At 38.5% G+C, this 111,967-nt stretch overlaps 3 protein-coding genes and 1 pseudogene across 6 annotated transcripts; 1 reads left to right on the forward strand and 3 right to left on the reverse strand.

Moving 5' to 3' along the window:
• The first annotated feature begins 18,664 nt into the window (after positions 1–18,664).
• On the forward strand, positions 18,665–28,629 carry LOC149812744 (cellulose synthase-like protein E6). Its single transcript, XM_089991454.1, has 8 exons — positions 18,665–18,972; positions 21,879–22,191; positions 23,151–23,294; positions 23,623–23,754; positions 25,113–25,325; positions 26,511–26,735; positions 27,065–27,412; positions 27,961–28,629. The coding sequence occupies exons 1-8, from the start codon at positions 18,701–18,703 to the stop codon at positions 28,501–28,503; spliced, it is 2,190 nt and encodes a 729-aa protein (XP_089847580.1). The 5' UTR covers positions 18,665–18,700; the 3' UTR covers positions 28,504–28,629.
• Positions 28,630–39,149: 10,520 nt separating this feature from the next.
• Positions 39,150–61,858, reverse strand: LOC149812745 (protein NOI4-like). The gene is made up of 3 exons (XM_089991820.1): positions 61,785–61,858; positions 39,806–39,997; positions 39,150–39,529 (listed from the first exon to the last, which is right to left on the reverse strand). Exons 1-3 carry the CDS (start codon positions 61,788–61,790, stop codon positions 39,485–39,487), a joined length of 243 nt encoding a protein of 80 aa, XP_089847946.1. The 5' UTR covers positions 61,791–61,858; the 3' UTR covers positions 39,150–39,484.
• On the reverse strand, positions 47,925–48,043 carry LOC149812746 (5S ribosomal RNA; annotated as a pseudogene).
• Positions 61,859–67,163: 5,305 nt separating the features above from the next.
• Positions 67,164–101,190, reverse strand: LOC149812747 (E3 ubiquitin-protein ligase UPL1-like). 4 transcript variants are annotated; one of them, XM_089991432.1, is made up of 16 exons: positions 100,884–101,190; positions 97,780–97,875; positions 97,484–97,690; positions 73,638–81,719; positions 73,241–73,558; positions 72,562–72,763; positions 72,192–72,481; positions 71,719–72,014; positions 70,392–71,529; positions 70,135–70,281; positions 69,905–69,985; positions 69,355–69,580; positions 69,100–69,239; positions 67,923–68,029; positions 67,390–67,554; positions 67,164–67,300 (listed from the first exon to the last, which is right to left on the reverse strand). In XM_089991432.1, the coding sequence occupies exons 1-15, from the start codon at positions 100,914–100,916 to the stop codon at positions 67,452–67,454; spliced, it is 11,466 nt and encodes a 3,821-aa protein (XP_089847558.1). In that variant the 5' UTR covers positions 100,917–101,190; the 3' UTR covers positions 67,164–67,300; positions 67,390–67,451. The 4 variants fall into 4 exon arrangements, with proteins under 4 accessions (XP_089847558.1, XP_089847557.1, XP_089847559.1 ...); XM_089991431.1 differs by having other exon boundaries at positions 67,172–67,295; XM_089991433.1 differs by having other exon boundaries at positions 67,172–67,295; positions 73,638–81,716; positions 100,884–101,063.
• Between the last annotated feature and the right edge of the window lie 10,777 nt (positions 101,191–111,967).

Genomic DNA, 111,967 nt, shown 5'->3' on the forward strand with positions numbered 1-111,967 from the left:
AGAGAGAGAGAGAGAGAGAGTTTAGACCAATTTATTAAAAGGGTAAAAATACTATAAAAACACAAATCAAGTTTATATTGTTTAGGTTTGATAATATGTGCATAGATCTTACCTTGGTATCCATTATTAAAATAGAATACCAAACGAAAAGTTGAGCCTAATTTCTTGGTGCTTGTTTTAGTCTTTCATAATGTTTTTTTTTTCTAAATTTAGTTTTCAACACTTTTTTTAACAGTATGAGTAACCGTTTGCTACTTTCCATTACTTTAAAACACACTCTCTCCTTTTTAAAAGCAGCAAAATCTCATTTTTTTAAAAACTCGTGAGAATTTTAAAATTTTTCATAAATCTCATGTGTTTTTGGCAAAAATTCAGCAATAAAAAATCAATTAAAAAATATAAAACATATTTTTTATAACAAAATATTAATAAAAATATTTAAAAATAAAAACACACTTTTTTCATGATAAATAGCTGTTTAAAACTAAAATATCACGTTTAAATCACGGTATTTATGATTTTTATAAATCTTGCAAGAATTGACGTTTTAAACTTTCAGGCAATTTCTTCCGATATTATCATGAAATTTTCATGGATCTTGCAATATTTGTCACTATATATATATATATATATATATGTGCTTGCACACTAGCACATTTTTAGTATCACGAAAACATGAATTTGACCATGTTGACTGTTTAAAGCATTAGAGTTTTTTTTTTTTCTAAGAAAGTTGGGTTAGGCAGACCCATACCAGTTTCTTGAAATAAAACTACATACAGAACCAATTACAACGGAGGAGTCCAGTCTGGACTCATATCAGACAGTAGACTATTTGAATAATCGATCTCTGGCATTAATGCAGCAGCAGAAAGATCGTTTGCTTTGGCATCAGCGGCTCTCCAGATGGGCCTCCCTCACAGGCAGTGGTGGAGCCACATGGGGGCCAGGGTGGGCACCACCTGGGCCCGGGCCCAACCCACCAGGGGTCATGAGAGTCCCCTCCCTCCCCCACCCAACTCTCTCTCTCTCTCTCTCTCTCTCAACCATTGTCTCCAACTGTCCGACGAGTATCTCCGTCGCATCCAGCGGATTCTTGCAGCTCAGGCGCAACTGTGCAACCCTTCAAGGTGGAGGTCTCTCTCTCTCTCAAGTTCCAATTTGGTGGGATCTCCAGCGGGAATGGGCAGTGGGCATTCCATCTTCATTTTCTTTTTGTGTTTTATTTCAGGGTTTAAGACTTTAAGGTTTTTTTTTAAATTAAAAATTAGGTTTTTTTTTTTATTTTGCAAATGAGTTGAATGCAACATTAGCTTCTGTGTTTTTATTTTCAATCAACATTAAATATGATTGATGATTTCACGTACTTGATTTTAGTTACAAACTTAAAATTTTAGGGTTTTTTTTAAGTTTGTATACATACGTTAGTATACATATGTTATGTTAATGATGTTGGTTTAAGATTTAGGTTTTATTTTTTAAATAGCATGAGCTATAAATATTTCATTAGGTTTTAGGGTTGTCTGTGTTTTTTTAAATTAGCATTTAGGTGTTTTTGTGTTTTTTCATTTCAATCAACATTAAACTTGGTCTTATGCTTGATATTTTAGGTTTTATTTTCAATATATATATATATATATATATATATATGTTTGTTTAAGATTTAGGCTTTTGATTTTATTTTTTAAAATAACATGAATTATGAATATTTTATTAGGTATTAGGGAGTTTTTTTTTCAATTATCATTTAGGTATTTTTATATTTTTATATTTTTTCATGTCAATCAACCTTAAAACTTGATTCCATATGCTTTATTTTAGTTATAAACTTAGATTTTAAAGGTTTTTAATTATTATATATATGAATGATGTTGATTAGGATTTAGACTTTATATTTCACATTTTTAAATAAGATGCATATTTAATTAGATTTTATCTTTTTTTTTATTTTTTTAATTAACATTTAGGTGTTTGATTTTGGTTTTTTAAATAAGGTGAATATTTAACTATGTATTTTAGTATTTTTATTTTAATTAATATTATGTTAGAAACTTAGAAATTTAGTTTTTTTTCAATTAGCATATATATGTGAATGATGTTTGTTTAAGAATTAAGTTTTTTATTTGGTTTTTTATTTTTTAAATAACATGAACCATGAATATTTTATTAGGTTTTGGGTTTTTTATATTTTTTTTAATTAGTATTTAGGTATTTATGCAGTTTTTTTCAATCAACATTGAACTTGATTCTAAAAGTTTAGTTATAAACTTAGAATTTTAAAAGTTAAGTTATATATATACGATGTTTGTTAGGATTTAGGTTTTTTTTTATAGCATGAATATTTAATTAGGTTTTTGATTCTTTGTGTTTTTTTTTTGTATCATTAATTTTTACTTTTCATTTGTGCCCACCTAGTTTAGAATCTTGGTTTCGCCACTACGCCCAGGTGAAGAGATTGCACCCTGTGAACGTGGCTGTTGGAGACGCTCAGATCTGCTCATCTTTGTTGTCAAACCTTGCTCTATAGAGACATTCTTCGCCTTCTTGAATCCGCCGCAAAAGATGATATGTTCTCCTTCTGAATTGGGTATCTGGCCGTGAAAGTAAACCCCTGAGAGTCATACACAGGTCGAGATGTGCATTTTCTGGTTGTTACTGGACCTGGATCTGTTCGCAGAGCAAGACTAGTGGGAGGTGAAAAGATCAAGTGCAATATGATTGCACAAATACCTGTGCATTTTGGACCTGATCACCCTCCATCTTGGGGTCTGAGACCCAAGACCTGATATTCTGATAAGAGTGCTTAATGCACAATTTTTTTGTGCAATCATATTGCACAGTCTCCTGCATGGACTGCTTGATTAGTCTCAGAGTCAGAATCAGCCGCTGAATCGATCATTCAAGTCCGATACAATTCTGATAACATTGGTTTATCTGTAGGGATGGGCATCCGGCCCATTTAGAGCTCGGCCTGCCACGCTTTAAGTGCAGCCCGACCCGGAGATGGCCAGGTTCTCAATGGCCTTGGGTTTGAAGAGCAGCACATGACCCGGTCTATTGGCCCAATGAACCAATGTGAAGCGGATTACTCAACTAATTAGTGCAACCAATTAGATAAATAATAATTAACAAGTTTTCAAGTATTTAATTAACTAATTTTATAGTTTTTATAAAAATCAATGCAACTAATTAGGTAAATAATAATAATTATCAAGTTATTATATAATCAATTATTTTTTAAAAAAAATATATTATTAATATTTAATAAATAGTATTAATATTTAATAAATAGATCAAGCACATCAGAGTTTGGGATGAAGGCGTTGTTGTTGTTGTTGATGTAGGCTGGCCCGGTAGCCCGCGGGCTGACCCAGACCCGGCCCAGATATATAACGAGCCGGGGTTCGGTCCGATATGTAACAGGTCCGAGCATAAAACTTTGACCCAAACCCAGTCCATGACAGGCCGGGTCGACTTGGCTCATAGCCTTCCGGCCCGTTGCCCACCTCTATTTCTCCGTTTTTTATGTAAAAAAAAAAAACAAATTTAAAAATTTACAATTTTCCGATCGATCATACGCCGGCCGTGATCGAGTTGCAAAAAGTATTATCAATTTACGAATGTACCCCTGACTATGATAAAGCATAGCTTGCGCTTTATCTGGGGTTCGAATGGTGGCAGTGTCGTTAGTTTTTGAAAACGGAGGGGCAATATCGTGACTCTAAGGGAAAGGGAAAACCGCGCCACTTCCACGATCCGGCAAATCCACCGACGCTCACCAGGGAAGAGTGACCGCTCCGGCAAGATGGGCACCGGAAAACGGAAGCTGATGCTGGATTCAGGCGAATTCTCCGGCGATGTCCCGCTGGTGATCGAATACCGGTCGACGGACGACGACGCGTGGTACTCCGCCCTGCTGCGCCTCGATGGCGAGTCGCTCGCCGTGAGCTACGTCGACTTCCCCGCCGAGCCGGGCGAGCGATTAGCAGCCGGTTCGTTCCGGGATTCCGGCGATCTGAAGGACTTCCGGGAGAGATTCCGGCCACAGTCCGTGCAGCTTCAGGACGGGCAGTGCCGCTGGGTCGTCGAGGGGATGACGGTGTGCGCCGCGCACAGGGCCGGCGAAGACGACGTCCGATTCTACGATGCTGTCATTGAGAAGGTAGGCAGAGAGGGAGAGAAAGATTTTTTCCAATTTTTTTCAAGCTCAGGGTCTTTGGCTTATTGGGTTTTAGAGTTTCTTTCTTCTTTTTTTTCCTTATTCTGTTTCTGTGGATCTTCATCTCTTGTTCGAGTGCATTCTTGAGTCTTTCTGTGGTGGAATTGGTTGCCGAATCGATAGAGGAGAAGATGGTGGTTTGGAAATCTTGAATTTTGGAGATTGATGGAATAGTTTGTTGGGATTCCCGAAATTGAAATTTTTGTCCGAGTTTGGTGTTATAACTTGTAAGTATGGGTTTCTAATCTGAAAAATCCAACAAGGAATTGGGCTTAAGATAGAAAAAATGATAAGGTGAGAAGAAACAGTTGAGCACAAGGGAGGTGGTGTTTTCGCCTCGAGTGATTGCGGAAAAGAAGGCTTCCTTATCTTCAATGCTGATTTTCTTGCATGACCCAAGTGGATATTTCCATGGAAGAGGGCAATTCTTGATTAAGAAATCTGTAATTAGTTAAATGGTTGAAAACCAATGTCAAATCTCATTGCCTGTTTGCATTTATGACTAATTAGAATGAGGAAGTTTTATAAATTTTGTATACTATTTGAAGAACAATTCTTAGGATGTAACACTCACTAGAGTGATGGGCTGATGAGAAGCAGGCTTATAATGTTGGTATCTTAGTCAAGAATCTGTCAAAGATATCTACTGGTTGGCTTCCATTCGTGATTTAGGCTTTTTCTTGGTTTATCAAAATGATTGAAGCCACTTTAGTCAGTTCTGGTTATTTTGGTTGTTTCCTTGTGCAGGTATGTCCCACGGACCATGAAGTTGTTGATGGAGAAGAAGAATGCTTATGCACATTTGTGTTGCTTTGGCAACATGGTCCTAGTGCTGGTTCAACAACCTGTACCAACATTGCAAACATTTGCTTGCTACAACATGGAAATGCTAAAAATCATCCCCTATTGGATGCCTTTGTAAATATGTCGCGCAAGAAGATTGATCAAAGAATGCAGTCACATTTCAACTCTGAGTGTGGGTTTTCGTATGGCAGTGTTGTTTCACGTAAATCTTCTCCCGTGTGGTTGGTGAAGATTCTGTTGATAAGAGGCCCTCACCTTCGCATTCAAAGTTTCATTTTTCAGTAAGTTGTAATAGTACTGGCATCACTACGAACAGAGGAAATGACAACAGCTCCACTAGTCCACACGAGGTAGACAGGGACATTGTCCTTGAAAGTGGAGTGTACAGAAGATCAGAAATAATGGCTGTATGTCATTATTTCATAATTGAAAATTTGGAACCACATTTATCTCCAGTGGACATTATCAACTTCATATATCATCAAACATCTGTCCTGTGCGAAGCATTTGTAATGCCCATGTTATCAACTGAATCTTATGCTAGAAGAATTGTCCTTTTAGAAGGCCAAGGAAGTCTCAGCAAAGTATCACGTTTACTGGAGGATCCAAGTCAGCTTATCATGTCTTCTACTGTCAGGTATCTACCATCAACAGATATGTTGTTTCCTGTCAAGTGTGGGAAACTGTAAATGGTTTTCATTTCTTGTTGTTGATCAAATTATCAACTAACCAATTGGTGTCCTTTTGGATGTTAATGCAAATAGTTGCCGTCATGTATCATGCAATGTCTTTATGTTCCGGTCTTGCAAGTACAATCTCACAATTTGAGTACATTCATACTTTTGATGTATGGATCCCGCACAATCTTGATATGACACTCTCCAATCACATTTATTTAAAGCTTTATGTCTTGTATTGGTGAACGTTAGATAATTTGCTGGTATCAGGGAAAACTTGATAGGTAACTGAGTAAAAAAGATGTAAGTGTCACAAAGATGTGTTATTCTACTTGGGACATTTAACCTCAAATATCAAGGTGATGGCTGATACATGCATTGGGGTCCTATATACACTGAGGAATTGACTGAATTGGGTCTTCATACCTGACATGATACACGAATTACAACAATTGCGGCCTTAGATCGATTAGCTGTTGCATCTATTTTTACATAATGAAATGGTTAAACTCCCATCCCAGGTTAAACTCTTACCCTGCTGGATCCTGGATCTAATGACATTAGAAATTGGAGAGGTTTTGACAAAGGATAGGCAAGGATGTAGCCAGATCTGGATCCACCTTGGTCTGACTTGGATTTAAAGACCCCATGTTTGAGATTAACTATGCACATGAAAAGGGTTGAAGAGAAGAAAATGAAAGAGAATAAAGGGCACCATACAAGGAAAATAATGGAATACTTTTTGGAAAAATGGAAAACTAGGTGCAAACTTCATGTAGGTTTAGATAAAAAGTTTCATTATAAAGAAATATGCAGAATGATCACAAATGAAAAGATGCAGGGAAAATATTAGAGGTAGTGCTAGGGATGATAAGGAGAAGAGAAAGGACAAAGAGTATGGTAATTCGGGATTTGAATGGGTGCATGGTATGAAAAACTTTGATCTTGTTGATTGTGGTTCTCAGCCTTGCTGCCTTGATGGTATAAACAAAATTAAAGGTGAGACAAAATAGATTTAAGAGTTTTGCATATTGTTTGTAGCATCTGTCAGCCATTCACCTTATGACATACTTCATGTAGGTTTTGGTTTTTCTTTTCTTTTTCTTTTTTTTTTTGACTTTTAGCCCTTGAAAGTGCTGTAAATCTAGATATATCAAATAACAATGAACTCATTATAGGTCCTCTACGTGTTGTCATCCTTGTAGATGCTGGAAAGACCTTAGTCAAAAAGTTATTCTCAGCCTTGTCCATTTATGATCTTTAGTTCTCATGTAGAAGTCTTTGTTGCATCACTTTCACAAAAAAGAAGTCTTTGTTGCAGATTTTAATGAAATTCATAAAACTCTCCCAGTTTTTTTTCCACTTGAAATATTTCTTTGAGTCTATGATTTGTTCTTTGTCTATAATCATCACGATGATGATATCTTTTGCAGACCATGGGTGATAGCAGAATGCAGATCCGGTACATTAGATATGATCCATGGCTCCCTAGGGCTAAGTTTGAAGGTTAGGTTTGCTGTTCTTTATTTGGTCATTACACTTTGATTCATGCTTTTACAATTCAAGTACTTTGTTGTAGAAGGTTCTTTATCAAACTTTTCTTTTCAGACCAGCTGTAACTCTACATTCTTGTAAAGATAGATGACACATTTTCCATGTTATATGTTCTTGGTGAGAAACAACATTTGGAGATTAACTGCATTTATTATATTCTACTGTTATCTAGTTATTCTTCAACCCTTGATGTATATTAATGCATTTTCTCATCAAACACGAGTCGTAGATGCATCTCATTTCTAGGTCGATGCTAACTTGTGTCCTGAGATATTCAATGCTTGAATTTTCTTCAGCTATCAAAGATTTAGTGTTTTGTACCTTCCAGTATTTTGTTTTCGTTGATTGCTACTTCTTTTCATGTTGTGATGGCAGGAGAGAAATATTCTATACAAAAGTGAACGACTTCCCACAAGTTTAAAGGTAACACTCAAGGGAACTTTGGAGTATGCGGTTGGATTAAAACAAAAAGAATTATTCATTAAGTTCCAGTGCAAACTTGAAGGCCTCCATAAGTCTCTGGAGGAAGGCTTACATAGTCTTTCAGATTGTAGAGGCTGAAAACAAAGAAGAAAAGATCATGCCCAAACTCCCACCAGTGTTTGGTTGGCTGTAGCTTCACACAGATATTATTTTCTCATTCTTCATTGACAGTCCATGATTCACATGCTTCACTGTCAGACCTCTTGTTAAACGTAGCTTATGCCGTCCCAAATGCAAGTCCTTCCGTCATATTGACCAGGTTGTTTTCCCCATTTTGGTTTAGATTTTGTGGAACTTTTTGGGTAATACGATACCTCAGCACTTGGGAATTTTGGCATTCATCTTGGCATGGATTATATGGATTATGGACTCAATTTGGCGCATGGTATGAGCTTGCACTGATGCAACGTCCTCTCTCCAGTAATCAAACTTATGCATCATACAGACAAGTTTTTTTTCTTTGCTTGTATGGTTCTCAAAAGCAGACAGGAGAATAGAAAGCAGCTGGAGCCTAGGATGGGAGTGAATTACTTCTAACCCGGAAGCTTTGAAAGGGATTTGGAGCCATAGAATTCAGGCTTTGGAAATGTTATAGTGTCCAAAATCTGAGTATGGACCAAGTATCAGTGGATTAGACTGAAGTCATTTTTGAGATGGGTCAACTTTTCTGCTCTTAATTCGCTTATGTTCTGTTGATGCCATTCTTCAACAAAGTCTTTGTTTTGTAGTCCCAGTGTAAGTGTCATGGGTCTATTTCTTCAATAGGTCAGTGTGGCGCAATGGTCTTGTCTTATCGCCGCAAGCCTTTCGGTCGCTCGCTTACCACTGCAGAAGCTTTGATAATTGAGAGTGCAAGAGAACAAGAGAGAATAGAGAGAGAGAAATTGCAATCACTGGGAAGCAATCACAATGAGGGTGAACAAAAGAAAGCTCAACGCATTTGCATTCATTCACAATTTTACTCGCAGGCTCATTACATTTCAGATCTACGGGCTAACCCTTCTAGGTATTGATCAACCTAAACCAAAGTGCAAGGGTGGCCCAAAGAAAATTACAAGTGACTCGGCACTTGACATCAAGACTCAACCAAAGCAAAACAAACTCTATATACAATTGTACAAAGTAGGTCATAGGGAAACATGCTCTCCCCCTCAAATCATGTGCCACTCTTGACGCCATCTGCTTTATGGTAGACCCTGACTTCGGCTGGATAGCGACTCTTTATCTGGAATGTTGGCTCCCACGTTGGCTTCGTTGTCTCCTCCCACTACACCAAATACTTATTTGCTTCGCCTAAGTAGTTGACCCTGTGGTGAAGAATCTTGCCGAGACATTTCTCGACCCGTTGTATTGCCAGGGCCCTTTGCAGGATTGGAGCGCGTTGTGGCACGCTACGTTCTGGATCTCTCTCATCCGCATAAAATGGTTTTAGGTTGCACACGTAAAACACTGAGTGCACTTTGAAGTCCGGGGGCAGGTCCAACTTGTACGCTAGGTTGCCAACTTTCTTGGTGATGGTGAATGACCCTTCGTACTTTCTGATCAATCCGTTCTACCATGCACAAAAAATGCTTGTGCAATCTGGATAAAGTTTCACTAACACTTGGTTTCCAACACGAAACCTAACAGGCCAACGATGCTTGTCTGCCCACTTCTTTATCCTCTTAGCCGCCTTGTGCAGAAACGCCTTCGCCAGTTTGGTCTGCTCATGCCAATCTCAAACAAACTAATAGGCAAGGATGGCCTTCCCTTTTCCTGTGCGGTTAGAGTGTGCGGGGTCAGCGATTGTTGTCTCATAACTATCTCGAACGGGTTGTGGTCTGAAGACTCGTTCTTCTGAATATTGTAGTTGAATTGAGCCACGTCTAGGAGCTTCACCCAGTCCTTTTGATTAGCACTAACAAAATGTATGAGATATTGCTCCAATAGTCAGTTGATGCACTCTGTCTGTCCATCGATCTGTGGGTGAAAACTTGTTGAAAATATCAGATCAGAGCCGAATAGCCGAAACACTTCACGCCAAAATTTACTCATAAAGTGAGCATCACGATCACTCACAATGCTTCTTGGTACACCCTAGTGCTTCACAAGATGTTTGACGAACAGCTTCGCAGTCTTCTCTATATGACACTCTTTGGAAGTTGAGACGAAGGTGGCATATTTAGATAAACGATCTACTACCACTAGGATGGAGCTGAAGCCATCTACCTTTGGCATACTAACAATGAAGTCCATGAAAATGTTTTTTTAAAGACGTTTTAGAATAGGTAGAAGCTTAAAAATGCTACTCACGTACAGGCGCAGGTGGCGCCAACACCTATGTGTGTCCATCCGACTGAGGTTACTCCGAACTCTGGCGCTGTCACGTACGAGAAGTTTCTAAAATTGGACCCGCCAACTTTTTCAGGAAAGGCCGACTCAGAGGCAGCTGAAAGCTGGGTCGAAGAGACCGAACAGGCCTTTGATATCCTACATATTCTCAAGGACAGAAAGACAACTTTTGGCACATACCGTCTGAAGGGCGATGGCAAGAAGTGGTTGGACACCCTGCGAAGGGTGAAGTATGACAAAGTGGAGGTGATCCCATGAGAGGTGTTTAAGGAAGAGTTTTTGGACACATACTTTTTCGCCTACGCATAGGAACATATACAACAAAAGTTCCTCAAGTTGGTCTAGGAAAACATGAGTTTGATGGACCACACCACCAAATTCAAGAGCTGAGAGTGCTATTGTCCAAACCTTTTTTGTTGATAACAAGGCGAGGGCAACCAAATATGTTTGCGGACTAAAGGATGGACTTCAAGTTCGTGTGATGATGAGTTGACCCACTATACTTAGTGATGCTATAGATTTTGCGATAGTCCTGAACGAGAAGTAGGAGAGGTTCAGGGATGGGTCGTAGAAGAGAGGCAGCAATGAAGGTGGCTCTATGGGCGGAGTGAGGAAGAACCTACCTGCGAGCAGCAAGGTGCAGGGGGGTAAGAGACAACAAACTCAATAGGGGCGTCAGCAGGAAGCCCAACAAGGTCGACCCCAATAGAGGCAGCAGTTGGAGAAGGCCCCATATGTGTGTCATAGGTGCAACAAGAGTCATCCTCAGGGCTCTTGTCCATTGTTCAAGGGAGTTTGCTATCAGTGCCAATAGCCTGGGCACATTGCGACCCACTGTCCGAACATGCTGACTACTCAAGGAGGAAAGCAACAACAGAGGCCTTAACAACAATAGGGACAACGGAAGACGAATGTGAGAGTTTATGCTGCTACAGCTGCCACACAGGATGATCAGGCTAATCTGATCGAAGATATCTTCTTATTTGTTGATCATTATGCACGTGTGATGTTTGATTCTGGTGCTACCTATAGTTTTATATTTGCATCGTTTGCGAGTTTACTTGATCTGGTTTTATCTAGTCTTGAGAAGGCTTTGGATGTGATGTCACCTATGGATGCATCCTCTTTTTGCGAGAAGTATTTCCCTGTAGTTTGTGTGGTGATTGAGGGGCATGAGTTGTCTGCCGACTTGGTCATCCTAGTTATGACTTTTTATGATGTTATTCTGGGTATAGACTGGTTGTCTAGACACAATGCTACCCTCCAGTATCGAAAAAAGAAAGTCCTATTGGAACGCTCAGATTTGTCTAATTTGGTATTTCAGTCGACTAGACTGGCGGGTGAGGTGAAGGTTGTCTCCGCTTTGAAGATCTTCAAGTACCACAAGCAAGGTTGTATAGTATTCTTGGCCAGCGTATCCTCGAAAGACAGTCGGGCGACACCCTTACAACAGTTAGATGTTGTTCAGGAGTTCCTGAATGTCTTTCTCGAGGACTTTCTAGGATTGCCATTGCACAGGGAGATTGAGTTCTTGATTGAGTTAGTGTCTGGTACGATACCAATTTCTCAAGCACCATATCGTATGGCACCTGTAGAGCTAGTGGAGCTGAAGAAACAACTGCAGGAGCTTCTTGATAAGAACTTTATCAGGCCAAGTGTATCTTCTTGGGATGCACCAGTCTTCTTTGTCAAGAAGAATAATGGTTCAATGCGGCTTTGTATTGATTACCGCATGTTGAACCAAGTGACAGTAAAGAATAAGTACCTCTTGCTTAGGATCGATGATCTGTTCGATCAATTGAGCAAGGCAAATGTGTTCTCGAAGATAAATCTTCATTTTGGGTACTATCAGTTGCGGATAAGAGCGGAGGATATCCTGAAGACCACATTCAGGGCATTATGAGCTCTTGGTGATGTCTTTTGGACTCACCAATGCTTCTGCAACATTCATGGACCTGATGAATCAGGTCTTCAGTCTATGGCTAGACTCATTTATCATCGTGTTCATCGATGACATTCTTATCTACTCAGAAAGCATGGAGGAGCACCAAGAGCATCTGCGGATCGTATTGCCAGCATTGAGAGAACATCAACTTTATGTTAAGTTTTTGAAGTACGAATTTTGACTTGATAGAGTGATGTTTCTCGGTCACGTGATCTCTACGAAGGGCATTGAGGTTGATTCAACCAAGGTATAGGCAATATTGTCTTGGGAGCAGTCGAAGACTGTGACAGGTATCAGGAGTTTTCTGGGATTGGTGGGCTATTATCGTCGATTCATCCAAAACTTTTCACGTATCGTTGCTTCGATGACTCGATTATTGCAGAAGAGAGTGAAGTTTGACTGGTCACCTCGGTACGAGGAGAACTTCTAGGAGCTTAAGAGAAGGTTGACTACGACCCCAATTTTGACTATTATGCATTAGAACATGCATATTTTCCTATTCTCTTACTTGTGTCATATTAATGGTTGCATGATAATTGCTCCATAATGTTTGATAATATTTTTTTATTGCTTAATAATTGTTCCCGATTGAATGAATGATTATTTGAATAATGATTTTGTTATAATTGTAGCTCTCTGAAATATTGCATGAATCTTATTTATGTTCTTTTTATTCATTTGATTCATTTAAATGACTCGTACGTAGGATCTATGATTCTGACACCCTTACTTTTATATTTTTCACGACTGTTTGACAGTTTCACTTAGGGATAGAGTGACTCAATTTTTTAATTTATTTATATTCATTTTCACATATCTTAGACTTTATGATTTAATTAATGAAGTTGATTTGATTTCATTGATGGTAATGTAAGATCCCTTGTGGTTGTGGATTGGTTATGACTGTAAATGTCCCCGGGTCTTTAGGAATATTTTCGTAAATATTAAAAAAAAATCACTTTTTAACTGGTACGAGTTGGGCCGTTACACATGCTCAAAAGTTGGAGATTGAGCGTTTAATGAGAGAGATGCAATCAGATGGGATCATCTCAGCTAGCAAGAGTCAATATTCTTCTTTGATTCTTTTGGTAAAGAAGAAGAACAAATCTTGGTGGTTTGTATAGATTATCAGGTCCTTAATCAAATTATGATTAAGGACAAGTACCTGATCTCGATAATCGATGAGTTGTTGGATGAATTACGTGTTTTGTATTACTTCTCAAAGTTAGATCTTTGATCTGACTACCACCGGATCTGCAAGGCTTCGAACGATGTGCATACGATCGTGTTCCAGATTCACAATGGTCAGAACGAGTTCCTGGTGATGCATTTTAGTTTCACTAATGCACCAACAACTTTTCAGGGCCTGATGAACGATGTTTTTCAATTATACCTACGATGATTCATGCTGGTCTTCTTAGACGACATCCTGATCTACAATCACTCTGAGAAAGACCATATATGCTACCTGCAGATTGCCCTAGAGACCCTTACTAAGCATCAATTATATGCTAAGTGGACCAAGTGCAACTTTGTTTAGACCCATGTCCATTACTTGTGACATGTTATCTTGGGCCAGGAGGTAGAGGTGGACCTCAAGAAAGTCGAAGCAATGCAGAGTTGGCTAGTACCCTAGTCGCTAAAGAGACTGTAGAGATTCTTCTGCCTTATCAGGTACTACTGAAAGTTCATTCAGGGGTATACCCAGATTGCCTACCCTCTGTCAGCCCTCCTGAAGAAGAGCACCTTTCACTGGAGCAAAGAAGCTACCACAGCCTTCAAGTCTCTGAAGAAGGCCATGACTCGGACATCCGTTTTAGCCTTATAAGATTTCATGAAGACTTTCATGATTGACACTGATGCATCTGACATGACATCGATATATGGGTTATTCTCATGTAGGAGCATCCCTCACTTATTTTGGTAAGGTCATCACAGCTGAAAAGCAGGGTCTATCCACGTACTAGAAAGAGTTTATGGTTGTCATCCTAGTCATGGACAAGTACCAATTGTATCTTATTGGTTGATACTTTATATTTTGGATAGCCCATAAGAGTCTTAAGTTCATGCTTGAGCAGTGGGTGAGCACTCGTACCCAACAGAAGTGGCTTTAGAAGCTCTTGGGGTATGAATTTGAGATGTTGTACCGTAAGGAGGTCAATAATCAGGTAGTTGATGCTCTCTCGCAGCAGAGATACGAGGATGAGTTGACGTGTCTCAGTATGATCGTCGTCACCTCTTCCTTCCTGGATGACCTCCAGCAGTAGTATACAGTGCACAATTTCCTCTCTACCGTACGGGTGCATATCTAGAGAGGAGAGTCTCTTAGACTCAAGATTCATGAGAATTTGGTGATGCATCATGGGCGGATAGTAGTTCCTCCCGAGTCTGATTTGATGACTCTTCTTATAGAGCAATACCACACAACTCCTACCATGGGTCATGAGGGGGTCCAGCGGACCTACTAGCGTTTATGTATGGAGTTTGCACAGATGAGTATAAAGAAGCAGATTCGTCAGTTTTCCTCTTCCAATGAACCTACCAGCGTTTGTGTATGGAGTTTGCATGTTAGAGGGTCAAGTACGAAACCACTTATCTCGTCGGATTATTGTAGCCTCTTCTGGTGTCGGAACGTGTTTGGGAGGGCCTATTGATGGACTTCATTGATAGGCTTCCCTCTGTGCAGGAAAAGTCTATAATTATGGTTGTGGTAGACCAACTGTCTAAGTATAGGCACTTCTTTGTTGTATCTCACCTATACACTGTCATATTCATCATAGAGTTGTTCGTATGAGAGGTGTTCCATCTGCATGGGATGTCTCGTACCATCACCAATGATCGAGATTCGATATTCATCAATACCTTTGAGATTTGGTATTCATTCATCGCAAGGTAGCAAGATGGCCATGAGTACCGCCTACCTAGACATATGGACCGATCGAGGTATTGAACCGGTGCTTGGAGGACTACCTTCGTGCCTTCGTAGGTGACAAACCCAATGAGTGGGTGTGGCTCCTCCCGTGGGTAGAATGATCCTACAACACAGCCTACCACTCATCTATCCAAGCAACCCTATTATATACAGATGGCCCCCTCTGATCATAGCCGACTATGTTGGTAGAGTTGCGCAAGTGGACATAGTCTAGTGGGTGTTGCTAGAGAGAGACCACCTCTTATGCTTGATGCATAAGAATATGGCGGCCGCACAAGAGTGGACATATAATCAAAGACATCGATCACGACAGTTTCAGGTGGGTGACCTTGTGCTCTTTAGGTTGTCACCCCACCGACAAGGGATAGTACGATGAGTACAACAACACAAGTTGACACCCCGTTTCTACAAGCATTTTCTGTTCTTAGAGAGTTTTAGCACAATGGCTTATCACTTTGACCTACTCACATAACCTACTAACAAAAGCTCAAGTTCATCCAATGTTCCATATCTCACACCTTAAGTTATATAAAGGGGAGCCGCCTAACGAGAGTCTGATCCTACCTGAACTAGGTGATACCTTACCTCAGTCATTCAAAGCTCTTGAGAAATGATGGAAAGAAAGAACGATCACTTAATCATTGAGGTGTTAGTTCAGTGGACCGAGAGTAGGGTTGACGAAGCAACATGAGAAAAAGAAGACTGGATAGTTGTTCAGTATTCAAAGTTTTCACCTTAAAGATAATGTGTATTTGAGAGGGATGTATTGTTACAGACCCTCACACACCCTAGGTCCGACCAGCCAGATCCCAGATCCACAGCAAATTTGCCCAACTGGGATTGCGCAGGAGAGAAAGAGTCTATTCACTTATCTTGGGATTCTCTTAAGTATCCCACCCAGCCTGTAATCTTGCCCAGGTTGGGACTGGAGACGCCCCTTAAGGCCTCTCTAGGGTGAATTATAGATTTGTATTTTACTATTTTTGCCTGCCTTATTTTTATAAATAGGCATGCAAAGTTATTTATTTTGTTAATGAGGTTTATTGAGTTTAACCTTTAAATTTCATTATGGTTTGTGTGATTGCTCTGTGAGAAAAAGATTGTGGTCCCTCACCCGTCTCCCCCTGCCCTGGGACACTCCCTAGTCACTTCCTTCTTCCACACACCTCTGGTCATGTACCCTTGCCCTGGACACGCCTCTTTCATTCCCCCACCTAGTTGTGTCCTTGCTCGACAACATGCCCTGCTGCTGATGCGTGTTTGACACTTGCCAAACAGGCCGCCCCTGCCTTTGCTGCTATACCCAACTTAGTTACTCATCAAGCCAAACATAAGCCCTAATATTCTTGCTTGTAACCAAAATTATCAAGAGTACTAATCGAGTGCTCAAAGTAAATAGTCCTCAGTCATGAGAGCTGAAAACATGAGGGTGTGTTTGATCACACATCCGCCATATGTGTGGAACAGTGATTTATCGTTCTACCCCCCTGTTACGCGGAGAACGGGATGGAGGGAACACCCTTAAAAAAAAAATCGGGCATGTGATAATACCCCCCGACACCCTCATTTCTCCCTCTGCGTGTCTTCCCCTCCCCTTCCCTCTCTGTGAACCCCCCCAACACTGCGAGCCTCACTCTGGCATCCTCATCTCTGTGAGTCCCCTCGACACTGCGAACCTCCCTTCAGCACATTCTCACATTGTAAATCAAACGCTGGACATAGGGAGCATAGCTTCTGTGTATAGCTGGATGGAGTACACTTGTTACAGAACAGGCATAACACATGTTCTGTCTGTTCTGTTCTATTGTTTCACCCAATCTTGGATATGTGGTCAAATACACCTTGAAGGAACATGGATTGGACAATCCATTCTAGGGATATGTATCCCCAAAGTACATGGATGAAACCATGAATTGAAAAAATATATATATAATATGAATTATTTAAGCATTAACAAAATCCCATTCAAATTTTAATAGGTTGGGTTTATGTTAGACACTGAGAAACTGGAATCCCATATGGTTGCAAAACAAAGACAATAATACTTCGGTTGGTTTTGGATCAACCCAATTTGCATATTACAAATAAGGCTGGAAATAGGGTTTCACACAAGCCGAGCCAAGCAGCTCAGCAAAATATTTCAGTATTAAATCTCGGCTTGAGGAACAGCTCTTGTTCAGCATTGGCTCGTTTTGAGCTCAAGCTAAGCTCGGCTTGGCTTGAGTTGATCACCTTGAGAGGTTAAAAAGGTTTTGAAATAAATGGAAAAGGGTAGGACCATGCAAATTAGGGATGGCAGTGGACCGGGGGAAAGCAGGGCCCCGCCCCGCCTTGCCCCCGTTTGGACCGGGGATGAAGGGTATGAAACCGGGATGGAGGCGGGGACGAAGGTTAAAATCCATCCCCGTTCGGGGATGGACGTACACTTTTCCCCGCCCCTCCCATCCCCGCCACTTTTCCCCACAATATCCCCGCCCCGCCTCATCTCCGTTTGAACCGAGGATGGAGGACATGAAACGGGGATGAAGGCGGGGGTGGAGGTTAAAATCCATCCCCGTGCGGGGATGGAGGACATGAAACAGGGATGAAGGCGAGGGTGGAGGTTAAAATCCATCCCCGTGCGGGGATGGAGGTTCTAATCTTGAGGCGGGGCGGGGGTGGAGACCTTGTCCCCCGCCCCACCCTACTGCCATCCCTAATGCAAATTATGACAAACGTTTTACCCATAAGGGTAAAGCACATTATTTTGACCTTATAAGTACATTTCTTAAACCTATAGGCGATATAAAATTATATGAACCAAGCTTAATCAGGATAATTGCACTTAACCGAACTCAGCAACCTGATGAAGCTCAAAGTTCTAAGTCAAATTTGGCTCATTTATTTGTTCCAATGAATTTGAGTCGAGCTTAAACTGGTTGGGCTTAAGCCAAGCTCGGCCTTTTGTGCTGCCCCAGCTGAAAACACATGGAGAGAGAGAGAGAGAGAGAGAGAGAGTACTGGGCTTAAGTTCTAAGTCAAATTTGAATCATTTATTTATTACAATGAATTTGAGCCGAGCTTAAACTGGTCGGCTTAAGCCGAGCTCAGCTTTTTGTGCAGATCTAAGGTAAAGGAAAAAAACAAGCAACAGTTCATATTTTGCTTTGAAGTCAGTGTGAGAGATTAGTTTGTCGATAACAGCTCTGCGTCTGACCAGCAGTGTCCAACTAAGATTGTTCTATACAGTTTTGTCCTCTCCTCAGTCTAGGATTGAAAACGGGACGGGAAAAAGCATAAGCTCATCCTCACCTCCATTCCTGCACAGGTTATGTTTTAACCTTCATCCTCGTTTCCTGTCCTCAATCCCCGATCCAAACAAGATGACGCGAGGCGAGGCCAGTTTCCCAAGGTCCACTGCCATCCCTGCATGTAATTCAATAAATCAATCTCCCATCAATTTATTTGGGAACCTCACCGAACGGTCTACTGGGACAAAAAAAAAAAAAGAGTCTCGACAGGTGGGACACAGTCTACTGGGACAAAAAAAAAAAAAGAGTCTCGACAGGTGGGACACATTTAAGTCAAAAAAAAAAAAAAATGGCCCACCAACTTCAAGTTTGGAGAATATGTTCACCTTGCCGTGTTAAAATAATGATGAAAATGTCAAGTCTTGCAAGTTTTTTAGTGCATTTTTTTCCATGTTCACATGGCCCACCACCGAACAGTCTTCAAGGGCCCTTCGCCCAGAGAGAGAGAGAGAGAGAGAGAGAGAGATGGGGGAGAAGGGCAAGGTGGATCTTCCTCTACACAGCAGCAGAGGAGTAAGGGGCAGAGCCATCTACAAGCTGTTTGCTGCCTCCAATCTAGCAGGGATCCTTGCCATCCTCTACTACAGAGTGACCAACATCCCTGCAGACAGTGGAAGGTTGATGTGGGCATCCATCACCCTCTCTGAACTCTGGTTTGCTTTCTATTGGCTTCTCAATCAAACCGTCAGATGGGATCCCATCTATCGATGCACCTTCAAAGATCGACTCTCACAGAGGTATATGCTCTTTCACGTCTCTAATATTTTTTTTTTTTTGTTTTCTGCTTGATGAGATTGTTCATAGTTGGATTAGGGATGTCTACTTTTTTTTTTCAGTTGACCCAAGAGAAACCCTGGTTCTCCATGTTGTCAGAATCGGTATCAGCCTTAGAATCGATTTTCAAAAACCACTCATCGAATCGGCCGAGTCCCATTCTAAACTGAAGCGGCCAATTTTTAACCAGAATATGACACGTGTCAAAAATATTTAAAATTAATCTGAATCTGTTTGGTTTTGTATCGACTTCTGACTGATATACGTTATAACTGGGCAATATAATTTTTTTTATAGTATATATACTTGATGCTTTTTAAGTTTAAATAAAATACAATAATATATATATATATATATATATATATATATATATATATATATATATATATATATATATATATATATACTTGCGCATGTTGCTGTCATACTTTTCAAAATTTGTATATAATTGTCTCTTTTTTTTTTTTTTAAAGGCAAGCAGGGGTTAGGCAGACCCCTAAAAAAAACACATCTTATTGGGTTAGGATACCCATCTGGTTGGGACATGAGATCCTAAACAGAATCCAAATCTGAATCTAATTATTAATCAGATTCAATTTTCTTAACCAAGTCCAACTAATGGGATCCAATATTAGATATATCCGATCCCTTGACATCCTTTGGACCCTGGATCTCTAAGGAGAGCAATGGATGCACATATCAAGGTGCATGGGCCCACATTTTGATCTGAGCCTTACTCAAACGGGGGATCAGTGTGTGGGCCCACATTTGGACATATGCTATTTGGATAAGATAATCTGGGTCAGACCTAGGTCAGAACTTCAACCCATTTGCACTTCCTACAAGAAAAGAAAAGGGAACGGAAGGTCCTTTGCCGGAAAAAGACAAGGGGCTGCAGATGAAGGGACAGTTGAAGTCCCTAAGAAAGTGTGCCTGTGGCTAGGGGTGGCAATTTCTGACACGACCCGCCAACCCGCCTCTTAGGCGGGTTCGGGTTGGGCTTAAGCCAACCCGTTTAATAAACGGGTCGACCCGTGTAACCCGTTTATTAAACAGGTCGGGTTCGGGTTGGGGGTATGCCAACCTGCCAACCCGGCTGACCCGTTTAATAAACGGGTTAGGCGGGTGGGTCAACCCGCCAACCCGACCTGTCAACCCACCAATCCAACCCGTCGACCCGCCAACCCAACCCCGTCAACCTGACCCGCGAACCTGATAACCCGTTTACCCGACCCAACCCATTTATTAAATGGGTTGGCGGGTCGTGTCGGGTTACCCGTTTATTAAACGGGTCGGGTTCGTGTTTGCCACAGCCGACCCTCGGGTTCGGGTTGAGGTATGCTGACCCGCCAACCCGTCGGGTCGACCCGCCAACCCGACACGATTGCCACCCCTACCTGTGGCAGACTATATATATATATATATATTGTGTGTGGTTAGTTGATAAGGGAGGATCAGGTGCAGTATAATTGCATATTTTTAGTGTGCTGCTGCACTTAATCACCCTCCGTTTTGTGGGGCTCTACAGATAGGATGTATCCAAAGATAACGATGATAAGGTGCAGCAGCACACTAAAAGCGTCCAATCACGTTGCACCTAATCCTCCCTCATATTTTACTGCCCTAAAGCTCTCAAAGCGCTCATGAGAGCCATCGATACACGGATCAAGATGTGGGGTTATTATAGATCTATATTATTTGGACCAATGTTGTCAGTATCGGTATCGGCCCCAAATTGTTTGGCCACCGATTCATCTGTATCGGCCCCAAATTGTTTGGCCACCGATTCATCTGTATCGGCCAATCCCAAGTGAATCTTTCTGTAGCAGCTCAAAAAAAAAATTTATTATGTGCCAATCATAATTATGAAATGTGTTAAAACTATTAAACTAATTTTAAAATAATATTAAAAATTAGTTTTGGTATTTTTTATATTTATTAAAATAGCCGATTCAGGCTTGCAATATATCGATTTTCTGCTGATATGATATGATGTGTATTGGCCGATACATGCTGATACTCAGAGATACTGATAACATTGATTGGGCATGACAACTTGAGTCAAATCCGGCTTGGACCCGGGTCTTAGAACTTCGACCCGTTTGCACCACTACAAGAGCCACCTTGAGGTCCTCTGCCAAAACAGGATGAGGGGCAATTAGTGAAGGGACGGTTGAGGTTCCTCCAATGATGTGCCCATGAATCCACCCCAACTGCCCTTCCCAAGGTGAGCAGATCTGGTGTTCGGAGCCGAACACATATAACGTATTTGGCCCTAACGGTTAGATGCCTGCCCCTATGTCATCCCCCATCTTCATACCTTTATTTAATCTTATTATGCAAGTTGTTTTGATCAAATCTTACCTTATAAATAGATTAGTCATATGTTGGATTTAATAATAATCGACCTTTGGATTGTATTTTTTCATGAAAAATATTATTTTTTAAATCATAAAAATGTGTTTTGTCAACCTTTGATTGTTTAATCGCCACAAAATGATGCACGTTGGATTTTGGCGATTTAAAAGTCGATCTTCACTGAATGAATGATGCAGATCACATCTATAGAGTCATATTTGATCAAAACAACTTGTATCAATGAAATCTAGAGGGATATGAAGAAGATAGTGATGAGTGAAACAGATTTCATCACATTGCACAGTAAAGTGTGCCACTGCACCTGATCATCTGTCCTGCATCTTCTGTTGGGCCCTAAAGATCGAGGGTAGGCAAACACATTCAAAGTGTACAATGTGATTGCACCTGATCTGCCCTCGTTAAAAGGGCAGGCCCGAACACACTTTGTGCACAAGGGGTCTCATTTATCCCAAACAAAAAAAAAAGTCATGGTTTTGTATGGTGTGAGCAGGTTTGAAGAGGAGCTGCCTGGTGTGGACATCTTTGTGTGCACTGCAGATCCATCAAAAGAGCCGCCATTGCTCGTCATCAGCACCGTGCTGTCTCTCATGGCCTACGACTACCCGCCGGAGAAGCTGAGCGTCTACCTATCTGACGATGGCGGATCAGACTTGACACTGTATGCTCTCCTGGAGGCCTCTGTTTTCTCCAAGCAATGGCTTCCCTTTTGCAAGAAGTTTAAGATAGAGCTGAGGTCCCCAGCTGCCTTCTTCTCCATGGAATCTCAGCCCCTCTCCTCTTTTGATGAGTGGCAGGCTGTGAAGGTCTCTCTCTCTCTCTCAAACGATGTTTATGCGATCTTGCTTATGCATCTTAGTGATCTTCCACTCACTCCTGCTGATGCTACCTATCCTTTGTCGCAATCTGGGCAAGCGGCTCCGGCGTGAGTGAGCCCATTTTATCTGTCTAATGTTCTTTTCTCTTGTGCTTTCTTTATTTGTTTTGGCTTTTGTTCTTGTTCAGTTCATGGGTTCAACATTTTGTTGATCTTCATGAGTGGTAATGTTGAATTACTTTCGGCTCTCTCTCTCTAAAACACACAGAGGTGCAATGGCGTTTCACAAAAGATGTGATGCCCTGCTGATCACGCAGCACTTGTCCAGTGCTGTCTGTGGACTCCACTAGATTTAGGTATATGCAAGGCCCATTAACTCGTTTATTGCAGTGTCATTGTGGTATTGGATCAAACCCCGCTGGCGTCAAAGTTGTTGCGAGGCCCCTACTTGAGTTTTTTTTAGCTTCAGCAAGGATTCCTCATCAAAAACAAAGTTTCCTAACAATCTCCCTCTTGAGTTTGGTGCTACCATGTTAAGCAGTGCATCCTAAAGGGCTACCACTACTACTAATAATAATGATGATTATATTATTATTATTATTATTATTTCATTTGTAATCAGAAGAAACCCTATTTGAAACAAATTTCATACCTTGATCATTGTGCCTGCAACATAAAACTCTGAGGCTAGGACCCCTACCCGAAGGCAAAGACAGGCACCAGCATGAGGAAAAAAGGAACACCCATGAGAGTGGGACCTTGGCCACCTGTCTTTCAGCCAATGCCCCTACCCCACAGAGCCAACCCTCCTTGGGGCAATAATTGTTATTATTATTTTTATTATTATTGTCATTGAGCATTGATTTTTTGACCCTGCCATATAGTGGTGCTCAATAAACCACCATGATTTTTTTTGTTGTTGTTCTCATTGTTATTATTATGTTCCAGAACTTATATGAAGAGATGGCAAGTCGTATTGAAACAGCAGTCAGTTTAGGAAGAGTTCCCACAGAGATAAGTGAAGAACACCAAGGACTCTTCTCTGAGTGGAATTCAAACATCAGCACACGTGATCATCCAGCAATTGTCAAGGTACATGCATGGGAAGATTAAGTGCACCTCAAATGCAATTGTTGCATCATCTGCTGCGTTTGATTCACCGGACAAATGCAACATGGACACACCAGGTGGTGCTTGTCCAGGACCTATGAGGAGTGTGACTCACACATCCCATCCCACTCCTTTCAATTATAAAGCGGCGGGAAAAACGGTCTCCCCCGCGACTGCTTGGTTCCCTCATATCAAACACGGGACAAAATCTGGGCAGGGATCGGTATGTCCCTGCTAGGGTGCATCCCGCGATTCAAACACTCCCTAATGGTAATTGGGTTCTTCCTATATACTAATTTTTTCTTTTCAGATACTAATTATTGGTGGAGACTCACTGGCAGTAGATAGTGATGGTTGTCCATTGCCAACTCTTGCATACTTGGCTCGTGAAAAGCGGCCTCTCTATCCGCATCATTTCAAGGCTGGAGCCATGAATGCACTGGTAATTGATCCACAGCCTTGTGTGTGTATAGGTGTAGGGGTGGCAAACTAGTGGGATACGGGTCAGATTGTGCTTGACCCAATATTGGATCCTTTTTTGAAGAGGGATCTCAATGAAATTCCAGATCTGTTGAGATATGAATCCTTGTGATACTGGATCCATTGAGAATAGGTGGAATTTTATTGATTTTGAAGTGAAAAGTATAAAAGCGAGTTGGACTAGACCCATGTCTGACTAGGATCCCCCAATATTTCCCTACCTGGTTCCAAACCGGATGCTGGTAGACCTGTCCATGTTTGATCCAGATCCTGCCCACATCTAGATATATACCGTCCAAATCTGACAATATGAATTGGATCTGGTTTGGACATGAGACAAATCTCCAACCTGTTTGCACCCCTAATGTGTGTGTGTGTGAGCCAACAAAAGGGCATCTTAGAAGGACCAAGCTAGTATGGTTGGAATTCATGAACCTACTGGCTCGAGACTTTAAGACCTTGTCTATAAAGTTTCTCTTAGTCACGATCAATGTTGTGGGTATCCTTGCGAATTGGCCTGAATTCGGCCTATTTCGTATCGTATCAGTAAAAAAAATCGGTACAAAGCAAACTGAATCGGCTTATTTTAAAATAATTTTTAAGAAAGGGCTTAAAAAATTTTTAATATTATTTTAACATTTTCCTAACACGTGTTATCTTGTGGTTAAAAATTGGCCAATTCCTTGAATCGTTTTGAAAATCGATTCATGGTACGGTGCAATTCTTACATTGGTCACGACCCCAGTCCTCTGTCAAAAAAACATATATGCAACAATAGTCTTTAGATTTAGAAGTTTTTTTTTTTGATAGGCAAGTTGAGGTTAGGCAGACCCCACCAGTTATACTAGGATACCATTGGGATTTGAACTTGCAACGTCCCGACACAAGGTGACATGCATTAACAGCTCCTACCAAGCAATGAAGAGTCCGTTGGCATTCATGTAAAACCGTAACCGGAATGTAAAAACAAACACACATACCGATAGACGTTACAGATGAGACGAGTGTTGGCCCAGGTGCACGGCGTTCTCCTCAGCCTATCAACACTCACAATGAGCCCAGGCCATCAAGTCGATGGTGAGAAGGACCCTCAACCAAATGAAAAAAAAGGATACCTTGGTTGCTTCCTACTAATTTTTCACTAATGTCCCACTAAAGCTTTCATTAGTGTCAAACCGGGTCACTTAAGGTTGGACCCGATACAAAATATCCAACAGAGCCTCCATTGGTCTTTGGATTTAGAAGAATTGGATCACTAGAACTCTTTTTGAATATTCATTTTCGTGGGTCTGTCTAATCTGTGTGGACTGAATTGGGCAGTTAAGGGTATCATCAGAGATAAGCAATGCACCCATAATCCTCAATGTGGACTGTGACATGTACTCCAATGACCCACAAGCAGTGAGAGATGCCCTGTGCTTCTTCATGGAAGAATGGACATCAAGACAGATTGCTTTTGTGCAATTCCCTCAACGCTTCAATAATATCACCAACAATGATCTTTATGACGCTTCCCTACTGATCATCAGTGAGGTAGGCAACTATGGCATCTCACCACTGACCATAAACAATTCCTATTTACGTAAGCTATTCTACATATATAGAATTAAGAGGATCTTAAATGGCTACCTCTTTTATTATTTTTTTTTGTTCTTGATATGGTTGAATAGTTTACTTATCATATGGGTCCCACAAAAATTTTCAGAGCCATTCATCTTGTAGATGAACCACATCTAAAGCATGAAAAATGAATGGCTTTAAAACAAGAAAAAATGGTGGTGTTTGGGTTGGATGAACGGCATCCAAGGCACCCTCTGGGGGTATTATCATCAGAGGTGCCACCATAGTGACAAATATCACGAGATTTATGAAAGTCTTGCGATAATATCGCAAGAAATTGCCTGAAAGTTTAAAATGACAACTTCTTGCGAGATTTTCAAAATATCGCAAGATTTATGAAAAAAACACGAACACCATAATTTAAACGTGATATTTACATTTTAAACGGCTATTTATCATGAAAAAACTGTGTATTTTTATTTTTAAATTATTTTTTTATTACCGAGATTTTGCCAAAAAAAAACACGAGATTTATGAAAAAAATTCAATTTCTCGCAAGTTTTTGAAAAAAGAGATTTTGCAGATAAAAACGTTTGTCACTATGTGGGTGCCTCTGACCTACCGGCAGCAAAACTCTGGGTACTAGCCCTCTTGCCCTTGCCCAGCTGACAGGATGTACCCAGAGATGGAGGGTAGTCGGGTGCAGCGGTACACTCAAAGCATACAATGTGATTGCACCTGATCCATCCCTAGCCCTCTTGCCCACTATGAGCAATGTTGTCAGTACGGGCAGATACGATACATATCGGCAGAAAATCAATATGATACTAACCTGAATCGGATATTTCTTAATAAATATAAAAAATGCTTAAAATTAATATTTTAATATTATTTTAATGGTTTTAACACGTGTCACATTCTGATTGACACAAAATAGTTTTTATTATTTTTTAGCCGGGCGGATTCACCTGAATACGATTCAGGGATACCGATACTGACAACATTGCTATGAAGTGCTGCGTCCAAGTGCAGGGACAATCATATGTCGCCCTAACCACGTTAGTGGGTACCTATTTTATCATTAATGTAATACTATAAAGTGCCCTGTTTAGACATTCATAACAAAGTTTCTCAAGATTCATGGTGAAAATTTTGCAGGTAGATTTTTTGGGACTTGATCGATTTGGAGGGCCATTGTACGTGGGGAGCGGATGCTTTCATAGGAGAGAGAGTCTTATTGGAAGGAAATATAGTGAGGATTTTGAGGGAGAGTTGAATGGGAGGATATGGAGAAAGTCTGTGGAAATGATCAGTGTTTTGGAAGACAGAGGAAAGAATCTTGCCACTTGTGCTTATGAAGAGAATACTCTATGGGGGACAGAGGTCTCTCTCTCTCTCTCTCTCTCTCTCTCTCTCTCTCTCTATATATATATATATATATATATATATATATATATATATATATATATATATATATATATATATATATATATATATATATATATATAAAGGTGGTAGCTGCCTACCACCTTCTCCGCTGACTGCCCTAAAGTCCTTTTGAGCGAAAAAAAATGTCTAGCAGACTCGCCTTGCTAAGAAGGTGGTAGGCAACTACCTCTCTCTCTCTCTCTCTCTCTCTCTATATATATATATATATATATATATATATATATATATACTCTCATGCAAATTCAGTTATGGGGTTTGTGCAGGTGGGATTGAAATATGGGTGTCCTGTGGAGGATGTCATCACTGGGCTTTCAATACAATGTAGAGGGTGGAGATCTGTTTATTTCAATCCGAAAAGGGCTGCTTTCTTAGGGGTTGCCACGACTAACTTGAATGACACATTAGTTCAACAAAAGAGGTGGTCTGAAGGAGACTTCCAAATCTTCATCTCTAGATACTGTCCCTTTCTATATGGGCGTGGAAAAATAAGCCTTGGGCTTCAAATGAGCTATGCCATCTATTGTTTGTGGGCTCCCAATTCCTTACCATCACTTTTCTATGGTATTGCTCCCTCACTCTGCCTCCTACGTGACATTCCCTTGTTCCCCAAGGTATGGGAGTCTCTCTCTCTCTCTCTCTCTCTCTCTCTCTCTCTCTCTCTCTCTCTCTCTCTCTCTCTCTCGCTCTATATATATATATATATATATATATATATATATATATATATATATATATATATATATAAGCATTGCGCATTGCTACTGTGCTCTGGGAGCAACAACTCCTAGTTGTAGGTTGTACCTTATGGATGCACTCAACATAGTTTATTTGATAGGAATCATGCTTTGGGTCATATTCTTTGGACATAAGAATAAGATTTTTAAATCATAAAATTTTGATACATTATGAGCCATTGATTTTTAAAGGTCTTAAAAGACCTATATGTATGCTATAATCACATAATCCCAAACTTGTTTTTTACTCTATAATGCTCTATAGGTTATATCTATAAGATCTAATCAACAAAAAAAGCACAACAATTTTTGAAAATCTAAAGCTTCTATTAGGTGGGAATAGGTAGTCCGGGAGCACCCTATCATGTGTTTGTGTGTGTATGAGCACATAAGACATACTGATGCTTGACAGTTTGGTGATCCAGATCTCTAGTCTGTGGTCCATTCCCTTTGCATATGTTGGCATAAGTGTTTATGCATACAGCCTGGGAGAGGTGCTATGGTCAGGAGGCACATTTAAGATGTGGTGGAATGCACAACGAATGTGGATGATGAGGAGGGTGACATCCTACCTCCTTGCATTCCTTGACTCCATCTTGAAGCTCGTAGGAATGGGGGAAACAAAATTCGCGATAACGTCGAAGGTTGCAGATTCAGAAGCAGCGGACAGATACAAGAGAGAAATCATGGAGTTTGGAACTGCATCCCCCATGTTCATCTTGCTCACAACACTTGCATTACATAATCTAGTATGTTGGACAGCCACAGTGCTCAGAGTGGCTGTGAAAGGAATTGGAGTATTAGATGCTCTGTTTGTTCAAACGGCTTTGTGTGGCTTCATAGTGCTCATCAGCATTCCTTTTTATGAAGCAGCATTCCTTCGCAGAGACAAAGGGCGGTTACCAACATCAGTTACTTTCATCTCAATGATATTAGCACTATTGATGTCACTCTTACCAGTATTTTAGAATGAGCTGCAGCATAGTAAAAATTTAGAAATATGTCAAGGAATAGACGCTACTTCCTAGAAACTATAACTCTAATATATGATGTAACCTTTGGTTCAAATAGCCCTCTAGAACGAGGAAAGTTTAATAAGAAATTTGATGCATTTTAACCTGTTTTGAGGCTTTTTTGTATAGTTTCATGGTAGAATCTCCATTGGTCTTTCTTCCCTAGTAAGATCCATTCGATGATATGAGATAGATTATGAATGTATTTTTGCAATAAGGATACATAAAATACGTCATGAATCTGCAAATACTGAAGAGGTAAAGCTACTCTAATATGCTCTCACCAATATATTCTAGTATCTTGAATGGTCCACCATATCCTGGAATGAGCTTCTCTTGCCATCTATCAATCATAAAACAAGTTTTTCATAAAAAAAAGTTTAAACTAAATACGATTTTTACTTACCGAGTGTTGTCGAGTTTCTTGGATAAACCGTGATTCACACTTTTGGATATGGTTTTTAACCTTGGCTCTGATACCAAAGAAGTAAAATTTCACCCAAATTTTTCAAAATCTTTTTATTTTTTATTTTATTTTAATTATTTTTGTATTCACTTCTATAGAGAGAAAGGGAAAGGTGGAAACAAGGGGTTTGGTGCAATGGAAGGGGTCTTGTCTACTTAGATGGGTGGTGAGGGTTCTATTCCCATAAGTGCCAAACCCCTTGCATTAATAAGGGTAAGGGGTAAGCCTTTGGTTATCCCTTGCTCGGCCAAAGCTAGATCACTCCCTAAGGGGCAAGGGAACAGGCTCAGCCAGTGCGACTAGCTCTCTAATCCTGATGGTGGTTTCCCGTCCTTCATAGAAAAAAAAAAGGTGAACCTTAGTAATTTGGTTTGTAAAGAGCTCAAAAAAATAAAAAAAAGGAGCTCAAACAAATTTATGAAACTGGTTCAGTGAGCCAAACACGAACTATATAATTCATGGTTTCATCCATGTATTTTGAGGCCTCAAATCCTAAAAATGCATTTTGGTAAATGGACTGTCCAATCCCAAAAATGCATAGTAGCGAACTACTAGCTGGCTTTGATCCCTCAATTATGGAGAGTGCCAACACTTTTCATAATTTTGGTTACAAGCAAGATTTTTAGGGCTTAAGTTTGGGTTTATGAGTAATTAAGTTGGATACAGGTGTAGGTACACTTTGTTTCTTTATTCACCCTATTTTTTTCAAAAAAATCACTTAACTTATCAAGTATTTACAAAAAGCCCATCAAGTGTTTCATTCTTTACATTTAACCTCTTGCTTTCATAAGTTATGCTTCAAAGGCACGCTTTGCCCTAAAATCAGTTTGACATTTTTTTCCAGTTAGTGGCATATGTAAAAGCTCCCATGGTCGATTTGTTCAACAAAAAGCTATAGAATGACACAAGAATGACATTTTATACCTCAGGCAGGTATCCCAAATGCAATCAGAAAGAGTAGGCAGCTAAATGTAATAGCCCAATTGTTTGGTGGGTTTCTGCAAATATCTGATATATTAGGTGGCTCTTTTTTTTTGTAAATTATTCTTCTTATTGATAAGTTTTCTACTCGAATAAATATTTAATTATGAGATAAGCTCCGGGAGTATCTACCTTCACGTACTAGAAGTCATGGTTGTAGCTTGTATCTTCTCATTTAGACCTTATGGATGTATTCAACATAGTTTATTTGATAGGAATCATGCTTTGAATCATGTTTTTTAGACATAAAAATGTGATTTTTTTAAGTCATGGAAGTTTGATACATGGTAATTTTTAAAGATCTTCAAATATATACATATATGCTATAATCACATTATCCAAAACTTGTTTTCTACTAAATAATGCTTATAAATCATATCTACAGGGTCTGATCAATAAAAAAAAGTTTAAGAAATTTGAAAATCTAAAACTTCTATTAGGTAGGAGTAGGTACTCCGGGAGCACCCTATCATTACCATTTAATTATAATCTTATATATTTTGTCCCTATACAGCAAAAATGATGTTTGGGATAGGCTTGAGGGCAGTAAGATCCCAAACCAACATTCTCATGCTAAAAGAACCATGAGGTTACAATCTGGATCCTGTCCAACCCGATGCAGCCGTGACCACTATTTCCCCACACTAAAAAAAAATCCTGAACCATCACTATGTGAGCTGAATGAGCCAGCTTGAGGTGTTCAAGCTCTGCTCGGGCTTGTAGCAACCAAGCCAAGCTTGGGTTCATCACAAGCCTGAGCTAAACGAGCTGAGCAAGTACATTATTTTGATTTCAGCATAGCTAGCTGTGCAAGTAATAGAATTTGAACTATAGACCTATTGAGCTGGGCTCGAGATGAAAAATGCATAGTTTCAAGATTGGTACTAGCTAAACACTTCAACCGTTTGTTTTACACTACTTTATGTTGTGTAAAATATGTTTAAAATATTATATTATAAGTTAACGAGCCTAAAAAATGTGATGTAAAAATATGTCTATTGCAAGTTAAGGCACCTACACAAGCCGGGTGTAGCCCAACTAGGGTGTCAACCTTGGTTCTAACCCAGGTGGAACCAGACCTGGAGCCGATTTTCCGGTATGGTATCCGGTCTGGACCTGGGTCTAATCAGACCCACCATAAGAGAAACCATACCCGAACTTGATAAGAACTACATGAACCAGACCCGGGCCATACCCAATAAAATAGCATTTTATTATCATTTTTACATTAAAAATTTGTGGTCTTAATTGGGCCCGTGTATGATATAAAATTTCACAAACTATACCTGGGTCCATGTATTAACTGGACCTTTGGGTCCAGACCCGGGCCTTACTTCTTATTTATTACCATACCCGGACCCTATAGGGTTTGGTACGGGTCTGGTTTGGATAAACCCAACCCGTTGACACCCCTAAGCCCAACACACCACTACAAGAAATTCGAGTTTAAAAGTCTTTACTGGTGCAATCGTTGCGCCAGTAGATGCACAAGTAAAAGCCTCGTCGGTAAAGATTTTACTGGCGCAATTTATATTTGCCAGTAAAAAAAACTTTTTTACTGGCGCACTTACTGCGCCAGTGAAAACTCTTTCACTAATGCAAATTCAGCGCCAGCGAGAGTTTCACTGGCACAAATTAAGTGCCAGTTCAGGGCTTTACTGGCGTAGGAAGTGCGCCAGTGAAAGAACTTTCACTGAAAAGAAATCCTATAGATGGAAAAGAATTCCATTGTCTGTTAGCAATCCTTTTCCATCAATGGCATCATCATGAGAGCAAGGACCTAGTATGGCCATCCCACAATCAATAAGCTACAGAAGTGGCAATTGAGCAGCAACAAATTGAATTCTACCTGAAAACAGAAGGTGATGTTACAAGATTTGTAAGACAATAAAATACATAAAGAAATAATAAACAGAGCAACAGTTTAAGCACTAAGAGACAAACAGAGGTTTAGACAAAACCGACTTTGGACCAAGCCTCAATCTAGAGCAGCACAAACTTGAACCAGCCGTTTGATTTACATTTGTCCATTTCAAAAATGAAGACATACCCACCAACAGAAACAAACCATACCCACTAAAAGATCTAACAACTCTAGAGTACTATAGCTTGAGGAAATGGCAGCTACTGATGTATCTGTAATTTCTGAACCAAGTAATAAAGCAAGCATACGCAGACTCCTGCCTTAACAATTTCTGAACTACAATGCACAATTCATATATTTACCACAAAATCCAAGGTAACTCAGGAATGAGAGGCAACCAAACAGACCTCAAAAGATATGGCCTGTAAGTGGCTCTTTTCACAGCAAATTCAAGGGCTGCATTAGTAAACCCTCAAACATCCAAAATAGAAAAGAGAATCACAAACGAATTTAATATTGGAATCACCAACTTTTCAGCAATTTAAACTACCACTATCATCAAAACTTTCCAGTCGCCTCACCCCACTCCCAAAAGAAGGAAAAGTGAAGACGAAAAAAAACTAATCGGGTTTCGTTTCCTTACTCTTGTTGAAGATCTCTATATGGTCCTTGAACGGCCAATCTTTGAACTGCTACTCCTTGCCGAGCATGAACCAAGCTGATAGATGACACAAGCTTTGATTTCAAATCTTAAAATGTGATTGAGAGGCACACTACAACAATAAAACAGTTTGTGGCTGGCAGGCATCACACTTCACATAATCTAAATCATGGAGTTCAAATGAGAACATACCACTAGAAATTAATAAAATGAGATGTTCACGAGTTAGAATCTTATATTAACCACACCAAGTTCATTATAATATCTCAATTAAATCGCATTGATAGCACATGTATAAAGAGCCACTTACAGGCGACCAACAGACAATAAAACAGAGTTGCTAGTAAAGAAAGCGAGAAGTGAAAGCAGAAAGCGAGGCACTTTTAAAATTTTAGGAAGCGGATAGAGTGAGACAACTTAGAAGCGAATCAGGAATCATTTCGGAACCAACCTAAGAATAGAACAGGAAGCGTTGTAGAAAGTGAACCAGAAGCAACCTAGAAAGCAAGGGAAAAGCAAAAAAAGATAAAAAAAATACAAAAAATGAAAAAAAAGGGGGAAGCGAGCTTCCCCTAAATGGGAAGCATGCTTTTCAAATTTTTTTTGCGCTTCCCAGTGCATTTCGGAAGTACGCTTCTGGTAACTCTGCAATAAAATACAATGAGTTGCTCTAGAGTAAAGTTTATTGTATCCAAGTCTGCAGCAATGAACATAACAAATGGACTATAATACTCTACGATGAGCAGGCAACAAGTTACCTTGGGGCTAGATAGATTGAACTGATGACCTATTACTGTAACAAATAAGAATGATAGATATGACAAAATTTCTGACCAAACACATCCAGGATAGAAAGCATGCATTTACGAGCAGAAGTAGGTAAGGTTGCTGGGCCTGATATTGGACGACTTTCCAAAGAGAGTCGAATTGAAGAGGTTATGCAAGTTGCTTGTCATAGTATCACCCATGATATAGTCATTCTGCCTGAAGAGCCCAAGAGCTTGGTCATTTACCAACCAAAATGAATATGTACATCATTGTCGTTAATCTACATGGCATAGAGATCACAAATATCGAAGCAGGTTATATGTTCCCCCCCCGAACAGGGCAGTTAGCTACATCTCATGATCGGGGGTCCCAAAGAGCACCACGTATGTAAGCATGTGTGTCTCGTATCCCCATGTTTGTCAGCATTAATTAGCGTTGGAGTTTGATGCGATTGCAAAGACTTAAGTACCCTCTCCTCCATTGGTGCAAAAAAAAATGATGGTTCTTGAAAAGGAGTGGTTGTAAAGACTTAAGTGCCCCGAAGATGATTATTTAAGACCTAGTCTCTGCACTGCAGGATTATCCGAGAAAGAAATCTCCCCTGGAGGAGGCCATGAACATCAACCCTCTTACTCTTTCTCTCTCCCTTCTATTTCTGCTTCTGTGCACATCCATTAGAAGATCATACATTGCTCCATCAAGCACCGACTGACCTGAACATTGACTGTTGTGGAGCCTGATTCAAAGTTTTTACCCTTACAAGAGGAGGGTTTGGGGGCTCATCCCAGCGTGGGTAGCATCATTCAACTCTCACTCTCTCTCTCTCTCCCTTCTATTTCTGCTTCTGTGCACATCCATTAGAAGATCATACATTGCTCCATCAAGCACCGACTGACCTGCACATTTACTGTTATGGAGCCTGATTCAGAGTTTTTACCCTTACAGGAGGAGGGTCTAGGGGCTCCTCTCAGTGTGGGTAGCATCATTCAACTTGAAGAGTTGTGGAGTCTGATTTAGAGTTTTTACCCTTACAGAAAGGGGGGTCTGAGAGCTCCTCCCAGTGTGGGTAGCATCATTCAACTTGAAGAGTTATGGAGTCTGATTCAGAGCTTTTACCCTTACAAAAGGGGGGTCTGAGGGCTCCTCTCAGCGTGTTCATGGCCTTTTGCCCTTACAGAAGGGGGGATTTACATTTCGTAGAGCACCCGTCACCAGAACGAGATGAACACCCGTCACCGGAACGACGGCTCCGCTGAGACCTCCTCGCTAGGGAGAGGAAGACGACGTGGTGGAGCTTCTGCTGGCCATCCTCAGCGCAACTGCACCGACTGGGTTGCTGTCGAGGAGGAGGGCGAGAACGATGACTCTTAGCTTGGGCAATCTTTCTTTTGATGATTGTGGTTGTAATGTATCGTTGAAGTTAAAATGGGGAATGAAATGACAATAAAAATTGCTAAAAATTTACAGAAATAAACTAGACTCAATAACGAAGACACCACTTTTTACGGATTTGGAATATGACCTCCGGTTAGGGAGATATGGCTCTGACAAGTTGGTCCTAATTTGCGGAAGACACTACAAATCGCTATAGCGATTTGCGAAAGACACTACGAATCGCTATAGCGATTTGTGAATCGCTATAGCGATTTACGGAAGACACTACAAATCGCTATAGCGATTTGCGAATCGCTATAGCGATTTGCGGAAGACACTACAAATCGCTATAGCGTTTCGCGATTTACGGAAGACACTACAAATACTACAAATTGTTGTAGGAAAGCCCGATAATACTACAAATCATTGTTGGAAGGCCCAAAAAAAATTTGGTCCGGAGGGCGCTGCCCCCCGAGCCTCCCGCGAGGGGCGGCCCCCCCTGGACCCCCGCCCGCTGACCGCGCAGCGGGATCCGCGCCGGGGGGGAGCCCCCGGACCCCCCTCCTGTAAGGGCAAAAACTCTAAATCAGACACATAAGTAGAGAGAGAGAGTGAGAGGGTTGGTGTTCATGGCCTTCTCCAGGAGGAACCCTTTACCTTCCTTGATTTCTTCTCTAAAGAGAGAGGGTTTTACAGTGTTTTACGAAGAAGGAAGAAGAAGAAGATGACGATGGAACAATGTAGGATCGTCTGTTGGATGTGCACAGAAGTAGAGAGAGAAGGGAGAGAAAGTGAGAGGGTTGATGTTCATGGCCTTCTCCAGGAAGAACTCTTTGTTTCCCTTGATTTCTTCTCTAGAGAGAGAAAGGGTTTTACAATGTTTTACGGAGAAAGAAGAATACATGTTTGTCCTTTTTTTGAACAGAAAAAGAAGAAGACTTTGAAGAGTCAACATCATCCTCGACTTTCTGGATGGAGGACATGTTTGTCCTTTTTTTGAACTATTTGTTTTTTCTTTTTTGAATGAAGAGCATTTTTGTCATTTTCTCAAACCATCACTTTATGAGAAGAATAGCAATAAAGGGTACTTAAGTCTTTGCAACAACACCAGAGTCCGATGCAAAGTTATGTCAACATACACGGGAATACGAGCCCCATGTGCATGAATACGTGGCGCTCATTCGATCCCCCGAACACGGAAGTGGGATTCAGTGAATCATCTGGGGCGAACATACACAACCCCCCCCCCCCAAGCTGATGTTAAATCTTGAGCATATCAAATGTGTGCATATTGAGACGTCTTGTAATTATTGAACTGTTAATCTGGCTCAAATGGGTTTCATTGGTCGAGATAGGGTCTTGAAAGACAAGCCTCAGAGTTGGTTCCTTATCCTATCTGATTTGTGATGTCTAGGGAAATTCCATGTTACTGGTAAAGATCAAATGGTGTTGATGGGCTGCAAGAAAGTTACATCGTTGGCCATAAGCCTTCTGTGGTGGGATTAGGTGTGTTGAGTAGTGGTGTTCTCGATGAGGGTGCTCCTTCTCAAGGAGGAACGAGAGAAAACAACGTCATTCGTCATGGGACTTTGTTGATGGGATTGAATGTCTTAAAGAGTGTTGTCACTGAGGATGATTCTTTCGCAATAGGGATAAGTGGAGCAGAGTTATGCTATGTTAATCACGTTTGCTCGGATAGGGGAGTCTGTCTTGTTCGTGTGTGTATTTGTGTTTAGCGTTTGTAACAAATGTATTGTCTTTGTTTAGATGGGTGTTATCAAACTGTGCATATGACAATTCAAACATGGAAGAGGATAGGCTGCCGGTTGTGGAACGGTGTGATGATGGTGATGTCGTTGATATCGACACATATTTGGGCAATCTAGATTATTCGTCTGAATGTGGTATAGTAGATCGTAATTGATCCTACATTGTGGGTTACCTGATGTTTTGGTTCAAATTGTTCTCAAGTACCGACTGTTGCAGGGGTTGGTCACGTTGTAGATAATTGTCAGGAGGGATCATCTTTGGACTTGAACTTTCCTGGTTCTTGCAATGATGCCGAGATCATTCTTCTGTCTCCAACTTTGTGCTCATATTGTTGTGCGAAACCTTTTTAGCATGAGAGTGTCGAGATTGTTTTACTCTAATGGCTCTATTTCATTACCATCTCCATTGTCTCTTACTGCACTATATGATTTATGTGTTTGAGTCTTCAAACAGAAAATACTTTTGCAGATGCATACGCAAATATAATATGGTGTTTGCCTTTACATTTATGGAAGTTAAAAGGTGAAAAGCCAATGCATGGAACGAAGGGGTCTTTCTGCATTCATATACAAAGGCAATTGTGTCATAGAATCAATCATTGCAACAGTACCTTGTTGACATGTATATAAAAAAAATGCATTATTTCAAAGCTGAAAGTAATGGGATTTGAACTCTAGATCTCTTTATTTGAACTCAAGAAGTACACATTTATGGAGAATAAATTTGGAAGCAATAGAATTTGATCTCTGAACCCGTTGCTTGAATCCAAACAATTCAACTATTTATCTTAGACTACAATATGTGATATAACATATATCTCAAATATATTACTTAACAAGCCTGTGCAAACCAAGTCAACCCGAACGTTCACCTGTTGTTCATGTTCAGCTTGCCCAGCTTATTTCATGAGTTTGAACGAGCACTTTACGAGCCAACGCATGCAATATAATAGTATCCTGTCATATGGATTATCACATGATCAGAAACTCACGATCCCATTGTTGAGAACATATGACAGTATCCTGTCATATGTGTTATGACAGGATCCGATCACGACTCTTGCAGTATTATATAAACTCACACGATCCCATTGTTGAACAAATCCAGGTCGTCTGGTCCTTGTGAGTAGTCCCTCTTTGAGTTGCTTGGAGAACATTTCTTTTGTGAAAAGTCTGTACCAGTGGCTAGAATTAAGTTGGAAATGAATTGGTAGGTTAAGATTTAATGTAGGCTAGGGTTGCAAATGGGCTGGATCTGAGTACGGCCAGGGCTGACCCGGCAGTGGATCCCAAATTTCAATGCATGGTACTTACGATATATTTCCGTGTCCGAAAATGATCGGACCCCTCTTGACACAACGGTTTTCCTCTGAAATAGATAAAACGGACATCCAATCCGGATCCAAACTTATTTACTTATGTGATTCTGACCTGGATCTGACTGAACCCGATGGGTGATCCAATCCGGTGTATGAGGGTTGTTGTTGCTTTATCATGGTTGGGACACGTAACGCTGGGTGGTCTTTCCTCAACCCGGAATTTTACCTCGCAGGAAGGCAGACCCATTAAGTGACCTGGTTCTTGGTAAGGGTTTTCCTTCATCATAAAAAAGAAATGCATACTGGTGCTCAAAACCTAGATTCTATCTAGAACATATTGAAAGAAATGAGGTTAGAGCCTAGAGAAAAAGCATTAGCAGAAAACAAGTAAAAATCAAGCCGGGTTTGGAACTAAGAAGTTCCAAGTGTTCCCTATCCTAGTCCCACAAAATTGTATGACCATTATCTCAACAGCACCAAACACAATCTTGATTAAGCAAAAATGTCATCTTCAAGATCAATTGCAGCCAACTGGAACGATGTAAATGATGATTTAAAGATTAATCTGTTTTTTGCTCAGTAATCCATTAGCTTCATGTGTTCATCATTTAGGAACATTTTGACACATCCTCTTGTTTGCATGTAAAATTGGTTGGCAGCATCGTCGAGTTCAGTTCCACTCATCCCCCATTCTCATACCCTTTTTAAATCTTATGGTGCAGGTTGTTTTGATCAAATTTGACGATTGAGCATAGTCGATATAATAAGAATTTACCCTTTGATCATTTTTTTATGAAAAATATAATTTTTCAAAGCACAAAATTTTGTGTTGTCAAGCGTTGATTTTTTTAATTACCAAAAAATCCTGCACATAAGTCGCATTTTGGCCATTTAAACGTCAATCTTCACTAAAGGAATGATGTAGATCACACCCATGGAGTCTGATTTGATCAAAACAACTTGCATCAATGAAATGGTATGAAGAAAGGGATGACATAGGGGATGAGTGAAACCAATTTCATCATTTTTTTTATAGGCAAGCTGGGGTTGGGCAGACCCCCACCAGTTACACAACATACCATTCGGTTTTGAACTTGCAACGTCCCAATACACGGTGACGTGAACTAACAGCTCCTACCAAACAAGTGGAGCCCCCGTTGGTAACCAATTTCATCATTGCTCCCTTTTGGAAGAGGCTAGAACATAAGTTCGAAACCCATGGGTGTACATCTCTTGCTGCGGGGCTGAATCTGGGAAAACTCCTTGGTAGGTAAAGGGGGACCAAGGGTTTTAAGGCATTAAACTTGGTGAACGAGGTGGTTTTTTTCCATTATCCAAAAAAAATAAATTGAGAGAGAGAAGAAGGTTTCTCCTTTTTCAACAGAATAGGCCAAATAAATAAATAAACGCCATCACAATCATCGAGTATATGGATATGTGCCACAAAACCAAAACTAGGAGCTTCAAGAGGAAATGAAGGTAAAAATACCTGTCTGTTCATCCTAAAGTATATTTTCCTCACATATATATAACCAGTATAGAAATTTTATCCATTCATCTTCCCCAACCACTCAGGAAAAAACACAATTCAAGCACACTAGAGAATTCCAGTAGACAACTGAACAAGGCTGCTGTTCTTTTTTTCTTCCTTCGCCTTTTCATTTTTGATCCAGACGTTCACAAGATCCAACTAGACAAAAGTTGTTCATTGCTTTACATTTATGAGCGTTGCTTTCAGGACTCATCAGATGTGGGTTGCATGCAGCAAAACCATTTTTTCTGCATCCATCAGAAGAGAAGTTGATCACAAGCAACACAATATCTGGGTCAACCAGTTAACAAGAACAGCATTTAGATATATTTTCACAAAGATCTTATGTTGACATCAGAATCCATAGAAATTTTAGACAAAATCACATAGCTAGTGGCATTTATAACAAACGATACATATATTTGATTTCATTCTCTTCCCAGCATCATCCCACAGAGAGAGAGCACCCCAACCCAGCTCGATTAAACAATGTGTATGCTAAATAAGGCTGAATGAAATCTTACCGTATTTGGCTTGCTAGCATAACCACCTTGTTTAAAGGCAGCATCATCCTTTGCAGGAGAATTGCCCCCACGCACATTTCCACCTGTCTTCTTCTCATCTCTTGCCTTGTTGAAGATCACAGTGAATCCCTCAGCTGACGCAGGGTCATTGACATCCCATTCTCCAAACTTGGGCAATGGCCTACCTTTGTCCTGATGCAATCAATGAACAAGCAAAAGAAATTCAGGAAACAATCACAATATAGAGAACTAAAGACAGCGATAGACAAGCAACTACATTTTTCTGTATGTGTGCACGTGTATTTGCATACACGTACATGAATAAGTGAATCAGTATGCACATGTGTGGCGTGTGCCATCATATCATCATCAACAGATCAAGAAACTATGTTACCAGAAATCAAATGGTCTTTATTTCTAGTTATAATAAGCATCAGAATGTGTATCATTGCTGCTTATAGCACATTCCATACTTTCTGCCCAAAAGAATTGGACTATGTGAAGGGTGTCTTGATTATTACTTGCTAATATCTTTTCTTGTGACATGGGAGCTCCTGAAGTCGAGATAATTCTCTTCCACAGGGAAAACCTTATTAAACCAACCATATCATCTCAACAACCTTGCTTTATTACCATTCCAATATGCCATCTATGAAAAAGTTGGCTCTTCATTTAGAAAGGCATAATTAAAGTAACTAAACACATAAATAATGGATCAGCGGACATCAGAAATGCAGGATAATGAATTATTCAGCATCCAGAAAGAAATGAGCCTTGGACATTATATTATGAGAACCAAAAGTTGCCTCTACCGATGAAGCTGTTGAGAAACATTTAGACTGTTGCAGTTTGAATTCTGCTTTATTCATGGCTCACCAGAAGACCCCATGTTCATGATCTATTGTTGGTACAGATCCATCAGGGATGAAAATCATAAATTTCCCCTAAAGGCTTTAAGCAGGTTGAGTTCCACATGGCAGGTGGCATGGGAGAAGATGCTTCTTAAAATGGATTGTTATATATATATATATATATATATATATATATATATATATATATATATATATATATGTTACACTATTTGTAAGTGTTTAATAGGAAATACCCATTAGGGGTATTTTAGTCTTTTCACAGCATTGTAATAGGATGTGCCCATTAGGGGCACATCAGTACTTTTATATTTTTTCCTTTGTTTTTTGTTACATGTTCTTTAGCTTAAAGCTAAAGGACATTTATGTCTTTTGTCATTAAAGTCATTGGGACCTCTAGCCATTGGGGGTATCAAGGCTTCTAGTGTGTGTGTTGTGTATAAATAGGGGTGAAGCCCCTCTTGTATCTTATGCTTGTTTCAAGCTATTTCAACTCGATAAGATTTACATTTAATCTTTTGTGCTCTCTTTTAGCTTATTGAAGCTCTTATTTACACTTTGTGCTTGTGTAGTGCCTTAGCGTCTTTGTATTGTTCATTAAGTGGACTTGTATTTGTGCATGTGCACATTGTATTTTTGCTTTCCGCTTGTTTCATTACATGGAATAAGAGCAAAGGAACCTTAGAACGTGTTGCTCGTGATTGATCAAGGGACCGAGAGCTCGTGGTGATTGTGAAGGACATGTTCGTGATCAAGTGATTTAGATCTTCCATCTATTCTTCTCTTTTTCTTTCTCTCACTCGCTCTTCTCCTTCTCCATGGACCAAGACTATAAAATTGAGCTCTCATCCAAGCTCAAAGGAAGCAACTACGTGATGTAGTCCTCCGCAATGGATAACCATCTCAAAGGCAAAAAATTATGGCGATATGTATTGGGCACCACTCTTGAACCACAACTTATGGGAGGTGTTCAAAAGTCACTTGAAGGAGAAGAAAGAGCCAAAGTCATTTATGGCTATCAAATGAAAGTAGAAGATTGGGAGAGCAATCATGATAAGATCCTTGCTTGGTTCATGAATAACGTTGATCTTAAGATTACGGAAATATTTTTGTAATGAAAAAGATATTATTTGTGCAAATTGTGTGTTTGGCAAAATGAAATCCATTTCATTCCCTGGTAGAACTTTCGTCTCTAAAAGACCTTTTGAATTAGTGCATTCGGATGTTTGGAAGCCCTCTCTAGTCACATCAAAAGGGAGATACTTATATTATATTACCTTTATTGATGATTTCACTAGATATGTATGAATCTACTTCTTAAATTTCAAATCAGATATATTTTCTTTCTTTAAAGAATTTCATATGATAGTAAAAAATCAATATTTATCAAATGATTTTCAAAATTATTTGAAACAAAATGGTAATTGTCATATAAAATCTTGTCCTAGAACACTTCAAAAAAATGGGTTAGCCGAATATAAACATAGATATATTATGGAAATGACTAGAACCCTTTTTATCTCTAAAAATATTTCAAAATATCTTTGGGTCGAGGCTGTTCTAACATCAAATTATTTAATAAATAGAATGTCATCTTCTTCATAAAAAAATATTTCTCCATGTGAGAAATCGTTTCAAATAACACTCGATTTTAAAAGATTACGTGTTTTTGGATATAAATGATTTATTTTTTACATAAAAGAGATAAATTATCTCTAAAGACTATTAAATGTGTTTTCATTGGCTATGGAGAAAATAAAAAAGGACATAGATGTTTGGGCTATAAAAACAATAAACTTTATGTATCCAAAGATGTGACTTTTTTGGAAAAGGAAAATGGATTTGATGAAGATAATAGAAAAGTGGAAGTAGACTATACTTTTATGTTTGATCTATTACCTAGAGAAGATAATGCTATTTGTAATGATTCTTTGAATGATATGAGTGATGAACTAAGCAATTGTGAAGAATCAAGTAATGTTTGTAACGATGAAAGACCACCCTTAGAAAATGTTAGTGAAGAGCCCTCTAAAGATATTCAAGTTTATACCCGATGTGAACAAAAGAATCCAAGTGCATTAGAAAAATATTCTTCTATAGAAGAGAACACCATTAGAAGATCCAGTCTTGTCTCTCTCCCACCTAATTGTATGATTCTTTATCTCCAAATTATAGAACTTGTCATATAGCATTACATTCATATCATGAACCATATCATTATAATGAAGCTAAAAAATTATCTCATTGGGTTAAAGTTATGAATGTAGAATTGAATGCCCTTAGAAAAGCAAAGATATGGGAAAGAGTTACTGCGTATATGGGTTTTTAAGGTTAAACCAAAAGCGATAGAACCTTAAAAAGATATAAAGCTAGGTTAGTGACCAAAAGATATTCTCGAGAATAAGAGATTAACTACGAAGAAACTTTTGCACCCGTAGCTAGGATGAATAGTGTTGGAACACTCATAGCTATAGTCTTTATCCAAAAATGGCATATTCTTCAACTAGATGTTAAGAATGTTTTCCTCAATAGTGAACTAAATGAGGAAGTCTACATGGATCCTCTGTCGGGGTATGATATCGAAAAGGGTAAAATCCTTAAACTTAGGAAAGCCTTGTAAGGTCTGAAACAGACTCCTAAAGCCTGATATAATAGTCATGACTTATTTGAGCTTTCATTCATGTTATACTGACATTGCTCTCTTTGTTAAAAGCACATGTACAAATGTTATTTTTTTTGTACTTTATGTGAATGATATGATCATAACCGAAAATGAAAAGCAGGGAGTTAATGATATTAAAAATGTTTTAAAAGAAAATTTTGAAATGTCTAACTTGGGTTTCTTAAAATAATTTTTAGGTATTGAAGTAACATATTCTCCTAGAAGATATATTCTATCTCAAATTAAACTTGATGTTGACATTTGCACTATGTCTGAGATTTCAAATGACAAGAAGGTGGAGACTCCAGAGGTAAATGCAAAACTAAGATTAGAAGATGAGACTCTATTGGAGGATCCCACACCTTATACGCAACTAATTGGGTATCTCACTTACCTATCACAAGACCTGATATAGCTCATGTCGTCCACTCAACAAGTCAGTATCAGCATGCTCTTACCACTATGCACACGATTGTAATATTGAGGATTGTCAGATATATAAAGAACACAATAACTAAAGGACATTTTTATCCTCATCCTCATCTTTAAATTTAATTTTCTATATTGATGTTGATTGAGGTGAAATTCCAAATGATAAGGTTTCAAACACTAAGTTTTTTATGTTTTTAAGTGAAGCTTTAATGTCTTGGAGATGCAAGAAACAACAAAAAGTCTCATTGTCATCTATTGAAGCTAAGTATCGAGTTATGACTATGACAACCATAGAACTTGTGTGACTAAGAAACTTTCTCAAAGATATAGGAGTAATCATATTCAATCATACAAAGATGTGTTACGACAACAAAAGTGTTATTTATATCGACAACAACCATACCTTCCACGAGCGTACCAAGTATATTGAGATGGACTGTCATTATGTTCTAGATAAATACTTGAGAGGAACCATTGAGTTGTCGTATGTCACTTCGGAGTACCAGCTTGCAGATTTCTCCACCAAAGCTCTTTATGCATATTTTTTATTTCTTCTCAACAAACTTTCAGTGTTTACACCATAAGTTTGAGGAGGGGTGGTAAAATGGATATATATATATATATATATATATATATATATATATATATATATATATATTACACTATTTGTTAGTGTTCTAATAGGAAATACTCATTAGTGGTATTTTAGTATTTTTATAGCATTGTAATTGGTTGTACTCATTAGGGGCACAACAATACTTTTATATTTTTTCCTTTGTTTTTTGTTACATGTCCACATTTATGTTTTTTGTCAAGGAACAGAGACAGCAGCAGAAACAATCAGTAATTAAGTTTGGAAACGGAGCATGTAGTGACTAACAAGAGATTTCAGGTTTCACAAAAAAGAAGGCTCTCACAATAGAATTCCATTCTGCTTCCAATGGTGCTTCAACATCATCATAAGACTAGATTTTTAATAGTCGAGGAGATGGTGCATTAGTTTATTTTTGGCAGTAGAATGTTTTATAATAGACACTGTAATATTCTAGTTGTACATCACGCTTCATCATGAAGTGCATATGAAATATCTGTTGGACTTTATACGATTCCATTTCTCTGAGGCTAACCCCGTCTTTTCTTTCGATATGCACAAACAGCTAATCCGTCTTGAGGATGACCAGCATTGAGATTGCATACATTCACGGTGAATTCGCCATTCTTATTGTTGCTGCTGTTGCTCCAGCTTCTTTCAGAAACACAGCACAGAAAGTACTCAACAAGTTACCTGAAGCCTGAAGGCCTCTCTATGTTAATAGAACCTTCAAGCCGAAAGATGATGCAGAAGGTGCATGAGATTCGGCATACCAATTAGATGGATATGAATATACTGCACCAGTGAAGGTGTTGATGCTGCTGGTATTTGTCCAAGGTACGAGTGTCCGTTCAAAACTAATACAGATGGTCTTATTTTAGTCCTACAAAATTTCCTTTTATCCAACGCTGGTACCATTGTTCATTCAAAAGTTACCCATATGATCTTGTTTTAGTCCTACACAAATTTCTTTTATCCAACGGTCGCCAAGTTGATGCAAGGTCAGCTTGGTTCAAAACTTGTTTTCACTGTTTTTTTTTTCAATAGTCAAGATGGGGTTTGGCAGACATTAAGTCAAAATTTTATACAAACTATGCATCAAATATGTAAGTTTCAATCTACAGAATCTGAGGTATGAACTTTATGAATCACATCAAAAACCATTGGGTATGATGTCCTTAAATTTTTTTGTGTGTGTGCTTTACTAGGGGTATTTGTGTGATTTTCAAAATGTAATGAGAGAGAGAGAGTAATCATTTTTCCAAATCCGTAAAATACAAAAAAAAACAGACTCGAGGGGTTTGGCTCAGTGGGTGGGGCCTAGACCGTTTGACGGGCATTCTAGGTTCAAACCCCACGGGTGTCATTCCTTTCGTAAGCCGAAGCTTGACAACTCCCTGGGGGGTCGAGGGGTAAGCCCTCAGAGTTTTAAGTTGACAGGACAGCATCAGTAAGTACGGCAGGCTAAGATCTGCGCCTGAGGAGGTTTCTCCGAGTAAAAATAAAAAAAAAAATACAGAAAAATTAAACCCTGAAAAAAAGACACTGCCAATCAGATCTTGTTAACGCGGCGGCCAAGCGCATCCTCATTTCCAATTGGGGATCCACATAATACCATCATCTCATTGGCATACCATCATCATCTCATTGGCACACCATCACCACCACCATCCATCCATGGATTCAACCTACAGGTGCCTTCCCGTTCTCTCATTCTTCGTCTTTCCTCTCATCTTAGATACATAAACCGTTGGTTATTGATTGAATTGGTAACAAGTGTTTATTGGTGGTGGTGTGATAAAAAGGTGTGGCAAGTGCGGGGCGTCTCTGAACCTGAGCAAGAGCCACGAATACCTTCCCGACTTCTACCTCGATGCCAGCAACAAGGACACCCTTTCCTTCTCCTCCGTCGACGGTTCCAGATTCAAGTTCAAGAAGGAGGACAGGATCGTTGGAACCTCCCCAACGGAGCCGTTGGAGAAGGTCCCTAGGCCTCTAGTGTGTGTGCTGTGTATAAATAGGGGTGAACCCCTTCTTGTATTTTATTCTTGTCTCAAGCTATTTCAGCTCAATAAGATTTATATTTTTTAATCTTTTGTGATCTCTTTTAGCTTGTTGTAAGCTCTTATTTGTACTTTGTGCTTGTGTAGTGTCTTAGTGTCTTTGTATTGTCCATTAAGTGGACTTGTATTTGTGCACGTGCACAATATATTTTTGCTTTCTGCTTGTTTCATTACAGTGATAACATTCAAAACAACAAATATCTGTACTGTCATGCATAAGGGGATGGATATTGACACTTAGTATTCCCATGTGAACTACTTCAGTGATTCAAAAGTCCATCTTCTAATTGGCTTGGCCTGAATTCAGAAAGGCTGGTAGACTTCACCTCCAGAATAAAGTTCATGATGCTAGATGGTTGCTTGATGGGGGAACAGAGAATGGTGTTAAGTGGTAGACTTTTCATGGATTAGGAAATGGAAGAACAGAAACAAGATTGACACAAGGAAAAAAAATAATTCAAGGTTTGACAATCCACACTGTTTCATGTTTATGTTGCCATAGATTGAGGGAAAAAAAAACAGCATAATTTTTTGTAGCTATTCTTACTATGGAATGAACATTTATTCTAAACAAAAGGAAGAGAACCATGAGTTTCCCGTTGTTAATAGAACATTAATCTAGAAAAAGTATATATCCTAGTTTACTGGAAGCACAAATAGCTAAGTCAAACAAGTGCTCAAATCTCCTTCATTGCACCACTCTCTAAGGCTGCAATGCTCCATCACTGTCCTCATTTTCCTAGGACATATGTTTCAGAGAATGCAAAGAATCAAAAATATATTTTTTAGTGGAAATCACCTTAGGAAGTTTTTCTTTATTATTTTTGTTAAGAGATGTATCCAGTTTGTTCGTTTTATAGCATGGTGACCACAGTCCTACATTTAGTTCACTTCCCACCTTCAATTCACAACCCAGAGAATGGGAAATGATTTTGTGTTCCTATAATTGTACACTCAGTCACCTACCACTAATAAATGATGCCTTATACCTATTCACAAAGATGATCATCACAACTCTAGGTTACACTTTGGGAGATTTATGTATAGGTGCCTAACTTATGGCAAAATTACTTTTAACCGCCTATTTTTCAAAACTTTTCAGATAGGTGCCTCGTTTTTCAACAAATTGCTCATATGGCTGCCTTCAGTTACCTTTTCCATCACTTCGCTCTAGTTGACTCTTTAAAATGACAATTTAACCATTTCTTGTCTTTAAATGATTGAATGTCATTTTTTGTAGTTGTAGTACAGTTAAGGCCAAATAAGTAACTTTAGCAAGAAAAAGTAACATAGAAAAAGATAGTTCCTATCTTAAAAGCTTTAAGACATAAGCAGTTAAATGTGATTTTGACATAAGTTAGGGGACTATATGTAAATGTCACAAAATATGAAAGAGTCACAAAGTGACTAGTAAATGCACAAGCACTCAAGCAAAGAGCCACTAATGGGCTAAAATACAATAAGACACTACAACAACAACAACTACGCCTTCATCCCTTAGAGAGTGCAACACGAGGACTTCCCAGGAGGTCACCCATCCCAGTAATACTCTCGCCCAAGCACACTTAACTTCGGAGTTCTAATGGGATCTGGTGCTTTAGTGTTGGTACAATAAGTCACTAAGTGGCAAAAAACACGAAGTGAGAGAGAGAAAAAAAATATTGATCTTCTATTGAGAATAGCTTCCAAGAAGCTTAAGAATACATGGGGCATGCCCCTTTATTTATAGACAAAATGGGACCCAAGAAGGGGCTCCCATAGAGTCGTTTGAGCCCTTCCAACGGTCATATTTATGACCGTTGGAGGGGTCCAATGACTTTATGGTGGGACCCCTCCAATGATGAAAAGGAAAAATAAAAAAAGAAAAATAAAAAAATAAAGAAAGAAAAGAAAAACATATTCCAAGAAGAATATGTGTGTTACATGAAAAAGACTATGTAACCCCTAGTGGGTATTACAATATATATATATATAAGTCACACGGACTCAGCTAAAAGGTCGACGCACCCGCGTCGACACGCCCCAACATGGGTGCGGACAGGAGTGCGGCTTCGCACACGGGGCGGACACGGCCAACTAAGTGTCGGACTCGGTCAACACACCAGAGCCGAGTCCATCCATATTTTGGACTTTGTCAACTTTGACTTGGAGGGACAACATGATTTGCATACTCTCAACATAGACTACCTCAATCCTGTTCTTCCATCTAATTCAGACGATGAGGTAGATTTATGATAAGTTTTGTTGTTATCACACTCACAAGCTTCTTTATGTGTTAGATTTTGGTAAGTTTGTGTTGTTACTTCAATAGAATTACTTTTTTATTTTTGCTTTAAAATTTACAATCTTATTATTGTTATATATATATATATATATATTAAAAATTATATATATAACCGTGTCCCCGTGTCCAAAATTTTTGAAATTGCTCTGCACCCGTACCCATGTGACATATATATATATATATATATATATATAGGAAGTACAATACAATTTAACAGTAAATTGCTCTTACACTTCTAAAAGAGTAGTTATCACATAGCCTAATATGTATACGTGACTGCATCAGAGAAATGCACATAAATATGAAAGATAAGCAATACATACATATATATTCAAGTAAGTTTTCAAGTTAATTTAGCTTTCTAATATTTATGAATTGTCAAGGCATAAAGATTCTCCCCAACATTTTTGGCCTTGTGCTCCTATTCCTGACCATTCTCTTGCTCCTGGTTGCTATATAGAGGTTTTTGCAGCTGCAAGCAAGATCAATTAGCTTAGTAAGATACACTCAGTTAAAATGTTACCTAAAGAGGTTTTGCATAGTCCTACAAAGACCATTTGTGTTCATTTCACTTGTTTCAGATGATTGGCTATTCTATTGGTTTATGCTGATTTTATTGCTATAGAGAATATAAAGATTCTTTTACCTGCATGAACAAGCAAGAATCTCCAAGTACCCAGGTTGAAAAGTTTGAGAACCTAACTATACTTATATGGAGAGAAATTTGAAGTCATGTCGGACCATTAAAGCTTAAAATACCTCTTTTCTCAAAAAAAACTCAATATGCGGCAACGACGATGGCTGGAATTCCTCAAGGACTATGAATTCATGCTTTCCTATCACCCTGGAAAGGCAAATGTCGTAGCAGATGCCCTTAGTCGCAAGACTGTTGCCACTCTGGCCAGCCTCACCGGACAATGGAAGTTGATGGAGGATTTCGTCAATTGGAAGTCATTCCAGACTGATACAGGCAGAATACGATTGTCAAGCCTGACAATACAGCCTGAGATCATGGATCGGAAAATTTTGGACATTAAACCAGGGGATACTTGCACAGAACAGGGGATACTTGCACAGAACTGATATGGTGATACAGGGTCCAGCTTATTAATGGCAAGATGGTTGATACTTGATATTGCAACTCTGTTTATCGGAAAAGTTTTCTCTAATCAATGACTCCTAGGTCAAATACAGAATCAGGCAGCATGTTTAGATGTTAATTCTATTATCCATCTAATATGGCAAGTTTCATTTCCAATTCTGCTCTCATAAATGCAAACTGAGATACCAGATATATCAAGAGCATCCTTCTCCAAAGTTTTGGCTCTTCTTCTAACTTCATTTCTTCCACTACAAGCATATGCACAAGAAAAACATGCAAGCACTGCAAATAAGGTATCTTCGGGTAACTTCATCTCTTCAACTAAGGGCATACACACAAGCAGAATATGCAAGCACTGCAAATCACAAGTTAAACTGATGCCTCTGTCTTCCTTGGCAATTGTTGGATAAGCCATATGTGGATTCTCAATCTTATGCTGTAGGTATCAAGCCATGGCACAATGACTCCTTGATAATAGTCACAAATATTTTTCTTGGCAATGGAATATCTCAGGAGATTTTTTAAATTCTTGTTCTTATCAGAAAAATATTAGTTTTTGAAAAATAATATAAATAAATATGCAATAAATTATTATGAAAAATTATGAATAAATATATATTTACTGGTATAGATAGGTTATATTACCTTAGTAGTTAGCACAGAGGATCCAATATTAAGGTGAGAAGAAGAGCACCCCTTGCTATGTCACAGGGATTCGGCTAGCAGGGTGCCGCACCCGCGTCGACGCGGGTGCGGTCAACCCGACCCTGGTTGTGTTGACCACACCCAGGATCATTTCGGTCCATTTTTTGGATTTTTTTTTTAAATTTTGCCCTATGAAATGGGCTGTGGAATTTAAAAAAAAATCTTGGGAGGGGGGGGGGGGGGTTGCCCCGCTAGGGGCGGCCCCCCCTGGAGCCCCGCCCATTGACCGCGCAGCGGGACCCGCGCCAGAGGGAACCCCCGGACCCCCCTTTATATATATATATATATATATATATATATATATATATATATATATATATATATATATATATATATATATATATATATATATATATATTATTTATGAGTGTAGCTGAGATGCGGATGCTTAGATGGATGTGTGGAAATACAATAAAAGATAAGATTCGGAACGAGGAGATACGTAAGAAGGTAGGTGTTGCACCCATTGAAAATAAGATGCGAGAGAATCGTTTACGGTGGTTTGGACATATTCGGCGAAGGCCTAATGATGCTCCAGTTAGAAGGTTGGAGAAATGGGAAAATATATTAGTTAAAAGAGGTCGGGGTAGGCCTAGGAAGACTTGGATGGAGATGATAGGAAAGGATATGAATGCTTTGAACCTCACTGAGGACATGGCATTGGATAGAAATGATTGGAGGAAACGGATTCATGTGGAAGACCCAAAATGAATTTCTTTTTTGGTTCATATCGCTGACCCCAATTGTTTTGGGATGAAGGCGTAGTTGTTGTTGTTGTTGTATTTATTTTACATTTTTGCCCCTGCCGCACCCAAGGTTTTTGAAAGTGCCGCACCCATGCGACATAGACCCCTTGTATTGATTTGGGTATATAATGCACAAAATAAAACAAAGGAACATAAAATAGTCCACTACTGAAGAGTAGGAACAATGAGAACCAGTGTTGTTAAAAACGCACCTCAAGGTGCAAAAAGCGTGTCTCGCCTCGAGGCGTGGCCCTCTGTGCCTTGAAGAGTACTTAAATAATGCACAGAAGCCATGGCATATGCCTCATGCGCTATGAGGCGTAAGCCTCAGGGCGAGGCACGCCTTACCCTGAGGTGTGTGCCTCATTTGATTTAGGTCAAATGGGGGTCAAAGCCCCTATTTGACCCAAATTTGTGGCAAGCCCAACCCTTATTAGGGTTGGGCCTTCTCTTCTTTCCCTCTCTTGCTGCTCAATCCTCTCTCTCTTGTCTCTTGTCTCTTGTCTCTCGTCTCTCCCTCCTCTCTCTCATCTCTCGTCTCTTGTTGCTCGTCTCTCACTCTCTCGTCTCTCGTGTACGCAGCAGAAAAAAAGGAAGAAGAAGGTATTTCTGTTAAATTGTAATATTAAATCAATGTAATTATATATATAATATATAATATATATTTATTTCTTGTAATAGTCGTAGGGGTAGTTTAGTCTTTTTGCACATATTCATTTTTTGAATATGTTGTAATTATTTTTCTTTTTGTTCTTTTTCTTTTCCTTTTTTATTCTCTTCTTTTTTGTAAAAGTTAGTGTACACCTTGGAGGGGCCCACCATCTAGTCGTTGGGCCCCTTCCAACGGTCACATTTGTGATAGTTGGAGGGGCTCCAACGACTAGAAGTGGAGCCCCTCCAAGGCTTCCACCTCCTCTATAAAAAGGGGTATTCCCCCTCTTGTATTTTCATGGCTTTGGGTCAAATCCCAAGTGATTAATAAAGTTTTCCTAATCTTTTATGCCTTTGAGCATTTGTGAGATTTAGTGGGTTGTGCTTTTGTGCACAAGTGTTCTAAGAGTTCTTATTGTGCATGAGTGCACGTGTTTTATCATCAAGAATATTAAGGTCTTGATCATAGTATCTTATTGAAGATACTTTCACAACTTCTTTTCCTCTCTCGTTGCTCACTCTCTCATCTCCCCCTCTTCTCTCGATGTTCCATCATTCTTCTCTCTCGTCTCTCGTCTCTTGTCTCTCATTGCACGTCTCTCACTCGCTCGTCTCTCGTGTACTCAGTAGAAAAAGGTAGAAGAAAGAGAAGAAGAAGGTACTTCTTCTTTCACTCTCTTGTCTCTTCTTCCTCTCTTCTTTTTCTCCCTCTTTATTTTCTATAGTGTTTGGTTGATCCTTTTGATATAGTGTTTGGTGAAGATAAATGGATTTTAGGGCTTTAAATTAGGGGATATTGTGTGTTTGTTAATATTTTTGCATTTTTTTTGTTATTTTTTTGGCATTCTATTGCGTATATACATGAAAAAATGTGTTGGTTGACCCTTTTGATATAGTGTTAAGTGAAGATAAATGGATTTTAGGGCTTTAAATTAGGTGCTTTTGTGTGTTTGTTAATATTCTTGCATTCTTTTGTATGTTTGTTAATTTTTTGGTATTTTATTGTGTATACATGCAAAAATGTGTTGGCTGACCCTTTTGATATAATGTTTGGTGAAGATAAATGGATTTTTTGCATTTCTTTTATTTATTTGTATTTTTAGATATTTTAAAAAAATAAGTTTTCAAAAAAAATTTGAGGCTTTCGCTTTTCGCCTTGCCATAGTTTTTGGTGGAGCACTACACTACACCTCAATGCTTTTCACAACATTGATGAGAACCCCCCTCACCTCTATTTAATAAGAGGATCTTTCCCCTATGCAGACCACTCTCGAATTTCAAATAGCTGCTGACGTGGAGTTAGTCACATGAAGAAGCAGTTTTTAAATTTATTTTTGAAAGTTGGGCATCGCAAATGCCCTAAAGGTAGAACTACTGTGAGCGGTCTAAACTTCGACCCTTATTTATTTCTTCCTATTGTAAGGAGCAAAGCCCATTTTTTGCTTCATCATTGGATAGATCAGGGACCCTCCTGTCGGCCGAAACAAAATGATCTTTCAAGAAGTAGTCCAATTCCCCTCGGACCCAATGCCTAACAAGAAGGGGCGGGGCTCTCTTCAACCACTCCGAAGAGCCAATATCTCGTAAAGTAGCTATAGTTGAGCCAGCGCTGGCCTTGCCAATAGGCAGCTCATGGCTCACGGCTTGTCTACGAAACTCGCTCTTACGTCCTCGCTTTGTTTGGTGGTTTTGAGGTTGCAATATTATCATGATAATAATATAGCAAGAGTTTTTTAAAATCTTGCGAAATAATCAGAATAATCACAGCTTGTGATTATATCACGATAATATCCTGAGATTTTTTAAATTTCCGTGATATTTGCGACTATGCGTGATATAGGTGGTTACAATTCTATATGCTTTTAGTGTATATGGATCCACCAGCTCTAGTTCCTTAGATAGCCAATCTGATGCGGATAAAAAAGAATATTCAGAAACAGCACATAATCAATATGGAGGTCACTTGTCTTTATGCTCATGAGAAATTCCAAGCATGCTGCTCTTTGTACATTTCCTTCAGCTCATCAAGTTGCAAACACGTTTATGTGTTCCTCAACTAAAAGGTTAATTTCTAAGCTTCATGTCTCTGCAGTAGAATTTGAAGGTCACAAGAATGTGTGTGTGTGTGTGTGTGTGTGTGTGTGCGCACGTGCGTTCCAGGGATTTTAATACCTGTTCCATTAGTTTGTAGTAGTATATTATTATAAGTTGATGCATTTTGTTCACTTGAAACTTTTAAACAACTTTTCATATGCTCATTATAATTATTATTAATGACAGGAAAAGCCTTCTCCTCCCAACTTGTGCTTCATCTACAAATTTTACCAATTAGCAGCATCCAATTAATTTTCCAAGAAATTATTAATCTTAGATATTTTAATCATGAAACAAACGAGAAGCATCTACAAAAACTTCATGTTTTGTAAGCATAAATCATTATGAACCCCACTGCTTAGTTGTAGTAGAACAGTCCTCAAACTAAAAGAGATGATATAGGAAATAGATGTCCCAAGGAAAAGAGAGAAAAAAGAAACATGTTTTCCATAGCTAGGATGTTGAGAATAGGTGGTTTAAAGTTTAAGTCTTTTTATATTAGAGGTTATTTGAAATTTTGTTTTCATAATGGGCTTAGATGTAATTATTCTTTTTAGTCTCTCTCTATTTAACATAGAGAGAAGCCCTAATAACATAAGTTAACGAGTTTCTTTTTTCTAAACAACCGTCTCTCTCTCTCTCTCTCTCTCTCTCTCTCTCTCTCTCTCTCTTTCTCTCTTCCTACCTAGGGTTCGGTGCTTCTCAAATATTCTTGAACATGGTATCCGAGCACTGATCTCGGGAGCGTGATCAATCTGCAATCGAGCTACACCAACGAAAAAAAAAACATTGGAACCAGGTGTGTATTATAATTTTTTTTTGTAAGATCTGTCATCAGATCTAAGAGCCATCGTGGGTGCGTGCCTTCAAGTCTGGCAGGCGTAACCCTTGAGCCCTCAATTTCCACCATCGAGTTCCACCAATCTTCTTTGAAATAGCTGCCGTGATTTTTGGGTTTGGGAGCAGCGAAAATCTCTTTTCATATGCTGCTATTGGTGATCGAGCTCGAGATGTGTTGTTGCTGGGGGGGGGTTTCTTTTGTCCCCTGAAGTAATGAGATTCCTCTTTGTGGCTGTCGTGCTTTATTTTTCTGGGAGCATCAGCTGTCGTGATTTACAGCACCTGTCAATATGATTTCAGATGTTGTGATTTTGTTTTATGTTGTGAAAGCATGTTCAGTTGTGTTCAAATCGAGGCAGCATGCGTGATTTCTTGCTGTGTTGGAAAATATCCATGTTTATGTGCTGTGTTGAAAAAATGTCCCTGGTTATGTGAAAGTTTTCTATTATCGTGGGATTCTGTGTTGGGCAGCAGGCGTGATTCCCTGCTGTGTTGAAAAATATCCATGTTTGTGGGTTGTTGTCCATTACTGTCTTTACATTTTGTGTTGGGTACTGCTGCTGGTTGACATATTGGCTGACGCGTGATTCAAAAATTTTTTGTTCAAGTGAGTGTATTTGTTTCTTTTGCAGCTGAAATAGTATAAAATCTTCAGTATGGTTGAAACTTCGAAGTGTGATTCCAAAATGGAACATATTGGGGAGTATAAGGCTTTTGCCAACCCCTTCTCGTTGAATGAAACCAACTATGCCAGGTGGTCCAGAACTTTTATGATGTCGATATCTGGACATCGTCGAAAACATATTTTGTTGGAAGACGAACCCACTGAAAAATTGGGAAAATATGTTACTTGGGATGAAGATAATGACATAGTTATGTCATGGATCATGAATAGTGTCGAACCCTATATTGCAGATGGATTGATCTACTATAATACAGCCAAACTGATGTGGGACAATCTTCGTGATACATACTCACAAGAAACTAATGTGAGTCGTATCCTGCAAGTCGAACAGGAGATATATAATTTGCAGCAAGAAGATAAAACCTTAGCCCAGTACTATGTCTCTGTCAAAGTTGCGTTTGAAATACTTAATGCTCACAGGCCTCTTTGTTGCTCGAAGCAAAAGGATCATCAAGAACAAACCATGGTTGCTCGCTTTCTTACAGGTCTCTCTTCAGAATTTTCTGTTGCAAAAGTCCAAATGTTGACTGGATCAGATGTACCTACTCTTGTTGATGCATACAATCGTCTGAGTAGACTTGCAATCTCTCTTCCACAATCTCAGCCTGTGACTCAGTCATCTGCTCTTGTTGTCTCATCTGGTTATGGGCGTAGAAATATTCAGAATATCAGAGGACGAAGTCGTGAACGTGGTATGGAAGGCAGAGGAAAGCTTTAATGTACATTCTGTGGAAAATCTGGACATTTAGAAGATCGTTGCTGGGATAAGCATGGTCAGCCAACCTCTTCTTCATCAAAGTCATATGCTCCTAAAGCAAATGTTACTACTATCGAGGCAACAAATGTACAGGATAATATCTTTGCAAGTGACTGTAGTATCATCCTCAGTCGTGCTGAATATGATGAGTTGATAGCTCTTCGTCCTTTGAGTTTCACTCCTGTAGCTGGTGTTGCCTACTCAACAGAAAATCATCTTCATCCGACTGACAGTAAGTAGATGATTGACTCTGGTGCATCCAGACACTTGTGTGGAAATTCACTTGTTTTTTTAGATCTAAAGGATATTACTATTCATCGAGGAGTCTCATTAGCCGATGGGAGTTCCTCCCCGGTTGTTGGTCAGGGAAATATTTTTATATCCTCCTCCTTACAGTTGAAAAATGTTCTTCATGCTCCAAACTTTCCTCGAAGTTTACTCTCTGCTAGTTGCCTTACAAAAGAACAAAATTGTAGAGTAATATTTGATCCGATGGTTTGTCATTTTCAGGATTTGCTGACGGGGAAGAAGATTGGTGGAGGCTATGAAGAAAATGGAGTCTACTACCTACATCATCCAGTGGGTAATGTTCATGCTGCAGTGAAACACTCATTCAGTCTTGTTCAGTGGCATCGTCGTCTTGGTCATCCTTCATTATCAAAGCTTCGTTCAGTCTTTCCTCAAATTCCTACCACTACATCATTTCAGTGTGAAGCATGTCAGTTGGGCAAGCATCATCGAAGTTCATTCCCTTCCAGTTAGAGTCAGTTTAATAATAAAGTTTTTAAACTTCGTCATGCAGATGTATGGGGTCCTAGTAAGATTCCTACTAGGACTCAGTATCGATACTATCTTGTTATTGTTGATGATTTCTCTAAGTTGTCATGAGTGTTTTTAATAAAAGAACGATTTGAAGTTCCAAGTATTATCAAATCCTTAATTCTTGAAATAAAAACTCAGTTTGAATCTATTGTCAAGATTGTTCGCACTGATAATGCTCTTGAGTTTAAATCAAAAGGTCTGTTACAATTTTACCAAGATCATGGCATTCAACCCCAAACTTCCTGTGCCTATTCATCTCAACAAAATGGGGTGGCTGAGCGAAAACATCGGCACCTGCTTGATGTTGCACGGACCATTATGATTCAATCTAATGTTCCTGCGTTATACTGGGGTGATGCGATTACCACTGCTTGCTATCTGATCAACCGCATGCCTTCATCTTCTGTGGGTGATCAAATTCCATTACATATCCTAAAACCTAATGCCTCACTCTTTTCTTTCTCACCAAAAATATTTGGATGTGCGTGTTTTGTACACAAACTTGGCCCTGACCGTGATAAATTAGTTGCTCAAGCTACAAAATGCATATTTATAGGTTATCCCAAAAATCAAAAGGGATATCGATGTTATGATCCTATTTTTCGCCGAGAGTATGTCAGTGCGGATGTATCTTTCCTGTAATCCATTCCATATTACTCTAGTACTGGTTCTCCGTTGCAGGTTGATCCAGTTGAGTCTTTTCCATTACCTATACCTCCTTTTCCTTTGGAATTTGTGCCCTCATTACCGAACCAAACTTCATCATCTTCCAGATTTAATAATCCTCCATTGGTATATGTGCGTAGAGCTCCACCTCCGCAAGTGCATTCATCTTCTTCTTCCCCTGAGGTAAGTTCTACTGACAATAGTGATCTTCATGATGATGATAACAGGCCTATTGCTCTACGCAAGGGGACACGACAATGTACCTTATATCCCATATCTCATTTTGTCTCCGATGCCAGAATTCGAAATCAGATGAAAACTTTTATTTCAGCCTTATCTGCTGAAACTATTCCTCTGAACTATCAACAGGCAGAGCTTGATAACCGCTGGAAGCTGGCCATGCAAGAAGAAATGGATGTCTTAGTATCTCAGCATATATGGGATCTAGTTGATTCCCCAGCAGATGCTGACATTGTTGGATGTAAATGGGTATATACAATAAAGTACAAATCTGATGGTTCTATTGAAAGGTACAAGGCCAGATTAGTAGCAAAAGGGTATACTCAGACATATGGTATTGATTTCTTTGAAACCTTTTCTCCTGTTGCACGGATGGGTACCATTCGTCTTGTTCTCTCAGTAGTTGTTCAGCATGGTTGGAGCTTGTACCAATTAGATGTGAAAAATGCATTTATATATGGGGATCTATCTGGAGACCGTTTACATGCAACAACCTCCAGGATTTGAGGTTGAGGGGGAGTGTCAGAAGGTGTGTAGATTGAGAAAGGCGATTTATGGCTTGAAACAAAGTCCCCGTGCATGGTTTCAAAAGTTGTTTGAAGTGATGTCACGTTTTGGCTTTAATAGGTCAGCAGCAGATCATACACTATTTATCAAGAAAACTAACTCTGGCATAGTTGTTATGGTGGTATATGTGGATGACATCATTCTTACAGGAGATGATGTGAAAGCTATTGAAGCCACAAAGGCTCATCTTCAAAAACACTTTGTTACAAAAGACCTTGGTTCACTTAGATATTTTCTGGGTATAGAAGTTGTCAGGAGCCGTGAAGGGATGGTTTTGTCTCAACGGAAGTATGTTCTTGACTTATTAAAGGAAACGGGAATATTGGGAGCTAAACCAGCAAATATTCTCATTGACCATAAAGTTCAGTTGTTTGAAGAAGGGTCAAAATCGGCTGATAGCAAAAGTTATCGCTCCTTAGTAGGGAAGCTAATGTATGTAACTGTGACCAGGCCAGATATTGCTTTAGCAGTAAGCAAAGTTACCCAGTTTATGGACAAACCAACTGAGGTACACTGGAATGCAGCTATAATGATTCTCAGATATCTAAAATCTTCTCCTGGAAAGGGATTATTGTTCAGGAAAGGTGGAACTCTGGAGATAGTGGCCTATTCTGATGCTGACTATGCAGGATCTGTAGTGGATAGAAAATCTACCACAGGATTCTATGTGTTTCTGGGAGACAACTTGATTTCTTAGAGAAGTAAGAAACAAAATGTGGTTTCTAGGTCGAGTGCAGAATCAGAATATTGGGCTATGGCCCAAACAGCTGCTGAATTGATGTGGGTTCGTACTGTTCTTCATGATCTTCAGGTGAAGGTTTCCTCTCCTATGACCATGATGTGTGATAACAAGGCTGCAACATATATAGCAAACAATCCTTGTCTTTCATGAGAGAACAAAGCACATTGAGGTTGATTGCCACTATGTAAGAGATATGGTTCAAGCTGGTCATATCACTACCAAATATCTAAAGTTGGAAGACCAAGTTGCAGATATGTTTACAAAGCCTCTTGCTAGAGCTAATTTCTCAAAATATTGTGACAAGCTGAGCATGATTGATATCTATGCTTCAGCTTGAGGGGGAGTGTTGAGAATAGGTGGTTTTAAGTTTAAGTCTTCTTAGATTAGAGGTTATTTGAAATTTTAATTTAATGATGAACTTAGATGTAATTTATTCTTTTTGACCTCTCTCTATTTAACATAGAGAGTAGCCCTAATAACTAGTTAACGAGTTTCTTATTGTGCAGTCGACTCTCTCTCTCTCTCTCTCTCTCTCTCTCTCTCTCTCTCTCTCTCTCTCTCTCTCTCTCTCTACCCAGGTGACCGCGCATCACATCTTCCTTCTACAGTTGTAATCAACATACATTAAAACTATTAACTATAGTAGTCACAAGTATGGCAAGAAGGCAAACCTGGAGCACCTAAAGAGAATGCATAAGGCATAGGTAAGAGGAGTATAATTAGCAAAAGTAAGAGAATGCTGCTGCTACAGTATGCAATTAGCAAATATTGAAAGGAAAATACTCAAATGAAGTAATGAGATCACCATCCAATTGCTAAAAGAAAATTTCATCCTCCATGTCAATGTAGACCTTGTGACCATTATACTCAAAATGTTTTCATCTAAGCACACAAAATTTAAAAAGAAAAATAGAAAATCCAAAAATCTTACCTTTTTCAACAGATAAGTACAAGAAAATGTAGACCATTACTTTGGAACAAATATGGTTAATATGTAATAAATATACAAATAGAAACAATGTGATCATTAGAATATGATATAACCAATTTGTGTGTAAAAAAGGAAGGAAATAATAACGGGAGAGAGAGAGAGAGCGCATGAACATATCTTAAAATCACTGGTTCTTCATGAAAGTGTAAAATAAATTCAGAGAAGTGTTTAATTGATTTGAAATTTTAGAACTTGAAGGATCAAATGGTTTCTTTTCTGTGAGACACAAAGAGAAAAGAAAAAGTACAAACAAGAAAGGATAGATAAACATTTATTTAGTATAGGAGAACTTCATAGAAAAAGAAAACATGCAACCCCCAAACTAAAAAGTCCAAAAGAACTCATTTTATGAACCAATCTGTACTTGAATCTACTGATCATTTAAGATAAAATACAATCTATAACATAAAAAGCAGGAGTAAGACATATCATATGACATTTATAGGTACCTGATATGTCTCCAGAAGAAGTTATGTTTTCAGGGATTTAAAAAAAACATAAAGAAAAATCCAAGCGAAGAAGAACAATTGTACTGCATGAAAATAGGGAAGAGATTAGGAGGAAAAAAATTTAAGAAGGGAGCAAAACTGTCCATGACATTGCCTTTTGAAATCGCTAGCGAAATAGATTAGAATAGATATATCACCATTGAAAAAATCTTAGTTTAAGCTACCAACATGAATTTAGATAAAGTTGCAGAATGTTGATTATATCCGCCACACTAGAAGATAGAAACACATTGAAAAAGGAAAATATAGAATTCGTCGAAACAGAACAAGCATCTTAAGAAATAGATAAAAGGAGAAACAGGTTTTAGCCGAATGAAGTCAATACACACCACCCAAACAAAAAACTTCTACAGTGAACCTGACAGAAGACAAAAGAAGAACAAATAACTATCCACAATAATGAATCAGACTCCATCAATCAAAAAAGACGAACACCAAATCTTAACCTATTTTTTGCAGCTCACACAAACAAAATATATATATTAAAACCAACAAATAACAGCAACAAGATGATTATCACAGCCACATTTAATCCCATGACCTCAAAACCCAACAAAGTAGAGGCTAAATAAACAAGCATTTAAAATCAACCATAAGAAAAAGAAAAGATCTCAGGATTTTGATATTATCCAATAAAAAAAAACGCAATCAAATCCCAATTCTAAAAAAACAAAAATAACTCGATCAAGGAGCTCTTATTTATTTAAAAAAAAAAGATCAACAATCGTCATCAAACCCAAATCCCAACCGCCGGATTCCCGATCATTTCTACGAAACAAAATGCATCCAGAAAGACCAAATCCCGATGCAATAAAAAACCAAGTAAAATTAGGGCAAAATGCATCAAATTTTCGAGCGACTCGTACAGTGATGATCAATAATGGATTCAATATAATCAAAGAGATACCCCTCCATAGAATCAATAAACATTAATGGGAATTATAAAAGAAAGTTTCTTGCCGTCATGAATCCGCAGAGAGAGAGAGAGAGATGAGGACGATCGCCGAACGGGATGGGCTGGCTTCCTCCCCAATGGAAACGGAGAGAGAGAGAGAGTATTTATACGGGGATCGTCTTGGCGGGTGGTGGTCTGAGTCAGACAGCATTAGCCTTCTCATCTGACCCCCTTGCCCCCTAAGATTGGAAAAACCTCCAAGAGCAACGATACCATGCGCCTCTCCCTCATTTATCTTGGGAACAACTTCGCTCCTCATGGCGTAGGGGTGAGCAACTGATCGCCCGCGTCAAAGCCCGGCCCATCAATTGACAGGGCCTGGCCAAAAGTCTGGTTCAGGCTATACGAACCAATTGGGGTCGGCGATGTGAACCAAAAAAGAAAATCATTCTGGGTCTTCCACGTGAATCCTTCTCCTCCAATCATTTTTATCCAATGCTATGTCTTTGGTGAGGTTCAAAGCATTCATATCATTTCCTATCACCTTCATCCAGCATCATTAGGCCTTCGCCGAATATGTCCAAACCACCGTAAACGATTCTCTTCCATCTCATTTTCAATGAGTGCAATGTCTACCTTCTTACGTATCTCCTCGTTCTGAATCTTATCTTTTATTGTATTTTTGCACATCCATCTAAGCATACGCATCTCAGCTATACACATTTTTTGAATATGATGTCTCTTGGCAGCTCAACATTCCGTACCATATAATAAAGCGGGCCTAATAGTCATCCTATAAAACTTTCCCTTCAACCGCAATGGTATTCTACGATCGCACAACACTCCAATTGCACTTTTTCATTTCATCCACCCAACCTTTATCTTATGATTTACATCTTCATCAATTTCTTCATACTTTTGAATGATAGATCACAAATATTTGAAACAATCATCCACCGGTATTTCTTGCTCACCAAGCTTCACTACACTCTCATCACTACTTTGTTGCTTACTAAACCGACATTCCATATATTATGTCTTACTCTTACTCAACTTAAAACATCTTGCTTCCAATGTCTGTCTTCATAATTCTCACTTAGCATTAACCCCAGCTCTAGACTCATCAATCAAAACAATATCATCAGCAAATAACATACACCACGACACATTTTCTTGAATTGATCGCGTAAGCTCATCCATCACTATAGCAAATAGGAAAGGGCTTAAAGCAGATCCTTGATGTAACCCAACCGTTATAGGAAAATCGGTTGTTACCCCTCCACAAGTGCGGACATTGATTACTACTCCTTCATACATATCTTTAATTATACTAATGTACTTGAGAGAAATACATTTCTTCATCATTGTTCACCAAAGAACGTCCCTAGGTACTCTATAGTATGCCTTCTCTAAATCAATAAAAACCATATGCAAATCTTTGTTACTTTCTCTACATCTCTCAATAAGTTGTCTAAGAAAATGTATAGCTTTCATAGTTGATCTTCCAGACATAAAACCAAATTGATTATTTGATATCATGACAACCTTCCTCAACCTAGACTCAATCACCATCTCTCAATGTTTCATAGTATAACTCATGAGTTATATACCACGATAGTTTGTGCAATCTTGCATATCACCTTTATTCTTATATAAAGGCACCAAAGTACTCTTCCTTCACTCATTAGGCATTTTATTTTATTTTTTATATCTTGATTGATTATTTTTATATACTTCCATGATTTGTTTATAAAAGTTAGCATTTATTGAGTTGCATTATGATTATCAACTTGAATTTATTATTTAATGTTTATAATGCATAATCTTTTAAAATAGTTCCATAATTTGTACTTAACATAATATTCATATTCCATAGCTTTAGGTCAAGAGTTATATATATAACCATGCCCCTGCATTCTAATTTAGGTTCTAGCTTATGAGTTTTTCTTCCTAAGAAAAATAGCATCAGTGAAAATGCTCTATTACTGGCACGCCAATCGAAAAGTTTTTCTTATAGCTCCCTATAACTAAACCAAAAATAAATAAAATAACACAGTATATGCACGTATGAGTTTTGTATAGGTCAGATTTGGATTCCGAATAGTATTTAAGTATGAATGGTTTGGTCAAATACCTGGCCCGATTGAACTATTTTAAATCTTTGTTTTGGGCCGTCCATCTTGTTTCTTGACCTCCTAAATCTAGAAGGTGGATCCATGTTTGAAGAAATGGGATAAGATCTCACTTTTGTAGGATAATACTGAATGCGGAAAAACTAATCGGATCCGGCCATAAATTTGACAACATGATTCAAACAAAGATCCTGATCCAAAAAATTTTAAATCACGCAAATACCAATCCAAGCTCGATAACAGATGCTGATGTAGAACTATATATGTTGAAAAAGTGTCCGATCCATATCCAAGGTCAACATGGACCCAATCTATTTAATCCCCATTCACGGCCATGTTAGGGCTTTAAATATAGTCAGCTAGGGCAATGTTTAAAATGTGACCCCAAACTTGATATGTATAACATAGGAAATGTTTAAAGTTGTATTTTTTACTTGAAAATACATATAAAATATTGGGGTCAGGTCTGATCAGGTTGTAATCTGCGTAATTTTTAAAGAATTTATATTATAAAACCATCTTGGTATTTCTTGAGATAGGTGTGGTGTTCATCTTGAGAAATGTTGAGATGAATGGTTATCTTTTTTTCGACAGAGAAAAGATCAGGTGCAATATGATTGCACAAATATATGTGCATTAAGCACTTGATCAGCCTCCATCTTGGAAACAGGCCTGTCAGTTGTAGGGCCAAGGCCGGATGGAAGGCACTCAAGTATTTAATGCACAAATTTTGTGCCATGTAATGGAAGTCAATCCGGACTTAGCATGCAAAGCCACTTCATAAAAAAATAACTTCTTACGTAGATAAGTTACAATTCAGGGTTGACCTAGTCCCTACTCGTACCAAACCCTATAGGGTTAGGGTTTGGTGATAAAAAAGGTCCGATTAAAAACTGGGTCAGAATCAAAGGGTCCCATTAGTATATGAAGGCAGGTATGGTTTGTGAAATTTTATACCAGACCCGTGTCCGACCGGACTTCAAATTAAGACCCATGTTTTTTCAATATAAAAAGATAAAAATATATATTATTTTACCAGGTATGATTTAGGTTTTTAATCCTTATAGGATCTGGGTAAGATTTTTCTTATAAAGGACCTGATAAGACCCAGGTCCAGACCCGGTACCAGCACTTCAAGAACAGATTTAGATTTGGATTCACTTAGATCCGAACCCGATCCGGCCTGTTGACACCCCAACACATACCTGAACCTGAAAATATGGGTCTAGTTGGGGTCAGTTACCCGATACATATCCAAACTATTAACAGCCTACACCGTGTGCTCAAGTAGGATATATAAGTTAGGACCTATGGCAATCGTACTGAGAGAGAGAGAGAGAGAGAGAGAGTTAACGGAATTTTGAATATTCCGTTAAGGGTGCGGGGGAGGGGCGCGACCGTCGGAACGGCGGCTTAATCGTCGAGATGGCGCCAACATCGGCGCGGCTGGCGGGAGAACGTTCGGCTCGGATTCGCCACGTCATCCACCGCCGAACGGCTGTACAAGTAGGCTGCTGTGGGGACCGCCGAACCACGTCGGCACTCCACGCTGGCATGACTTGACGTTTTGTCTACTCTCACCAAAAAGGAATAACACGTCCGAATGACACCCTGTCAGATGATATGTCAGAGAGGAATCTTACGCCGTTGTCTCCAGGACGAGAACATCCACTGTTTTAAAGGAAATTACGTATCTATCACTATTTTGTCGAGATGACCTAGTTCCTGAATTCGAACATTTGTGCTGATGGCGGATTGAAAATTTTGGAGTTCCTGAATCCGGAGAGTCATATTCATTCAAAAATGATAAAATCATGATATTTTTAATTATTTATTTTCTATTATCATGAACTTATTGCAGCTTAAAATCTTAATTTGGTACTATTTTGTGTCCTTTGTATTCTAAATTATGTTATCGACGAAAAAATATGCAATTAGAATACCATGATATTTATGAAAGAATAAAGAACCGTCCTTTCCAATGTTGTCAGTATCGGTAAGCATAGCTGCATAAGCACCTTCTCTGAATTGGTTATTTTTAATAAATGTAAAAAATATTTTAAAAAAATTTAATATTATTTTAATGGTTTTAACAAGTTCTGATAGTGCGTTTTCAAGGAAAAATACAATTTTTGGATGATTGAATATTTATGAAGATTATGAGCCATTAATTTTAAATCTTTAAGAAAACTTATTTATGCATCATAATTGGATGATTCGTTGTTATAAAACCAAGCATTTAAATAAAACAAGGTTGATTAGAATTAAGAGGAGTAAAAAATCCAAGAAAATCTTTTACGCAGCAGTGCTCCCAACTGCTGATGACTACCCATCTCAACATTTCTCGAAATGGACACCACACCCATCTCGAGAAATGCCAACATGGGTGGCTGTCAAGCAGGTCACTGCATGTCTACTGCTACTTGGATATCACTAGGCTTTCCAACAAATGCAGCATGAAATCCACAAGAACACCAGGCTGAAGACCCAAGGGATCAAACAAAACTCAACTTTGGGGGCTTGAAGGTTTTTTTTTGTCTAAGACTATAGAAAACCCACCATCACCAGTCGCACATTAGCAAGCATTTGATTGGTAAAACCCTTGAGGTCCCCCCTGCCCGCCGAGGAGTACTCCAGCCTCGATGGGTTTCAAACTGTGGTTGTTCCATGTTTGGTGACAAACCAGGGTTGCCTCTAGCTAAGAATGCAGAGCCTTTGTGGGCACGCCTCGCTCAAAGTTGAGAAATGCAAATTCCACACCGCACAAGACTGGTTAGGAAAGAGTTACCAACACAGCCCATTCAAATAAAATGCATCTCAAAAGCACACATCATCACTGGTAAGAAGGGCATTCAGGAACAATCCCAATAAACAACATAGATACAAGAGGGGCAAGAGACTAAACCCACTCATTTATTCACCAGCTACTAAAAATAAAAAGTGCATTTCTTCACAAACTTGAACTTGACAAAAGATCAGACCTTGCATCAGATCTTTCATGCCAGAACAGAGAAAAAAAAAGATGAGAGAAAAAACAAAAGCAGAATTTCTAGATAACAGAACCCCATGATCCAGCATGCAAGCAAACCAGCGGCATTTAGACAAATTACAAATTTACTATGTACATGTGCATCTCTGAAAATGGGAAAAGAACAGAATTCTGAAGTTGTGGCACCCAGAACTAACTGGCAAGGTAGCAAAAATGTGGACATCTCCAAACGGGAGCCAACAAGAGCTTCTGATGGTACTAAGGTCAGGGGAATTTTTGAAATCCATATATATATATATATATATATATATATATATATATATATATATATATATATATATATATATATATACTGGTTCCAAAGTTGTGTATAGAGTAGAATGTTGGTCGAATAATCCGAATGCACCTTCCGGATAGCAACTTCTATCGAAATCACTGACAGGCACCCCTAACACCTGCACTGAAAAGTTGAACTCGTCAAATGGTAACCAATAAATAAAATCACAGAGGTGTTGTAAAGAGCAAAGCCTTCGAAATTTAACGGCTCACCTCTCACTCTAAGCAACTGGAATAGGGTTTAAATTTGACGCAGGTTGCATTACCGAGGCGTGTCAACCAAAGCCAAAGCCTTCACTAGCTTCATGGATAGCAAGCAGCAGCCGGTCTTGGAGCTGCTCCTTGGAGGAATATTCCGGAAGGTCTAGCTGGTTAAAACTGCATATTTGGACCACAGCAGTTAAGAGATTCTTAAAATTGTGAGTCAGGCCAATCTGATAATTACAAAGGGAAACATGGCCTCAACCATGATTCCATGATACAGTTTTTTGTTGGTTGGCTCTTGAAGCACCAGCAACTTTGAACAAGTTGCAGGAACGTCAACATAGTGCAAATAAACCCTAGCTGAGTGATTCAGAAAGAAGCAAACGACTTGTGATAATAGAAAAGTTTCAATCATACTGATGGATCTTAAAACCAATCAGGCAAAACTATTATCGCAACTTTCATAAAATTCAAATCAATGTTATCATCATTATAATACATACATATCAGAGAATACATAGCTATGCATCCATGAAACTAACCAGGTATGGGCTGAGGGCAATCTTTCTGGAGCACCATATGCCTTGTGAATCTGAAACCGTTGAGGGCCAGAAATGCCTTGCAGAGCTTTAAAACCCTCCAGAGGAACCTAACAATTGAATTAAGTCATGAGATTTTCATAAACAAAGACGTGTTTCTATCACAAAAGAACAGGTATTGATTATCACAAAAACATGATAAAAACTTGGTTCACATAAAAAAAATGAACAGTCCATAACCATAGGCTAGTTATGGATCCTAAAATTCTGCACCATCACATAGCTTATGTGAATGCATATAGTTCATGTTCTGTTTTACAATTAGTTTATTAGCACTAACCCCTAATTCAAGTAACCCACACCAAGGACTTTCAAAAGCATGTGCTCATAGTCAGAGTCTCACTTGGCAATATTTTCTTTGCTAGATGTTGCCAACCTGTGATCTAGATGTAATGAAGTCAACAGTTTACATAAACTCACTTGAAAACTCCCCATATAGAGGATACAATGTTAATAAAATATCACGTTATACATTGTGAGAAATATATATGACCCAATCATGTCTGCACCTAAGAGTTGCATTCAAATTTATTATGGACATGCCAGAACCTAGTCTAGAGATTATTTGAGACATTGAGATTCACACTTTCCAAGGTTTTATCTATTGGTCTTAAGTCCTTAACTTTGAGGATCTTTGTGTCTTAAACTCCTCACCCCTATATGTGATACTCTCGTCGACTTCTCATTTTCTATTTTCTTTTTGGCTTGCCACTGCATTATTGTCTATTGAGCAAGGCCAAACACTGGCAGATAACTACCATTGTGAAGCTATGGTTTTCCTCAGGCATCCATGTTGGATACCCTTGTCTTGAGTATCCAAACAATACTAAGTAGTCACCACAAGAGGGGAATGGTAATGTGGGTCAAGGGGGATACTTTCCCAAATAATCTCTACATACACTTGACCAGCAATCAGATAATAGGAATCTTCCCAATCAACCAGGCAAGCCAAAAAAAAATAACCAGGAAGGGCTTAGACTGAGAATGACCAATAGAGAGTTCCATGTGAAAAGATCCACGACTCAGCCCTAACCGTAAACTAACTCTGCACACAGGCTATGATATTCTTTCAAGAATGAATCTAAAGGGAAACCACAATATGATAAATAGAGGAGATTACCTTGGATGTGCCAGTGACAAATTGGAGTAACCTAGCCATATCTTCCTTGTTAAATGTTTTTACAACCTCCCAAAACCACTGGATGACACTAGAGGCAGCAGTATAGCCTGTATACTCGGTGTTTGCCTTGAGATCATCAACTGTAAAGATTAAAAAAAGGAAAAAAAAAATGAATTACTTGGTGTACTTTAAACTGAAAGATGAGAAAACAAAACTCCATATACAAGTTCAGTTGATCATGCTACAGAAACTTACGGTCTATTTCAGGGAGGCCACTAATTAGAAGCTCAAGCTCCTTATCATTGAATATTGAAATAAGATCTCTGGGCACTAATTCATTGAAACCTTCAAGGAAAGAATTAATTTGTGGGCGGATAGCAGTAGTTAACCGATGTTCAGCCACAAGGTCTACATACTCATGTTTTGTTTCTTCAGTGACCGGTATATTTCTCCCCCCAGGTATAAGCTCATGGTCAGTGACCTTGACAAGAGAAAGGTAAAGGGCATGAGTAACACATACTCAAAACAGTACAAATTATTAACTACAATGGATGTTAAAAATAAATCGGAGTGAACATGCAAGATAATGAAGTACCCCACATATTGACTATGTTATGTAATAAAGGGTCATGCTTGTCTGTGCATAGATTTCCACAAAACAATTTAAAGGTATTCTACTACAACTTTTGAAAAGTATCAGCAATGTTCAGGATCGCAGTGGTATGATGAAATCATTTCCTTAATCCCTTCATTTTCCAACTTCAAAACATTTTCTGCTTTCAAAATTCTAAACATCTGTTTGTACCTCTGTTTTTTCATACAGGATATGCTTCTCCTCATCTGCATCAATGCTAAATGTCAGGTCAGGGATGTCACTCACATCATTCTGTTCAAGATGTAAATCAGAACATCAGTTAGACAAAAACACCTTGCATACTTCGGTAAAAAATAAAAGACATGGCAGATAATACAAGTTGAAACCTGTCTAAGGCTGAAAATAATGATGATACAGAATGGACAAATCAAACTACCAACCTCCAACATCCACTTCAAGTTCTTGTAGTAATCAGGATCAACTGCCTCTATGTCATGGTAAGTTACTTTGACACCAAGAATATGCTTGTAAAAGGACCGAGTGAAGTAAACATCAAGGAGTTGACCATCGAATAATGCTTTGGCAACCTGTAAGTATTAAAAAAATGAGTTGAAATGTAAAGATACACTAAGAGAAAGCACAAAAAAGGAACAGGAACAATTCCCGTCCAGTCAAATAAAAGAGTGGCAAAAATTACCACACGGCCCACAAATTTGAAATATGAAAGATGCTCCGGTTGGTAAACAGAGTTTGGATTGGGTTGAAATGTAGCATTGTTTCCAACGGTAGTAAAAAGCAATGCTCCCTTGTCGAATATGACCCTGGAAAGCAACTGATACCATTCTCTTGTCAGACCACCAGCATCAATTCCTTCTTCCCCTTGAAACTGGACTGTCAGCCGACCTTTCAGATCCTGACTAGGCCGCATCCTCAACTGGTTATAGGAATCCTCTAACACGTATGCCCTCCGAACACTTATTCGTAAAGGAGCAGAAGGATGTTGTTCATGCTGTTGTCTAATTCTTGAGCGGAAATATGCTCTTTTATTATCAAAATCAATCAACCTTGGTGCCTTAAGTATCAAAGAGAGTGATTTCTCCAGCAATCCTGGATTTTGCCTTATAAATGCATTCAGAAGCCTCCGATGCTTATCAGAAAATCTTGCAAATGTGATAGTTCCACCAGGCCGCTTCTGAGTAGCTCCACCATATTTTGCTGAGGGTGATGCCAACGAACTCTCTGCAGACTCCTTGACTTCCCTGGCAGTCACATTATTGACATCTTGCTGTATGATGGTGCCATTTGATTGTAGCTTCTCACACAAAACAAAGAAAGCTTCTATAAAGGGCAGAAGTCTCTGGGTCCCAGGTGGAAGAGGTGAGGATAGAACAGAAGCCCCACCAACATGGTCTCCTGCATCAGCACTTGACAAAGGAGAAGAAAATGAAGAGCTGTGTCCCAGTTTTGATTCTGTCTTGCTAACACACGCACTTAGCTCTTGCCACAACTGCTGAAGTGCCAGATTTAACTCCACCATTGTAGTCAGATCTTCTTGCTCTCTATCATTCTCTTCACCCTTGTTCCCCTCTGAATTGACTAAGGTCAATGCACTAAGCGCTTGTAAAACCCGCAAAATTGCTGCTCCGGCCATAGAGCCTGCACTCAAACCCAGCATGTGAGTGCACTGGAGAGTTATGAGTTCATTGACAGCAGAGCCACTCAGACCATGTGCCAAACTTGCTAGCTCAGAAATAAAAAAATTTCGGTGAGATGCAGCCACAGATGCCAATTTCTTCAAGACCTCCGCAGCAAGCGAATACACTTTATCCGATAGCCTAATGAGATGATTTTGTACATAAGAAAAAGAAAAGAGAAACAAGAGTAATAAAGAAAAGGAAAGTATTAACTATCAATGCTACAATGCAGAATAAATAACTGGTTTATTAGAAAGTTCTGATTTTGCAGAAACTTTAAAACTAGCTGAACAGGAACCAGAAAGAAAGATGCTGACTTATAAGACTTACCCCTCCTGCGCAAGAAGACTGCACAAGTTGCGCAATTCTGGCTCAGGGAGCTGCAAGAGGATTTCATGTGGATTAACAATTCGCTTGCCACAAGAAGTTGAGACTTCTGCTTCAGACTTTTTACTAGAATCTTGATTAATGTTTTGTTCAGATATAGAAGCTTCTTCTCGAACATCAGATGGTGTTGTTTCATTAGTTAAAACCCGTGTGCTGGATGCTGGAGCTTGACTAGAAGGAAGCTCAGAATCAATCTTTGTTGCAGCATTATTGACCACCACATGTAGAAGACTCATAACCTGCAGAAAAATATGTAACTATGGATCAAATCTTGAACCTGATAGACAAGGAAACCACCAAAGTCTCCTTGCCAGATCAAGAAGGTCTAGTTGACTCGGCTATCTGCCCAAGTCCATAGCCAGCTTAAAGTCTTTTGTAGGTAAAATTTCTCCAGCTATGAAGAAAATTCTCCCTACCTGTTCCAAATGAGCATTGCTACGTAAGAATAATGGTTGGCTTAGCAGCTTCAGGAATAATCTGAGTGGTATTTCGCCTTTCTCAGAAGTTTCTGAAAGGCTTGTAAATGTCAATCCATCCGAAACTTTCCCCTTTCCTTTATCCTTCTTGGACTCCATTTGAGCATGAGATGAAGGTTCCTGATTTAAAGACCGATCCAAGTACAAAAGAATATTTGCAACAGCTAAGTGGTTTGTTGCTAGGTATGTCAGGATTTCAAGAATGCGGCGTGATACAAGAGGTGGAAGGCCTGCAACACAATAAATGGAGAGATTATATAACTATAAACCCCAAAAGACAAGATGAAAATTTCCAGGGGTAGAAGAGTACCGTCTGATAGCTGTGATCTACCATAAACCACATTCCACTGACAACCATAGAGCCTCTGAGAAGTCATCATACTGGATGTGGTAGCAACATCATGTGCTTCAGGTTTAATCATATCAATCAAGAGGCAAACAAGAGCAGCACGTGTAACAGTATGCACACATAGGTTCAATAAGAGTCTCTGAAGAAGACCTTTGCCCAAGGGCTGAGCATGCAAAATGACAAATTAATGTCAACCAAACATTCTAAAGAAAAAGTATTAACTGTAAGTGCTCAAAAACAGCATCCCCTTGCCCTATTTGAGGTGAAATCAACCTACAAGTTCCCATATATTATAGAAATTGAATATCATAAAGAAAATAAAACTTCTTTCAACCTAGAAAAGCAATTGATGTGATTATTAATATGTGGATCATGCTAAAAGAAAAAACCTAATTTATCTTCAGATTCAGACTTAAAACCAAAAATTAATAATAGAGTGTAATATATGTAGCAAAAAGGTAAAACGGAAGTAGCTACTTTGACAAACATCTGCAATAAAGGACTTTAACCATGTTGGCGTTTGCACTTAATGAATTGGCAAAACTCCAAATTACCCTTTGACAAAGTAATTGACCAATTTGGACTCTATTTGCAGGCATAAAAGACATCTACAATAAAACATAGTTGAAAGAATATTAACCTGAGCTAGCCTCAAAAGGCGAACCAATGCTCTTAATGCACTAACATCCACAAGAGGCGTCCCCTCAACTTCTTTAACCTTCAGGCTGTTTGCAATAGCAGAAACTGCCCTTCTACCTATTGTGACTCCAACACTTCTATCCATTCCCGTATGTCTGTCGATCACTATACTGTTCCTTCTCCCACCAAGCCTATGACTACCACCAAAAAGGCTACGAGCCTGATAATGGCTCATTGCTCTATCCCTGAGCAACTGAGCTTCAGCAAGCAACGGTGATGGCAGTCCCGATAGAACTGCATCTGAAGACGACAACAGTACCTGAACCATACGAAATAATTTAGAACATGTACAACCACAAAAACTAACAGTGCAGAAAATAGAATTCAAAAATGTGGACCTCTTCACGTAAATCTGCTGGGAGAGTAGCTATTATTGATGCATTGTCCATGTCAACTGCTCGCCCTTCAGTTTGCTGAGATTGTAAGGCTCTTTGAGCTCTTTGCTGAGCTAAAACTTCTGCTTGGATATCAGGAGGAAGAGCAGCCAAAAACTCAGGATCGATATCTTCTGTTGGAGGAGGTACATATGCTGCAACTTGAACAGACTGAGTTTGTGTTGATGCCAACACTTCTGCGCGAAGATCCTCGGGCAGAGCCTCCAAGAAGGTTGGATCTATTATATTAGTACCTGAAGTGTCATTGTTCACATTACCATGTTCAGTTTGATTACCAACTTGTGCAGCTACTTCAGAACTTTGCCTCGACGGTGGCTCATCTGCTCCATTATTAGAAGCAGGCCCAGCAGCTTGATTATCAACAGTATCTGCACCATCCATCTCGACGTCTGCACTGATTTGGCATGGCACAGTTTGGCCATGAACTGCACCAGCAATTTGTAAGCCAGAATCTAGCAAAGTGTAAGTGCTTGACTGGGTCTCTGCACCTGAAGCTCCACTACTGCCTTCAAAGTGAAACTGATCATTAGGCTCAGCTATTCCTGATCCATCCTGACCTAGAGGAACTTCATCCTGTACATCAGTAGATGGCAGAGCAAACTCAGGGATTGGAATAGAAAGATCACCAGAAGAATTATTTCCATTCATGATCTGCACGCTTTCAGTAGCATTGGCAACACATTCATCAGGATGCATCAAGTTAGACTCCTGGGTAGCAAAATTTTCTTGTGGTTCTCTGACAGCAGTATAAAAATTCAGAGTCCCACGAGATAAATCGGGAAGAGATACATCCACTATGGCAGCTGAAGTCTCATGATGCGTTGAACGCAAACCTCCATCTTGTTCATTTGCAGAAACATCTCCACTCACTAGGGGCGGATTCTCAGAATTTGATGGAATCAATTCACTTTGTTGCTTATCCTGCACTTCAGAATTCTCAGATGATTTGGGCACTGGAAGACTTTCAGCTGGGGCCAAGCTGCGAAGCTGAGAAATGAATTGCTCCTCCATTGCTTGTGCAATAGCAGCAGCTTGCCCACCAGCTTGAGGCTGGCCATCATCAGTCCACCGACCATCACCTGGCCCTCTTCTTCCCACAAAATGCAAAGGGTCCATGCCTATTGAAAAGTCAAACAATGAAGTTGGTGCAGACCCCATGTAACGATCACCAAAAATGTTAGCTGTTGCATGTTCAGGTGGAAGAACTGGAGCATCAAACATGTAAAAGTGAGCAACATCAATATTTCCAACTGAAACAGAGCCTACATCTCGTGCACTTCCAGCAGATGGCCACATTGAAACATTTGACTCTCCAGAAAGGGATGGCCTTATAAGAAGAGGATGCTGAAAAGCATTAATGTGATCTAAACCAGATCGCTCAAGGAAAGGTCTACTTCCAGTTTGACGTCGACGATCTACACCACTAGACCGGCGAAGACCAAAAATGTCATCCACATTCAACCTTTCAAAGGGTTCACCTGCAACATCAATTAGACCACTTGAAGCACCAGGTCGCCCCAAAACCTGTAAATGATCTAAACCATCTAGACCTTCTCTCCATCTAACCTCTATAACACGATTCTCATGAAAATCATCTTCTTCATCCATAATATCATCATTATAGTCATCTCCTAGGCCATTATCATCACGATCTTCCACATCAGTATCAGCTAAAGACATCCGAGCACCACCCTCCTCAGCTATATCTTCATCCTCATCTTCATCTTCATCTTCATCTTCCTCATCATCCTCACCATCATCACCCATGTCTTCATCATCGTCATCACCCATGTCATCAACTGTTCTGTGCTCAACACGAAAAGTCATTCCAACACCATCTGCATTGTGCCCATCTTCCATCTCACCACGAATGAACTCTACCTCATGCTCCACAGAAGGATGAGTATGCACAGTCACTTCCACTTCTATCCTCATATCATGTTCCATAGGCTGATTTTGGTTCTCATCTGGCTCACTCGCATTAATAGAAGTTTCTCGAGGTGGTTCTTCAGCTCGAACTACACCAGTATCTTGTTGTCGAGGATGTGCAACTTGATTGTTCTCCACTGGTTCACCATTAGAAAATACAGCTACATCTTCTACCCTTCCAGTGGTACCTGAAGATTTTTTCTTATTGATTCCATCAGATTTATACACTTGGTCACTAGCATTTGCAGCTCTAGTCAAGTTCTCCAATGCTTTTAATATCAGGTTTACCACTTTTGGAGCATCAGGATGATCAAGGTCAATGACCTGAAGAATACCTGTCAATGATTGAACCATTCCGCAGTCTATCATAGTTTTTGCTATATCTGGTGAGCATCCAGGACCTGGCAAAGTACTCGAAGATGAGTTCTTCGACAAAATGGAGTTCACTAAATCAGCAAAAGCTAAAAGTTTTCTGCTAGGTAACAAGACATTTTTTGAGGAGTTGCTCTCCAAGTTTGAGTATGCAGACAAAGCTTTCACAAGTTCACCTATCACTCGCCTACGTCCTTCACTAGAACGGCCACACAGCACAACCAAAAACCATGAAGCTTTCTCAGAGAGCTTATCCTTCCATTCATCCATATTTCCAGAACCTTTGTCAGAATATAATGGAAGTAACTCATGCAGTACATGATGAAGTAGCCCACCATGTCCTGTACCATCCACTTGACTTGATCCACGCAGTTGACAAATTTCTGAATCCCTCCGCAAAACAACACCCACCACATGAACATACATCAGAAGAATCTCACTCATCAACTTTAAGACAAAAGTCACCTTTGTTAAACCAGCAGATCCTTCAGATGAGTGATCATCCTCCATTTTGGCATCATCAACCTTTGATTTACCCTTTTCCTTAGTGGCAGGCGGATCAATCTCCATAGATACCTCAGAGCTCAAACACTGATCCTGTTTCCTTGGCAAGGGATAGCTCATTATGATTTCTAAGAGCTGGTCTATAACTTGTGCAAGACTGTGGGGGGTCCTTTTGTGCCCCTTTGAGCATTTTCCAGACCCATCATGGAGCTTGTTATATGTTTCAGGCATTCGAATGCCCTCATTTGAGGAACTCCCAGTCCCACTTTCAGTACCTGCAGCTTTTGCTCTATCCCTGTCCTCTTTCTTCTCCTTCTCCTTCTCCTTCTCCTTCTCCTTCTCCTTCTCCTTCTCCTTCTCCTTCAACAGTACAACATACATTCTCGCTCCTGAAGATTCCAATTGACAAACTGCAGCAGCAGCCTTCATAAAAACACTAGGATCCCTGGAAATAACAGGTGCCATGGAGGTCAGAAATGTCCTGGTGGAAACACGGCCCCCATGACGGCTGCTAATGCTTGTTAAAGTTTGACGTATCTCCAGCTCCATAGAAGTTTGAAGGGTTTGAGGGTCCTCCAGAAGATGCCGTATAATAGCAGACTCCACATTGTCAATACCTGGGAAAAAACAACTCCTAGGAAGACTGAAAAGAGCAGCCAAACCTCCACTTTCAAGAAACTGCATTGCTATAGCATGTGATTTTGTTAATCGAGCGCATAGTTGCAAAACAGCCTGCATGATTGTAGCAGGAACATGCTGTTTTATGAAGTCACAAGCAATTGCCAGCAGTCTATGACTCTCCTCAACAGTTACATACCCAGTAGACTTCCCTAATATCTTTTCAAAAACATCAGCTGTTTCTTTTTCTTGGCCATCAGAAGCAGGTTTGCATTCCTTATGAGGTGTTGAAAGTGATAAAGTGGTATCATCCCCCAAAGCACTGGCTATTGATCCTGACTGAGATCTTCCAGGGTTGTCTGAAGAAACTTTTTGTTTGGACTGCAACATGTTATCCAAGATAAGCAATAAAGTGGTTATACATTTTGGAACTGCAATAACTCCTCTTGAATCATTGCACAGCTTAAAGTTCGTCAAGATATCCAATACAATTTGAACAATACCATTCTCTGCTGCAATTGTTCGAGTGTTACTATCTTCACTGAGAAGCAGGGCTAAAATATGAGAGATTGCACATAATGCACCAGTTTCTTTAGAGAAATCCATGGGACAAAGCTTCAAATTCTGAATGAGATAAGACACCACTCTTGGGCGATCTTCACATTTATTCCGATTACAAAGGGTTACAAGCAAATCAGTCAAGGGGAAGGCAATGGAATCACTATTTTCAAACAATTTCATAGATGCAGAAAGAATATCATCAATAGGTGGAAGCTCAGCCCCTCTCTCCACTGCTGGAACATCTATCATCACATCACCACTGTCCTCTTTAGATGCATCTGATGTGTTACCTAGTGACAAGGCAAGTGCCCGTGCAAGTTCATCATCCTCTTGCAGAGGCTCCTCTGCATGGCTAAACAACCATTCCATAGCCATTTCAACACTATTTGTCTCAACACGTCTGAGTGCTTCCTCTGCCCTTGCTCGACTAAAACCCATCTCCACAATCGTAGCAATAGCAGATTCATCAGGAGGGGGTCCGATTAAACGCTGACTTGCACTTCCTGTGACACCATTTCTGCCCCTCTTTATATCTCCTACACCACAGTATATATGAGTAACAATAGAAACAACAGAGGTGATAAAACTTGCACTGCAACGAGCAAACATAGGGTGACTCCATACGGGAAGAATCACATCAAGAACCTGAGACTGCAACATGCGAACAAAAACTTCTGGATCCCTAGGGACCGCAAAGAGCCCAATTGACAGCCCAGAAGCAACAGGTTGAACAAGCAATTGAGACGCGGATGGTGGCGACAAAAGTAAAGACGAATTGACAAAATACTCAAGCATACGACAGTAACTTTGCAATGTATCTAACAACCAGGTATTGTGAGACAGCTCGTTTCCTTCTAAAATGTTTTCTTGGGCTGAACTGGGACCTGGAATAGTGAAAGGTAGAGTCCATAGCAACTGGCTTGTAGCTTCGAAAGTGGTCAGAAGCTCCTTAAATGTTCCATGTACATAGAAGTTATTTATCAGTGCCGTATTACATAATCGGCGCCTGCTATCAAAAGTCAAGGCTGCCATGTCATCCACAACCTTTCCAAGATATCGACACTTCACTGACAGAGACATTTCAAGGCCACTTGAACTAGGATAGCCCGAGTAGCTGAGATTGTCATGAAAAGTTTTAGCAAGAGCAGTTGCAAGGTTCTTAGCAGCAGAACTAAGTGACCCAGAGTCAGCTCTCCGTCGATTGGGAGCTGTGAGCCCTTTCACCAGAGTTGCATGAAAAGAGCGCATGGCAGTAGCAAGTTTATTTAAGACTTCTGAAATCATGACATCAGGACTTTTTCTTTTACTTTCCTGCATGTGCGATATTTCTGATGTGTTTGTAGAACCTTCTGAATCAATGTGAGAGGTATCTGCATAACGATTATTTCTTCCACCACGTGCTCTGCTTAGAACTTCATTTGCATGATGTCTTCTACCATGCCTGTTAACACCTTCCCCAGGATGAATTACAGGAAAAAAATCAGGTTCTCCAGCCCAACGGGATGCAGAACCACTCCTAATTGAAATCGGATTGACACGCCTGATGAATGAAACAAGATCATTATTTTCTCTGCCAATGATATTTGATGCTAAAGCATCTGCTGATCCAACTTCTTGATCAGCATCTCGCTTCTCATCTATCTTTGAATCACTCATCAAAGAAAGTTGCCAAAGTATTTCCTTGAAGGTCTTCCCTAGATCCTTCAAAACATCAGCATCTGCAGAACCCAATTCAGACACCATAGTAGTTGTTCCCTTCAATAGAAAATTGGAGAAGGACAGAAGACCTTCCAAACTAGAAAGACATCTCAAAACTTTTGTCTGTTTTGCTATTTCCAAATCAACAAGTTGAGTCCTGGCTACTGAAGTCAACAATTCATTTGTCAGCTTGAGGTGTTCCCTTAAAAACACACACACAGTTCGGGCAAGTGCAGCAGAATGCTGTGGTGAGAAGCTCTTGAAGGCAACTGATATGCTCTGACCGCTCAAAGCAGAAGGAGGCAGCAAGGGCAATGTGAATAATTGTAGAACTGCTTCAATCCCCTTTTTCTCAATGAATATGCGGCACGTATCTGCATTTTGGAGAACATTTTCTAGAAGCCGAGCAGCATTGCTTATGCACTCAACAAGGAAGGGCTCAACATTTGCAAGTGAACCTTCACTAGATGCCTCAACTATTTGCTCAGAACCCTCCATCATCTTGGATGATTCCCCATCATCTGAGGAAATCAAAGCCCTCTCTTCTACATCTGTTTCCATTGGTACAGGCAAAGACAAGTTCAGAGTTTCTGTAGAAAGTGATGTTGGTTCGCTCCCTGATCCTATCTTTGATATTGAATGCAATATCTCAATCAACATATCCACCCCAGGCCCACGAAGAGAAGACGCATGGCGCATCAATTCATCCAAGCCTGTGGACAAAGATCCTGGAGTATCACCAGCGAGCGCACGTAGATAGGTCCTGGAGGTAAATATTTTCACAAAACATCTCAAAGCATTTCGATCCTTCACAGCCTGGAGACCACTGTTATTTAGACACAGGGCATCCAAGCATTGTGGAATGCATGATATAGCTTCTGCAGAGCAAAGTACACCACCCATGATAGCATCCAGAAATGCACAAGGCAGATCAGCAGCATCCAGAACAGAAAAATAGGTGGGGTCCTTGTGAATAAGATCACTCATGACAGTAGCAGCAAGAGAAAATACACCACCACCAAAATCTTTTGCCCTTCTGAAAATGTTACATAAGCATTGTGGCAGTAAACTCTCCTCTGAACCATAAATACGGGCAGTGCTACCAGGAGCATAAGTGCCAAGGGATATTGCACGAAGTAGTGCTTTCATCAGCAGCCGCCGGTGATAGGAAACCAATGACTCAGAATAGAGAGACCGAACATCAAGATCACCAGAAGTGTCGACAACAGCTTTACCCTTCCCATTACTGCCATGAGCCTGATAGTCTTCCTCGTTTTTCTTCGAGCCCTTCTCTATATAAGACACTTCTATTTTTAGCCGTGCAATTGTGTCATCTAAACCCCCCAAGTCCCTGAATAGTGTTGCAGCAGGGTTGCTGTAGTCCATGAATGCCTCCAGAATATGAACTGATGTGCTCACTAAGTGCAAGTGTTGAGGATTAATGTCTTTAAGAAGAGGAAGAAGAGTGGGTATAAATCCAGCTTCTCGCAGAGCAGAGCATCCTGAGGATGAAGATACCAAAACAGTGACAAGAGACAGGAGTGCTTCTGCAAAAACAACAGACCATTTTGAAGAATCACTTGTAATGGAATCAACAGCCTTTTGCATGAGACTGGGTAAGATTCCTCGATGGCCCCCAGATGTCACAACAACTAAAACAGTTGGCTGTCGAGACCTATCCTGGCAAAGTGCCACCAAAGATAAAATTGCTAGAATGCGAATCCTTTCAGGAACTAAATCTTCATAACTTAATAAAAACATTAGCTCATTCACAAATTCAGGTTCATTGTTGAAAAATGCAGTCAGGTCATCAGCATCATTGCTAGCCTGAACAAGCACCACAAATGCGTATAGGCGTATACAGATGTACTGCTGGCGAGAAGCCAATGAGCCAAATGCCTTTGCAAAGCGAAGTCTTGTCAAGAGTGAAAAGCGTAAATGTGGGGGCACTTTATATTCTATGACTAGCATGTTTAGAAGCTCCAGATCATTCTCCTGGCGAGAGCCAATGTCAGGTAAATGAATCACCTGCAGACCTTTGTTCATGTCTTCTTTGCCAGTACGCTCATCAAGTGACCCACTTGATTCATAAAACTCAAAATGAAGAGTAGAACCTAGCTGGTAGGCTACAGAATCGCATCCATTCTCGGTGGCACATGCAATCAACCCAAGGCCTTCTTCTTTACCACCCCATCCTTGGGAAAATGCAAAAAGTCTTGAATTCAAGGCAGGATCTCTGATAGAACATTTTCCAATTGTTTTCTTTAAGAATGCAGAAAAAGTCTGTAAACTGGCCTCCACAATATCTGCATCCGTGCAAGCAAGAAGAGAAGAAAGATGCTGCTGCATTTCAGATCCAGCCAAATAATTAGAATAAAAGTCCATGTGCACAATCATGAATAACACCTAAATCTAGACAATAGCGTCCTCAAATATATGCAAATCCCAAACAAGAAAAATAATCAGGATATGCCTATCAAACATTTTTGCACAATCACCGCATAATCTCAGATAAAACAACAGCAGAAAGTAAACCACATCAACCAGAAAGAACAAGGATGCCTGCTGGTACTGAAATTGGAGAAAAACTGCTCAAGCTCAGGGTCAAGTTGAGATCAAGCCTGGTGTGAGTTGCACCAAGTCAAGATAAAATATACCAAACTCAATTTTGGTTTGGTTCATGCATAGCCCTATTCACAATCGCCAGCAAATGCCAAGAGAGCCTATTACAGCAGAATCATAATCTCAGTCCTACAAAGAGAGCATCAAACACCTCAAAACATCACTTCCATATAGATTATTTTATCCTTCTATTTGCTTGTTCCACCCAAACCCAATACCCAACAGAAAGCCCATAGTTGGATTTGATCATCTTCATCAACCACTACCCTACATCTACATCTTTGGTGATCATACACACTAAGTGGCTTCAAAGTTCAACTGAACAACTCAAGGCATCAAACTACACTCTTTGATGGCAGGAAAGTAACTGAGCTTCAATTATCAAGGTAAGTTCCTTTCTCCATACAAACAAGGACGATGGATGTAGATACAATATAAATACTTGACACAATAATAGCAATTTTATGCAAATCAAAACATGGTGACACGTTTATATCTCACTTATTTTACGTTTGTGCATATAACACTCTTTTATATCTCATTTATTTTATGCTTGTGTAAATAAGACATTAAATTCCTCTTACATACAAATTCCCAAGCCAAAACTCGAGATAATTAAGAAATACAAACATAGACATGCCAACAACAAATTTTTAAAAGAAATATGCAGATAATGACAAAATGAGCTCAAAGAGCACAGAAGATACATGGGTGAAATCACATGCATGGTGTTGGCCATGTGAATGAAGATTTGACTATGTTCATCAAGTGAGGTAGCATGGCTGGTGTCATGTTTGTGTTTTGTCATGTCAACATAGAACATGAAGACCAAGTGAAGTGTTTGTTAACACAGTTCGCACCCTTCCACTGGATTCTTTAAAGATTTTGTTGTGTCATTTGGTGAGTGTCTTGGGCAGTAGAAATAAGGGAAGTGATATTGCTTGACTAGTAAACACAGAATTGACTAAAATCTTAATAGTCATTAAGCTACCCAAGCATCAATGTTCGTGTGAATCTCAATCTCAACCTTATTCTGGAAGTGGAACTAGATCTCCCGGATAATAGTTGCATCACAAGACATCTAACACACAATGTTCCAAGTTGCAACTAAAGACAATTGACATCCAAAGCTTCTTTTGTTCTTTCATTTGGAATAAAGAAAAAGAACACTTTTTCCTATTAGCCTCAAACTCTGTAAAATAAAGCCCTTTCCCACATGAGCACAGATTTACAGAAGGCATGTTTAACAATGGCCCCATGTTACAAGTAAAGACAGTTGGCATCCGAATCTTCTCCACTTGTGGTTAACTTTTTCCATTAAGCTTTAAATTTGTCATCATATTAAAAAATTTTGAGGGCCACCAACCACATACTCCAAGCTCGTAAGAGAAAGCATTCACCCACATGAGCACATGATCCACACAACGTTTGACAGGGAGTGTCTTAGGAGTGAGGTGCCTACTAAACTTACAGTTAATGCAAACCATCAAAGAAGGTAATAAAATGCAAGCCAAAAATACATGCTCTCCATCTTAAATCAAAGATCAATCTACATTGTAAAAGGCCCTGTCTATATGATCTTTCAAAAATAAAAAACTGAAATTACAAGCAACAATGTGGTGCACGATTTCCAAGCACACAGTAGAAAATGCATGAGGCTTAATTGAGCTTAGTGCACAAAATCACCATGCCATGAGTCCACCAAAGTTCAAGAAGGTATAAATTTAGAAGTCAGCTCTCCCCATTACAGACAATCCTCAGATAATTGCAAAGAAGTCTTCCTTACCAATTTAAGTTAGTTGCCAACTCAAGTGCCATATTTTTCCTTAGCAAATGCCATTTTCAAGAATTTTTAGTCTCATGACAACATATTATAAATACAGCACATGGTTTATTATTTGTCTCCATTCCTTGTAGCTTGATATGACAATAGAGCTCACATTTTATGCAGCACAGCTGCAGGCCTAGCCTGCATCATTGCTGTTCACCACTGTCGATCTTGTAGCTTTCTCGAGATAGGCAGCGGTAAACCCGATGGGCCTGCAGCTTTTCTCTATACAACAACAACAACTACGCCTTCATCCCAAAACAATTGGGGTCGGCGATATGAACCAAAAAAGAGGTCTTCCACATGAATCATTCTCCTCCAATCATTTCTATCCAATGCCATGTCCTCGGTGAGGTTCAAAGCATTCATATCCTTTCCTATCACCTCCATCCATGTCTTCCTAGGCCTACCCCGACCTCTTTTAACTAATAGATTTTCTCATTTCTCCATCCTTCTAACTGGAGCATCATTAGGCCTTCGCCAAATATGTCCAAACCACCGTAAACGATTCTCTCTCATCTTATTTTCAATGGGTGCAACGCCTACCTTATTTCGTATCTCCTCGTTCTGAATCTTATCTTTTATTGTATTTTCACACATCCATCTCAGCATACGCATCTCAGCTACACTCATTTTTTGAATATGATGTCTCTTGGCAGCCCAACATTCTGTACCATATAGTATAGCGGCCCTAATAGTCGTCCTATAAAACATTCCCTTCAACCGCAATGGCATTCTACGATCGCACAACACTCCAGTTGCACTTTTCCATTTCATCCACCCAACCTTTATCCTATGATTTACATCTCCATCAATTTCTCCGTACTTTTGAATGATAGATCCCAAATATTTGAAACAATCATGCACCGGTATTTCTTGCTCACCAAGCTTCACTACACGCCCATCACTACTTCGTTGCTTACTAAACTGACATTCCATATATTTTGTCTTACTCTTACTCAACTTAAAACCTCTTGCTTCCAATGTCTGTCTCCATAATTCTAACTTAGCATTAACCCCAGCTCTAGACTCATCAATCAAAACAATATCATCAGCAAACAACGTACACCATGACACATTTTCTTGAATTGATCTCGTAAGCTCATCCATCACTATATCAAATAGGAAAGGGCTTAAAGCAAATCCTTGATGTAACCCAACCGTTATAGGAAAATTGGTTGTCACCCCTCCACAAGTGCGGACATTGGTTACTACTCCTTCATACATATCTTTAATTATACTAATGTACTTGAGAGAAACACCTTTCTTCATCATTATCCACCAGAGAACGTAACTCTATCGTATGCCTTCTCCAAATCAATAAAAACCATATGCAAATCTTTGTTCCTCTCTCTATTTCTCTCAATAAGTTGTCTAAGAAGATGTATAGCTTCCATAGTTGATCTTCCAGGCATAAAACCAAATTGATTCTCCGATATCATGACAACCTTCCTCAACCTAGACTCAATCACCCTCTCCCAAAGTTTCATAGTATGACTCATGAGTTTTATACCACGATAGTTTGTGCAATCTTGTATATCACCCTTATTCTTATATAGAGGCACCAAAGTACTCTTCCTCCACTCATTAGGCATCTTATTTGTCTGCCAAATCATGTTAAAAAGATTTGTCAACCATTTTAAACCTTTCTCTCCCAAGCACTTCCAAGCCTCGATAGGTATACCATCTGGGCCAACTGCCCTTCTTGATTTCATTTTCTTCACAGCCTCTGCAATTTCTGTCTTTTGAATCTTGCGCATGAAGTCACGATTCATCTCATGAAAAGGAATGGAGAAGTCTCCAAGATCCTGAGCATGACTTTCATTAAATAGCTTATCAAAATAATCTTTCCATCTCATTTTCTCTATAACCAACCTAAAATAGAAGAAAGAGAAAATAACAATAGGAAGAAGACAATCCTTCTATTTCGGTTTATGGGAGGTACTCATCCCTTTTCCCGCAGCAAAATGAGCAAATTGTGATCCTCTCTCTCTCTCAGTAAATAAAGCATTTGCCCTGTGAGTTGTTCACATCCCTCTGAAGATTTGAAGGGTCATTGTGAGAATATGTGATACAATGACTTGTAGAGCTGTGTGATTGACCCACCACTGGAATGGTGGGAATCTTGAAAAAGATTGGGAGAGATGGTAGCAGTGGTGTTAGTGATAAATTAAAGGGAGAAGAATATTAAATTATTGCCACCCATTGTTGGGTGCTCTTGATTTGAAAAAGATATGTTTTAACAAAGAATTTACTACTTGCATTCTTGATCATGGGCTAAGTGAAATCATGGTTGGCTTAAAGAAAATAAGAGGTTGATCGCAACAATTGAACATGTATAGTTGCATTATTTAACTGAGAGATCTGTTGGGGATCATGGATTTGAATATGATGCATTGTAGTCAAGATCTTGAATATCCAGGTAAATGTTTGATGTCTGAAACCTTAGCATAGATCCAAGAGATTTGGGTTTTTAAGTTCTTCAAACTGGTTTGATTCGTGATCGTGCACATTGGTTCAGTGTGAATTAAAAAAAAAAGAGCAATGGGAAGAAATGAAGCATACTTAAGTTCTATCACTTTTCAATTTGTTTGAATTTAATTGAGATTTAAATCTGATTCATATAGAGTTTCTATTTTCTTTGAATAAGGTTACAGAGAATTTTATAGAGATTGCTTGGTAAATTTCAGTTTTAATTACTTATTTGATGTTATATTTTCCTTTTTGGTTTACAATTTCTTAGTTAAATTATTCTGAGATTGGTGGGTTTACTGAAGAAAACTCTCCCTTCGGTAGATTAGAGAGAGAGAGAGGTTCGTCTTAAGGATCACCCTTTCTATTGTTTTTTTTCAGCTCCAGGGAAGGAATGAATATGCGGCTCCGCAAAGTACCCAAACTGAAAGAGAAGATGGGTCGTCTTCTTCCCTTTGTTATACTCTTTTTTTTTTTGCTTTTATTTTAGGTTGATCATGGGTTGCACAAGCCCGTCTGGCTGACCACTGCCCATCTCAAGGAACCACAAGATGGGCGATCGTGGGCAGTGGGCCTGCAGCGTCACTGCATAAAATGTGAACTCTTAACAATATAACCAATAATAAAACTAACAATAGTAATGATAAAAAGGAAAAGAACATGCTACGATCACTACCACGGTTTGGGCATAATAGCCTCATCAAGAGTAGACTAACACGCAAAATTTATCAAGGAAAGGTCCTCACATCCATCAGATATCAAAAATTATAGTATGCACTATGTCACATGGGTACGGGTGTGGGTAAGTAGGGTACGACACAACAATTTAAAAAATTGCAGGTACGGGGACACAGCTATATATATATATATATATATATATATATATATATATATATATATAACTTTCTTGGACTTTGAATCGGGTTGGACCCAACCCACCTTGTGTATATAATATTATATTTTTTGGGGAGATTGAGGGTGTAGATGATATTTTGGGGAAATTGGGGTGTGGATGGTATTTCTTTTAAAGGGAGGGGGCATGAAATTTTTTTTAAAGGGAGAGGGCATGAAATTTTATAAGACAAAATGTAAAAAGGAAAAGGTGTCCCTTTTTCTTTCTCTCTCCATCTAGCACCTTCGACTTTGAGGCTTCGACAGAAGACGAGGCCTGGGTATGCCTCCACCCTCCTCCTCCTCCCCTCTCTCTCTCCACCACTTTCTTCCTCCACCTTTGTTTCCTCTCTTTCTAGTTTCTTCTTCTTCTCCTTTTTCCCTCTCCTCTCTCTCAGTTCAACCAAGAAAAAATTGTCAGAAATATCAGAAATACCAACCTGCAGGGGTTAGAGATGAAGTAAAGAGAGAGAAGAGTAGTCGGTGGCAATAGGGTTTTCCCTTTTTACTTATTATTTATAAGTGGTACAATGCAGGACATAACTTTACACAGGTAATAAGAACTAATTACAAACATGCCACCGCTCACGCATCTCGAGGTGGATCGGGTCGGATCCATGATCCAAACTAACAGCCTCCCTCAAGTTGAGTATGGTCTTTGATCATGCTCAACTTGTCTTTGAGTGCCCAAAACTGATGAGTGGATAATCCCTTGGTAAAAATGTCAGCAACTTGCATATCTGACCTAACATATGCAGGTTCAATTTCCTTTTATTCCACCTTTTGTCTAACAAAGTGTTGATCGATTTCGATATGCTTCGTGCGACAATGAAGAATGGGATTGAATGCAATATTAATAGCACTCTGATTATCACAAAGAAGCATAGAGGATGAGATCGGTTCTTGTAATTCTTGCAGTAGGTGTCTCACCCACGTAACATCGGTTGTTCCTGCTGCCATTGCACGATACTCGGCTTCAGTACTAGATCGCGCCACTGCCTTTTGCTTCTTGCTACTCCATGTTACAACATTATTGCCGATAAGGATGCAATACCCTGAAACTGATCTGCGCTCATCAGGATCACCAGCCCAGTCCGCGTCTGTGTAGGTGAATATTCGATGTCCTGACGTATAAGTTGTGTCTTTGTTATACATCAAACCATCTTCAATCGTACCCTTTAAATACCGAAGGATTCTTTTTACTGCTTCCATATGTGCATCTGTAGGAGCATGCATAAACTGAGAGGCCTGATTGACAGAGTATGCTATGTCAGGCCTAGTGAATGTTAAGTATTGTAACATCCCTACAACTCGACGATACAAAGTAGGATCATGATAAGTAGTGCCTTCTTTAGCACTTAACTTATGATTTAGAAGGCAAGGTTTGCTAATTGGTTTACAATCCTCCATCCCTGTAGCGAGTAAAATATCAATAGTGTACTTATGTTGGCTCAATGTAATAGTCTCATGTCGACTATCAACTTCCACACCCAAAAAATATCGCAAGGGACCCAAGTCTTTCATCTTGAATTTAGCCATCAGCATAGACTTAACCCAAGATATGTGATCCTCATCACTCCCGGTAATAATGATATCATCAACATATATAAGCACCCAAACAATAGCTGAACCACTTTTGAAGATGAACAATGAATGGTCTAGAACACTTTTATTGAACCCATGATGCTGGATCTCTGTGGAAAAACTTTCAAACCAAGATCGAGAAGCTTGTTTCAATCCAAAAAGAGAGCGTCGAAGTTTACATACCCAATTTGATGAATCATGCATGCTATATCCAGGTGGCTGCTCCATGTAAACTTCTTCCTTTAGTTCACCATGCAGAAAAGCATTTTTAACATCAAGTTGACTGAGTGACCATCCATGTTGTAACGCCAACGCAATGACAATCCTGACTGTGCCCAGTTTTACTACTGGGCTGAACGTTTCATCATAATCCTGCCCATATTGTTGTGTGAAGCCTCGTGCAACCAGACAAGCCTTATAGCGCTCAACACTGCCATCCGGTTTGTGCTTGATCTTGTACACCTATTTGGATCCTACAACATTCTTGTTGTCTGGCCTTGGCACAATTTCCCATGTGTTGCATTCATGCAATGCTTCCATTTCCTCATTCATCGCCTCTACCCAGGCACGGGAATGGACAGCCTCATGAAAAGAGGAAGGTTCTGTTTCTTTGGAAACTCTGGTTAGAAATGTTTGAAAATCCAAAGAGAAATTGTTATAACTTACCCAACGCTCTATAGGATGTCTAACCCGAGTGGAATGTCGTAGAGGAGTCTCATCATTGACTGGGTGAGTTCTACGAGAATAAACAAGACCAGAAAAATGTGAGGATGTTGTTGTAGGAAGAATGTCTTCCATATGTGGTTCCACATCGAAAGTACAGGGTTCATTGTCTGTCAATAAAGGTGAATCCTCATGAGGCAACGAGTCATATAAAAGTGAGACACTGAGCCAAGGATCATAACTGTCCTGTGTATCTGTGGAAGATGAACCCAGAGTGTCAAAATTTTCATCATCAAAAACAACATTTCTGGATACCCGAATTTTGCCTGTATGAGGATCATAACACCTGTATCCCTTATAGTCATCTGCATACCCAAGAAACTTGCACTGTACAGCTCTGTCTTTAAACTTATTTCTCAATGAATGATCAATATGAACATAACATACACAACCAAAAGGATGTAGTTCTTCATATGATGGATGACAATTATAAAGAACAAAATACGAAGAATTATCTTCAAGGATGGTCATGGGCAACCTGTTGATAACGTAAACAGCTGTATGGAAAGCCTCGGTCCAAAGGGAAAAAGGAATGCCCACAGTATGCATCATGCTCAAGGTTGTTTCAACAATATGCTTGTGCTTTCTCTCAGCAACTCCATTTTGTTGAGGGGTATGAGGGCAAGAAATGTTACGGGTAATGCCATGCTCCTTCAAATATTCACTAAAATCATGGGATATGTATTCTCCCCCCCCAATCACACTGAAAATATACAACATTGGTATTGAATTGGTTTTGGACTAGTGCATGAAACTGTTTGAACAACTTGAAAACCTCATGTTTGTTTTTCATGAAGTAAATCCAACTAAAACGAGTGTAAGAGTCAAGAAAAAGTACATAGTATCGAGATCCAGAAAGAGAGGCAGTGGGTGCAGGACCCCAAACATCTGAGCATATGATCTCAAAAGGCTTTGTTGCTCTTTTATTGATACTATGAAAAGGAAGTACATGACTTTTGCATAAGTGACAACTTGGACATTTTGACTCTAAACTGACTGCGGGTATCAAACCTTTAGCAGACAACTTGTCAAGAAAAACTTGACTACAATGACCCAAACGAAGATGCCATAAGTCTGGCTTATTAAGTTTCAAGACTCTAGATGAAGAACTATGATCTGTAGATCGACTCAAAAATGTTGGAAAAGAAGAAGCTGATGAAGTCACGGCTACGGAAGACGACGTCTTCAAAGGCACATGAGATTATTCAAAGACGTACATGTTCCCGCGCCGTTCACCTTTAGCGAGCGTCTTCTTGGTGTGAAGGTCCTTAAGATAAACAAAAGAAGGAGTAAATTCAACGGAAGAATTTGTTTCATCAACTAATTTTGACACAGATAGGATATTCTTTTGAATAGCAGGTGTGAGTAAGACATTTTACAAGGGTAATTGAGATTCAGGCAAAGAAAGGGAGATATTTCCAGTGTGAGAGATAGGGTGGTGAGATCCATCCCCTATGACTATAGTGCCATTTCCAGTGTAAGGAGTCAAGTGAGAAAATTTACCTGCATCAGAAGTAACGTGTGTTGCTGCCCCTGAATCAATATACCATATACCTTCCTCATTTTGGCGCAAGTTCATCTGATTGAAAGTAGTCATAAGGATATTTTGTACATCCTGTGGGAGAACCTGTCCCTGAGGAGTACGGGCAAACTGATGAGTTGCCTTCTGCCCTGGTCTACTATCTGGCCTCCCTGATTTGTTCCGGGTCTGAGGATTGTACCAGCAGTTTGCTTTAACATGTCCCCGCTTGTTGCATAGAAAACAAGTAGGAACACGTCCTCCTCGTGGTACACTGCTTGAACCAATACCTCCTCCACCTGGTGTAGGCAGTAATCCTCCTTTGTTCATAGGTGTTCCATTGGGGCGAGGAGGAGTAAATAGAACTCCTGTTTGAATAGGCGTATGTGTCATCATCACAGGATGAGCATCATCTGACGCGTGTTCCTGATTTAAACTGACCTCATATTGCAAAAGCTTAGATTGAAGATCATCAAAACATGGAAGGACTAAGACAACCTGGAGTGCCGTGCAAAACATGCGATATTCAGGTCCAAGACTACCTAATACCTGTTGTACCATATCCTTATCTGATACAGGACTTCCAATGGCAGCTAACTGATCTGTAATCACTATGACATCCCCCATGAACTCTGTAATAGATTTGTTTTCTTTTCGCATGGATTGGAATTTCCACTTGAGTTGCAAAGCCCGAGATTCGGAAACCTGAGAAAAAGAATGAGCTAGTCCATTCCACAACTCGGCAGCAGATTGGTCATCAGAGATAGTTTGTAAAACACGATCAGAAAGTGTGGAGGTTATGTAAGCAACTAATGTCTGATCCTGTTGTACCCATATGTCATAAGCCGGATTGGTGCTTCGAAGTTGACTCACCTTCCCATCTTCACCTGTTATTTCCTGCATGATATGTGTAGGTGGGGCGGGTGATCGCCCATCTAGATGCCCATAAAGACCATGACTGCGAATAAAAGGCACAATTTGACGTTTCCAAAGCAAATAGTTATCATGGGATAACTTGTGGGTCATGAGGTGAGTAAGAAAACTAGGGTTCAATTTAGAATCCATGGATTATATGAAGAATGAGAGGCCAAACTGTACTTAACTGGAAATGATATCAGCACACACGTTGCACAGAAATATAATGATGTGCAAACCAGAAAATATTAAATGCCGACTGTACTTAACAGTATATTGAGGGGGAAAGAACAATGTTGTGTAACGTGTGAACCAGGAATAGCAATGATGTGTGCACAGAGAAATAGCAATGCTGTGTGCACAGAGAAATAGCAATGTTGTGTAACGTGTGAACCAGGAAAAATATTGGAAAAGAATAGGAATCGAAAGAAAAATAAGGATGCGCAAAACTGGGATGCGTGAAATCAGATTAAGAAAAAGAGAAACTGGAGAAATCTGATTAAGGGAAAAGAGACAGAGAAATAGGGATACGTGAAGCTGGGATGCGTGAAATCAGATTAAGAAATAAAACTGGAGAAATCTGATTTAAGGAAAGGAGACAGAGAAAAGATCAGAAATATAGCCTACGTCCTTTCACGCGTTGGTCCTTATAGGCCTTCCAGATGATCGATTTCTGCGCCTGTGCTCTGATACCATGTCAGAAATATCAGAAATACCAACATGCAGGGGTTAGAGATGAGGTAAAGAAAGAGAAGAGAGAGAAGAGTAGTCGGCGGCAATAGGTTTTTCCCTTTTTACTTATTATTTATAAGTGGTACAATGCAGGACATAACTTTACACAGGTAATAAGAACTAATTACAAATATGCCACCGCTCACGCATCTCGAGGTGGATCGGGTCGGATCCATGATCCAAACTAACAAAAATGAGTATCGGGTAAAAAAAAGCTGGATTTTGGGTTGGCTCTAGTTGGATCCGACCCACAACATACACATGCCGCACTTGGTACCCGTACCCAAGCGTGTCGACACGGGGGTACAGTGAGCGTTTGTCGTGTCTATGTTACATAGTGTATACAAGTGCATCACCTTGTGTGCTTGATTACTCACATGGTCATGCATCAAATTGCAATATATATTAAAAATTACAAGTTATTTCTCTTGATGGGATTAAGGGTGTCAAAAAATATTTTATAGTGCAGAAGGATCATAGACCGCTGCAAGATAGGCATAGTAGCTGAAATAATTATAATACTCATGGATGCTGAAAATTTGAAGATTTCACTTTTCAATCAAATATTTGGGCTCCTACTTCCTGCCATATTGCACATGAACCATATAACAGCTATGTTAGGCATATCATTGGCCACCAGATAGTTTCACAGCTCCCATACATGCACCTCTGGTAAAAAGTTTCACGCCATGAGTGTCATTTGGTCAAGGGATTAATCTTATTACCAGATCACTTCCTATGAAAACCCATTATGATCACAACTGCATAAACAGTCACTGGTTGGTCTAGTGTCCACATTTTGACCAGGAAACTCCATTTAAAATTGCAAGAAGCCTTTTTTTCTCCCCAATCATAACATCAATCTACATTTCCAGCTTGTAGATACAAGCCAATTTAGCACTTGATTAGAACAAAATTAAGTAGTCAAGATCAAATGAAAGTGGACAACCAAGGCACACCCCTGATACAAGGCATCCACTTTGACCTAAGGCCAAAAGTCTAAACCTAAAAGCTTCAACCACAACGAAACCAAGGTTGTATGTATACTATCCTAACCCGTATCGGTCGGGCCCATAGTTACACCGTATCGTATCGTAAATTTTAATACAAATTTTCCAAAAAGAACTAAAAAATTAAGAAAAAATAGCAAATATTCTAAAAAAATCATAACACATGAAACAATGATGAATTTCACAAAATACAATGTCTTGGTATGAATGGCATGCATAAGACATTGAACCTTAAAGAATCAAGATAATATGCTATAAATGGCAATCTCACAAGAAAAATGCAAACTATGAAATAATATGCATATTAAATAACGAATCTAAGCTAATAAGTTACAAGATTCATAATAATGTGTGTTTACATAAAAAAAACACATTGTTTTTATAATGCTTAAAAAATTTACATACTAATTTTTTTAAAATTTCAAACAAAAATGGATTAGATAATGTCAATCATTGAGTATCATCAACATCATCTTCTTCTTTTTTTGGAAAAAAAATCCCTCTAAATCACTCTTAAGCTCTTTAGGGATGAATATAAACTAGCCACAAGGGGCCTTATATGTTTTCAAGAAAAAAATTGAAATAAGTGCATTTAAACTGCATTTATAGGTATCTTAAGATACAGCCCGTATCGTAGTGTATCGTAAGATACGCACCCGTATCGAGATATGGGTGTGTATCGTATCGGAACACCCCCATAGTAATGATACGTATATACGGACAACCTTGCATTAAACATGATACATCATCAACAAACACGTCCACACACATGCGTGCATATAAATAAGCAAGCTTATCCCAGCTATGTGATGTCCGCTTTATGTGTCCTAATCTAAAATCCATGTCACCCCAAAATCTGTCATATCCTTACAGTCTCCATCATCTCCCTATTTACCTTATTCCTTTAACTCAATCATATCAACCTTTCATATGCTGTAACAAGTTTCAGAGTCGCCTTCCAATGTCATCTTAGATGAGAATACTTTGTTGTTTCATTTTATTGGCAACACTCTTAAATGCCCTTGAGTGTATGAACTTCTACAGCTATTTTCTTCTATTACTCTACACATCTAGCTTCACCATATGCATCACAACTACATGCAACTTCTCTTCCAGCCACTTGGAAAACCCTTCAATCCAGGCAGCACTCACGTAAAACATCCGATCATTTTATTTGCCCTTTATCCATCCAACATCACCCAAATCCACAATGTTCAAATATCATAGAGCCTAAACACCAGATTAATTGTGTTGTTAGACTACAAAGTCTTCTAATCTCATCTTCTCAGTAATTTATGTTTTCGCTATACAATTCCTTAAACATCTTTTCTCCCAAGTATTCACAAGTCCCAGATGCAATTGCATACAATCACAGATATCGACAATATTTTTAAAATATCGCAATATTATCATTGTAAAATCAAAAAACAATTTTACTGGCAATACTCACTTTATTTTGAAACTATCAGGAATTTCAATTTATCATGATAATATTGAGAAATTTTCAGGAATTTATATTTATGTTTTATGTTCATGTTTTATTGATTCTTTGCTTAGCATATATTTTTTCTTATTTATATTTAAATTCATGTTTTATTGCTTCTTTGCTTAACATGTATTTTTTCTTATTTTTTTAAGTTTTTTAAATTTTATATTTTTCAGGATTTTCCTGATATTTATTGAAAAAACAATAATATCACAAGATTTTTCCTTGCTGAGACCGATATTTGTGACCATGGTATGACCCTAATTTAAGAACAGATTATTCTGTTCATTCATGGATTTTATTGCTTCTTTGCTTAACATGTATTTGTTTCTTATTTTTTCAACTTTTTTAAATTTTTTACTTTCCGAGATTTTCCCGATATTTATTGAAAAACTATAATATCCCAAGATATTAATGGTTTTAAGTTAACACTAATGAAATAAAAACAATTATCATATAATCAAATCATCATGCATAAATTCATGCAATAAATCAAATTAATAATCTACAATTGTTATTCCTCATCAATAAAAAATAACAACACGGTCCAAAGGTGCATATATATAATATAAATAAAACTGGAATTCGTTAGGGTTAACTGAATTTACTTTTGGATAGAAATGGAGCTCAGTGCGGGTGTGGTGCCCTGTTAGAAGAGTCTGTGTTACATAGTTGATAATCCAAACTACACTAGTGTAATCATACCAGTAGTAGGTCCTTCACACAAGGATTTATTGTAGAAGATAAATCTTGTTCACAGATAGCTATTGGACACCACAATATTGACTAAACTCATATCGGGTCAATGATCAGAAAAGAGTTCCTAAACTAGTATGCAATTTTTAAAGATTCATATGAAAGAAAATTCTAGAGCCAATATATGTGTATTTGACCGGATACAACTAGCAACAATCTTATTCCTTCAGTATGATCATGTAATTGGGTGCTGAAATTCTGACTTCTACAGGACAATCAGCAGTTGAAATCTTATCCTGATCTACAAGGGAAAAAGAATCCCAGGCAGAAGCAGACGCATCGTTAAAGCAACCATTCACATTACATTTAGATTTGCATATGCTTCTGCACTGAAGTCCACAAGAAATCTTCGAGAGTTCAACAAACTTCATGCCCCATAATCCAAAACTTGTCCCTTTTACAATCTAATGGCAACTAACATAAGATCAAAAGTGCAAGCACATTATCAGACAGAAGAAAGAAATTCATCTTGGTGATCCATATGTCCTGGATGAACCATCAAAATGCAACCTATGTCACATGGGTACGGGTACGGAGGGTACGACACGGCAATTTCAAAAAATGAGGGTATGGGGACACAGCTATATATATAGATAGATAGATAGATAGATAGATAGATAGATAAAGTTTGAGTTTGGATCAAGTGTGGATCTATATTTTAGGATCCATATCAGAAATTAAAAAAAAACAGTTTGTAAGGGATGAATAATTTTTTAAAAGAAGGGGGAGGGAGAATGGAAATTTTGTTTTTCATTAACAAGGGCCATGGGTTTGGGCTTGTTTTTCATTAACAAGGGCCGTGGGTTTGGGCTGAGAGGGCATGAAAGCTCTCTCTCTCTCTCTCTCTCTCTCTCTCTCTCTCTCTCTCTCTCTCTCTCTCTCTCTCTCTCTCTCTCTCTCTCTCTCTCTCTCGTATTACCTAGGAGGGGGTAAATCACAAGAAAAATGAGAGAGATAGAGAAGGGGGGGGGGGGGGGGGGGGAGATGAGAGAGGGAAGGGGTAGAACACAGGGAAAATGAGAGAGGATAGAGGGGGGAAGACAAGAGAGAGAGGGCGATGTCATGGTGAGGGGGGGACCAAAATGGCCCAGCCCCTTTAACCACAGTAAAAAAAAAACTAAAGGGTTTTGAATCGGGTCAGGGTTGGACCCGACCCAGGGCATACCCACAGTGAGTCCTGTACCCATACATGGTGTCCTGCCGTGTCGACACGAGTATGGGGGGTTCCCTGACATGTCTATGTGAATAGAATGCAACATATTCATGGCACACCCTAAAGCACTCCCACTGACTTCTGCCCCTGTATATGCTTACAGGACCTCCCAGGAGCAGCACAGAAGCATCTGCAAACTTAGACATCTTGTCCAATTCGTTGCAAATAAATTTACCATAATAGTCATTTATGTTAGAAAGACAAATGAATTATCTAAACAACACTTAAAATAGAAAAGATTCAGGCAGCTAAAAATACATTATATTTGACTGAACACAGTTGATAACGAGAAACAGTGCCTAAAAAGGCATTTCTTAGAGAAGAGCAAAAAAAGTCACTGATCAAGTTTCACGTACTTCATAAGAACTATAGAAGTGCTTGTTTGTACAGTTCTCCAAGACAATCCTTACTACACGAAGAATTTGAAGAATTGCCTCCCTAGGAAAAGGAAGGTCTTCTACCAGAAAATCATCCTCCAACTGCAAATCTTTCCTTGGTTTTACATGTTTCTCAAAAAATGAGTCAAAATGATTGAAGAGATCAACCCAATGGTGAAAATCCCCCTGCAGAGAGTTATAAATTCAGTAAGTACTAGCTAATGAAAGTATATAGAATAATGCAGACTGAAGAATTGGTAATGAATAATCCGTACCTTATCAAACTCCCAGTTAAAACCTTTTAAAGGATGTTCTATATCCTCTAGAGGAACAGAAATAACACTATTGATGAAGGCTCTGATTTTAGGAGGCTGAGAAGGAGAGGAAAAAAACATATATGAGACAAAATCAGCAAACAATAGGAGAACCTCTCATATCATACTGCATCTGCTAATAAAAAGTTCTGACTGCTGAATATTTATGCAATGATGTAAAGGAGGCACTTGAGGCAAATCATGAACATTTTGAAGTTTGCAGTTACACAAGGAAAAGAAATCATAATCATGCAAATAAGTATCATGCTGGATAAATTGGCACTCCAAATGAAAAATCCCAACAAAATTAAGATGTAAAGCACATGGATGACATAATGTACCCTGCATTTTCATGAATAACAACTGAATTAATGGAAAAAATAAGGTCCTCTTACATTACTAAGAATGCTTATAAGCATAAAGCATCCACTACAGTTACAAAAGGTGTATCATGACAAGTCCAATATAAAAGTCAACTAAACACTAGTGGATGTGCATAAAGAGTCAGAAACTGTCTTTCCAAAAAATTTGATGTGCATTGTTAACTAATTCAAAAACCTTAACAAGCTAGTGGATGGTACAGATGGAGTTCTAATCAGAACTATTCAAACTATTGACTGGAGAAGAGATCTCTATCTATCATCTTTCCTGGGCTCCTTACTGCAACAGAAAACAAATCAAGCTTTCTCACGGGTGGTTTATATTTTTGGAGAAAAGATCAGGATGGTATGGAGGTTCAGAGTTGAAATGTGTAATTTGGAAATTGATAAAACTTTTGGGCACCCTCCACAACTCTCTTTGCAGTTTGCAACCTTCCTCAAAACTGATATCATCAAGTTGTTCTAGAAAAGGAGTGCACATTCTCAAAGCCTCTGTAGATAGGAGCAAATGACAGTGTGTACAATCCAAGACCAGACATACACAGCAATATTTGTAGAAAAAACAGTCACATCCACATGCAGACACAAAATTCTTAGGTGATGTCAGCAACAGCATAAAAAAATAAGTCAAAGCGTCAAAGCAAGGAGATGGAAGTGCCTGCAAAACCAGCCAATTAAGAACAGGTGAAAATAAAGGGAGAAGAAGTATTAGACAGAAATAGAAACTTAGAGAGGAGATAGTACACACAACCTGCATACAGCCATATGCTTTTACACTCCTAGAAACTCAAATAAGATCAATAAGAGTGCCAAGTAGGAAAATGAAAAGAAAACAAATAACTTCATGAAGAAGGTAGTTGAAGCTCATACATATTGCATAGGAATAAGATGACTCCGTTCAAGAACTCTCACTCATAACATCATCTCGTGTCCGTATTCTCTCAGGAAAATGGGAGAACATATTGCAAAATATAAACACCATTGTCCTTTTCATACTAGAGTGATGTAAAACCAAAAGGAACACCGATTTCATCAAACAACAGGCCAACGTAAACTAACTCAGCAAGGCCATAAAACGATATTGGACTGTACTAAGAGAGGGTAGCATAATGCTATGTCCCTAATTTCCATGAAGCAAGTCATCCCAAAAAAGTATAATCTAGTACCAAAGCACCAAAGAGACATCCCGATCCAAATTAGAATCAGAGTAAGCCATAAGCTCAACAAGAAGATCAAGATAAGCAAGAGTACAGGGAATGTATAACATTTCCACTAACCAGCACAAGGGAATAAAAGCAGAAGGGGAAGCATGCTGGAACCAATTCACTATACGAATTGCATGTGAGATAAGTTGGAGAGTGATCCTAATGTGGAGACAAAGCTCCAACAAACTACCACTAAGTCATAGCATCAGAGATATGCACACCAACAATAGCTCTCAGCTATCATCTACATTGTTATCAAGAATCTACAATCTACAAACAGAGTCCAAGGAAAAGTTCATCTAAGGTAGAAAACACTCGCTAGGTGAATGTACAACTTCAATCGCCAAAGATCCTACAGAAAAAAAATCATCTGAACATGACCATGCAGCTGGTTCTTGATTATACAGCAACCCATATATCAGCCCATGTAATAACGATATCATCCAAACTACAGAAGATCTGACATAAAAAGGGAACATCTAAGTAGCACAAAGAGTACGCTCATCCTGAGTGAGGGGAACAAGAGCACCTACTGACATCTTCTTATCAAGGTAACCCCTTTTAAACAACATAAAGCCTTAGAAAAAGAACAAGTATTTATTCAGAATCACTTAATCGTTCTCTACAAACTCCCAACTATTAAGAATTCGCATTTTTCACCATCCATCTGATACAGAAGCCATCCACAATTAGATGAAATCGCCAAAGCATACAGAACACAATTACGAGGTCATAACTCGCCACAAACTGATGAATGCCTCCAAGCATCAGTTTTTCTAGTAAGTAGACCATGCTCCCACAGTTCCCCAATTGATATCTTTTGCGAACAAGAATCCGATACGCAGCTTAATAGACTCTATCGCGCTCATTTCTCGATCAATCCTACGTGTTTGATCACCCATTTACGAAATTTGCTCGATCAGAACCGGTTTCGATAGTATTATTAGCATCTAGAAAACAAAAACATAACAAATATACTAACAATCTAACCGAAGCAATGGACACAATCTGGTAGCTCCCACATATCAAACCTCAAAAGAAAAGCACTCTACGTTAATGGCAATAGAAACAATCGGAGAAAAACTGATGGGGATCATAAATATTCAGAAAAATCGTAATCTTTTCGTAGTCTTTCAACCTACAAGACGAAAAACCCCATACGATAAACTCACACACAGGTTAATATTTGGTATCGTTAACTTCCTGCATGATCAGTGGTGCATGCCACGCAATCGCGAAGATCATCGCAGCACATTTTTCACTGAGACGGCATAGACCAATGAATCAACCAGCAAAACCAGAAGATCAGCACATATTGGAAGAAACCCAACAATCAGCAAGACAAACACGAAACCCGACCGATTGCGATGAGACCAATGGCGAATTCCGATCAATAACCGAAGGGAAAAACCACGAAAATCGATCATCGGGATAGAAAACACGCACGCCCAAGATTAAAGGTTAGGGTTTTTCGGCGTACCGCTTCAAGAACCCTCCTCCGTTTCAACTTCATCTTGAATTATCGGCCCCCTCCGGATCACCCACCAGCTCTTCAACCGCAAGAACGCATCCGACCGATTTTCGGCCGGACGACGAACGGTCTCTCGCCGGTAAAGAATCGGTTCCGAATGAGAACGGATCGGGAATCGCTCCCGCAGTCAGAGACTTGAACGAAGAGAGAGAAGACGTCGTTAGGAAGAGTTCTTTTCTTCACCACAATGGATCATCAGGAAACGAGATAGAGAGAGAGAGAGGGTTTTCTTCTCTTCTCACCCAAACACAACAACAAAAAGAAGAGGAAGAGCTTTTTTTATCCTGAAAAGGAGGTGAAAGTTTTTTGGGCTTCAATTTTCTTTATTAATAACCAAAGACAGAGAGAGAAAAGAAGGAAAGTTAAACAAAAATATGAGACCATTATTCCTAAGATTGCCCCACTCTTCTATTCATCATTTTTATTATACCCCTGTGAAGTCCAAAAATTTGCCTTCTCTTAGAAGCAAGGATTTCTTTTATCAGAAAAAAAAAAATATTAATGTTTTTTTTTGCAACAATTTATGCATTTTTCATGTAGAAACATACTTGCTGTGACTGTTTGTATGTCTAAACGATCTGGCAATGATGCAAGTTGTTTTGACTCAATCTAAGTAGATGTGTTATGTGTGGTCAAGATTGTACTTTTTCAATGAAAATTATGTTTTAATTAAAAATTCAATGCATTTATTGCCATTGATTTTTCAATCACTTAGATTATATTTTTATGTTCAAATTTACTAAAAAACAAAGAAAGTAGGAACAAATGAAACTTGATAAGTTATTTGTGCCCAAATCTAGCAACCCAAATGTTGATCCCCCTACTAAACCAACGACTTAGATTATATTTTTATGTTCAAATTTACTAAAAAAACAAAGAAAGTAAGAACAAATGAAACTTGATAAGTTATTTGTGCATACATGTGTTTGTAGTAAATATATTTTTCTTTTCAAGCAAAGCTTAAAAGATCAACTTTCTAAGGTGTGGTGTTGGGCAGCTAAAAGTAAGGGTGGGCATGGGGCCGGGCCGTTTAGGGCTTGGCCCACCTGGCTTTAAGTGTGGTACGGCCTGGATATGGCCCAGCTTGTTTACGAACGGGCCGGGTTTTAGCCTGTTTCTTAACAGGTTTGAGTTTGAAGAGCAGCCCATGGCCCTGCCCATTAGCGGAACAAGCCATTGTGAAGCGGGTCGGGTCTAGCTCAGGCCAAATTCATTTGTAAATAGTAATAATTAACAAGTTCTCAACTTTCCATGCACCCAATTAATTATCTTTATAGTTTGCATAAAATTAATATAATTAATTAGGTAAATAGTAATAATTATTAAGTTATTATATAATAGTTACAATTTTAAATGGTTATATTATTAAAAAAATAATAAATAACTTCAGCCCGGTACCTAATGGGCCCGGACTTAAAACCTTGGCCCATTGCGGGTCGGGTCGGGTCGGCTTGGCCTATCAGGCAGTTGCTCACCCCTAGCTGGAAGGAAGCATTAGGAATGAAGGGAGGTTGTCCAATTTTTTTAAAAAAAAGACTAAGAAACCAACATTTTTTTTTTCGTCACTTTTCATAGCATTTTTTTTCTCAAGTAAAACCAACTTCTTATTAAGGTAATGACAATTGCTGTTATGATATCTTAGTTAATGCCCAAGGTTGCCATTTGACCTTATTGTGTTAAAAAAAAGCTCTCTTATTATTTAAATTTAATATTTTGCTAATTCCTAAAAACTTAATTGGAAAGTTAAGAGTAAATGAGAACTTCATATTCAAAGAAAACTTAGGTGAATTTTCTAAATTTTTCAACATCTAAAGTGGATTATGAGGAGAAAATGGTAAATCTTGAAATGCCCACCAAACATTTGGTCATAATTTGCATATCCACTAAATTTTTTCCACTGCTTACATACCTCAAAATTTTAAGTCTTCAACAACATTTAATCTAATACCCTTCATTCTCTACCGTCCTTGGTCTAATCTTGTGTAAATGTTGATAATAACATCAAAATTACCATCTTCTCCTATAATAATGTGTCTACAATTTTTTATCATGCTTGATATAATTCTATTTTATATACCCTTAAAACATACCAAATGTGAACTTTAATGGTTGCTAACTCATGGGCTTATCTGCTTAACAAATGCTAAAACTTTGGAGGGACCTTGAAATATAAGAAAACTTTGGTGGATATATTAATTAAAACTAATTTGGTGGTCATTTGAAAATTACTAAAAACCCGCAAAGACTAGGTGAACTTTTAAATTGTTAAAAGGCATGGTGCATTTATAGAAAAATCTTTACGTCTCACCTTGAAAAAAATTACAATAATTTGTGGATATTTATTTCAACAATATATTTAGGGAGTATACTTAGGGGTGTCAATGATAGTGACAAATATCGCAAGATTTTGATTTATGAAATTCTTGAGATAATATCGTGAGAAATTGCCTGAAAGTTTAAAACGGCAATTTTTCACAAGATTTTCAAAATATCACCAGATTTATGAAAAAGCATAAATACCATGATTTGAACGCGAAAAATATTTCTTATTTTTAAATATTTTTTATTAATATTTTCTTATAAAAATATTTTTTATATTTTTTTATTGCCGAGATTTTGTCAAAAAATGTGAGATTTATAAAAAAAAAAAATTCAAATTCTGGCGAGTTTTTGAAAAATGAGATTATGTAATTTTTAACATTTGTCACTATGGTGTCAATGGGTCGGTCTGGTACCAAACCCTATAAGCCCAGGGTTTGGTGATAAAAAGGATATTTGATTAGAAACAGGGTCAGACCCAAAGGGTCCAATTAGTATATAGAGTCAGGTATGATTTGTGGAATTTCATACCAGACTCGGGTCCAAGATGAATTCCGATTAAGACTTGAGATTTTTCAGTATAAAACAAGATGAAAAAATATTATTTTAGTGAGTATGGACTCGGTCTTGTTCATGTAATCCTTAGGACCCAGCTATGTTTTTTTCTTATAGCAGACCTGATAGGACTTGAGTCTTGACCTGGTACCAGCACCTCAAAAACAGATTCGGGTTTGGACTCACCTAGGTCTGAACCATATCCCACCCATTGACACCCCTATAGATATACTACAGGGTACAAAAATTTCTTAAATATCTTTTATACTCCAAATGATCTTAATATTACTATGTTTAATTGAAAAATATTTGCATTTACTTTTTTTTTCTGGCAACATGTCCGCAATAACTTTGAAAAAAAATGATTACATGGAAGAAGTTTTACATCACATATTTCTAAATGGAGCCATCTAAAAACCAATAATTTCAGTTGTAAAAGTTTAGAAAATATATGGCACTCAAACCCGCATTCACAAACCAATGTTGTTAAATGGGAAAATGATTGTATTGTCCTTATAAAATGGTGGGCTCCCTCAAATGCCTACCAATTTAATGAAATCTCTTGCATATCCAAAAATTGGAATCTTGACTTTTTTAGAACATTTTTGCCCCTATGAAAATATAACATGATGTTTGCAACTGGTTTTTGTGAATGTTCTCAAAATGTGCAATTTTTTTTTACTACAAATAAATAAATAAACCAATGAGGGCTCCACTTATATGGTAGGAGTTAGGACGTTGCAAGCTAGAATCTCAATGGTATAGTTGTATAACTAATAGGGGTCTGCCTAATCCTAGCTTTCTCTATTGAAAAATAAATAAATATGCATAATGACATAGGCAAGAAGTTCGCAAATCATTGTTGTGAATGTCTCTAAAATATAAGAACCACTTTTTACTAAAAAAAATATAAGGGGCACAAGCAGAAAGTCATTCACAAATATAGTACAACCTTCGCAACTGTCCCCAAAATGTGTGAACCTTCTTTTACTAAAATCACACAAGAGACACATGCAATAGGATGTTTGTAAATGTGCGAGGACATTTGCATGTGAAGGTCAAGATATTCACAAATATAGGAGTATTTAGTTAAATGTATAGTTGTGAATGCTCCTAAAATGTTGGAACGTCATTTTACTAAAACAGTACATGAAGCAGGTAGGAGGAAGTTCATAATTGTGTAAGGATATTCATATATGAAGGTCATGATATTAGCAAATGTGGAAGTATTTTGTTAAATGTATAGTTGTGAAGATCCCTAAAACGTGTGAACCTCCTTTTACTAAAATTGCATACGGGGCACAGGCAGAAGAACATTTATTAATGTATAAGGATATTCGCATGTGAAGGTCAAAACATTTACAAATATAGGAGTATTTAATTAAAGAAGGTTCACACAAATTGGGAACATTCGCAATACATAGTTGTGAAATCTCAAAATGTATGGACCTTCTTTTACTAAAACTGCATAAGGGGCACAAGCTCGCAAATGTGTGAGGACATTCTCATGTAAAGTGTCAAAACATTCATAAATGTGAGAGTATTTAGTTAAACAAGGTTCACATATTTTGGAGATTTTCACAACTCATAGTTGTGAAGGTCTCCAAAATGTGTGAGGACATTCTCATGTAAAGTGTCAAAAATTCATAAATGTGAGAGTATTTAGTTAAACAAGGTTCACATATTTTGGAGATCTTCACAACTCATAGTTGTGAAGGTCTCCAAAATGTGTGAACCTCCTTTTACTAAAACCGCACAAGGGGCACAACCAGGAGGACGTTCATAAATGTGTGAGGACATTCACATGTGAAAGTCAGGACATTCGCAAATGTTAGGGTATTTAGCTAAAGAAAGTTCGTAGATTTTCAGAACATTAACATCAATGAGTTGCGAACATAGTGTTATATTTGCAGAGGTCCTCCTGTATGTGCTCCTTATGTGTTATTTTTAGTAAAAAGATGTTTGCACATTCTGAGGACATTCGCAACAATGAGTTGCAAACATCGTACTGTATTTGCAGAGGGGAAAATATCCTTAAAAAACCAAGAATCAAAATTTTGGACATGTAGGAAATTTCATTAAATTGGTAGGCATTTCGTGAAGCATGCCATTTTGCAAGGACAATACGATCATTTTTCGTTGTTAAAATAGGTTCACCAAGTGAATTGTTCTCTCTTTTTTTTGGGGGGAAAAGTGAATTGTTCTCTCAAAAAGATCATATAATCAATTTAAATCAAACTGAAGCCCCAAAGTTTAGTTTTTATTTATTTTTTTATAATATATGTTAAAAAGCATGCAAATGAATTGATTGTGGACAAAATCATCCTGATTCAACAAAAAATCTGCCCAGTTTTTATAATGGTTGAATTTACACTTATTTTGATTGTTTAATTGGTAGATTCGATCTTAATCAGATTGGGTTTGACAACATTGCCTCAAAGCACACGAGGGAGGATCGAGTGCAATGTGATTCCACACTTTTAGTATGTTGTTGCACCTGATCACTCACCATCTTTGACATACAACTTGTCAACTATGGGGCCTAACAACATGTGATGGGTGATCAAGTGCAGCAGCACACTTAAAGATTATAATCACATTGCACTTGATCTCGATTCAACCATAGCTCCTCACTTCATTTTTTTTTAAGATTGACACATCACATTAAACCAATAAATATCTTTTCTTTAAATCTTTTTCTTTTCTTTTATTTTCTTTATAATATAAAATTGTTAGTGAAAACTTTCTTTAAGTCAAATGACCCTCATGTGTCGAGGGCATTTGCCTCCTTGCAATGAAAGAGGTGGACATCCAGTTAGTTTGGTCTGGTTTGACCAAGGACCTGTTAGGGCTTGACAAGCCCAACTGAGGCCACCAAATTAGGTTGTATTCCAATTGGTTTAAGTTGGGTCCTTTTAAACCTTAATAACTAGTAGGGATGTCGATAAGCTGGTTTTTATTTGATAGCCAACCAAATTCCACTCCATTGAGTCAAATTTAGTAAGCCAAAACAATACTCGATTATAATTGGACTAAATCCAAATCCAAATTCAAATTTGATTGGGGCTTCGATTAGTGGAATATCCAATGTGAATCCAAACTGCTTAAATCTATATTAAACAGATTTTATGAAGTGGCTCTTTACTTATGTTGTTAGTATTAGTATCGGCCATGAATCGATTTTCAAAATGATTTAGGGAATCAGTCTATTTCGATTTTGTCCTAAATCAATTTGAAATAGCCAATTTTCAACACATGTCACTAAAATATTAAAATAATATTAAAACCCATCTTAATGATTTTTAAGCATTTTTAAAAAATAATCCTAATCAACCTTGTTTCGCATTGATTTTGGACCGATACCACATGAATTGGTTGATTCAGGCCAATTCACAATATTAACAACATTGCTCTTTACTCCTCTGAAAACCGGATCTTTAACTAATTAGACCAAGTTAGTCGTGATAATTATCATGCAGTATAGGCTGTTGTTGCAGCCTTAATGGAACATGAGAATCTCATGTCAAGTACCTAACATGATCTTTGCCCATAGCAATTATGGTTTGGGACATATGCTTCAAAGGATAATTCTTTTGAATTAGAGCAACACTCATTATTTTCATATTTAATTTCTTTGGGGAAATTTCAAACACCCATTATTAGTTCATATGCATACCAAACTTTGTTAGAAAATTAGTTGAAGCATATACTCAATCACATAAGGAATTTGCTTGGAGGTACACATATCAGCGCTATCTTTAAAACAATAGTTGGCCCTCTAAGATTGATTCCTCGATGTAATAGGTCTGATTGTAACTTTACTTCTATGATATAATCAGGTCATGTCTTCTCACATTAAACATGACCCCAACTTGTACTTTGTATGTCGCCTACTATGATACATCACTTCTGAGTAGCTTTAGATAGGAAAAGTGAGGGGTGAGACACAAGATAATGAAAGGATACAGATCACAAGGGGTTCCTAGTATATATAAACTTAGGTGAATAAATATCTAACAGCTACGAGTAAATATTCAATGGTTAGAATAAATGTATAATGGTTATATCCACTGACTAGTGGTTAACAGTCCGAAAATGGTTTACTCAATTAAGAGTCCAACAGTCAGATAATGGCTAGCTCATGTAAGTGTCTAAGTGTCGACAATAAATTCCACTAAAAACTAGTGTAGAAAGTTTAAAGTCAAATCAACCATGAACTTAGTCTAACTAGGTTGCTTAGTCAAATGTCAAGTCAAAACATGATTGAGAGTTTAAGCTAGATAAATGCATAATTTTGAGACAATTCCATCAATATCCCCAATTTGAATCAAAATTATAAAAAGAATAAAACTACTCATGATGCTCCTATGTATAAATAAATATACTTTTTAAGTTTGAATCTTCATTTAGTGTTATTTCGTCGTTATAAATCCAAAACTTTAGTAGCTTAGCTTTGAACTAAAGATCTTAATGGACTTTTTAGACGTAACACGCACGTTCACTTCAGATGATAATGTGTGTCTATTATATATAAAGTGGTGCATTAAGGGTCCTACACAGTATCCTAGATTCATGGGTATGCTAGAGACAAGCTTGAGTCTCATAGAAGGTGACCCCCCTTCACACACATATAGGTAAGTATGTCAAAGGTAATAAACCTATTTGAAACACCTTAGTCATAAGAAATACAAATCTCATTAAGAGTTTGATATAAATTCATTAAAAAAAACATAGGTTTTAAGCATGGTTTGAAAACCCAATGACTCAATAATCGACTCACCCAATAGGGATTCATGACTCGAGCGGGTCAACTAGGTGACTCGTCTAAGTTTTGTTAACTTTTGATTTTATATAAAAATAGTGTATATTAATCAAATAAATACAAAAAACAACTATAAAAGACTATGATTACTTCTAAAATCACTAAATCAATATAAGTTACAACTAAGTCACAACTAGTCATTTATTATCAAGAAATTGAATTGAACTTCAAGATCTTCAATAATTTTGCTTCAGAAGAGTCAAATGAGTCTTGACTAAGTCAACCAAGTTTGGACAAGTTTTTTCTCTAGATGAGTCTGGGCACAGGGTTGACCTAGTAAATAGGCGATCCAAACCAAATCAACGAGTTGACTTGGAAAGTTTTTAAATGCTAGTTTTGAGCACTTGACATCAGAAATGTGATAAATATATTATCTATCTTTATATTTATACAAGTGTTTATCCAATTACTTTGCTGACTTGTTTTTCCCATTGAGTCAGTTGACTTGGTTTGATCTATATCATGTTGTTGGGTTTTCATCACAAGTAATTGTTTTTACTATGCTTTAGACTAATTTTTCTCGATGTGCATATATGATCTCTTAAGGGCCCTTTAAATGCGAGTATCATTAACATGTAAAATTTAATTACTCCATTTTTTTTCAAGAAATATATTCATGAAGTATTTTTCATCGTTAGACAAAAAATTGTCTAGATACTTTCCCTTTTATTGTATCAATATGCATTTATAAGGGGCACACATACTAAATGACCATACTGATATCATTTTCTCACAATATTGAGATATATGGTCAAAATTTTCAATCATCTATTGATATCTAAATTTTTGCTTGATAGGATATTCAATCAATTTGCATCACTATTAAATATAGTAGTTTTTCTCAATAGTACTTTTCATCAAGATATGAAACAAGTTCGTGTTTTGGATATTCATACTAGTCATTCTTTCATAAATATTTCCATCAAGGTTGTAGATAGTTTTTAGCTTTGGGTATTCACACTCATCATGTCATTTGGCATACTAGTTTGCTTGTAAGATTTAAATTGGATTCACTTGTATCATAAAAATACTCATAAGTGAGTCAAGTGATGTCTCCTAATCTGTCATGCTTAGTCCATTCATATAAAGCATAAAAACATTATTATGAAATAAGAGAATTAGTTAAAAAAAACAGGTCAAGTTTGATACAGATTTGGATATGAATTCAACTCCAGTATCTCACTAAACGACTATTATAAAATGTATGAGTGTTTATGTGTGCGTATTTGTTAAAAAATATTGAATGAGCTATTCTTATATATTTATCGAAAGTTTTTTTAATGAATTACAGTCAAAAGGACAATACATGAATAAATCACCTAAAGAAAACCTAACATAAAAAAGGTTGCATTCAAACCAACCACTTATAGATATGCAACGATTTTGATAAGATGTATGAGAAAGCATGTTGTATGTTTATACATTTATTTGTAGTGCATGTACATGTTTATATTCAATTATATTTTTTTATGAAAACATGTAAATAAAAATCAATCAGTACAATAACCCGAATAATCAGAGTATGAGTATGCATTTGTCATTGGAGACATTGTTGACGAGTGATGTAAGTGTTATGTTTGCATGTTTTTTTATTTATATACACATTTATTTAATTCTAACATGAATGTATCACAAATGTTATTTATGTAGCATCTATAAATGTTCATAACCAAAATTGAATACACATATGAGCATGATCGGTTAACAGAAAAGAATTACCAAAGACCATTTACCTTAACTTGTGATTCTCAAAAATGATAATTCTATTTTTTGCCTGAATTACATAAACTAACTGTTTAACGTTGTTATTCATAACAAATGATTAACAAACCCCATGAGCAATTTGGGGCTCTATTTTCTTGGAGAGCTATAACTTGTAGTATCTTTTCATGGAAAGTGACAAGATAACTGTCAGTGTATTGGGTTTTTGTTATAGTATATACTTACATTTATATTTACACTATACATGATGTGTGCTTATGTCTTCAACCCGATTTATGTTGCACATCTTAGTTTTTGTTTACTAGGGCAATCAACATTAAGTTTCTGAAAAGATGAACATGAATGCAAAGAAGTTCAGGTTGTACAATTATACTAGGACCACACTGAATGTAGATAAGAATGTCGCAGATCTAGTACAAACTATTAACTTATTCAATAACGCCTTTAGTTTGCGCTCATATTAAATATGATTAAAGTTGAGTTTCATGTATATTATTTTGTAGAGCAGTTTGACTACGATGTTTATACTGAATGATAAATTTATTTTGTGAAGGGAGTTTTTTAATAAGATAATGAGTGATTACTTTCGTATATGACTATTAACTCAATATGTACATGAACATATTTTTTACAATGCACTTATTACATTTATAATTGCGGTATATTTGTGCTAATGTATATGAAGTATTTGAGTAATGAGATGCAACTCAGTTTTACGTAGTTACACTATCATGTATAGTTTTGTTTGGTATTTAGAATATAAGATAATTAGTTATTTGCTAATGACCTTTTTCAGGAGGACATAAAATATATCAGGATGTCGATGGTTAAATATTACGAGGAATTGGGAAAGAAGAAGGCAAAACAAGAAGAGGCAAAAAAAATATTCATGATAGTGACAAAAAAACTAGTTAGATAGAGCCAAAGGTGTATGATGGTAGCCAACATAATGACAAATCTCACCGAATTCATAAAAATCTTAAGATAATATTGCAAGAAATTACTTGAAAGTTAAAAACGACAATTTCTTGTGAATTTTTCATCAAAAAATAAATATCATGTTTTAAACACAATATTTATATTTTATAAATTATTTATCATAAAAAACTCATGTATTTTTTAATTATTTCTATTTCTATTTTCTTATAAAAAATACTTTTGATATTTTTAATTTATTGTTTATTGCAAAGATTTTACCGAAAAATGCGAGATTCACTTCCAAATGTGACCTTAAGAGGCATTAGGAAGTGAGGGAATTTTAAGATAGGAAAATTTCCAAGCTTTGGTAGGAAGGCTGCGCTACATAAGAAAATTATGGGAAAATTACTTGGTTCAAACAATTATTTGAGTTTGAAGCAGGTTTTTTTTCTATTGTTTTTCCTTTCAATTATGAATATTATTCCAAAATAAATTTTCTCATCTTATTTCCCCAACATCTAGTGTAAGAAAATATTGGTGATATTTGAAAAAAAAATTTGATATTAGTCATCATTTTTTTTCCACCAAGAACTTTTTTGGGAGCATTTTAAATGGTTAAAATATCATAACATTTTCAAATTGATATTACTTAAGCGAAACATCTTGAATTTATAATGCTATTTTTTTTTTTGCGATG

This window comes from Nuphar pumila, chromosome 16, assembly GCF_984573655.1.
Source record: "Nuphar pumila chromosome 16, dmNupPumi1.hap1.1, whole genome shotgun sequence".
Lineage (NCBI taxonomy): Eukaryota > Viridiplantae > Streptophyta > Magnoliopsida > Nymphaeales > Nymphaeaceae > Nuphar > Nuphar pumila.

Coding starts and splice junctions, on each gene's coding strand:
- LOC149812744 (XM_089991454.1), top strand. CDS start 18,701: ATGGGGGAGAAGGGCAAGGTGGATCTTCCTCTACACAGCAGCAGAGGA. Junction 18,973..21,878: donor AAAGATCGACTCTCACAGAG/GTATATGCTCTT, acceptor TGGTGTGAGCAG/GTTTGAAGAGGAGCTGCCTG. Junction 25,326..26,510: donor CCCTACTGATCATCAGTGAG/GTAGGCAACTAT, acceptor AAAATTTTGCAG/GTAGATTTTTTGGGACTTGA.
- LOC149812745 (XM_089991820.1), bottom strand. Junction 39,530..39,805: donor ATGCTAGCAAGCCAAATACG/GTAAGATTTCAT, acceptor TGATGGATGCAG/AAAAAATGGTTTTGCTGCAT.
- LOC149812747 (XM_089991432.1), bottom strand. CDS start 100,916: ATGAAGTTGAAACGGAGGAGGGTTCTTGAAGCG. Junction 69,581..69,904: donor TCCTGTATGAAAAAACAGAG/GTACAAACAGAT, acceptor TCTCTTGTCAAG/GTCACTGACCATGAGCTTAT. Junction 68,030..69,099: donor TTGTCACTGGCACATCCAAG/GTAATCTCCTCT, acceptor TTCAATTGTTAG/GTTCCTCTGGAGGGTTTTAA.